This window comes from Macaca nemestrina, chromosome 7, assembly GCF_043159975.1.
Source record: "Macaca nemestrina isolate mMacNem1 chromosome 7, mMacNem.hap1, whole genome shotgun sequence".
NCBI lineage: Eukaryota > Metazoa > Chordata > Mammalia > Primates > Cercopithecidae > Macaca > Macaca nemestrina.
This window is the reverse complement of record NC_092131.1, coordinates 175,870,373-176,014,551: the sequence shown is the minus strand read 5'-3', so window position 1 is coordinate 176,014,551 and position 144,179 is coordinate 175,870,373. Positions and strand designations below refer to the sequence as shown.

Here is a 144,179-nt window from a genome sequence, read left to right as displayed (position 1 = left end):
AACAATCTTACTCTTATACCAAAACCAAAGACATCACAAAAAAGAAAATCACAGACACAGCTCTTATAAATATGTATCCAAAAATGCTAGGCAAAAAACTAAATCCAGCAACATATAAATAAGATTATACACCATGGCTACATTGTATTTATCCCAGGAATTAAAGGTTAGTTTAGCATCCAAAAATAATCAATGTAATGCACACTAATGTACACATTAATAAGATATAAGGAAAAAAGTGTGTGTTCATTTCAATATGTGCAGAAAGAAAAATATGACAAAATCCAACACTGTTTTATGATAAAAACATTTTACACAGTAGGAGTAAAAGGAAACTTTCTCAACCTGATAAAGGTCATCCACAAAAATTCTAGTTACCATTCTACTGAAGGGTAAAAGTCTGAATATTTTCTTTCTAAAAGTAGAAATAAGACACAAATGTATTCTCTCATCATTTACATTTATTTACCAGAGGTTACATCTCAGGCAATTAGGCAAAAAAATAAAAAAGAAATCCAGTGGGAAAGAAAGATGTAAAATTATCTCTAATTGCCAATGACATATATAAAATATCATTAAGAATCCACAAAAAACTAATAGAGCTAATAAAGACATTCAACAAGATTGTAGGATACACTATCAGTATACAAACGTCACCTCTATGTGTATGCACTACCAAGAAAAAATTTGAAAATGAAATTAAAAATACAATGTAAATCACACTAAAAGCTCAGACTACAAAAGTAAAAATAAATAAACTGGACTATATCAAACTAAACAGCTTCTGCACAGCAAAGAAAATAATCAGCAAAATAAAATGGCCACCTACTGATTCTTAGGAAAAAATATTTGCAAATCATATATCTGATAAGGAGTTAATATCCAAAGTTTATAGACAAACCATACAACTCAATAGCAGGAAAACAAATAACCTATCTAAAAATGGGCAAAAGACTTCAATAGACAGGTATATGAAACAGTGCTGGACATTAATTAGTTCCAGATTGAGCTAAACTGGTGTAATCAGAGTGAATTTCAGAACTTCAGAAGGAGCTGTGAGTAGAGATTGAGTTTCCTGCCGAAACTCTGGGTAGCTAAGAGGCTGAACAGCAGTATCTACTTTACTACCACCTACTGTCACTCAAAGAAGGCAGAGCTGAATGCTGGAGAAAAACTGAGTACCGGCAACAGTTTTTGAACCCTGAATATTGTTATAACTGAAGCTAGAATTATCCCTGGACTTGTTTGCCACTAAAATGGCCTTGTTTTGCTTACCCGGGTTTCAGCTGCCATCTTGATCACTTGAAAGAAACATAACTGATATACTGTCCTTTGTTTTTCATTCCTTCCTCTTCTCTGCCTTTGGCAATTTTAAATTAGAAATCTACCTGCCTCTAATCTCTTTAATTCTTTCATTTATTTACTGCTGCCTATTTTCCAAAACACTGCTTCTTGAATATTCCTGGCTCACAAATCATCTATGTCTTCATGACATATGAAACCCCTAGAATCCAGACTTTCCCCAGCTTGTAATATCTCCTAACTGATCTCTCAATTCCAGTGAAATGATTCCATTTCTTTTTTTTCCCAAACACATCACAAATATTCCTAACTCTTGTGAGGTAATTTCTCTTATTGTTCTCAACTTATCTAAATTCTAACTTTTTAAACGATCTAGCTCAAGTTCTGTCTTGTCATATTCTGAGTTCCTTTTTTTTGGCATTGTATTATTATTTATCTTTCCATGTACACACGTGTGCATTATTTCCCTGATAAAACTAACTGGCTAGAGGATACGAGTAAAGACTCAATTCTAATATCCTTGTTACCCAATAATACACAAACGTGACACATGTTTGAATAAATCACTGTTAAACAAAAAAAAAAGTGCTGGACATCATTAATCATCAGGGAAATGCAAATTAAAACCACTGTGAATTATCACCTCATACCTGTTAGAATGACTGTTATAAAAAAAAAAAGCAACAGGCCCGGCGCAGTGGCTCACACCTGTAATCCCAGCACTTTGGGAGGCTGAGGAGAGTGGATCACCTGAAGTCAGGAGTTTAAGACCAGCCTGGCCAACATAGTGAAACCCCGTCTCTACTAAAAATACAAAAATTAGCCGGGCGTGGTGGTGGATGCCTGTAATCCCAGCTACTCAGAAGGCTGAGGCAGGAGAAACACTTGAACACGGGAGCTGGAGGTTTCCGTGAGCCTGCATCGAATCACTGCACTACAGCCTGGGCAAAGGACGAAATGCCATCACAAAAAACAAAACAAAACAAAGGCAAGAGATAACAAATATGTTGGTGGAATGTAGAGAAAAGGGAACCCAAGTACATTATTGGTGGAAATGTAGATTGAGGTAGATTATGGAAAATAGTATGGAGGTTCTTAGAAATTAAAAATACAACTAACATATGGCCCAGCAATCCCTCTTCTGGGTATATACCAAAAGGAGATGAAAATCATCATCTGGTAAAGGTTATCTGCAGCCCCATGCTCATTGCAGCACTATTCACAACAGCCAGGATGTGGAAACAACCTAAGTATCTGTGGATGGATGAAAAGATAAAGAAAGTGGTACAGGTTCGCCCGGCGCGGTGGCTCAAGCCTGTAATCCCAGCACTTTGGGAGGCCGAGGTGGGCGGATCACAAGGTCAGGAGATCGAGACCATCCTGGCTAACACGGTGAAACCCCCTCTCTACTAAAAATACAAAAAAGTAGCCGGGCGTGGTGGCGGCGCCTGTGGTCCCAGCTACTCGGGAGGCTGAGGCAGGAGAATGGCGGGAACCCGGGGGGCGGAGCTTGCAGTGAGCCAAGATGGCGCCGCTCACTCCAGCCTGAGTGACAGAGTGAGACTGTCAAAGAAAGAAAGGGAAGAAAGGAAGAAAGGAAGAAAAAGAAAGAAACTGGTACAGGTTGAGTATCCCTTATCCAAAATGCTTGAGACCAGGGGTGTTTCAGATTTTGGACTTTTTCAGATTTTTGGAATATTTGCATTATAGCTAAAAGCTGAGCATCCAAAATCTGAAATGCTCCAACTAGCATTTCTTCTCAGTGTCATGTCAGTGCTCAAAAAGTTTTGGATTTGGGATATTTTGAATCTCAGATTTTTGAATTTAGGATGCTCCACATGTAGATATATATACAGTTAAATATTATTCAGCCTTAAAAAAGGAGATCTTGCCATTTGTCATAATACAGATGAACTTGCAGGACATTATGCTAAGTAAAATAAGGCAGACACAGTAAGAAAAATATTGTGGAATATAAAAAATAAGTCAAATATTCAGAGATAGAGTGTAAAACAATAATACCAGGAGTGGGAGTTGGGGAGAAGAAAGGAAATTAGGCAATTTAGGTCAGAGGATACAAAGTAGTAGAAATGTATTATGAACAAATCTAAGGATCTACTGTACAATATGAAGAGTATTGTGAACAAATTGTACTACATTAAGGAGTTCTGCTAAATGAGTAGATGATAACTACTCTTGCAAAACAAAAAGGGAATGATGTGAGATGATGGATATGTTAATTTGCTTCACTACAGCAAACATTTCACTGTCTATATGCATTCCATAATATGTTGTATACCTTAAGTATATACAATATAATTTAAAAAAAATACAATTCCATTCACAACAGCATCAAAGACAAGAAAACACATAAAAGTAAATTTGTCAATAAAGCCAGGAGCAGTGGCTCACACCTGTAATTCCAGCACTTTGGGAGGCTGAGGTAGCAGAATCTCTTGAGTTCAGGAGTTTGAGACCAGCCTGGACAACATGGCAAATCCCATTCTACAAAAAATACAAAAATTAGCTGGGTATGGTGGCTCACACCTGCAGTCCCAGCTACCTGGGAGGATGAGATGGGAGGACCGCCTGAGTCTAGGAGGTCAAGGCTGCATGAAGTGAGCCAAGATCACACCACTGCACTCCAGCCTGGGCAACAGAGTCACAAAAAAGAAAAAAAAAATTATTGAAAGAAGTCTAAGACTTGTACTCAGAAAATTATGTTGTTGAAAGAAATTAAAGAAAATCTAAATAAATAGAAAGTAGCCTATGTTTATGGATCAATAAGACAATATAATGAAGATGCAGCACTCTCCAAATTGATTCAGATTTATCAGGATCTATATCAAAATTCTTGCACGCATTTGTTTTGCAGAAATTGATAAACTGACTCTAAAATTTATATGAAAATGCTAGAGACCCAGAATAACTAAACAATCTTTTTAAGAAAGTACAAAGTTGGTAGATTCATAATTTATGATTTTAAGACTTACTATAAAGCTATAGTAATTAAGACAGTGTGGTACTGGCAGAAAAACAGACACACAGATAAATGGAATAGAATTGAGTGCTCCAAAATAAACTCCAAAACTTATGGTCAGTTGATTACTGATCAAGGGTCCAAGACAATTCAATAGGGAAAAGAAAAATCTGTTCAACAAATAGCTTTGGGAAAACTAGATGTCCACATGCAAAAGATAGAAGTTGGACCCTAACTGTTATCATACACAAAAGTTAACAAAGTGGTGTATATTCTTAAAGCATTATCTGAAACCACAAAACTCTTAGAAGACAACTCAGAAGCATGTCTTCATGATCTTGAGGTGGGCCATGATTTCTTAGATATGGCGTCAGAAGCACAAGCAATAAAGAGAAGTTTAGTAAGTTGGACTTCATAAAAATTAAACACTTTGTGCTTTAAAGGAAACCACCATGAGGTGAGAAAAGCCAGTAGAATAGGAGAAAGTATTTGCAAGTGATACATTCATCTGATGAGTGACATATTCTGAATATATACAAACGTTGACAACTCAATAACAAAAAGGAGAGTAGCTCAATTTAAAAATGAGAAAATAATATGAATACACATTTCTCCAAAGAAGATACATGAATAACTAATAAGCACGGGAATAGATGCTCAACATCATTAGTAATTAGGGAAAAGCAAATCAGAGGACTTAATTTGCAAGCCATATGGAGAAGAATAAAATTGGATCCTCATCTCTCATCTTACACAAAAATCAACCCAAGATAAATCAGAGACTTAAATCTAAAATGAGAAACCATAAAAATTCTAGAAGACAACATCAGAAAAACTCTTATAGACATTGGCTTAAGCAAAGAGTTTGTGACCAAGAACCCAGAAGCAAGTGCAACAAAAACAAAGACAAATAGAAGGGACTTAAGGAAACTAAAAAACTTCTGCACAGCAAAAGAAATAATCAGCAGAGTAAACACACAACCCACAGAACAGGAGAAAATATTCGCAATCTATGCATCCGACAAAGGACTAGTATCTACAATCTACAAGGAACTCAAACAAATCAGCAAGAAATAATCAAATGATCCCATCCAAAAGTGGGCTAAGGCCATGAATAGACAGTTCTCAAAAGAAGATAAACAGATAGCCAACAAACATACGAAAAAAATGCTAAACATCACTAATTATCAGGGAAATGCACATCAAAACCACCTTACTCATGCAAGAATGGCCATAATTAAGAAATCAAAAAATAATAGATGTTGGCATGAATGTGGTCAAAAGGGAACACTTTTACACTGCTGGTGGGAACGTAAACTAGTAAAATCACTATGGAAAACAGTATGGAGACTCTTTAAGGAACTAAAAGTAGAACTACAATTTGATCCAGCAATCCCATGACTGGGATTATATATATATATATATATATATATGCCTATATATATGCCTATATATTATATATAGATGTATATTATATATAGATGTACAATATACAGGCATATATAGGCATATATAATACATAGGCATATATATAGTTCTATTAATTATATATAGGCATATATATAGGTCTATTAATTATATATAGTCATAATTAATAGGCCTATATATATCTCACATAAGTAAACAACAAAAAACTTTTTCATATTGTTTCACAAAGCAAAGCAAACTTCCATGTTGTATAAAAAAGATGTGCTTAGTAGAAAGGAATTATAAGTTATAAAAATAAAAGGACAGGCCAAAAGGTATAATAACGATATATAAAACAACACAAAGTTCATATTTTATCATATAATAATAAAAACTACCAAAAATTTGAAGAGAAAAATACAGAAATCAAATAATTAGATGTTTTTTCACACTGTTGTTACTCTAAGACTAACAAAATGAATTAAAAAATATAAACCTGGCCAGGCATGCTGGCTCACGCCTGTAATCCCAGCACTTTGGGAGGCCGAGGCAGGTGGATCACAAGGTCAGGAGATCGAGACCATCCTGGCTAACATGGTGAAACCCCATCTCTACTAAATATACAAAAAATTAGCCGGGCGTGGTGGCGGGCGCCTGTAGTCCCAGCTACTAGGGAGGCTGAGGCAGGAGAATGGCTTGAGCTGGGGAGGCAGAGGTTGCAGTGAGCCGAGATCATGCAACTGCACTCCAGCCTGGGTGACAGAGCGAGACTCAGTCTCAAAAATATATATATATAAATATGTATATATATATATATTTTTTTTGAAAATAGGGCACCAAACTACATGACTAATGTTGTAGATATTATGAATAGAAACTTTGCACTGAAAATAATAGCAAATACAAACATATCTTTCAAATAAACATGCGGTATTCATAAAACTAATCAAGGATATGAAGAAAATCTCTTACAGTAGAAATAATGAAAAAAATTCTTATTACACTGCAATGACAAGTAAAAATGAATATTAAAAGTTCTGTCTTGATAGTTTAAAATCTTATGTCAAAAAATTGGTAATAAAATATAAACACAGGAATCTATGGGATACATTTAATACAGTGATAAGTGAAAAAATGTAGCCTCAAATACTAATTAGAAAATAAAAATAAGTGAATTAAATCTCTAACTTTAAAAAGGGGGAAAAAGTAAAAGAAAGAAGAAACAGAAAATAATGAATTACATAATAGAAAAAGAGAATTGTGAAATCCATTTTTAAAAGAGACTTTTAAAGATCAACAAAACACTCATTTCTATACATCCCACACTAGACAAAAAGAGAAAAAGCAAAGTACCAAAACTGAGATATAACTACAGAGAAATACATATTAAAACATAAGAAATTTAAAAAATTATGAGACTATTTTTGCTCAGTACTAGTCAATAGGAAAAGGAATTTTATTGCTTTCTTTTCTAAAGGAATACTTTCCTAAAACTATTGTTTTCTAAAGCAATACTTTCGTAAAAATAAATTATCAAAATTGAATTTTTTACATAATATTTTAATTTGCTACTTTATATTTTCCTTTTAGTAGAAATATTAGAATTATCAAAGTTCAATTTGAATAATTTCAGTAATTGGAGTTTGACAATAATTGAAGTTTGAATAAATTGAAAACACAATTCTGATGGATTGAATTTACCAAGATAGAGATTTTGTTTTTTATTAGAGTCCTGCTCAGTCAAAAGCCTGTGCTTAGAAAGTTATAAATGTCCCATTATAAATTATAACTTATCAAAACTAAACCCAATACAAACAGAAAGTTGAGTTTTTTTGTTTTGTTTTTTGTGAGATAGAGTTTCGTTCTTGTTGCCCAGGCTGGAGTGCAATGGCGTGATCTTGGCTTACTGTAACCTGTCTCCTGGGTTCAAGCAACTCTCCTGCCTCAGCCTCCCGAGTAGCTGGGATTATAGCGTGCACCACCACATCTGGCTAATTTTTGAATATTTAGTAGAGACGGGGTTTCGTCATGTTGGCCAGGCTGGTCTCGAACTCCTGACCTCAGGTGATCTGCCTGCCTTGGCCTCCCAATGTGCCAGGATTACAGGTGTGGGCCACTGCACCCAGCCCAGATGGAAAGTTTAATAGGCTAATTTTCATTGATGAAACAGAGTAAGCATCCAAAAAGCTGCATGCTCCCCTGTACCAGAAAATAGATAGATAGATAAATAAATAAATAAAGGCGCCAAGTCAGGATGATGAATCAAAGGAATTCTATCGAATCTTTAACAATAAGATCTTAAGGTGTTTTAGTTATTTGTGATCACAGAAAAGGAAAACTACATTGATCTATAACATGAATTCCAATCCTGTCAAATATTGAACCAAAAGAAAAATACAGTCTAATCTCACTTATAATGCAAATGTAAACATTTTATATAAAATATTAACAAGAAAAATCCCACAGCGCATTTGTAAAAGTATGCAGCATTATGAAGAAGGAATTCTAGAAATACATGGAATTCCAGGAATTTTAGGATGGTTCAATCCGAGAAAATGTATCAATACATTTCACCATGTTAATAGCTCTGAGAGTAGAACTCATAATCGGATACTGCCGTAGATATTAAAATGTTATTCTAAAATATTTGCTACTCAGTCACAGTTTTAAAAAACGCTTAGTATTTTACCATGCTAATAGATCATATTCAGATACTTCTATAGATAGTAAAACGGTATTGGAAACAATTTGACACTTAGCTATAATTTTTTTTAAAAGCTTAATAATAGACCATCCAAAATTGGGCAGAATCCCTACGCCATCCTGAAACACATCTTATATTCTGGAAAGAATGGAAATATAAGATGGAATATAAGATGGAAAGACATCTTATATTCTGGAGCAAATGATTCAGGATCACACGCTTGTCAACTCTCCCTTAAGTTAATATCAAACTTTTAATGTGATCCCAATAAAAATAACATTTTTTCCACTGGCCCAGGCTACTTGACTTTAACTTTTATGGGGAAAATTAAGCAATCAAGAATAGCCAGGACAACTGTGAAAAGGAATAATGATGAATGAGGTTAGTTCTACCAGATATTAAGACATATTATAAAGTGCTACAATTAAATCATATTAACAATGCATAAAAAGACACACAGACCAGTAGAATAGGAATTCCAGAAATAATCCATAGCACATTTGGAATTTGGGGCTGACTAAATATATTATTTGTCGATTATGTGTAACAAATTGTGACAAACGTAGCAGATTAAAACACTCAAACCTACAGCCATGCGGTTCAGAAGCCTGAGGCTGACTTAGCTGGGCTCTCTGCCTCCTCTCAGTAGGATAGAATCTATGTGTCAGCCAGGCCGTGGCCTCCTCAGGGAGTTAACTGGGGAAAAACCAACTCCTGGCTCCTTCAGGCTGTTGACCAAATTCATTTCCTTGGGTCTGCAGGACTGCAGGTTTCAGTTCCTACTTGAAGGCTGCCTTCAGCTCTCAGATACCCCCTGCAGTTCCTTGTCATGTGGGCTTCTCAAACTTGACAACTTGCTTCTTCAAAGCCAGCAATGGAGAGAGATTGATTACAGCATCAGATACTGCCAGCCATATGGACTCGTGCAATGTAACAGAAGCACGAGAATGGCACCCCACCATCGCTGCCATATAATGTCATGTAATGTAATCACATGAATGACATCCTATCGCTCTTGCCATGTTCTATTGCTTAGAAGCAAAGTCCTGTCCACACTCCAGGGAGGGATGTATGAATCTGTGAATACCAGAAGGTGAGGATCACCTTAGGGTCTGTCTACCACAATGTGGCATCTCAAATCACAGGGAAGAATAAATAGCTAATAAAAGGTGTTGGAAAAATGGATAGCCCTGTGGAAAACAAAACCTGTGCATCTCTACTGAACATCACGCACCAACATAACATCCAAACGGATTAGAAATGTAAGTGCAGAATGAAATCATTCTAGTACTAGAAGAAAATATGGATGCATGTCTCAGTAATTTGGGAATGGAAAAGCCTTTTAAATATAACTCAAAGGTTGGTAATTTCACTATATTTTAAAATGTTGCAAAAAAAGAAACATAAGCAAAGTCAAAAGACAAATAAGATTGGAGAAAATATTTACAATTCATACCATAGACAAAGGGATTATTTGTCTTAATGTATAAAGAACTCTTGGCCAGGCGCGGTGGCTCAAGCTTGTAATCCCAGCACTTTGGGAGGCTGAGACGGGCGGATCACAAGGTCAGGAGATCGAGACCATCCTGGCTAACACGGTGAAACCCCGTCTCTACTAAAAAATACAAAAAACTAGCCAGGCGAGGTGGCGGGTGCCTATAGTCTCAGTTACTTGGGAGGCTGAGGCAGGAGAATGGCGGGAACCCGGGAGGCGGAGCTTGCAGTGAGCTGAGATCCGGCCACTGAACTCCAGTCTGGGTGACAGAGTGAGACTCCGTCTCGAAAAAAAAAAAAAAAAAGAACTCTTAAATTTTTGGTATTAAGAAAAGACCAAAAAATTAATAATACAATCTGTGTGCAAAGTACAGAAACAGAAACAAATCATGTAAACATACAAAAATATTTATAGTAATTTACTTGTACTCATAGTAAAAGAAAGGCACGTTAAAACTATACTGAGAGCCATTCATCACCCACCAGGTTGGCACAAATGTAAAACTTAAGAACCTACTCTCTGCTGGCAAGGCTAAGGAGAATCATGCATTAAATAGGAGGGAATTTGGCAATATTCTACAAAATTGCACATGCATTTACCTCTTTATCCAGTTACTTCACTTTTGAGAATCTTACTTCAAGATTCATATCAACAAATACAAAACAACATATTTCCATAGCTATTCACTAGGGCATTAAGATAAAAATAGTGCGAAGTGGCTGGGTGCAGTGGCTCACACCTACAATCCCAGCCACCAAGGTTTTTGTTTTGTTTTGTTATTATCTTTTGAGATGGAGTCTCACTCTGTCGTCCAGGCTGGAGTGCAATGGGACGATCTTGGCTCACTACAACCTCCGCCTCCCGGGTTCAAGAAATTCTCCTGCCTCAGCCTCCCGAGTAGCTGGGACTACAGGCATGTGCCACCATGCCCAGCTAATTTTTGTATTTTTTAGTAGAGATGGGGTTTCACCAAGTTGGCCAGGTTGGTCTTGAACTCCTGACCTCAAGTGATCCACCCGCCTCGGCCTCCCAAAGTGCTGGAATTACGGGTGTGAGCCACAGCGCCTAGCCCGAAGGTTTTCTCTTTTTGCAAGAGATTAGATACAGTTCAAAATTAATGCAGCAGAAATTCAATAACCTGCTTGGGCCAAAACATTGCTTTATTTGGGGGTCTGCACCTTTATGGAAATTGTTGTAATGTAAAAAAGTATTCAACCCACCCATCTGTTGCTACCAAGTCAATTTTCATAACTGTGTGTACTAAAGGGTATTGATTGTCTTTGTATATTTAATTTTCTTTAATATATTTGCATTTATTTTTCTGTATTACATTTTTCTTCTGAACTATATATTTCCTTTATCTATGGTGATGTTTATTTTTATAATGACAATTTTATAATTGCCTAGGTGATTTGTAAGCACGTTCAAGGATGCAGAGATCTTCTTCCCCTAAGGTCAACTGCAGAAAAGGAAACCAGGCAATAATAATAACAACAGAGAAAGGTATGAGAAGAATCAGTGAAGTAATTAGAAAACAAATTTGCATATTATTGCAAAAAAAGAATTATTGCTAAGATACATGAGATCAATAACAATGGTTACAAAACGGATTGAGATGGAAGTAAGATTTCTCTTTCATGTGGTTGTGAGGTTGACAACTTACTTTCAAATGGTTCAGAACAAATATTGAGATGGATAGGTAGATGACAAGTGACTGGCAGATAGGAACAGATTCATAGAGTATAGATAACAGATAGATGGAGATAGATGTTTAATAAACAAATAGAAGAGTGATGGATGGTGGCTATACAAAGCCAGTGTGGCAACATTCATAAAAGTGAGGTGACACTTGATGTGAGAAAAAGGCAAAACAGCAGATGAAACAGACTATCTTAAACCTTGTATCATAAATTTCTAAACCATAAACCTTTCTTCAGAGAGACTTCAAGTTTATGCGGTGTATATAAAGTATTTCTAACATACTCTTTAAAAAAAAAAAACAACACTGTAAATAACAGAAAGAATAACAACCAGCACAGAAACCATGACTTCATGTTCAATGGGCAGAGACAAATATCAGGTGAAAAAGCCTGAATTCCTAAGAGGGTGAAGGAGGAAGTCTTCAAAGGAGAGGTCACCCAGAGGCTGGGGTCTACAGCGACTGTAAGAATCTCCCAGCGGGTAAGGGAGGAGGAAGGTGGCTGGCTGGTGGTACGATGCAGGGATGTTGTGTGGATGTGAAAGGTATGTGTTTGGGGCTACGACCAGACATGGAGGACTGTAGGTCATGATGGGTTAATGCTGTACATTTTCTGTCAATGATGAAAAATTGCTGTGTACTAGATGGTAAGGGCATGACTGCACTTTTCTCTGGAGAGAGCTCGCTGGCTGCAGGAGAAAGCTGAGTTGGAAGATGTGGAAAGAGGCCATCCCCATGGTGTCCATCCACATGGTGGTCAACACGCAGGGCTCTGGCAGCCCCGACTCAGTGATGGTTTGACCTCAGAGTCAGACCTTGAGGACAGAGGGGGCTTATCTTGCCAGCCACCGAATCCCCCATGCCCAGCACTCTGCCTAGCATGAATTTCTGAAATCTCTGTTTCGGTGACTGGAATGATAGGAGCGCCCTTTGTCGAAAGCAGGAAATAGAGGAGAAAGTGCCCTGAGGTAGAAAATACAGAAGTGAGATTGATTTACGGGTGAAAAACAGAGTCAGGCCTCGGAGAAAGAGCTCATGATGCTTCGTAACACCGGTGAGAACCTGGAATTGTTTGTTAGTGTTGTTGTGTGTTTGGGTCATGTAAATGTCTATAATCGGAATGTCTATAATCAGTATCTTTTAAGATAAATAGTTTTAAGATAAATGTCTATAATCAGTATATTTTAAGATAAATAGTTCGTACCCACAATGGTAATGGTACCCAAACGTTAATGCCCAGTGGGGGTATTAACTTTTAATTTTGTACTGAACCGAACTGCTGTGCTTCAGAAGATCAAGGAGGAAAAGAAGAATCACTAGATCGGGGGTTTTCAAAGCAGGCTGCTCCTTTGAATTATCTGACGCTCTTCACAAATAATAATGGTGCCCAGCACGCACCTCCAGGCCCCGGTTATAGCAGAATGTCTGAGGTTGGGGGGCCCCTGGAGTCCCTGGAGCTCCCCAGGTGATTACAATTGCAGCCAAGAGAATAAGCCTTTGCACAACAGTAAAAACAGGGGCTATTCAAAAGCAGAAAGATCTTTTTTTTAACTTTCATTAATGTAATCATTTCATTAATTCTTCTAAGAAAATATAGAGCCTTAATTTGGAGGCATTCTTGATAATTTAAAAATTATTTTTCTTCATACATTTATGTTAACTCAAAAATTAAATGAAATCCATTACTTGAGTTTGACTCCTAAGAGCCACACAGGGAAATGACTGAGTTGGAGTAAAAGCCATGAACCTTGGTTGAACTGAAGGGAGTCCACCTGTCTCTAGTAATCAGCTATATATATTATGAATAGGTGCTGCTACTAAGTTCTCTAAGTACTTAGTGCTTTTACAAATTCTCTAAGTACTTTCTGCTAGACCTCAGATTCACTGTCTGAAAAACAAGGTAGTTGGACATTAAGATTTCTAGATGTCCTTATAGTCTAAAGTATTTTATTTCTTTGCCATCTCTTGATTTTAAAGAAAACATTGTGTAAATATTTTTCATTCATTCCATTCATATTTGAATTTCTGAGAAAAGCTGCCATATATATGTATAACAAAAACAGTCATATCAAAATGTTCATTTCAAAAGCTACCCTTAAAGTCCTAGTGCCATTTTGATACCATTTTACACATCATTCTTAGAAAATACATTTCTGTATGACCTACATATGTATCTATATTGATATATTCATTATATTTTACATATGCATACACATACACACACATACACACACACATATATATGTGTTTATCCAAGCATTGGATGTGCTTATCTTTGACAAAATCAATAATTCTTATTTGTTTACATGTCAAGCTTGGGGAATTATGAGGCACTGGGGCTTATACTTGGAACTCAACTTGTGTAGAACTAAGTTCTGCATATTCAGCTTTCTAAAGCCCCCGTTCAGCAGCTCCACCTCCTTTCAGGCCCTCACCCCCTTTCTAATGTTGTAACTTCTGCACTGATCTCCATCTGTCTCCATTTGATATATGAGGGCTGGAGGAAAGGAGTCACCAACATCAGCTGTGGGTCGACGTCTCCATCACCAACTTAAAATCGTGATTTGGATGAGTACATCAGGATACGGCAGCGAGTTCTAGACACACCACAGATAGAGAAAGATTGACCTAAGTCTTCTTGTGTGAAGGGTTCTGCTTCTGAGCGTAAACCATGCCCTGGAGGACATCAGGGCCAGCTGGCACCATCCACCTCTCCCTCCTACCAGACACTGCCCCTCCATCCTGCTGTGGGGGTCTGCAGGGGGACTCCCGAAGTGACAATGCTTCAGGAGCCTCAAGCAGCAGGACCTCGAATTACAGCTTAGAGAAGACAGCCTTAGGGAGAACACTTCAAGCCCCATCAATGACACCCTTGGGGAATCTGTGGGTGATTCCTCCACAGGCCCTGACCTGAGCACTTCTGTGCTGACTTCCTTTCCTAGACACATATGTCAACTTTCAACCTATTCCACACCCACTGCTTTTAAGAACAGACAACTAATGGAAGGTGAATTCCCATTGCAATCCATGTATGTATTGAATTTTCATGATTCATATACACACTTTATGTTTGCAATTTCTCTGATTTCTCTACAATAATGTCATCAGACCTAAAAACTACTAATGATGCAATGCCTACAAATGAACTTAAAATTCAGAGTATAGTTATGACTAGAAAGCAAACAATATAGAACATGATTGCAAGAATATTTCCAGGCCAATATAAGAGTGATTTGGCTGTGCTGTTTCATTTTATTACATTAGCTATTTCCCTACTATGGAGTCTTTGTCTTTTCCCAACAGTTAATGCTGAACCTTAATCCCACTGAAGTAAATGGAATAGCGTGCCCGCAAATTCATGTTTTCCCAGAACCTCAAAATGTGACTTTATTAGAATAGAGCCTTTCAGATGTAATTATTTAAGATGTATTTATCTCAAGATGAAATCATCCTGGATTTACAGTAGATTCTAAATCCTGTGGTGTCTTTGTAAAAGGATACAGAGGTTTGAGAGACACACAGAGAAGGCTGTGTGAAGATGAAAACAGAGACAGAGGTAAGAATGCCACATTGACAGCCAGCGGGGTCCAAGGACTGCCAGCAGCCAGCGGATGCCAGGAAAGAGGCACGGAACTGATTGTCCTGCAGAGCCTCCAGAAGAGCCAGCCCTGACACCACCTTGGTTTTGGACTTACGACCTCCTGAACTGTGAGAGAATAAATATGTGTTGTTTGAAGCCACCCAGTTGGCTATAATGTGTGCAGCAGCCACAGGAAAGGATGCACTTACCTTTCGGAATCAGTGTCATCAGACAGGCCGGGTGCTGGCATGCGGGTCCTGTCTGCTTTGCTGCACTGGCTGCTAGGGGCCCCTCCTGCCACTCTTTGAGCGGCACACTGACACTCAAAAATTCCCAGAGATGCCCTTTGAGATTGTCAAACTTCAGATACTGGAAAGAGACAGACAGTTCTACAAGTGACTGTAAACTGTTCATTCTTGTCTAGAACTTCCACTCTTCATAACCATCCTTCCGCTCCTCTGCTTAGCTGTCGGTCATGCTAAACCCAGAGGAGCTGGCACCAGCCCCAGAGTTCTCAGATTCCCCAGAGCCTGAATGCTGTTTTCATCTCTCCACAGGCCCACTGTGTCTGCACCTCTCTCCTCCTGTGACATCCCACACCACTGTCCCACCAGCTCAGCATTCCTCTCACAGCCTGGATCTGTCATACCCATGGGTCACAGCCAAGCTCTCTTCTCAGATCTTCACATTTGGCTCTAGACACATGAAGGCCAGGATTTTGCCATTATGGCCTCTGAAACGGGTGATTGAAACTAAAAATTGAGCAGTGGATTTTTCGTTTCTGTAGGTGGTATCTGCCCTCTCTCAGAGGTGATAAATGCTGTTAATATGATGGGTGGGAGGCTGCAGGGTGACCTGCTTTACTGTAAATTGAAAATACACTTGCTAATCATTTTTCAAGATAGTATCCATCTACACAGCCTTCCATCATTCACTGGTTCTGCTTTCAAGTACCTACTGTGTACCAGACCCTAGAGGTGATGGGAGCATTCTTGACTCCACGAACCTCGTGGTAAGCAAATGTCATGAGCATGGTAACAGTGATTACAACGCAGTGTAACAAGGTCCCCACAGGTATATGCACGGGCTCTGCTACGAGCCTTTTGGGGAGCAAAAGTCCTCTAGCTTTCTGCAGCCCCGCCGCGAGCCTGTCCCTGTCACTTTTATAGCATGGGTTTTTATAACCAGGGGTAGTATGTTACAATTTAACCAGGGACATGAGCACAAGTATCCACAAAGTGACGGCCAGTCAGCGTGGAAACGACCATAAACAACCCATGCTCGCCCTGCTCCACGCTGGCTGTTTTCCGACTTGGAGTATTTGGAGGCCTCTTTAGCAGTGGTTGCAGGTCAGGGGTGGGGGTGCTGGTCATTACTCCGTGAAACCCCTCTTTCTCCGTAGGAGGTGAAGTACAGCGATGCTCTGCCCAACACAAGGCCTGTTGCCCTTCGTGGCCTCCACGGGGAGCCCAAGGCTCTTCCCCAGAGAAGAACTGGACGTGCAGGCAGCTCTGGTGTTCAGGAGGAGGGGTCCTCCTGGCCTTCTTATGGGGAGTTGCATGTTTCAGGGAAGACAAAGAACAGAGGCTCTCTCTGCACCCCCCATGTTTGGCAGCCGGGGAGGCCCCTTCTCTTTGGACCGTTTCGCCTCCTGCAGCAGTTGGTCTCTGAGGCCACTGCCTTGTTGCCCGCGGTGGAACGCGTGCTCTCGGGCGGCTTTGCTGGACCTCCCTTCTGCTGCTCCTGGGAAGTGCGCTCTCATAGGGTTGCCAGGTAAAATACAGGATGCCCAGTTGAGTCTGAATTCAAGATAAGTAGCAATAACGCTTTGATATCAGTGGGTCCCAGATGGTGCATGGGCGATACCACCTCTGGGTGCCCATACAGTGGGGCTGGGCCCCCCACTGACCTCGCCCAACACTTGGGATCCTGCCTGGGGCTCAGAGCCAGAGCTTGTCTAGAGGCACTGTCTACCATGACGAAGTCAGTACCAGGGTGTTTCTGGACTTCAGCGTGGTCCTAGTGAAGCTCCATGATGACAACCTGCCTTCTGCCAAGCACTCTGCTCACTTTGCAATCTCGAATCCATTCTGTGGATCCAGTCTCAAGCCACGCCACTGGGCCTGAGGGAGAGAGTGGAGGGATGGTCTCAAGATGGACACACAACAGACCCGAGACTCAGTTCCATCCTGTGAAGGCCTGTTCTAGAGGGGTTGAGAAATAGAGTTGTCATCGTTGTTTTTAATGCCTGGAATGCATCAGGTTTAATTTAAAGATCAAAAATACAGTTATATTTTACATTCTTAAATCCTGGAGAAAAATGTGCTCTACCCAATTGCTTTCAGCTATGACTGCGAGTGGTGACATTCTGCTGGTGGTATTCAGAGCTCTATCTTTGAATGCCATGGTAATCACTTGCTTCCCTTCAAGTCTGTCGTGTCTGGCATGAAATTTAAGAATTTAAAATACCAGATCAGCAGGCTCACACCCAACAGACATAGCACATCTAAACATGCAGTTAATGACTACCCATGGGGTCTATTTCAATGTAAAAAGTGATGCAGGTGGAGACTGACAGTAAGACAAAAACAAAAACAAATTAAAAATCTAAACTAGATAAACTAGAAATAAGTACTTTTAACAGAATGGTACTTGTGTTCAAGGTTATAGATCAGAAATTTGATCACCACTGTGCTACTCTTAAATCAACGTTAAGATTTTTTTTTTTTTTTTTTTTAGATTCTACATGTAAGTGAGATCCTGTAGTATTTGTCCTTCTGTGACTGGGAAGGGGGATGGGGAGGACGGAGAGAGGTTGACAAATGGGTACAAAGTTACAGTTAGGAGGAAGAAGTTCTGGTATCTTATTGCATAGTTGGGTGAGGATGATTAACAGTAAGATACTGTAGATTACAAAATAGCTGAAGAGAGACTTGAATGTTCTCACCACCAAGAAATGACAAATGTGGGCCGGGCGTGGTGGCTCACGCCTCTAATCCCAGCACTTTGGGAGTCCAAGGCGGGCAGATCACGAGGTCAAGAGTTTGAGACCATCCTGGCCAACATGGTGAAACCCCGTCTCTACTAAAAACACAAAAATTAGCTGGGCATGGTGGCACGTGCCTGTAATCCCAGCTACTCAGGAGACTGAGACAGGAGAATCATTTGAACCAGGGAGTCAGAGGTTGCAGTGAGCCGAGATCGCGCCACTGCACTCTAGCCTGGCAACAGAGCAAGACTGTCTCAAAAAAGAAAAGAAAAAAGAAATGACAAATGCATGAAATGATGGACAAGCTAAATACTCTGATTTAATCCTTATACAACATATACATGTATTGGAACATCAAATTAGAGCCCATAAGTATGCACAATAACAATGTGTCAATTAATCAATTAATTAAAAAATAAATTTGAGATTCCCCTACTTATGATGCGCACAGGTTGGATAAATTCAGCTTTCTCTGGCTTGCTCAGGGAAGATGCCCAAACCAGATCAAGAATCTCCAGGCAGCCCTCGGCTCCAAGGATGCGAAGCATCAGGCAAGCTCTGGGAGAAGGAGTTCTGCTGCCTTGTTTTGCACCACTCCCAGTAAGCACATGGCACAGAGTAGATGCTCAATTAGTGTTTGTTGAATTAATCCATTGACTTAAATTTAAAAGTAGATTATACACACACACACACACACACACACACACACACACACACCATCTTCCCCCCAGTGTTGATTACAAAATCAACTCTAATAAATAGGTGAATTTGGCATCTCTCCTTTCTGCAACTTTCTTCCATCCATTGACTTCATGCACATTGAGTAAAATATAATAATATGCCTCTAATGTAGACATGGCCAGAAATCCATTCTGGAAAACTGCTGGTACTTTCAAAGTTTTGCACAATCATTATGAGCCTGAGAATCACGGTACACCTGCATTCTAATGGTGTTCCAACCCCCACTCATAGCTAAATGTACAAATATTAAGTCATTCTCTAATTCAGAAAGAGCAAAGTCTCATATTTAGCAGGTCTATTTCTGATACTGCACACACAGAGTAGTTTCAGGTATAGCCAGTGATTAAATAGAATCTGGGAAGTAATTTAGCAATGCTGCAGGAAAGTGGCAGATGAAAAATAATGTGAGCAAGAGCAAAATAACACATCTAGAAAAAGAAAAAGAAGCTTAAGCTATTTTTGTAAGAGTCTCAGCTTTATGAACTTTCAGCTAGGATCCAAGAAATGGACCTATCATTCACTATAAACCATTTACTGAAGACATTATTTAAATGTGTTGCTGCTGCTACCAGAAAGGTCAGCCAAATGTTCTAATTCAACAGGAAGGACTGGAAACAATCCAGAAAGGATTACTTCCCTATGTGTGAAATCATGGCATGTCTTACATCCCAGTTGTACCATTGCCTGAAGTTCTAGTTGCTGAAGAACAAGAATGTTCTAGCAGGAGCAGAATCAGCTCGAACAAAGGAAGTTGAAATAACTTTTTTGATGGAGACACTTGTTAGAGGAGAGAAACAATCTCTTTCACATTGTGTGATAAATAATAATAAGAGGTTGGCCAGGTGTAGTGGCTCACACTTGCAATCTCAACATATTGGGAGGCTGGGATGGGAGGACAACTTGAGGTCAGGAGTTTGAGAACAGCCTGGGTAACGTAAAGAGACTTCTTCTCTATAAAAAAATAAATAAATAAAAACAAAAAACCAAAATTAGCCAGGCTGCTGGCATGTACCTGTGGTCTTAGCTACTCAGGGGGCTGAGGCAGAAGGATTGCTTGAGCCAAGGAATCGGAGGCTGCAGTGAGCTATGATCATGCCACTGCATTCCACCCTGGGCAACTGAGAGAGATGCTGTCTTTAAAAAAACAAAAAGAAAGAAATAAAAAAAAGAAGAAATAAAACTGAAATTTAGAAAAGTGAAAATCGGACCTCAACCATGCCTTTGGAGTTCCACGTACATGTTTAGGAGAGACGAATAATAGTATTAATTTATAAAACAAAAGAAAAATTATCTTATTAGCTTAAGTAGTAGTAAAGTTGGAAAATCTAAAGTTCTAAAAGACTTGAGAGAAACACACCTCTTATGATTTGAGTTTATTGAAAACAAATACTATTTGGAAAGATATTTTGAATGAAACAACATTCCTGCAAAATGCTTCACCCCGGAGACAATAAGCAAACCCAGTGCCCAGACAGTGGTTCCTTATACCATATACTTCAATAAACGGAATCAGGGTGCCATGAAGAAATGGCTGATTCTAGGGCTGGGGCAAGGAATATACAACATGAGCCGAGAGCATCTTATAGTATCAGAAAGAGTTCTCAAAAATCAAATGATGGATTTGTGGAGGGGACACAAGAGCCAACTGAAAGAGCTCCCAATGGCCAAAGCTGGAACAATCTCAGCAATAAAATAAGTAACACTGTACTGGATTATAACCTGGAGCATAAAATAAATATCCATGAGTCCATCCTGGTATAAATACATGATGACATACACAGATAAGTAGGGAAGAACAGGCAATGCTCCATGTAAAAGAATTCCAAATAATTTTATGTAGATATTCTTTCCTCGAAGAGGTGAGCATAGCTCCACAGCCTTAAGTGTAGGCTTCTTTCCAAAGTGATTTCCAAAATAATTTCCTTCCAAAGAGTCCAGTATAGGAAGAGGGAAAACAGAGTAATTTTACAGTGAAGAAATCTGATGACTACTGCTTCAGCCAGGTGATCAAGGTGAGCATCAGCAGTGATGTTGATTGTATGCATCTCTGATAGGATATAATTAACATGGCACTTTCCCTCCATGTTCTTCTTCCCAAGCACCCATGAACTCAATGGGGAAAATATCAAACAAACTCAAACTAAGGAAAATTCTACAAAATATCTAGCCATTACACCTCAAAACAGTCAAGTCCATCAAAAGCAAAACACTATCTGAGAATCTGTAGCCAAGAGGAGCCTGAGAAGACATGACGACTAAATGCAATGTAGGATCCTGGATGGAATCCTGGAACAGAAAAAGATGTTAGGGAGAAACTAAAGAAATCTGAATAATGTATGAACTTTAATTAATTACAAAATGATTTATAGTGCCATGATAAGACCCAAATTTCTGGAATGGGCATTATTCAAATTACTTTTAAAATAAGAGAAAACATGGCCGGGCGCAGTGGCTCACGCCCTGTAATTCCAGCACTTTGGGAGGTTGATGCGGGTGGATCACCTGAGGTCAGGAGTTCGAGACCAGCCTGGCCAATATGGTGAAACTCTTTCTCTACTAAAAATACAAAAATTAGGGGGGCATGGCGGCGGGCGCCTGTAATCCCGGCTACTACGGAGGCTGAGGCAGGAGAATCACTTGAACCCGAGAGGCAGAGGTTGCAGTGAGCCGAGAGTGCACCATTGCACTTAAGCCTGGGCAACAAGAGTGAAACTCCATCTCAAAAAATAAAATAAATAAAATAAAATAAAATGAGAGAAAATATGAAAATAAATATAGAAGAAGAGGCAGGCTGAGACAGGGGGAGCCCACAATCAACTGATGCACTGGAAAATGCAGAGCCTCTGTGTCCTGAAATTCCTTTTGGAGGTAAAATTAGAGAAATTGTTTGCTCTCAACATAGCAAATGAATCAGCATTTTGGACACACAGTATCAAGCAACCAGAAAAATTTTTAAATTTTTTTAGCTAGTAATCACATTTTACAAGAAGGTGAAGCAGAGATAGACATGAGCCCAGGGCAAATGCTGTGTTTACTAGCATAGCTTTATGCTAAACTATGCTTCTCAATGAGTAACTCTGAAGTCAGAGAGGCTGTGCCCTTCCCTGGCCATTAGAGAGCTTGGTTTTGTGAAAGTGCCTGTAGCCATGGTTCCCAGGCCTCTCCCATTCACACTGCAGAGCTGAAGAGGATATTTTTTGAATGGATAAAATAAGAGCTGCTTCCTCTATTCTAAGGAGCAACAGCTAGTCCCCCCAACACAATACTCTGTTCACTTACTGCAGTCAGTCGAGAGCTCGCACTGAGTATCTACTCTGTGCCTGGCACTGTGTTTATACCTCAGTACATAAAGATGCACAAAGTGGGGAAGGACTCTGGGAAGATGGTGGAGCAGGAAGAGCCTGACTCTGTTTCTCACTGAGACAACTGCACTGACAGAAAGTTTCTTATGTAACTATTTCGGAACTCTGGAGTCTACTGAAGACTCTCACCTTCCACGTAAAGGTGTTTAATTCTGGCCAATTTCAGCTTTTAGCAGAGTAGCTACCCAAGCCCCCACCATCGCCGTGGCAGCCGGCTGTACCTGTGTTCCTGGAACAAGGACATATAGTGGTAGGAGCCAGGGTGAGCAAACAGTACCCTGTCCTCTAAACATCAGTAATCTCTGCTCTGGTTGCTGATTGCTGCCTCTCATCACAGAGGTGCAAAGCGGTGTGGTCGCACCTCCTCCAATCCATGCAAGCTCCTCCTCTTTCACAGCCATTGTTGCAGTCCCTTCCTCCTATGGCCAAAGTGACTGCCAAGGGAATTAAAGGGATGGCATACTTTCCCCTCCCCTTTAAAGGGCCAGAACCCTGCCCCCACCCTGCCTTTTTGGGAGCCAGACATTAAACGCTAGGTAACTCAAAAGCAATTGCATATATGGGGAAAGTAAGAAAGTGGCCACACATGCCCAAAGAAAGGCACAGGTTCAGAAAAGGTCTAAGAAAACCTTAAGTTTACACCTCAGGCTGTTCTTTGGCACAAAGACAGACTAAAATGATCAAAAACAGTTTGAGGCTGTTTTAGAAAACACCTGACAACCATGGTGAAACCCCAACACTACTAAAGACTAAAAATTAGCTGGGCAGGTGGTGCATGCCTATAATCCCAGTTCTTTGGGAGGCCGAGGCGGGAAGATCACGAGGTCAAGAGATCAAGACCATCATGGCTAACATGATGAAACCCCGTCTCTACTAGAAATAAAAAAAAATTACCTGGGCATGGTGGTGGGCAACTGTAGTCCCAGCTACTTGGGCGGCTGAGGCAGGAGAATGGCCTGAACCTGGGAGGCAGAGCTTGCAGTGAGCCAAGATCGCACCACTGCACTACAGCCTGGGTGACAGAACATTATGTGCCACCAGACACAGTGGCTCATGCCTATAATCCCAGCACTTTGGGAGTCTGAGGTGGGGGTATCACCTGAGGTCAGGAGTTTGAGACCAACCTGGCCAACATGGTGAAATCCCCTCACCTAAAGATACAAAAAATTAGCCAGGCATGGCTAATTTAATGTAATCCCAGCTACTCAGGAGGCTGAGGCAGGAGAATCACTTGAACCTGGGGGGCGGAGGTTGCAGTGAGCTGAGATTGTACCAGTGCACTCCAGCCTGGGCAACAGAGTGAGACACTATCTCAAAAAAAAAAAAAAAAAAAAAAAGGTCCAATGGCAGATGTACCAGATGAAGACTTTAAAACAACTTAAAGATGCTTAAAAAACTAAAGGAAGATGTGTAGGAAGTAAAGAAAATGAAGTATGAACAAAATAGAAGTATCAGTAAGGAGACAGAAATTCTAAAAAGAAATCCAAAAGAAACGCTGGCACTGAAAAGTGCAATAATTGCAGTGAAAAATTTACTAAAAGAATTCAAAACCAGATTTGAGCAGGCAAAAGAAGGAATTAGTGAATTTGAAGATGGGACATTGGAAATTATTAAGTTTGAGAAGCAGAACGAAAAAGATTGCAAAAAGGTAAACAAATCTTCAGGGAGCTGCAGGACACTAGCAAGCAGACCAACATAAGCATTGTGGGAGTTCCTGAAGGAGAAGAAAGAGAGAAAGAGGAGAGGGAAGCTTGAAGAAATAATGGAATAATAATTTTTCCAAATTTGATGAAAGACGAAAATATAAATATCCAGGAAGCTCAACAAAAACCAAATGAGATGAACTCGAAGAGTCCCACATTGAGAGACATTATAATCAAACTTTCCAAAGCCAAAGTAACAGAAAAATTCTTGAGAGCAGCAAGAAAGAAGTGAGTCATCATATGCTGGGGGTCTTGAATAAAACTGTCAGCGGATTTCTCCTCAGAAACTTGGAGGCAGTGGGCTGATATATTTGAAGTGCTAAAAGGAAGAAGGAAGAAAAAAACCTGTCAACCAAGAATTCTATATCTAGCAAAACTATCATTTAAAAGTGAGGGAGAAATTAAGATGTTCTCAGACAAACAAAAGCTAGCAAAGTTAATCACCACTAAACCTACCCCACAAGAAATGCTCAAGGGAGCCACGCAGGATAAAGTGAAAGAATACTAGATAGTAATTCAAAGATATATGAAGAAATAAAGAATTAAATAAAAGTAAATACATAGGCATTTTAAAATCAAGTATTGTTACAATGTTTTGTAACTCCATATTTTTGTGTTCTACAGGATTTAAGAGACTATGTCTTTTAAAAATAATTAGTGTAAAAGCACATATTATTGTAACTGGTTCATAACTTAACATTTTATGTTCTACATAATTTAAGAACTAATGCATTTTTTAAATTATGAGTTGATGATTTGGGGCACACAATGTATACAGATATAATTTTGAGACATCAACAATTGAAAAGGATAGGGATAGAAATGTTAAGCTATTAAACAGATTTTGTATGTTACTGAAGTTAAGCTGATAGAAATTCAAATTAGAATGTTATAACTTTAGGATGTGAAATGTAATCCCCATGGTAACCACAAAGAAAATAGCTATAGATTATATACAAAGAGAAATGAGAAAGAGATTTAAATGTTCCACTACAAAAAAAAAAAAATAATCAACTGAACACAAAAGAAGACAGTAAAACAAGAAATCAGGGGCAAAAAAGCTATTAGGCATAAAGAAAACAAATAGCAAAATGACAAAAGTCCCTCCTTATCAGTAATTAATTTAAATGTAAGTGGATTAAATTCTGTAATTGAAAGAGATTGACAGAATGGATTTTTTAAAATGATTCAACTATATGCTATCTACAAAAGATGCATTGTAGATCTAAAGACACAAATAGATTGAAATGGAAAGGATGCAAAAAGATACTCTATTCAAATAGTAACCAAGGAGGAGCAGAAGTGGTTATATTAATATCAGGCCAAATAGAATTTCAATTAAAAAGATGACAAGGAAGATTCTATATTAATAGAAAGGGACAGTATATATTAATAAAATTTTAATGTTAAAAGAATATATAAAACTTACAAACATTAACACACCTAATAAAAGGTTATAAAAAATATGAAGCAAAAAACTGACAGAATTGAAGGGAGAAATCGTTCCATAATAATAGTTGGAGAGGGCCAGGTGCGGTGGCTCACGCCTGTAATCCCAGCACTTTGGGAGACCGAGGTGGGTAGATCACAAAGTCAGGAGATCGCGATCATCCTAGCCAAAATGGTGAAACCCATCTCTAGTAAAAATACAAAAATTAGCTGGGTGTGGTGGTACATGCCTGTAATCCCAGCTACTCAGGAGGCTGAGGTAAGAGAATTGCTTGAACCTAGGAGGTGGAGTTGCAGTGAGCTGAAATCATGCCACTGCACTCCAGCCTGGCAACAGAGGGAGACTTTGTCTAAAAATAAATAAATAAATAGATGATAATAATAATAATAATAATAGTAGGAGACTGCAATATCCCACTGTCAATAACGGCTGGAATACTCAGACAGACAATAAGCAAGGAAATAGAGGACCTAAACAACACAATAAACAAACTAGATCTAACAGACATGTAAAGAACACTCTACCCAGCAACAATAGCACACACTATTATTATTATTATTATTTTTGAGGCGGAGTCTCACTTTGTCACCCAGGCTGGAGTGCAGCAGTGCAATCTTGGCTCACTGCAACCTCCACCTCCCAGGTTCAAGTGATTCTTCTGCCTCAGCCTCCCAAGTAGCTGGGATTACAGGTGCATGCCACCACACCCGGCTTATTTATTTATTTATTTATTTGTATTTTTAGTAGAGACGGGGTTTCACCGTGTTAGCCAGGATGGTCTCGATCTCCTGACCTTGTGATCCAGCCGCCTCGGCCTCCCAAAGTGCTGGGATTACAGGTGTGAGCCACCGCACCCGGCCCGCACACACATTTTTAATTGCACACTAGATATTTTCCAGAATAGGACACGTTTTAGGCCACAAATTAACTCTCAATAGATTTAAGAGGCTTGGTGTCATGTAGAGTATCTTCTGTGACCACAGTGGAATGAAGTTAGATCAATAGCAAAAGTAAAATGAGAAGATTTACAAATCTGTGGAAATTACACAACACACTCTTAAACAACCAATGAATCAAAGAAGAAATCACAAGGGAAATTTGAAAATAATTAGAAATGAATAAAAATAAATACACGGCAGGGCACAGTGGCTCATCCCTGTAATCCCAGCACTTTGGGAGGCCGAGGCTCATTGATCACGAGGTCAAGAGATCGAGACCATCCCGGCCAACATGGTGAAACCCCATCTCTACTAAAAATAAAAAAATTAGCTGGATGTGGGGGCATGTGCCTGTAGTCCCAGCTACTCAGGAGGCTGAGGCTGAGGAGAATCGCTTGAACCCGGGAGGCAGAGGCTGCAGTGAGCCGAGATCGCGCCACTGCACTCTAGCCTGGCCAAAGAGCAAGACACCGTATCAAAAAAAAAAAAAAAAAAAGGAAGGAAAGAAAGAAAAAGAAAAACACAATGTACCAAAATTTCGGTGAAACAGTGAAAGCAGTGCTAAGGGCAATCTATGGCCATAAACACTTATATTCAAAATAAGAAAGATTTCAAATCAACTACCTAACTTTACAACACTAGGAACTAGAAAAAGAAGAACAAACTAAACCCAAAGCTAATAGACGGAAGACAACAATAAAAACGAGAGCGAAATGAGGTAGATAAATAAAAGAATAGAGAAACAATAGAGTGAAGCAACAATTGTTTCTTTGATAAGTTCAACAAAATTGACAAATCTTTAGCTAGATGGACTAAAACAAAAAAAAAAGAATACTCAAATTACTAAAGTCATGAATGAAAGTGAGGACATTACTATTGATTCTACAGAAATAAAAAAATGTTTGTAAGAGAATACTATGCACAGTTGTATGTCAAAAAAATTGGGTAAGCTAGATAAAATGGGCAAATTCCTAGAAACAGAAAACCTACTAAGATTAAATCACAATTGAAGAGAAAATCTGAATAGACCTATAGCTGGTAAAAAGATTGATTATTAACCAAAACTCTCCTGACAAAGAAAATCCTCAGACCTGACAGCTTCACTGATTCTATTATTTATTTTTAATTTTTTTATTTTATTTTATTTGTTTATTTTTTTCTGAGACGGAGTCTCACTCTGTCACCCAGGCTGGAGTGCAGTGGTGTGATCTCCACTCACTGCAAGCTCCGCCTCCCAGGTTCACTCCATTCTCCTGCTTCAGCCTCCCCAGTAACTGGGACTACAGGCGCCGCCACCACGCCCGGCTAATTATTTGTATTTTTAGTAGAGACGGGGTTTCACTGTGTTCGCCAGGATGGTCTCCATCTCCTGATCTCGTGATCTGCCCGCCTCGGCCTCCCAAAGTGCTGGGATTACAGGCGCGAGCCACCGCGCCCGGCTCAATTCTATCATAATTTAAAGAACAAAGACGAATCCTTCTCACATTTTTCTAAACAAATGAAAAGAGGGAATACTTCCTGACTTATTCTAGCAGGCCAGATTACCGTGATAACAAAGCCAGACAAAGACACTACGAAAGAAAGCCACAGACCAATATCCCTTATGCAGAAAACTCACGACAAAATATGAGCGAACCAAATTCCACAGCACATTAAAAAGTCAATTTACCATTATCGAGTGGGATTTATTACTGGAATCCAAAGATAATTCAACATACCAAAACTGACCAAGAAAGAAAATACACCACATTAAAAGAAAGAAAAAAAATCATTATCTCAATCAATGCGGTAAAATCGTTTGACAAAATTCAACATCATTTTATGAGAAAAACATGCAGCAAACTAGAAATAGAACAAAACTACCTCAACATAACAAAAGCCACATATGAAAAACCCAGAGTGAACATCATACTCAATAGTGAAAGACTGAAACTTTTCCTCTAAGATTGAGAATAAGGTGATCATGTGTGCTTTCATGATTTCTATTTAACATAGTACTAGAAGTTCTAGCTAGAGCAATTAGGCGGAACAAACAAAATCAAAATTAGAAAAAAAGTTAAAGTGTCTTTGTTCACAGATTATATATTTTTATACACAGAAAACCCTAAGAATTAAAAAAAAAAACTTGCTAGAACTAATGAATGAATCTGACAAATTATCAGAATACAAAGTCAAAATACAAAAATCAGCTGCATTTCTATATATCTATAATAAACAACCCAAAAAGAATATTATGGAAACATTTCAATTTATAACAGCATTAAAAAGAAAATATATACTTAGGAATTAAATTAACCAAGGAAGTCAAAGATTTGTTCAATGAAAACTACGGAACATTATGGAAAAAAATTAAGGAAGACATAGATAAATAGAAACATATTCCGTGGTCATGGATAGGAAAACAATATTGTTAAGATGTCAATACTACCCCAAATCATCTATAGATGAAACACAATTTCTATTAAAATGCCAAAGACATTTTTAACAGTAAAATTTTAAAAATCATCTTAAAATTCATATGCAATTTCAAGGGACCCAAAATAGCCAAAACAATTTTGAAAAAGAACAAAGCTGGAGGACTCACACTTTCTGATTTCAAAACTTACTACAAAGCTACTTAAAACTGTGTGGAATTGGGATAAAAATAGACATATAGGCCAATGGAATAGAACACAAAGCCCAGAAGTAAACCCTCACATGTATGATCAAATGATTTTTGACAAGGGTGCCAAGACTATTCAATGGAGAAAGCGCAGTCTTTGCAACAAATGATACTGGGAATACTGGATGTTCACATGTAAAGGAATGAAGATGGACCCCGACCTAACACTATGTACAAAAATAAACTCAAAATGGATCAAAGATCTAAATACAAAAACTAAAAGTAAAAACTTAGAAGAAAACATAGGGCAAAAACTTCACTACATTGGAGATGGCAGTGATTTCTTGGATAAGACATCAAGATAAAGAACAGACAACCAAAGAAAAAATAAACAAATGAGACTTCATGAATTTTTTTTTAATTTGTGCATTCACGTATAATATCAATAGGGTAATCAGAAAACCCACAGAATGGGGGGAGGTATTTGTAAAGCATATATCTAGTAAGAAATCAATATCCAGAATGTATAGAGAACTCCTAAAATTCAACCACAAAAAAACAACCAACCAACCAACTCAATTTAAAAATTGACAAAGGACTTGAATAGACATTTCTCCCAAGAAGAGATACAAATGGCCAATAAACACATGAAAAGATGTTCAACATCACTAATAATTAAAGACATGCAAATCAAAACTACAACTAGATACCACCACACACCACTTGGGATGGCTCCTATCAAAAAAACAGAATATAAATGATGATGAGGATGTGGAGAAATTGTAACCTTTGTGCACTGTTGGTGGGAATGCAGTGATACAGCTACCATTGAAAATAGTATGTCAGTGCATCAAAAATTTGAAAAAGAACTACCATATTATCCAGTAATTCAACTATCATATATACACACAAAAGAATTGAAAGCAGAATCTTAAAGACATTTGTACACTAATATTCATAGTAGTATTATTCACAGTAGCCAAAACACAGAAGCAGCCCTAGGGTTTACGACAGATGAATGGATAGGCCATGTGGTATACATGTGTAATGAAATATTATTCAGCCTTAATATGGAAAGAAATTCTGGTATACGCTACAGCATGGATGAAGCTTGAAGACATTTTGCAAAGTGAAATAAGCTAGTCACAAAAAGATAAACATTATATGATTCCACTTATGTGAGGTACCTAAGCAAAATCACAGAGACAAAAAGTAGAATGCACTTTGCCAGGGGATGTGGGAAGGGAGGAAATGAGGAGTTACTGTCCATTGGGTATAGAATGTCAGTTTTACAAGACGAAGAGTAATGGAGATGGATGGTAGTAATGGTTGCACAACATTTTGAATGTATTTAATGCCACTGGACAGGTTAAATACACTTAAAATGGTTAAGAATACATTTTACATTGTGTGTATTTCACCACAATAAACAAAATTGGGGTGAAAAGTTTGTTTGGAGGGATGCTCTTGTCCGGCCATCAGGGAAGCAAGCTGGCAAATGAATCCCGCGAAGGCCGTGGTAAGTGTCCCCAGAAGTGTAGGGGCACAGGGAAGGGTCTCTGAGCAGACTTTAAGGACTGGTGATGTCATTGTGGAGAAGATGATGCCTGAAGACACAGGCAAGGGTAACCAATGTGAGAGCAAAGCTGAGAACTTGGAGTGTGCAGCGCGACCCACCGTCGCCTGAACACAGGGTGCGAAAGAACATCCAGACAGGACAGTAGCCAAACATCCTTTGCTATGCCCAAGAATGGTTTTTCATCACCAAAATATTTTACCAGAGGAATGGCAATCATTTCTGTACTTTGGATCAATGCAAACTGTGTGAAAAATGGTCCAGATGATGGAATGATTGAAGATATAAAACCAGATCTATCTGCCTGATGCAAAAACCAGAAAGGCCTGACCCAAAGGCCTGAAACAGTGGTATGCTGGCAACAGGTTAACACCAGTTCTGAGAAAAAAGAGAAGATTAAAGACCACAAATTGTAGCATTTGACAATTCTCATAGTGTAAATACTCCCACCTCAGCCAATTTCAAACTGCCAAGGTGACATGCGCTGTCTAGCAAAATTCCTGAAAATGGAATCTTTGAGTCTTGAGAGCTGCAAAGAGACTGAACCTGCCTTGATGCACTGTGACCTCAAGGAGATGAGGACGGGAAAAAAAAACAAGAGAGATTGGTCCCCTGGGAAGAGAGAGAGGAGAGGATCTTAAAAGACAGACAGTGTTGAAAGGCCACAATGCTGCAGAGAAGTAAAGTAACGAAAGGAATAAACAGGACTTTCGGATTTTGCAATTTAGGATGTACTTCCTGCCCCTGGTGCGGAGTACTGGGGCTGAAGTCTGTCTACAAGCAGCTAAGCACTGGCACAGGAAGAAACCGTGTGAGCCTTCCAGGAAGAGCTCACAGACAGCCACACCCGGCCCTGCTTATCAAACCCCTGATTAGAAGAAAAGCCAAGGAGGTAACAGTCTGAAGGTCTACACTGAAAGAAACCCTTCCTCTTCTGCTTTTATAATATTTACAGTTCTTAGAAATATTCCACCTACCTTCATGTTGAGGGGTGAAGCCAGCTGGACTTCCTGTCCAGTGGGGACTCGGGGACCTTTCCTGTCTTACAAGAGGATTGTAAAATGCACCAATCAGTGCTCTGTAAAATGCACCAATCAGTGCTCTGTAAAATGCACCAATCAGCGCTCTGTAAAATGCACTAGTGCTCTGTAAAATGCACCAATCAGCACTCTGTAAAATCTAACAATCAGTGCTCTGTAAAATGCACCAATCAGCGCTCTGTAAAATGCACCAATCAGCAGGATTCTAAAAGTAGCCAATTGCGGGGAGGATGGAAGAAAGGGCGCTCTGACACGACCGGAAGTGAACCTGGGGGAGGATAAATATGGGAATAAAAGCTGGCCGCCCCAGCCCCCAGCAGCAACCTGCTCCGGTCGCTTTCCGCGCGGTGGAAGCTTCCTTCTTTCACTCTTCACGATAAACCTTGTCAGCGCTCGCTCTGAGAGCTGTTCCACTCACTGCGAAGGTCCGCAGCTTCGTTCTTGAAGTCAGTGAGACCACGAACCCGCCGGCAGGAACCAACTGCAGGCACAATGTGATGCACCACGAGGTAAGTTAAAAAAAAAAAAAAAAAAAAAAAAAAAAAAAGGAAAACAAACCAAAAGCCTTTAGCTCAGGAGTCATGCAGCCTTTATCATCAGTTCTTTCCTTAAGGTGTCATGACCTCAGACAGGCTCCTTGCCTCCGCTGGATGGGCGGGGAGAAACCGCCTGAGAAGCGCAGGACGCAGCCTCGGGCGTCGGAGTTGCTCCCTGCCTGTGCATGGCCTCACGTGTGGGGACGGGTGGGCTTCACCCCACCTGGGGACAGAGAGAACCGGAGCCTGAAGAGGGTGAGGGATTCCTCCAAGTCACACATAAAAAGCAAAAAAGGCTCCGAAGCGGGTGAATTGTCTGAGCTCAGGAGTTCGAGACTAGCCTGACCAATATGGTGAAACCTTGTTTCTACTCAAAATACAAAAATTAGCTGGGTGTGGTGGTGCGTGCTTGTTATCCCGCGCTTTGGGAGGTCGAGGTGTGTGGATCATCTGAGGTCAGGAGTCCGAGATCAGCCTGACCAACATGATGAAACCCCGTCTCTAGTACAAATACAAAAAACAGCTGGGCCTGGTGGCGCATGCCTGTAGTCCCAGCTGCTCAGGATGCTGAGCCAGGGGAATCGATTGAACCTGGGAGGCGAAGGGTGCAGAGGTGAGCTCATGCCACTGCACTCCCACCTGGGTGACAGAGTGAGATTCCATCCCCCGCCCCGCCTCAAAAAAAATCAAAAGGCAGCGCAGAGGTTTCATTCCAAGATTTTTGGCCCATGCCCAGGGTGCCTCCACTTTACTGTCATCAAAACAATAAAAATCAAATGAGACAAAAGGATAGCGATTTGGAGGAAAATGCTTTAAAGTTTTACAAAGCAGTGTTACATTATTTGGTACCCAGTTTTTAAAAGATGAATAACCTCATGCTAAAACCACAACCTGCTCAGATCTGAATGGTTGTGTTCCCTCAAAATTCCTGTGTTGAAACCTGACCCCCAAGGTAATGGAATCAGGAGGTGGGGCCTTGGGGAGTGCTTAGGTCCTGAGGGTGGAGCCCTCGTGAATGGAACTAGTGTCCTTACAAGGAGGTCTCAGAGAGCTCCCTCACTCTGAGGACACAATGAGAAGCTGCTGTGTTATGAACCAAGCAGTGGGCTCTCGCCAGGCACCAAATCTTCCCACACCTCAAAGTTAGACTTCCCAGCTTTCAGAACTGTGAGAAATAAATTTCTGCTGTTTATAGGCCTCCCGGTTTATGGCATTTGTTACACTAGCTGGAACAGACGGAAACATTCCAGGCAGTACTGCAAGTGAGCGATGGGAAACAATGTTATACACGTTACCACGGGAGAGGACTGAACTAGTTCATTTCCACTGGTCCCTCTTCAACCCAGCAACACTCTTATTTTATGGGAGGGAAAGTATAGCCACATAAAAATCGACAGATGGGCTTTGATTTTAGCAGCAGGAAGGTGGGTCTCCTAAGTTTTCACTTTTCTTTCACTCAGATTTATTTTCACATCTGAGAGCCATTTAATTTGACTACAGTTAAGCTGCTTTCAAATTGCAGACATGAGCAGGGTCTCACTTAGTTTCAACTAAACAGGAGACCCGATTACAAGCAGCATTGTGGGCATCTGGTCCTGTGGCTGGTTTTCCTCAGCAAATGCAGAAAAACCATAGCAACCATCAGCACACAGTGAAACACAGCATCACCAAGTAGCTCGGTCAGTCGGTGGAAAGACTCTGTGTGGCGCTCAGGGCCCTGGAAGGGGGCATGGGGGAGGCAGGAGGGAGCAGCCAGTGCCCTCCAGGCTTCGTCAGGTGGGGCAATGTATTAGCTTTCCATGGCTGTGTAACAAATGCCACCAAATTAGCAACTGAAAACAACAGCCAATCACCATCTCCCAGTTTGCAAGTCAGAAGCTCAAGCAGGCTCATCTGGGTTCTCGGCTCTGGATCTCACACACCTCAATCTAGGCATCCCCAGGACTGGGCTCTGATGTGGAAGCTCAGAGCAGAATCTGCTTCTGAGCTCATTCAAGTCGGTGGCAGAATTTCATTCTTTGAGGTTGCAGAACAGAGACCTGTGCTTCCTTGTGGGCTGCCAGCCAGGGGCTGCTCTCAGCTTCTAGAGGCCACCCTCGTTCCTTGATATGTCCCACCCTCTCCTCAACCCCCTCACCAAATCCTCAAGCCAGCAGTGATGGCGAATCCCTCCCATACTTGGATTCTTATTTCCTTTTCTGCTACCAGCTGGAGAAAACTTTCTATTTGCAAAGGGCTTACCGGATTGGTTCGGGCCCACCCACATATATCCCACATCACATTGTGAGTTCAACTGACTTGGGATAATGATTACATCCAGGAGATCCTTCATGGCAGCCCCAGATTAGTGTCTGATTGAATAACCAGGGATGGAATCCTAAGGGTCATCTTTAGAATTACACTGATTAGAGAGAGTTCAGACAGCCCCGGGAGACTATGATGAACACAAAAGGGTATAAGACTGAGAGCTACAATTTACACACTGATCATTTCCCTTCCCGGAAACCAAGGAAGCCATCCTGGGGGAGGAGACTCTGATGTGGGCCTGGAAGAACCAGGGGACTTGAGGTACAGGTGAGGAACGGGGCAGGTGTATGTAAGAGGAGAAAAAGGAGGTATCAAGGCCAGGGAACACTGTACATGGTGGCTGGTGGACAAGAACAGTTACGATAGGCCTCTGAGGGAGCGGACTCACCCTAGAGTCAAGCCAACTGAGGGAAGAGGTGACCAGGTGAGTACCAGTTAAGCAGTAATCAGCAATACTTCCTCTACTACTTGCCATGTGAAAGGCCCACACACCCTTGCTCCTCACACTGAGCTTCTAATTAACAAAACGAGGCAGGGAGCTTCCAGATCTCACTTTCATAGGTGAATTTTGTGATACTGTTATAGTGTTAAAATACATTATCCTGGCCGGGCATGGTGGCTCGCCCCTGTAATCCCAACACTTTGGGAGGCCGAGGCGGGTGGATCACGAAGTCAGGAGTTCAAGACCATCCTGGCCAAGATGGTGAAACCCTGTCTGTACTAAAAATACAAAAAAATTAGCCGGACGTGGTGGCAGGCGCCTGTAGTCCCAGCTACTCCGGAGGCCAAGGCAGAGAATGGCTTGAGCCCAGGAGGCGGAGGTTGCGGTGAGCCGAGATTGCACCACTGCACTCCAGCCTGGGCCACACTGTCTCCCCAAAAAAAAAAAAAAAGCGTTATCCTTGTGTTAGTCTGCTCAGCTGCCATAAGAAAGGAACACAGACCAGGGGTTTACACAATAGATGTGTATTCTCTCCGGGTTCTGGAGGCCGGAAGGCTGAGATCTAGGGTGGTTCATTCTGGGGCTGTGGGAGAAGCTGCTTCAGGGCTCTGCCCCGGCCTCTGGAGTTTGCTGGTCTCTTTGGCGTTCCTTGGCTTGTAGAGGTGTCATGGCGATCTCTGCCGTCATCTTCACGTGGCATTCTCCCTGTGTGTGTCTGTCCCCAAATCTTCCCCCCCTCCGCTTTATTTTTTGAGATGGGGTCTTGTTCTGTCACCAGGCTGGAGTACAATGGCGTGATCTCAGCTTACTGCAAGCTCCGCCTCCCGGGTTCAAGCGATTCTCCTGCCTCAGCCTCCCAAGTAGCTGGGATTACAGGAGCCCACCAACAGGCCCAGCTAATTTTGGTATTTTTAGAAGAGATGGGGTTTCACCATCTTGGCCTGGATGGTCTCTAACTCCTGACCTCATGACCCGCCTGCCTTGGCATCTGAAAGTGCTGGGATTACAGGTGTGAGCCACTGCACCTGGCCAAATCTTTCCTTTTTTAAGGACATCAGTCACACTGTATTAGGGGCCACCCTGCCCCAGTATGACCTCATCTTAACAAGTTACGTTTGTGATGGCCCTGTTTCCATTCTGAGGTCCTGAAGTTTAAGACTTCAATGTATGACTTCATGGAGGACACAATTACCCCCATAACAGTCTTCTGTGCTCTAGAGACAGCCCTCATTTTTTGAGGGTAAGGATCGGATAACTTATACTTTATTTCTATAGATAACGTGAGGCAAATTCTACTTAGAGTTTGAACTCTTCTCAAAGTATGGTCCTCAGACAAGCGGCATCAGATCACCTAGCAGCTTGTTGGAAATGCAGTCTCGCCCCACACCAGGCCCACAGGGTCACAATCCTCATTTTAACAAAATTCCCAGAAAACTTTTTTTGTGTGCCTAAAAATTTGAAAGGCAGTATTTAATACACTTTGTCAGAAATGACTGGAAAATTCTTCAGGGCAAAACCATAATGTCAACCTCACACCACCATTTAAATAAATTAAAAATAAGTTTTTGAACTAGTACAGCCACTCCAGAGAACAGTATGGAGGTTCCTCAAAAGACTAAAATAGAACTACCATATGATCCACCAATCCCACTGCTGGGCATTTATCCAGCAGAAAGGAAATCAGAATATCAAAGATACATCTGCACCCCATGTTTTTATCTCAGCACTGTTCACCACAGCCAAGGTATGTAATCAACCCAGGTGTCCAACCCTGGATAAACAGGGAAAGAAAATGGGACATATGCATTATGAAATACTATTCAGCCATAAAAAAGAATAAAATCCTGTCATTTGCAGCAACGTGGATAGGACTAGAGGACATTATGTTAAGCGAAATAAGCCAGGAACAGAAAGTAAAACCGCATGTTCTCACTCATCTGTGGAAGCTAAAATAAAGTTGATCTCATAGAAGTAAAAAGTAGAACAGAAGATGCTAGAGGCTGGGAAGGATAGGGAAAAAGAAGAAAAGATTTGTTACGGGATGCCCATTTACAGCTAGTTGGGAGGAATCAGTTCTAGTGTTCTGCAGCACTAGGGGTTGGTGGGAGTTAGTAATATGTTACAGTTTCCAATAACTAGAAGGAGGATGTTGAATGTTCCCAATACAAATAAATGGTAAATGTTTGAGATAATGGAAGTGCTCATTATCCTGATCTGATCACCATACATTATATGTATGGAAACATCACAGTGCACCCCATAAATACATATAATTATTATGTGTCAAATTTTTTTATTTTAAGTAACTGTTTTATAAGTAAAAAATGAAAAGAAAAAAATTAATAGCTTTTGGGAGAGGTGGCTCGAAAACTATGTAGTATACTTCTGTTAAAGAGATAGGTGGGACTCTGAAATAAACGAAAATGGTTGGTTTTTTTGTTTTTTTTGTTTTTTTTAAAGATACAACCAATTGAAGATGGAGGAGAGTTTTTGTTTCGTTTTGGTTTTTGAGACGGAGTTTCCCTCTTGTTATCCAGGCTGGAGTGCAGTAGCGTGATCTCAGCTCACTGCAACCTCCGCCTTCTGGGTTCAAGTGATTGTCCTACCTCAGCCTCCCGAGTAGCTGGGATTACAGGCATGTGCCACCACCATGCCCGGCTAATTTTGTATTTTTAGTAGAGACGGGGTTTCTCCATGTTGGTCAGGCTGGTCTCGAACTCCCGACCTCAGGTGATCCGCCCGCCTCGGCCTCCCAAAGTGCTGGGATTACAGGCATGAGCCCCCGCGCCTGGCCCCGAGAAGAGAGTTTTGCATGTTTATTTAAATAGTGTAGATTGGGTGCTAGACAACATTCATTCACTCAGCACATCTTCATGGAGCCCCACAGTGTACCGGGTTCTCCAGTGAGCAGAACACCCACTGGAGTCCTGACCAGGCTACTTCCTGGGGTCATTAACGTCTTCAGGCCTCAGCCTTCTTTTCTGTGAAATGGCTGAAGTAATTGAGCTGCCCTCAGAGGTTTCAGGGATTCAACAAGGTCATCGCGGGGGCTTATCATAGTGCCTGGTGCAGGTTGAGTGCCAAATCAATGCTGTCCTGAAGCTGTTCCTGCAGGTTGCTGTTTGAGTCCCTCTTTCTCAACTGGGGGGGGGGGGGGGGCGGGGAATAAGTGACATGCACACAGACGTGGACGTCAGGTGGGATCTGTCCAGGGAAGGTGGGCTCTTCCTAAGTCAATGTGAGCATCTGGGCAGGTCGCTGACTTTACTGCACAATCCCAGGGGATGGCAGCCCTGCCCGAGGTCACCAGTGAGGAGCTCAGTGCCAGACATCCTGCAAACCTGCAATCTTATGCTGAAGCCTGCAGCTGGCTGGGCTGCACCCCTCCTTTCTGGCCTTGCCGTGGGAAGTTGGAGTTCGGGAGGCGATGTAAGGAGATAGTGGCATTTTGCACTTTTTCTTTTCCTCCCCTCTTTTGTTTTTGATGATTGGTCTCTTTCATTTAATTTTGAGTCCAAATTGTGGTTTTAAATTAGTCTGTTTCTTTGCATAAGAGATGTTTGTGAGAAGGAAAAGACCAGCCCAGGCCAGGCAGTCTGCCCTCCTGGCTAGCCAGCCAGCTGGACACACGGCCGTCTTACCTACCTGAGGACCTACAGATGATGGAAGCTAACTCCTAACTTCCAGGGCTTTTCGTGGATTCTTAGAAGATTCCGATCCCTGGAGACTCCTTTCGCTGTAATTCACGGTTGCGTTCCCTGGGTATTCCCACGGTGAGCCTTCCCAGCAGTTCCCAGTGCTGCTCCTTCTCCCACCTCAGGTCCAGGAGACATGACAGCATCGTCAGCATCCTGCCTGTCCCCAGTAACTTGAGGGTAGAGCTGGCTCAGGTGCCACTCACCTCCTGCCTCTGCCACCACAGCCTTTAGCCATTCTTGCTGCCTTTAGGATTCTCAGGCAGAGATATCTCCAGCTCCAGCCTTCCAGAGAGGACTTGGAAGGCCTCTCCCTAGCTCTGAAACAGGAGGTACGGAGGCACAGACGCCTTCCGGATGAGTGCCCGGGAAGAGGTGGGATGGAGCCTCCACACAGCCTCAGGCTCACGCCAAGGTCACCCCTCTAGTCCTCTTGGTTGGCTTCTCTCTCCCTCCCTGCCTTTCTCATTCTCCTGTGTTTTGTTCTCCAAGTGATGAGAGTAGAAAATGTGTAAGGAGAATTTTTTTTGTAAATTCTGCATGAAACAATCTGTCACCTCCCTTTGCAATCACACCTTGACTGTATTTGGTACGTGGAGGAAACTTCCATTTGAGCACCCTATTCCAAGCATTTTTGTGGCAGCAAACCCAACTAAGACAACTTTGAACACAGGGAAGGCAGACACTGAGCCACACAGAGGGAAACTGAGATTGCAGGTTGGCCTGCAGTGGACAGCGTCCAAAGGGCTACAGCAAACTAACACACTAGGACCCGAGTGGGAGAACACAGCTCCCAGTGGCAGGCAGGACTCTGTGAGTCCAGGAAGCAGGGAGGCAGGGCATCAGGCCCCACCTGCAAGATCAAGTTAAAGGGAGAACATGCACCTCAACAGGTGAGGAGGACCCCAATCATGGTGACATGGAACTGCCAGGGCCGTGTTAAAGGCTGTGGCTGGAAGACACGCACCTCCGGAGACCCACCTACACCTCTCATTCCAGGCCCGGGGTGCGTGCAGCCCATCCTAAACTTTCTGCAGCCACTTGAGTTGGCTTTGGGCAGCAGTTCTCCATCCTGGCTGAGTCATGGAATCCCCTGGGCAGCTTTTTAAAAATGCTACCACTTCCCTTTCCCCACACCTAAGAATTCTTATTTTATTGGTTTGTGTCAAGATATCTGAGACTGGGGAACTTACAAACGATAGAAATTTATTTCTCACAGTTCGGGAGGCAGGGAAGTCCAGGATTTAAGGCAGCTGCAGATTCGGTTGTCTGGTGAGGACCCACTTTCTGGTTCAGAGACAGCACATTCTTTCCATCACCTCGCACAGTGGAAAGGGCAAGAGAACTCTCTGGGTGCTCCTTTCTAAGGACGCTAATCCAATTCCTGAGGGCCTAATTCATGAGATGATGTAGTCATCTCCCAAAGGCACCACCTCCTAGTGCAGGTTGAGTATCCCTTATCTGAAATGCTTGGGACCAGCAGTGTTTTGAATTTCAGATTTTTGAATAATTGCATTGTGTATACTTCCTGGTTGAGCAGCCCAAATTTGAAAATCCAAAATTCTCCAATGACTTCCAGTTCCATCCATGTTGCTGTACCTGACAGAATTTCTTTCTTTTTTTTTTTTTTTATAGCTAAGTACTTTTTCATTGTATATGTGTATCACATTTAAAAAAATTCCTTCCTCTGTTGATTGACACTCGGTTGCTTCCACATCTTGGCTGTTGGGAATGGAACATTCCTTTCCAGTGGAACCATGGAAGTGCGGAGATCTTTTTGATATATTGATTCATTTTCCTTTGGATATACACCCCGCCGTGGGAGTGCTGGATCATAGGGTATGCCAGTGAGCGTTTCTTATGAGTTTCATGTCAGTGCACATAAAGTTTCAGACTTCAGAGTGTTTTAAATTTCACATTTTCAAATTCGGGATGCTCAACCTATACCATCACCTTGGGGATTCAATTTCAACGTGAGAATTTGGAGGGGACACAAGCATTCAGACCCCAGCAGTCTGGGTGCAGGTTTTGTTTCTGTCTAAGGCACCCGGGGTGACTGCGAGCCTGCCGCAGGTGAAAGTGCTGATTAGGGGAACCTGAGCCAGGACCTGTCTCTCAGTGGGAAGAACTGTGGAAGTCAGGGGCTGACAAGAGGCTGGGAATCTGGGCTTGGGTCCCTGTAGAGAAAGCCTGCAGGGCCAGGTGGAGGGGTCTGCACTATAATTTACATGCTGCACCGGGATCATGCTGACAAATTTGGGGTAAGAAAATTATATGATTGGAACTGTGTTTTAGGGAGATGAATTTGGCTGTTTTGTGCAAGATGGGTTGGCTGGAAATCAGAGACCAGTGGGGAAGCTATTGTGGAAGGAGATGTGTAATGAAGGCATCAAATGCAAGGTTGGTGCCCGGGGGAAATTCCAGATCCTAAAAATCCTTCAGCTCTGAAGTGCAGGTGCGGCAGCCTGAGTTCCAGTGTGCAGGAGGCAGCGAGCTTGTAATTAGTCTGCACCGGCTCCCTGGTTGCCTGAGATCAGGGTGGCTGCTGGCTAATTAGTGCTTCCTGGAGGACTAAAGCAGCTGGTATTTTCCTTTCTAATTCCAGTAATGACGTCCTATTTTAACATCATAAAAGGATTCTCTGGTAGAGAAACGTGGCTGATGGGATGGAATACAGAGGTGACCCAGGGGCCCCCACCAGTTGTTCAGGGAGTGTGCAGGGCCAGCACAAGCCCTGTGGGAAGCAGGGACCCCTCCCCCCGTCCCTGGCTGCTGCAGCGCCTGCATCTCAGGCTACATTTCCGTGGCTGGAAGCTTGTGGGGAACATCGGAATTGGCCCTCTTACCTTTGCTCTTTGGAATCCTAAGTATTGCCATTTATCTGTAAGAAGCATAGACACACATGTGCCTAGCCGCTGGGTCAGGACACATTGTGTGGTTCCTTTATATAATGTTCTTGAAATGACACAATTTTAGAAACGGTGAACAGATTAGTGACTGTCAGGCATAAGGACAGGATAGAAGGAGGCAGTGGTGGGAGGGAGGCGGGGTGACAATGAAAGGGCAGCAGGAGGAATCCCTGTGGGGATGGAAATGTCTGCATCTTGAGTGTGGTGGTGGAGATAGGAACTTATGCATGTGATAAAATGTGTAGAAATAAATACACATACACACAGCTATCTGAGTGAGATTGGTGGGTTGTAGCAATGTCCGTATTCTGACTGTGACATCATATACCATACCTTTGCAAGTGTTACCGTTTGGGGAAACTGGATGGGGGCACAGAGGATCTCCCTGTATTCTTTCTCACAACTGCATGTGAATCTACAATTATCCCAGTAAAATGTTTCCATTTGAAAATGCATCAGAAATGTGGGAAGGAGCATCAGGAGGGCACTATAGGCAGGATAATCAGTCAGTGCAAAGGCCCTGAGGGGAGAGAAGAATGATGTGTCTGTTGTGAGAACTGTGTCTTTAATCCTAAAGGAGATAGGAAGCTATTGGAGGGTGTGGCAGAAATATTTAATGCTGACCAAATGTACTCACCTATATTTCCAGCCCCTTTGAGTGGGCAGGCCCCAGAGATCAGCTGTGGCCAGTAGACAGAATGCAACACAGCAGGGCAGAGGATGTGTGAGTTCCCTGTGCTCTCTCTTCCACTGACGTTGCCCCATGAAAGACGAGGCTACGGGAGAAAAGCAGCCTGCATCTTTGAGTTGCCACTGGATGGGAGCTTTGCTGGGGTCCCGGAGGGCTACATGTGAGTGGCAAGTTAAATTTCTTGTGTTAATGCCCTGAGATCTCAAGGTTTGCTCATTAGTACAGCATACCTGATTTAACCTGACTACTTACTATGGGAGGTTGTGAGAAGAGAAGTTAAACTTACCTGATTTCCATTTCAGCAGGATCTCCTGGGCTCCCGTGTTCAAAGTAGGCTGAGTGAGGAAGCAGAGAGTCCAGATGGGAAGCTGTTGCAATAGCCCAGATGAGATGATAAAGCTGGTACCGTTACAGTAGGACTGGAGCTGCTGCCTTCTGAACATATTTTGAAGGCATATTTGACAGTATTTTCTGATGGATTAGATGTGTGAGCATAAAAGATGAGCCAAAAAATCACTCCAAGAATTTTTTCCTGAGCAATAGTAAGAATGAAGTTTCCATTAACTGAATGGAGTTAAGACCATGGAAAGTGCTGGTTTGGGAAGGTGGAAGGAGAGGATTTAGGAGACACAAGTTCTGTTTTCGAGCTGTTAAGTTTGAAATGCTTATGGGATGTCCAGGTTTTCTGGTCTATGTTGAAATCATTGGGTGGGGTGAGGATGGAAGCTATGCCCTTCTATCACCAATTTTCCAATAATAGACAAATGGATAAAGGAAATACGGTATATGTGCACCATGAAATGCTGTTCAGCCATAACAAAGAATAAAACTTTGTTGGCCAGGCCCTGTGGCTCATGCCTGTAATCCTAACACTTTGGGAGGATGAAGCAGGCAGATCACTCAAGCCCAGAAGTTAGAGACCAGCCTGAGCAACATGGTGAAACCCCATCTCTACAAAAAATACCCCAAAAATTGGCTGGACTTGGTGGCACACGCCTCTAGTCCCAGCTACTCAGGCTGAGGTGGGAGGATCGCTTGAACTCAGAAGGCTGAGGTTGTGATGAGCCCTGATTAGACCACTACACTCCAGCCTGGATGACAGAGTGAGACTCTTTCTCAAAAAAATAATAAATAAATCACCTCTGTCATTTGCAGCAACATGGATGGAACTGGAGGACGTTATGTTAAGTGAAGTAAGCAAGGAACAAGAAGTTAAACACCCCAGATATTCTCACTTAGAGGTGGAAGCTATAAAAGAAATTGATCTCGTAGAGGCAAAAAGTAGAACACATGTGCCTGTAGTCCCAGCTAGTCGGGAGGCTGAGGTGGGAGGATAGTTTGAGCCTTGGGGATGGAGGTTGTAGTGAGCCGAGATCATACTGCGGCACTCCAGTCTGGATGACAGAACCAGACCTTATCTTAAAAAGAAAAAAAAACAAGTAAAACATAGGATACTGGAGGCTGGGAAGGGCAGAGACAGATAAATGTATTAAAGGATACAAATTTACAACTAGATGGGAGGAATAATTTCTAGTGTTCTGTAACACTGTAGGATGAATACAGTTAACAATTACACAGTTTCCAGTAGCTAGAAACAGGATACTGAATGTTCCCAACACAAAGAAGTAGTAAATATTTGAGATGCTAATTATGTGGCAGGCCAGGTCTCACTAAAGCAGGCCTCCATAACACCTGTTTCAGAACTGGCTAAGTGGTTAAGTTAAATATTAAAAGCCAATGCCCTTATACAAAGGCTGGGATGTAACAAAATCCCACCGAGAGTTTTGCCTAGGCCCTTCCTGGGCATTAAAGCATGACAAAATAATGAAGGAATTCTTAACAGGACCCATTTAGGATTAAACAAGTTTTATTGGGGATCTGAAGAAACTCCCCAGACCTCCACACACGAGTTTACTGGGGGTCTGAAGGAGCTCCCCAAACCTCCCTGATTTGGCAGCAGACAAGATCAGGGTAATCACCCCAGCACCTGGACCCACTTACATTAAGGAAATTCACTGAGGATCCAGAGAAGATCTTCAGGACTCGGATCTTATAGATTAAAGTAAGTTAATTACTTGTCTTTAGGTGAATGCACACTTAGCACACAGACATATAGCTTAGAAGGTATATAAGCTCTGGATAACTTTGTAATTTTCAGTTGGTCTGGCGATAATTTCCAGGCCTTCTCCCTGTAGCGAGTTACAGAAATGAAAACTCTCCTCCTGCCCAGTTCATCTGCATCTCATTACTGGGCCATGAGAAAGAGCAACCCAACCCTCAGTTTGGTCTGGAAACAAGTACACTAATTACCCTGATCTGATCACTATGCAGTATATGTATCAAAACATCACTATGTATCCCATGAATATGTACCTTTGTTGTCAGTTAAAATTTTTTTAATAAATGGTTTGTTAACGGAAGAATCAGGAAGATTCCCAAGCTTGTCCCCTACTTTCACCTTCAGAAAATTTCTAGAAGGAAGAGATTTTGCCCCCAACTTAATAGTCTTGTTCTTGAAAATTTGAACCCCTCAGGCTATAGCTGTAGGGCCACAAATGCTTTCCCTGTGCCACCACATGGTGCCTCAACTGCCTGTAGATCTCCCGGCATGGGAACAGCAGCTGTTGTAAACTAAGCATAAACTGAAAAGCCAGCACATATCACCAAGATGTGCTTTATCACAGAAACAAAGAATGTTCTCCTAAGAGAGACTATTCCTTCTGTGAAAGCAACCTTGACTTTGCTCTGTACTGAAAGTGTATACCCCAACCTTTTGTGGCTATTCGCATTTTGCTGCCTCCTGAGTTGCAAGAGACACCGATGTCAGTGGGTTTCCCTTTGCCATGCAGAAGAGAAATACATTCAGATCCAATTAAATAATTTTGTGTTTCAAATATTCCTCTTTGGTTGAAGGTTGGTGGGGGCCAGAGTGGGGGGAGTATTTCTGATGCCTCCTACTGTGGATATGTGGATATGGAATTTAGAAGAGTGGTCTGAGCCACAAATGTGCATATTGGGACTTTTGGGCCTTTCCTGGGGGGAAAATATTATTTTTCCTCTTTCCAGCCACTCTCCACCTTCTCTGTAGAATCCACCTCTCCGCTGCAGGAAAAAAGGGGGTATTTAATCCAATTGGGTCACCAGTGACATGTCTGATTGTTAGAAAGTTCACACTGAGCTTGCTATTCTCTTCCTCTTCTTTTATCCAGGTAGCTGATCGGCAAACTGGCCTCGGGCTTTTCACCCACCCGAGCACTTGTCTAGCCATCTGCCTATCTTGCTCTCTGGTGCTTCCTGACGTTTTCTTTTTGTGCCTAAATCAGGATTACAATAAGGTGGGAGGAGGCACAGCATTTAGCTTTCTTTCTCTTTAATGTTTCTCACAAGCATATGTGAGCATCTCATCTTCTCAAACTAGGGCAGCAGCTGCCAGCAGAATTTTGAGTTTGGGCTTTGAACCGAAAGGGTTCTAGCTGGACCTAGTGCCTGCCTCTTGTGCTTCAATCCAGTTTGCCTGTATTAAGCATTGGAATTTTGAGGATAAGCTAAGTTAAAATGTGTTAGAGGTTTGATTTTCTGTCTGCCCTGGCCTTTGTCCACATCTCTCCCTGAGGGAACTTTGGGGGATTGGGCTGTTTGAAGCAGGTTTGAGGTATTGCCTGCTCCCTTTGTCTTAATGGTGTCAGACCACCATGAAATCTTACATTGTCCCTTAACAAAGGAAATGTCAGCAGTGGTGTGTGTGTGTGTGTGTGCGCGCGTGTGTGCGCGCGTGCACATTGTATGCATGTGTGTGTGTGTTGAGGGAAATAGAATGGTGGGTTTTTGGAACCAGACTCAACCCGTTAACCTCAGTTTCTTCATTTGTAAGATGGAAATAATAAGAGTTCCTCGCTTATAACTCCGTATGAGTTAAATGTGTTAAGAAATGTAAACTACTTAGGTAAATATAACTCTGCCTGGAGGACTTTAATACCCTTTCTAACCTTGAGTGTTTTTAATGCCTTGATACTTTTTAAGGGCTGAGATGCATTTCTCTACCCACATTTTACAGCTGTCACATGTGGTAGTGCGGCAAAGGCTACTCTGTGGGTCCAGATTTCTCAGGACCACAAGTGGCACAGAAATCAGAGCCAGTGAGCAGGGCTGAAGAACCTGCATCCTTAGACAGAAGAACACGCCCAGAGCTCAGGGACTGAGGGGAAGACACCTCCCATGCAGAAGCAGAGTCATGAGATGAGGGATATTGACCATGATTTTTTTTTAAATGCAGGGTGATGGGGGCTTATGCATTGCCTGTACAAAGTTCTGGACAAAAAAGAAAAGTACCACTAGATCACCTGAATGTTATTCCAGTGACATAAGAGCAAGACAAGGCAATGAACTAGGTATGTGTATGAGAGAAGATGACCACTGAGTTTTGGATTTCTAATGGAGATTCCTGACTCTCAACACCTCTTAGGCATAAATATAAGAGATAATCTCTGATACGGTTTGGCTGTGTCCCCACCTAAATCTCATCTTGAGTTGTAGCTCCCATAATTCTCCCTTGTCATGGGAGGGACCCAGTGAGAGATAATTGAATCATGGGGTGGGTCTTTCCTGTGCTGTTCTCATGATAGTGAATAATTCTCATGAAATCTGATGGTTTTATAAATGGGAGTTCCCCTGCACATGCTCTCTTTGCCTGCTGCCATGTAAGATGTGACTTTACTCCTCCTTTGCCTTCCACCATGATGGTGAGGTCTCCCCAGCCATGTGGAACAGTGAGTTCATTATGCCTCTTTCCTTTATAAATTACCCAGTCTCAAGTATGTCTTTATTAGCAGTGGGAGAACAGACTGATACAATGTTCTTGAAGACCAAAGCTAGAGGTGAGTAGTTCTCCCCATGCCTGGCCTTGGTAGTGTCTTGCTTCTGAATGGAGCCCCATCTTTCAGCACACTCATCCCATAGAGCTATTCACTCATTCAGATTCTGACAGGACAAAGGTAGAAAGGAGCAAAAAGGTAGGAGGAAGGATTGGGCATCTTGTCATAACATTTATTTTCTTTCTTCTGATTATGTTGGATCAAACTTGGCTTTTCTGTTTCTAGCTTTATAAAGTAGACACTAAAGTCATTGATTTGAGATGTTTCTTCTTCTTTTTCTAATATGTATGTTGAGTGCTACAAGTGTCCCTCAAGTCATTACACGAACTACATCTCACAATATATACTATTCCATATTTTAAATTTTATTCAACTCAAAATACATTCTAATTTCACTTTTGATTGCTTCCTTGATCCATGGGTTATTTAGAAATGTGTTATTTAGTTTAGTGTTTGAGGATTTTTTCAGGTATCTGTTTTAATTCCATTGTAGTTGGAGAATATTCTTTGAGTGGCTTGAATACTTTTAAATTCATCAAGAGTGCTTTTATAGTCTATCATGGTAAATACTATCCATGCACTTGAAAAGTATAGATTGTGCTCTTGCTTGTCTACTTGTTCTACAAATTGTCGAAAGGACAGTTGAAAATTCTAATTACAATTAAAGATTTGTCTGTTTCTTCTTACAAATCTATTGGATTTTGCTTCATGTCCTTGGAAGTTTTGTTATTGAGCGTATTAAAACTTTTAAGCTTGTTATCTTCGGATGAATAGACCACTTTGTCATCATAAAATGATCCACTTTATCCCTGGTGGTATTCTTTTCACTGAAATCTACTTTGCCTGATATTGAAATATGCAGTCATGGTAGCAATGATGTATCTTTTCTCATTTTTAAAATTTTTAACCTCTTTGTGTCTGTATATTTAAAGAAATTTTAAACATTTGTCATAGGCAGCACATAGTGGGGTCGTGCCTTTGGTAGTGGCAGGAGGCAGTCAAATGCCTACACAGATAGGGGCGGGTTCCCACTGAAACCCCACCTTCAAGCCAAAGACAGTGCAAAGCCTGAAAGCCAAGCTACAAGTCAAATCTACAGACCAGATTGAGAACCTCTCTTCTGATTTGGCACACTTTCCTCTGATTGATTTCCACCCTTCACCTATTTTACATGTACCTTCCCTAATTGGTTTTTTACACTGTTGCGCACCCCTTTGAGTTGTGTCTTTGTTTTAGCTTTTTTGCATACTCACAAACCAATCAGCACACACTCCCCTATTCTGATTCCATAAAAGCCCCAGACCCAGCCACACTGAGAGAGAAACCACCCGACTTCAGGTGGGGGAGCACCCTTGTGTCCGCTCTCCACTGAGAGCCGTTCCATCCTTCAATAAAATTATTCTCTGCCCTCCTCACCCTTCAATTGTCAGCACAACCTTATTCTTCTTGAATGCTGGCAAGAACTCAGGGCCCACTGAACATGAACTCAGGTACCAGCCATCACACAGGTGGACTAGGGCATGCTCAGCCCAGCCACAGGCTGAGTGTGGATCCTACAGCAAGCGTGGGGTCCATGCTGGTGCACAAGTCAGGCTGTGGAGGTCCCTGGCTGGCAAAATGACCCAGAAAAATCCTGCATCATTTTTACATACAATCTGAGAAATTTTTTTTTCAGTCAGGTTGTTTAGAATCACATTTAATGTGGTTCTTGATGTGGTTGGGTTTAAGTGTATGGTTTTGCTATTTGTTTTCTATTTGTTCTGTCTGTTCCTTGTTTCTTTTTTCTTATTTTTCTATATTCCTTCGGATTGAGTTAGATTGTTGGTTGTTTTTATTCGTGATTCTGTTTCCTTTCTTTGTTAGCTTTTTAGGTGTAACTTTTTAAAAGTAGTTGCCTTAGGACTAATAGCTTATGCCTAGCTTGCTGTGGTCCATCTTCTTGTAATATTGCACTTTAATTGCCCCGCCAAGCCTTGGTGCTATTGTTTTCCTTACTTCCATAATACGCTATTTTAGCTTCAAACAGCCAATTATCTTTTAAAAGGGTTAAAACCAAGAAAAATCCATCTTCCATATTTACCATTTCTGTTGCTCTTCCCTCCTTTTATGGATGCAGATTTCTGTCTGGGATCCTTTTCCTTCTGTGTTAGCATCTTTTGTAGTGAAGGTCTGCTGGTGATCCATTAGTCCAGCGTTTGGAAGTCAGAAGTGGCGATTGCTTCCTCTGCTCCATGGCATTTGTTCTGTCCTTGGTCTCACAGCTTCCTCATAGACCTGTGCTGAGTAGCACTCGGCTGAAGCCTCTGGGATGCGCTTCAGACCTTCAGAGCTGCTTTCTGTGCTCTTCTCTCTTTTTTCTCTCTTGAGAACTCTGACTGTCTTGGCCTTCTTGGGCTCCCAATTCCATCATCTCAACTCAGGGAGACCACAGGATGTGGCCCGGGCTTCCCTGCCCTGCACGGCCCCCTGCAAGCCTTCTCCAGGCAGCATGCTGAGTGCCACGATGGGGATCCTTTCCGGGGCCGCTGCACGGCACTTCCTGGTGTCTGATATCCGGAAACCATACATTCTATGCATTTTGTTTGGTTGTTTCTAATAGGAAGTTAAATCTACTCCCGTTACTCCACCTTGATCAGAAATGGAAGGCAATAATTCATTTAATTTGGAAAATAATAGGTGTATTTTAATAATATGTTTTACATTGATAATTAACTCTGGGATTTAAAATAGACCGAATGTCCAGAAATAATAACCAGTCAGTGCCATCCTATACCAGGATTTTATTCCTAGGTATCTAAGGTAATTTCTAGGTGATTCTTCCGCCAGATTATCCCATGATTCTTCTTTTATTCTTGTGTTCTCGCATTTTCCCCCTTAAGATCAAAACAAGTTGATTCACCACCATGGGTTTTTGTTCTTCATCGGTAAAATGAGATAATGATACCAATTTTTCAAAGCTGTTGTAAATATCAGTGAGCTAATATTGATACAATGTTTAGTGGCTAACACAACAATAAACCTTAGTAAATGAAAACCCTTAGAAGCGAATCTTTTCTGTAATCCTAGCACTTTGGGAGGCCGAGGTGGGTGGATCACGAGGTCAGGAACTCAAGACCATCCTGGCCAATGTGGTGAAACCCTGTCTCTACTAAAAATACAAAAAAATAGCTGGGCGTGGTGGTGGGCGCCTGTAGTCCCAGCTGCTTGGGAGGCTGAGGCAGGAGAATTGCTTGAACCTAGGAGGCAGAGGCTGCAGTGAGCCGAGATCACACCACTGCACTCCAGCCTGGGCGACAGAGCAAGACTCCATCTCAAAAAAGAAAGAAAGTAGGGAATTGTCTCCTGACGGAATGTATCTGTGACAGAAAAAAAAAAACTAGTTCTTGGTCTTAACTTTGTGGAGTGAAGACATTGAGAGAAACTCTCCTGGTTTGTAGGTGTTAAAAGGTAGTGCTGCCCACTGGGAGGAAGCTCGAAGTGTGGAAACAGTATGGTCTTCCTGCTTTCCTCTGGGCTCCCATGTGCGATTGAGCTGGGCCTGTATCCCAGAAGATGAGCTCTGATTTTTGAGCCAACTTTCTTAGAGTCCCTGTACTGTACCACTATTTTTTATTACCAATCTCTGGCTTTTATAAACATCTTTCAAAAATTTCTAGCATATTTTAGCATTCAGCATTGCTAAACTAAAATGCTTGTGGACTGGTAATGAGAAAGATACCGTCAGAATAGGCTCAGGTGGGCAGAGATGTAGACCCTCATCTTCGGCCCCCGAGAGGACCCTGTGCGTATGTTCTGGCCACTATAGTACTATGATTAACAGCCTGACATTGTGTCGGGGGACTGACATGGTACAATCCTGGATCAGCCACCTACTAGCTGAGTGTCCTTGGACAAGTTAAAATTTAACTGCTGTGTTCCTCTATTTGAGGTAAATAATAGCACCTGCTGTGGACTGAACGCGTGTGTCCCCTCCCCTGACAAAGCCATATGTTGAAGCTCTCTGCCCACTGTGATGGCATTTAGAGGTGGGGCCTTTGGCAGATGATGAGGAGTAGAACGCCCTTTTGAGTCACGAGAGAGCTTGCTTCCCTGCTCACTCTGTCCTCCGCTATGTGTGGAGACAATGAGAGGCCCACAGTTTGCAACCCAGAAGAGAGCCTCTCACCAGGACATAACCATGTTGGCATCAAATCTCAGACTTCCAGCCTTCAGCACTGCAGGAAATAAATTTCTGTTCTTTAAAAGCCACCCCAGTCTATGGTAATTCCTTATAGTCTCTGGAACCAACTAAGGCAGCACCTAACTCACAGAGCTGCGAAAGGTTAAATGAATTGAATACATGTAAAGTACTTGAAAGCGCATCATACATAATGACCAAATACACGTCCATTAGTATTACTTTCTTAAGGAAAATAGCATTTTCTTACAAGAGACATTACATATACCCGCCTCTGATTCTTCAGAATGAAGGAATAACATCAGTCACCCTCCTTGCATGAGGGCCAGGGCTACCAGTAGCCCAGAAGTCAAATCTACCAGTAATGACTTCAGGTGGACCCAACCCCCTGAGGGCTGTGCGGGCAGCACCCGGCTCTCCTCTGAAGTGAGCGATGCTCAGGTCTACATGTGGTTGGCTGTGACTTGGGGGCTCTGGAGTTTGCCTCTCCCTTTCTTCCTGTTACTAACAGGGATAACCTGTTTCTGAAGGGTAAGAAGTCTTCCAGAGGGTGGAGAAAGGGCCAGCAGGCAGCGTGGCTGGTGGTGGTGGTCTGGTCGCAGCACACTGGGGATAAGGCCACTCAACCAAAAGAAGAGAAATCCCACAAATATAATCCAAGTTCCAAGTTTAGGGGAATACATGTTCCAAGTAGCCATCTTCTGGGAAATTATGAGAGCCCGATTTAATTGGGGGTGGTCTGCATATGGCGATGACATCCATAGCAGGGATGTGGTCCATGGGAATCTGTTGGCTGTGTGCTGGGTGGTAGGGGGATGGAGACTTTCACAGTCTCTCCACTTCTGTTGCTGGCCTCCCATGACCTCCATATCCCAGTCAGGGCTGGAGTATTTATCTTGATCGTTAAAAATGCAAGTTCTCTCCTGGCTGGCAGCTCCTGGTCACAGGCTGGAAATATTTCCTCTTGATCACCTGACCCCTGTCAATGCCAGCCCAAGCCCCTTCCCACACAGATCCCTCATTATGAGCTTCCCTTTGCCTAGGCACTCAGCCAGTGGGGCCAACTCTCTTAGCAGCTTTTACCTTTAGAGATTTGTGTCAGTTGAATGTAAAACCCCAGGGGTCTATACCCTTCATCTTTTCCAAGGGCTTGTTTTCAGTGCCTGGATTTCTACCAAATGCTGAGTCTAACCCTACGCACCATGGGTTTGGGCTTCCAACATCTTGGTCAGGGTTCCCACATGGGTCTTCCTCTGGCCCTCTGTTGTGTTCAGGCAGAGAGTATTAGTACGACTACAACTCAATTGCGTGTTAATTTCATCCGAGGGTGGGGTGGGCTCTCAAACCACACTGTAATAGCAGGGATGAGAAACCACATTGTTGCTTCCAATCCACAACCCTTAGTTCTACTGCCTCCTGCTGCTGTGCCTCTGAGTTTATACCTCCTTCCTCACTCATTCTGAGGTTATTGCTGCTTACTCAACAGGGGAGAAGGGAAATATTGATATTTAAACTATAATACAGTTTCAAGGCTGAAAGCTGTAATTGTAGGCTTTACAGATGGTATTTTCTTGGTGAGCCTTTAAATAGAGAGGGTACCTGTGAGCTAGGAAGATTCTCTGTGAAAATGGATGAAGGATATTGAAAGGGAAGGGATTCAATGGCTGGTGAAGAGAGAAAATTCTTCATGGTTACTCTTCTTCCTAAACACTTTCACATTCTATTGTATTTACTGTGTAGTAGAGTTTGCCAGTTATAGAAGAACAGTGACCTAAAAAACAATGCACATTATATATTCAGATGTCAAATTTTACATGAAAAAAGTACATCAAGACCATATGGTCTAGCCAAGACTAGACCAAGTCAACTTCACCTCCAGAGAAGTGCCATCGCAAGGTACTCGGACAGAAATCTTCTCGCTGCTAAGAGTTTTGGTGCTTCTATGGATTTCCAGAGTTAGTTGAAAGGTTCTGTTTATGAGAAACACGTAAAGCAATTCCTGCAGGGAATGCTGCATTTCGTGAAGAATTAAAAAATTGTTCTAAATAGAGACAGAAATTGAGAGTAGGCTGCCAGCATCTCAGGAGCCCAGCAGCTCAGCAGCCCACGGCCAGGGATTCGCAAGAAGAGAATTTTCATCTATGGGCAGCTTGGGAGATTCGCAGTTTAACTTTTCTGAAAGAATTACTGCTTGAAGCAAGCAGCTCTGTTCTCATCTGTCTTCTTGTTTATGCTCTTCTTTACCCTTGGCCTTTCTGAGCCAAATCTGTGTCAGGGGCCTAGAGATTTCTCTTTACAGCTATGGATTTGGGTCTTGAAAAACACACGTACAGCAGAAAAACCTCCCCATAATGACTTCAGGTGAACCCATTCCCCCCGAGGGGTGTGCTGGCAGCACTTGGCCCTCCTCTGAGGTGAGCCATGCTCGGGTCTGCATGTTGTGGGCTGTGACTCGGGCTCTGGAGTTTGCCTCTCCCTTTCTTCCTGTTAGTAACAGGGATAACCTGTTTCTGAAGGGTGAGAAGTCTTCCAGAGGGTGGCTTATGAGAGGACCTGAGGGAGTTTGAAGAGAAAGGGGTGGAGGGATTGCACAGTGCTGCAAAGAAACCCAGCATGCAGACTTGTTGATGGAAGGCCGTGTGAAGTCCGAGGACCAAATGCTCTATATTTATCATCAATTAGCTGGAATCTCAGACTAGACCTCTGAAACCCAGCAAGCCAATGGCATTCAAATCCCTTTAGATCCCTCCGTAGGTAAAAGGAAATTGCATTTTCTTACTACCTTTCCGACAAACAGGATCCAGATTGTGGAAAGATTAAACAGTGAAGGAGGCTATACTTTGTGATGTTGAAATGCGTGCAGCACGATGGGACACCCAGCTATAGGAGAGTGTTCCTGGAGCTTTAGGATATCAGAGCTTTCACTTTAAAGGAAACAGGGATTTCTGTTACTCCAAATTCTTACCTCAGGATTGCTTGAACGTATTCAGACACAGATGTGAACATTACATTTGCCCCAGTTAAGACGGGCAGAACTGCCCAGCAAATGATACATCTCCAGCAGCCAGTGCCAAGGCCCAGTGCTGCCATTGTGTGCACTTGGAATGGCAGCCACTCCTTAGCTACTGCTTGTTATTACAGCACCCCAATACTTAGGAAATTCTCCTGAGTATATGGACAAATGCCATACTTCTAGGTGTGAGTGTCGTATTATGGAGACCTGTATTAATAAAATATGACTGTCCTGGTAAACATTCTCACTAAAACTTTGTCTTTTGATGACAAAAGAAATGCCTCACTTGGTTCTTCTTTGCATTCATGCACTTCCTGGTGGGTGTCCTTCATTAGAGGAAAGAAATCTTGGGTCTTCCAAGGCAATTAATGTCTCTGGTTCACATGCTCTGCTCTTCTCTCTACGTGTGACATATGGTAAGGGCATAACAAATGTTTATTGAACCTAGTATGAACATTGGAGGAGAATGTTGTTTCCCCCGACAGTCTTTATTTTTGAAGCTTTTAATATTTTTCTGGCCAGACGTGGTGGCTCACGCCTGTAATCCTAGCACTTTGGGAGGCCGAGGCGGGCAGATCACGAGGTGGAGATCGAGACCCTCCTGGCTAATATGGTGAAACTCCATCTCTACTAAAAATTAAAAAAATTAGCCGGGCATAGTGGCAGGCACCTGTAATCCCAGCTACTCAGGAGGCTGAGGCAGGGGAATTGCTTGAACCCGGGAGGCAGAGGTGGCAGTGACCCTAGATCGCAAAGCATTTGTTGTGAATTGCCAGACAGACAAGGCTTCAGGACAGCCTTTGAGGCAATAGAAGGTCTGTTGTGATAGTCTGTGGATGGAGCCCCCACAACCCACCAAATCCGAGAGCAATCAAGGAATCATTGAGAATGGTGGATCCGTCCTATCAGTGAGAGATGGATGCCGTTTTCCATAGTTTAAAAAGTGTTGTAGTTTTAAATATTTTATAGTAGGGTTTTAATATTAATTTCTACTTTTCTTATTGAAAGTAGTAGAAACAACAACAAAGAGCCTATTAACTAAGCGTTGTGTGGGAATCCTCTCTCCTGGAACTGGGTTTACCTTATCATTGGCTTCTGTGGATAGTCTCTGCCACCCCACACTGCTCATGTCTTCCAGAATACTCTTTAAACTGAGTGCGGCCAGTTGGTTGGTACTTTTCTTGGACTTGGTGTTACAACATTTCCAGCTCTTTCTGGATGCTCTCTGCTGGAGGGGCTGAGCTCTAAGGTCCAGTTTGAGCTTATATGGCTTTGACACTTCAAGGATTTGGGGTGATCAATGGTTTGGCTATACTGGTGGCCTAGTCAAATGGTCAGCACCCCTGAAAGAGTTGAGTGCCCATGGGACACCATGTCCCTAGGAACCACATTGTTTTCATAAGCACAGCAAGTCCAGTGAAGAATATACTCACCTTTCCCTCGTCAGCAGTCCTTGACACCTGCTGCCACAAGACCCTTCTCTCTCAAGCTCTCCCATGCTGCAACGGATTCCTGAGCACAGATAAAGGAGAAAAGTTCTCCAGAAATGCAACAATACCTCTTAACCATGGAGAAAAGAGGTTCTTGGGCAGAGACCTTGGCATCATGCTCAAATTGCCAGACATTTTCAGCCTATGTGTTCCATGTATAGGTGTATAAACGGGCATGGGTCACTTTGTGAAGGTGCTGAGCAGTTGAGGAAGAGGACATCGCCTGAGTATTGCACGCACTCACTGGGGTTTTCCCTCCCTCACTCTTTCTCTTTTGTTCTCCCACTCTCTCCTTCCTACATGTAGATTTATTAGTGAATGACGGCATCTTTATGGGAGGCCAAGGTGGGTGGATCACGAGGTCAGGAATTTGAGACCAGCCTGACCAACATGGTGAAACCCTGTCTCTACTAAAAATACAAAAATTAGCCGGACGTGGTGACGTGCACCTGTAATCCCAGCTACTCAGGAGTCCGAGGCAGGACAGTTGCTTGAATCTGGGAGACAGAGGTTGCAGTGAGCCGAGATTGTGCCACAGCACTCCAGAGAGAGATTCTGTCTCAAAAAAAAAAAAAAAAAAAAAAAAGTTTGGGTCCATGTTCACATTTTGAGAGACTTTTAAGCTATATTAGTGTGTTCTCTCACACTTCTAATAAAGACAAATCCAAGACTGGGTAATTTATAAAGGAAGGAGGTTTTATTGACTCACAGTTCCACAGAACTGGGAAGGCCTCAGGAAACTTACAATCATGGTGGAAGGGGAAACAAACAAATCCTTCTTCACATGGCGGCAGCAAGGAGAAGTGCAGAGTGATGGGGGTGAGAGCCCCTTATAAAACCATCAGATCTCATGAGAACTCACTATCATGAGAACAGCATGGAGGAAACCACCCCCATGATTCAATTATCTTCCACTGGGTCCTTCCCACAACATGTGAGGATTATGGGAGCTACAGCTCCAGATGAGATTTGGGTGGGGACACACCCAAACCGTATCAGGAGTAAAGTTCTGAAACAGTAAATTTAAGGAAAACACATAAAGTGACACTGTTTTAAAGCCTAGGTTGGTGTGCCTGAGGGCCTTCCTGGGAGATGCAGTCGGGGATTCTTGCTCTAGAGTAGTCTAGTATACAACCACACTGCAGAAACAAATGCACAAGAATGTGCCATCAGCTGAATCAGCAATGTGGCTCAACCAGGTTGTGGGAAACACCTAGTAATGCTAGAGGCACCAACTCCACTCCTGAATCAACAGGGTCTATTACCCAGAGTTCGCATGGAGTTCCGTGTTGGAGACTCTACAGTCCCAGACACTTTTCTCTTTACACAACAGTGAAGAGCTAGGCCAAGCAGACCTTTACCCTTCATCAGCCTGCCCACCCCTTATTAACCAGAGCAGTCATTTCGTGATGAACACCTTGGCAGTTTCTTGACTTGCTGTTCTCTAACACTTTCCTGCTTGCTGCTTTGCCTTTTAAGTGGTCTGTTTGAGCTCCTTGAAGGAAGGGGTCAACACTTAAAACTCCTTTATGGCTCTCATTATATTTAATATGGTGTCTTTTATGCGCTCGATTATTTCTCAAATCTATAGAAAGAGAATTAAAACGTGGGTGTGATCACACAGTCCATATCCATATGCAGGACTCACTGTATGACCCAGTTCAACACCATTGCATTGCAGAAAACACAGTCACTGGCTTTATACCGTGTCATTGCATATCCACCTATGACTTTACCTGATTCTAAGAAAGATATTTAAAAAGCATGTTTTAACATTAAGACCTGCTTTGGGGAAAAAAACGTGTATGTAACTTTTCTTTCTGGCATAATGCATGTGACAAATGGAGAATTTTATGGCCAAAGGAATATATTTGATGCAAATGTAACAAGTGAGAATGTCCTCTAATTGATTTATTTTTATTCAGTTTTTCCTTTTTATTCATATTCATAATCATTAACTCTGCTACCGAGGGCAATGCTACAGGTCATTTCTCAAGTCACGAGGATGCTGGAAGTCTTGGAAACTTTTCCAAACTCATCAACAGTGTGATTTTTGCAGTTCTTACTCAGCAAGGAATTTATAGTCATTGCTTAAACAAGCCTGAGGTCATAAAAAAAATGTATCTTTATCTGTATTCTTGGGGGCAGGCAGTCCTCTCACTGAGGCAGGGCTTCTTCAAACCTCAAGTTTATTACATGTTTGTCCTGTTCCCCTTCCTGGAAAAGCTCCCCAGCATCCATCATGCCCTTTGCTCCTGGCAGCATGAATCAATCTTCTGGACACATGGGTGACCCAGTGTCCCTGATAACCCCATCCCAATGCACAGACGCCATATGCATTCCTAGCTTCTTTCATTGGAAATGCCCTGGAGGAAACACTGGAAATGCCCTGGAGGAAACAAGTGTCCCAGGGAAGGATGGCCTTGGTGCTGAGCGGATGTCAAGTATAGAGGTCAAATCTCTATTTTCCCCACAAAGTATCATGAAGGAAAACTTGCAGTAAATTTTTGTGTTCTTCCTTTGCCACAGTTTTATGTTCAGAGTCAAGGAAGACAAGGGTCAGAAATTGGGACGGTGGATCAGGCAGTGAGAACCACTGGGGACTAGGCTGAGGATTCCAGCCTGCCAGAGCCTCTGACAGCCGCTGCTCCTGCCCCTCAAGGTTCACAAGACAACAAACACGAAAGCATCAGCCCGGGTCAGAGCCTGCCCTCAGCTCTGGGGCTATGCCAGTAAGATGATCCCTCGCTTCAAGATACTGGATGCAGCTGTCCTCAGTAACCCTTTTGCTAGAGGTGTTCAATGAAATAGAAACATGCAGTTCTACATTTTCTGTGATCCTTAGTTTATATAAAATTTCCCATGGAAAAACTTGTAATGGTTAAATAGAAAAGGTATGTGTCGTTGGCAAATGGACTAGAAATCATATGTATTGGATACAGTTGAAGAGGTTGCAGCTATGTGAACTAAAGAACCTATGTCACAACTGCCTACAAGTATTTTAAAGGCTGTGTGGAAAAATAATAAATTGATAGATACATAAACAGAACTTTTCAACACTTGGAAGTTTACAAGTCATATTCTTCTATATTAATTTTATCCTCTGAATGATACTGTGGGTTTTTAATTAGCCTCTCACTTTACAGAATAGAAAACCAAAATGCAGTCACTTGTCCAATTGCCCAGCCAGTAACTGCTGAAAATGAACTAAGTGTGTATAGTCCAACACACACACAATCACTTCTATTTCATTTTATTTTATTTTAAGTTCAGGATACATGTGCAGAACATGCAGGATTTTTACATAGGTGTACGTGGGCCATGGTTGTTTGCTGCCTCTATCAACCCATCATCTAGGTATTAAGCCCCACAGTATTAGGTATTTGTCCTAATGCTCCCCCTCCCCTAACCCCCTGCCACTCCCTGACAGGCCCTGGTGTGTGTTGTTCCCCTCCCTGTGTCTATGTGTTCTCATTGTTCAACTACCATTTATGAGTGAGAACATGTGGTGTTTGGTTTTCTGTTCCTGTGTTAGTTTGCTGAGGATGATGGCTTCCAGCTTCATCCATGTCCCTGTAAAGGACATTCATTATTTTTCATGGCTGCATTGCATTCCATGGTGTATATACACCACATTTTCTTTATCCAGTCTATCATTGATGGGCATTTGGGTTGGTTCCATGTCTTTGCTATTGTAAATAGTGCTGCAATAAACATGCGTGTGCATGTGTCTTTATAGTAGAATGATTTATATTCCTTTGGGTATATATCCAGTAATGAGATTTCCAAGTCAAATGGTATTTCTGGTTCTAGATCCTTGAGGAATTGTCACACTGTCTTCCACAATGGTTGAGCTAATTTCCATTCCCACCAACTGTGTAAAAGCATTTTTATTTCTCCATAGCCTCTCCAGCATCTGTTGTTTCTTGACTTTTTAGTAAGTGCCATTCTGACTGGCGTGAGATGTTATCTCATTGTGGTTTTGATTTGCATTTCTCAAGTGATAATCAGTGATGATGAGCTTTTTTTCATATGTTTATTGGTTGCATAAATGTCTTCTTTTGAGAAGTGTCTGTTCATATCCTTTGCCCACTGGGAAAACTGGCTAGCCATATGCAGAAAACTGAAACTGGACCACTTCCTTACACCTTATACGAAAATTAACTCAAGATGGATTAAAGGCTTAAATGTAAAACCCTAAACCATAAAAATCCTAGAAGAAAACTTAGGCAATACCATTTAGTACGAAGGCACAGGCAAAAACTTTATGACGAAAACACCAAAAGCAATTGCAACAAAAGCCAAAACTGACAAATGGGATCTAATTAAACTGAAGAGCTTTGTACAACAAAACAATCATCAGAGTGAACAGGCAACCTACAGAATGGGAGAAAATTTTTGCAATCTACCTATCTGACAAAAGTCTAATGTCCAGAATCTACAAGGAACTTAAACAAATTTACAAGAAATAAAACAAACAGCCCCATCAAAAAGTGGGCAACGGATATGAACAATCATTTCTAATAAAAAACCAACAACCATCTTTTCACTGAGAAAAGAGAAATTATATTATTTTGGGTGATGCCAGAAAATATAACAGGTTTGGAAGGGTGGCGACAAGAGTTTCCTAAAGAAGGAGACTCCTACAGTGGAAAGGACTGTCTGATAAAGAAGCGCCTCCACCCAGCAGCCCACTGCAGTTCCCATGAATAATTGTACACCTGGGCAGAGTGATTGAGAGGTGGGTGTATTAGTTTCCTGTTGCTTCCGTAACTAATCATCACAAACAGTGGCTTAAAACAACAGACATTTGTTATATTGCAGTTATGGAGGTCAATAGGCTGAAATGGGTTGGAATGGGCTAAAATCAACGTATCAGCAGGATTACATTCCTTTAGGAAGCTCCAGGAGAGAATCTGTTCTCCTGCCTCTTCCAGCTTCTCAAGGTGGCCCTCCATCTTCAAAGCCAAAGCACACTGTCTCTCTGACCTTTCTTCTGGTGTCTTCCGGCACTCTCTGACCAGCCAGGAAAGGTCCCCTGCTTTCAAGGCCTCTTGTGATGACACTGGGCACACACACATAATCCGGGATCAGCACCCCCTCACCAGGTCGTTAACTCAAACACATTTGCAAAGTCCATTTGCCATGTCAAGTCACACAGTCACAGGCTTCAGGGATTAGGATGCAGACACCTTGGGTCTGCAATCCCTTAACGCAGAGGGGATTTCCAAGCCTCACTTTAAAAGCATTAATTGTGGTTAATCAGTAAATTCTTTTTACTCTCTGGTGTTCTTGAAGAATTCTCTGACTTGTGTTTCCTGTCTACCAGTTCTTGTTTACTTCAGGGAGACAGTTCCCCATGCTCCTGCAGCTCTGCCATGGTGCCAGGAGTCCAGGGTATGAGACAGAAAGGACATTTCACTCAGGGGCACGTGCTTTCTGCATGAGGGCAGCTGCTGCCCTCCTGAGTCAGCACACGTGGAGGATCTGCCCAGTGCCCACACAAAACCTGCTCTTCGCTTGTCCTCCTGGGCCATCTCTGTCTCTACAGAACCAAGAGTGTCTCCCCCAAGAGGGACAGCCCCACTCTGAAAGCCCTCACAGACTCGGAGCTCCCTGTGCTCATGCCAGCTCTTTGTCCTTCTGCCCCATCCAAGCCATTGCCCTCACTTGGTCGTCTGGAAGAGAGGCGGAGACAGGCATCCTCCTCCTGCTGCCTGGGTGGAAGATGTTTTCACGTCTTTCCCAATTCTCCTGCCTCTAATACGTTTACCTCTTTCTTCATACTTTGTCCTATTTCTAGGTCTGTTTTGAGTCCTACCTTTCTTTTTGATGGTTTGACAAAGAAAAGGCTGAAATTTGTGAAATACAATGTAGAGTTAACCTTCTCCATAGATCACGCTTGGGGAAGGAGTTCCTTTTATATTTCCAGTATCAGAGGATTTTATGGCACCACCTTTAAATCTCCCTAAAAGCGGTAAGCATTTATATAATTGGGGTTTCAGAGAGTGAATTAATTTGTCTCACATGGCAAAGATTTTATACCCAATATGAATTTTAATAACCAATATGATATTTATAGTGTTTACTTAAAATACGACTGTCTGAACATTAGATCATTTGAATGTTACTTTATTCTTCAGAGACATTGGAAATCATTCATTGTCTGAGGAAGTACTTTATTTTAATTATTCTAATAATGGCATAAGTTGTCCACTTACTCATAGAATAGCCAATTGACTCCAAGGAGCAGTGAGAATATGACAGAAGGCACACTGGTCTAGCCAGAGACCTGTCCAGCTCTGCTGCCGCACTCAGGAACTGGCTGGTGATCTGTGATGGAGCAAAGCAGTCCCAGAGCTGGCCAGGCTCCCTGCTTGGCTCTGCCACCCCACGTTGACCTGTGCGCTCTTGAATCCTGTGGTCAGAATTTTCACTAACCATTGTCTCTACATTCTCAACAGGTAATACACAAGGTTCAAGTCCAAAATATCTGCTGTTAGGGCAATGGCATATTTAAAACACATCCCAAAATGTCTAAGCAGTGAAATGGTTCTGTATGTTTTAGCTCAAAACAGAGTAGTATTATCTTCAATTATTGATTAATAATACTAGTTCACACTACTGGTACTTAACTGCAATTTTGAAATCCTTAAAGCTCTGAAAACTTAAAGCTGTTTATAAATGTGGCACCAAAACTCATCAGCCAGCAAAGCCTGCTATGAACAAATGGAAATCTATTTATAGGTTTTATTTATTCCACTTCGGGATGCTGATGTATTTCCCTGCAGAACTATTGATGTGTTTGATTGCATGGCGTTCTCTTAGATGGTGCTAGGTGTGATATACATGGTTATAGGCACCATATTACTTTTTTAAGTCCAACATTTTCTAATTTCCAAATATATCTGGCTACAGGAGATTTGGACAAGGCATCGTGGGCTTATAGTTGGTGTTAATACTTTATATTACAAGATTGAGTTACCTTCAAGGTTACATTTAACTGCTGTCTACATGCTACCGAAAGAAACACTCAATATAATGAATAAATCCATAAAAACATAACAATAGCTGTGAGCAATTTTTAGACATGAATACTGCCCAACTATTTTTTTTTCATTTTCAAACAGTTGGGTAGAAACCACTTTAATATGCAGTACAGAAAATTCTCCTTGTTCAGTTGGATAAAATTCATTGAATATGTATTGTGTACATCCTTCTTTGCAATGCCCTACAATAGCTGCTGTTGGAAAAACAAAACCAATACATACACTGGAAAAATATTATTATCTTCTGTGAAAATTTTTACATAAGTCTTAAAACTGTAACTTACACGTATTTCTGAATCTATTCAGTCTTCCTTGTCTCAGTTCTCAGTCATCCTTAATAGTGATATCATACTATTCCCTCATTAAACATGTTAATAAAGCTCATTAAGGTTTTGGAAACTTCTACAAAGCTTATTCCTGTTTCTGTTAAACTTATCTTTCATTCTGTTTCCTGAAGCTTTTGTTACAGTTATGTAAAAGCTTGAAAAAACTTCTTGAGAAGTTTAAATTAGGGATTTATTTTGAACTTGAAACTTACAGCCCCAATGTTTATCTGAATTTCTTTGATCTAACATCAGACTGAATTTGTAAAGAGAAGCAACAGACTTCTCTTTACAAATATTGCCTCTGGTAGGATCAAAAGTTCGGTGAAAATAGAGTTTTCTCAAGGGATTTAGAAAAGATTTTTTTTCCAGGCTAGATTGGAAAACTATATGAAATCAAAAGGAGGGAAAAGATGTTGTTTGAACCTTTCAGAAACTCTAAGGAGAATGTGTTCGCCTCAAAACCTAAGTCGAAGTTCTGGAAAACAAAATCGAATAATGAATTTTTTAAAAACATGAGTATTTATCAGGAATGCCTGTTTCGTTTAACTGTTAATTAAAAATAAGTTTTCATGATTTCAAAAGCTGTATTATGCCTATGTAAAGTTAGAAAATAAAAATTAACAGGATTGAGAGAGTGGTGTATTCCACCACCCAGATGATGGCACAGCCCACCCCCAGCAGATGTGCCTCCAGACCCTCTTTTTTGCATATATACACACAACATTATGGTTTTACCAAAATAAATTCACACTGTAAATGATATTATAAACCTAACAATGTATATAATTTTATGTCAAAAATTTACCTTATGCAATAAATTTCCTTCATTGTCTGAATAGTTTTCTCCACTCCCTTTTGTCCAAATCAGGATCCAAATCCATGATAAAACACTGGATTTGGTAGTGGTGGCCTTTATGTTTCTCTTCACTTGGCACAGTCCACCTCCTGCCCCCATTTCTTTATTCATATCACAAAATTATTAAAAAACAAAATTCATAAGCTGATTGTCCTGAGGAAAACATTCAGCCTTCTGGATGTGTCTGCTTTTGTCCCTGTAATCTTCCTCAGTTTAATCCTCTGGGTCCTGTAGTTCCTACAAATTGGCAGCTAGATTTGCAAGCTGGATAAAGTCACACAAAATATTTTTGCCAGCATTCATTATCTGTGATGTTGTGTAATTCATGTTGCATCTTATCAGGAAACATGACATCTGGTTGACTGATGGTTAGTAATAGAAAATCAACAGCTGAATTAGGGTCATGATAGTTTACCCCTCCACGTACAATTAGAATTTTCACCTCACTTATTGGAAATAGTCTATATGGAATTACTTTAGCCTTATGCAAATATTCAGTTCCCCAAGAATGCAATGGAACAGCTTTAATACCACTTAATAACTCTTGTCCTAGGTAGTGACATAATGATTTTTCTAATTCTACCATATGGTTAATTTTGACCATTATTAGCTGCTTTTTCATATAACAAAGAGCTTTTTTCACCACTCAAAGTTATTTGGTCACCTCCCCTATAGTTTCTACTGGAAGAGCCAAATAAAGACACCAATTTTAAACAAGATAGCATGAGTTTTAATTATTTTTTCCTGGCATTCCCTTTTCTGAGTTCAATGAACCTGTGTATTTCATTGATTAAATGCATTCCCGCTGCTGTAAGAGAATGCCTGGGTTCTTTTGGTGTGTTCTTGTTAGTCTTTGCATTCTTTCTTGTTCTATAGCACCTTGTACCTTCTGATATTCCTTGTACCATCATTTCTCCAGGGAGTCAGTGGTTTACTCATAAGTAACTGAAGGAGGTTAAAATTAGACTCCCAAGAGCTTTGATTAGATGGTTAAATCAATAGAAAGTTAAAAGCCATTTCTGTTGATTTTTGTTGATTAAGGAGACCTCAGGTGTAAAAGGTTAAACCACGATTTAAAATGTAAAGCACGTCATTCAAAGTAATCTCTTCATATTTGTACATGGAAAACTCAGGACAAAAATTAATCAAATAATTTTAGGGTTCCCCCCCCTAGAATGATAAAAATTTGCTTAAGTCAATTTTAGACATGCAGCCAGATCTGATTTAAGCTTAGTTCCTGACTTCCTCTCATTGGAAAACTGAATCTAGACTCCCGCAACTAAATGTTGAAGCCCATCTGCTACTAACAACATTCCTATAATATTTGAATTGATTTAATCAGAGTCAACTGGGTGATGGTACAGCCAGCTGGATGTGGGATACACAAGAGGAAGGGTACTGTCTGTGGGAAGGAATTGTCCATTAGGGAGGAATTAGCAGAACAGTTCCTCCTGTCCCACAAGCTTTCCAATCCTGGCAGCAGATCTCATGCAGTATTTGGGACACACTTAAACTAAAAAAAAAAAAATTTTTTTCTGGAATTAAAATTTAACTGGGCATCTTATATTTGATTTGGCAGCCTTGTTCTCAAAGCCAGTCCTTCCATGCATGGGGGGAGAAAGGTCTTCTATCACTGTCCCTAGTTTTATCTGCCACAAGCTTCCTGCCTTTAGAAACCTTTGCCTGTCTGCTGCTGGAGGCTCCATTACTCACTTGCTATGGCTCCTGCTGGGTTTCAGTTGGAATGAAGGTCTTACGTTGGCCTTCACGCCCTACCTTTTCTTCCTACCTTGAGTGGATCATCCAGTTTCAGATCTTATGTCCCTAAATACCTGACCCAAACACAACCAAACCTTACTCATTTTTGTGTTCATACATCCTACTTTTTCACGATCCTGAGTTCTGCCTAGACTGTTCATACTAGCCTTCCATACTCTGATGCACACTTCTAATGCCCACACCCACGATTTGATAACTTAGATGATCTTTACACAGGACAAGAATCCTGACCTGGCATTAAGAGGGCTTTATGTTATGGTTATTTCAGAAATAGTGATGGAATTTTTTTTTTTTTTTTTTGATGGAGTGTTGCCCTGTCACCAGGCTGGAGTGCAATGGCTCAATCTCGGCTCACTGCAATCTCCACCTCCTGGATTTAAGTGATTCTCCTGCCTCAACCTACCGAGTAGCTGGGACTACAGGTGCTTGCCACCACGCCCAGCTCATTTTTGTATTTTCAGTAGAGACAGGATTTCACCATGTTGGCCAGGATAGTCTGAATCTCTTGACCTCATGACCCCCTGGCCTGGGCTTCCCAAAGTACTGGGGTTACAGGGTGATGGATTTTATTGTATGTGCGTCTTGTGTGTTACAGCAAGGGATTCTCATTGTTGACAATATTGCAAGGTGTTTTTTGTTTTGTTTTGTTTTTTAAAGAAATAATGGGTTAAATCGTCTTTATTCAAAGCTAAATGGAGTATGTGGCTGTTAATATTTAGTCTATTGACCTTATAGCTGAGCTGTCTTGATCCTGGACACACATTAGAATTACTCAGGGAGGTTTTGATTCTTGCCGTTTTTCTTAAAGACCATTGCCTTGGCCTAACCTCTAGAGGATCTGATTCAGTTGATCTGGGATTTGACCCAGGTGATCATATATTTCAAAGTTTCCCTTGTCCTTTAAATGTGTGTCACAAAGAATGGGAAACATAAAACTAAACACAAATGGGATCAACTTATCACAGTAAAAACTTATTAAATATCTACTTTGCCCCAGTGGAAGAAGCTAACTCTGAGCGGATGGAGAGTTCTTGGTAAGATTTTTGGATAATAGCACTCTAAGAGAAAAGAAGGGGATTGTAGGAAGATGAAAGGGCAAGCAAAGGGCCGCTAGTGAAGGAATATACAACATGTTCTAGAAATAAAAGGTTCAATTGGTCTTGCAAGAGGGACCCCTAGCAAGACAGACACATGCGTTTGGGCATGAGATTTTTACATTACCCTACCAAACTTTCCCAAGCAGTTTGTGGAATCAACACTGAAGCATTAAATTCCATGAAATGCACTTAGAATATACATTGTGCATTAGGCTCAAAGGTGTAATAAAATGACCAGGCTCTCTGTCATTCAAAATAAAAAAAAATACCAAAGAAGATGCGTATTAGGATATTGACAAGCATCCAGGAATCAGCAGCAATAGATATGGATGAATCATTGAAGTATGAGAAGAGAACACTAGCCTGCATATAAAAATGATTCTAACCGGATTTTGTGCTCAAATTGGATAGTATATTTAGTTCCAGCCTCCTGGATAATGCAACTTTATAATAAAATTATTCCCATACAGTTGTGCTTGTATGCACATGTAGACACAATAAAACTTCTCAACCTCATCCACATGTCCTAAAACTATGATGTCTATTATGGTTCGAACGTGTCCCCCAAAATTTATGGGTGGAAACTTAATCTCCAATGCAACAGTGTTGAGAAGTGTGATCTTTAACAGGTGAGGTTGTGAGGATTCTGCCTTTATGAATGGATTAATGTCTTTATCGTGAGAGTGGGTTTGTTGTAAAAGTGAGTTTGGCCATCTCTTGCTTGACTGCGCCTGCCCTCTGTTGGCTTTGTGTCTTTCACTGTGAAATGATGCAGTCCGAAGAAGCTTCTAGCCAGATGCCAGTGCCGTGCTCTTATGTCTCTCATCCTTCAGAATCATAGGCCAAACAAATGTGTTGATTATAAATTACCTAGTGTGTGGTACCCTGTAACAGCAGCATGAAATGAACTAAGACACCCTCGATAGTTCACTCCAACCCTCTCTTACCTCTAGTTGAAAAAGAATTGCGAGCATTTCTTTCTGAATATTTTAAAGAAACCTAAGAACATAATGATAGAAATTATTGTAATCATTGTTTTCATCTATAACAAAGAGATGAAGACAAATCTCTCTGGGAATTTCTTCCCAGACAAAAGTGACTTAAGATGAATGTAGATTTCTCCTCCTTTCTCTTTGTATCATTATGTCATCGTCGTGGTCACTCACCATCATCTTTAAGATTTTCAGTAAACAAAGAAGGAACTCATCATTATTGCTTTCTGGAAGGTCCTAATGAAGAACAGTGAGCCTTCACCCTGTACACAATTAGAGGCCACATGGAGCTTCTCCTCACTTTTTTTTGTTTGTTTGTTTTTGAGACAGAGTCTCGCTCTTTTGCCCAGGCTGGAGTAGAGTACAGTGGCACAATTTTGGCTCACTGCAACCTCTGCCTCCCAGGTTCAAGCAATTCTCCTGCCAAGTAACTGGTATTACAGGTGCCTGCCACCATGCCCGGCTAATTTTTGTATTTTTAATAAGATGGGTTTTCACCATATTGGCCACCTTGGTCTTGAACTCCTGACCTCAGGTGTCCACCCACCACAGCCTCCCAAAGTGCTGGGATTACAGGCGTGAACCACCATGCCTGGCCTCTCCTCACTCTTTTAATCAAGGATGATGATTCTTGGAAACAAAAAGGTTCACAGTGCTCTCAGGGGAGAGGGCTTTGTAGAGTGAGCTGGGACAGTAGATGTGGGTAGGTTGAATTCATAGAGAATAAAGTGTGAGGAAACTGGCAGGGATACAACTATTCACTTTGCCTCCTTCCTTATGGGGTCACTTCTAAAGGGACATAAAAGCTTAGGGAAAATCCTTTTTCCCAAGAATCTTAGAACTCATCCATCTCATAGATAGAAAGATTGATAAAACGCATAGTATAAAAAGAGGAAAATAAAGTGAACACCTTAGATGAATGTATTTCTCAGAAAAAAAAAGACATAATCCATCCTGTGAAGAGTAAGCGCTCTTCCTGTAACCTGTGACTATTAATAAATTTAGCTAATGATAACAAAAATGAGTATATGATTAGAATGTTTTATTCCAATATTTTTAAATAAATGTCATTCACATATTACACTAAAATCAAAACCATTCATGGAAAGTTGAGGTGGAATCAGTATGAGTTGAAACTAGACTTCTGTTGCATTATACATGAACAATTTGCCAAATTGCCAACGAACTGTCTGGAGGCCCATTTTTTAATACATGGATGAGCTAATGTCGATGTGCAGATGTGGTAAAGGGAAGGGTTCACCTTGCATTAGCCTTGACTCACCACAATAAATTTTAGATGTTACCAGAAATAGTTGTCCTCTTTTTGTGAGTGACCTACATGCCGTAATTTCAACATTTGCATGTCCAAATGCCTTGATGGAGGGCATTCTGCTTGCCTAAAAAGGTCTGTCTCTTGAGGGAAGGGTGCCCTGCAAGGACAGGAAGGCAAGATTGGAACCCGATGATGTCATAAAGAAAGAGCCGTCCTCAAGTGGTGATCTCGTACTTTCCCTGCAACAAGAGACCTCATAATGACAAAGTCAAATTGTGAGGCGATGGATATTAATGGGAATACCTTTTGAGTTTGTGTTACTCGAAGAGCCTCCTTCTTGAATATTGACTGGGAATTCTCTGCTGCCTTTCTCGTGATTCCCTATATATTAGCATATATTTTGTGTCTATGTAAATCATTCAATAATGTTGAATTAATCATAAAAGAATAAATGAATAAAATAAATGATGTAAGCTTGAAAGTGAGACATACCTGAGCAAGACTCTCGGCTGTATCTCTTTAGTGTGGTACAATCGAAGTGAGTGGCCCAACCTCCAGAGCTCAGGTTTGTGTGTTTGTAATGTGAAGATAACAATTCCTATAATACATCACAGAGTTGTGGTGTGGAGCAAGTGAGCTAATACATGTGAGTTCCCATTGCAGTATTGAGAGTCTGTGGTGTACACAAAATGTGCTAGGACACGCAGAAGAGAAAGCACTCTTCCCCCCCTAGAAGAGCTCGAAGTCTTGTGAAGAAGTTACATAGGAAGCAATGCCTGTGGCATAGCCCATGTGTCCACTAACCTCCATGTGCACAAAATGAACTACTGTGGTGGAATTTTCCATCTCAGGTCTGTCATTTACAAATATTTGTTTTGTTTCTGTCTCTATTTGATTGAAAGATCCTCTGTAGGAAAGTACTTATGATTTACTTGGAAATTTAATTCCCCCAACTCCTTTTTTCTTACGAGGATGAGGCTTGCATCTTTGTGGAGTTTTTGTTAAGCACACTATAGAAAATCCTCTTAAGACGCTTACTCAGTAATTGACACGCCTCAGCCTCCCAAAGTGCTGGGATTATAGGCGTGAGCCACCGTGCCCGGCCCAAAAGCTACAGTTTTAGAGGTAACTGACAGCATTTGCAGTAAGTGATTGTTATTGTAGGGAGTGTAAACTTGAGCTTTTGGAACATGCAGGAATTCGGGTTCTATTTGTTTTATGTCTTTTTCTTGTGTGCTTAAATAGGGGGAAATCATTGGCTAACGGAAAGTTCCACTAAAAATTAAATTTTTATGGAATCCTTACCAAATAAATGTCATAGACCACTAAGCCCTACAGAAGTAAATATCTGCTGTTGACATTTCATATTTTAAGCTATTAATAGATTCCTATGGATTTAGTACCTGTATTGACAAGTTACTAAAATACTACATCTTATGAGTGATGTATTAGTCATGTGTGTGATCATGATGACGCTGTAACCCATGAATGGCATGTTAATACCGGAAGCCCAAAATAATGGTAACTGAAAGTAGTGCTGATGCCCTGCGTTTTTGTCACGCTCTCACCTAGGTGAGAAGAAGGGCCAAAGGAAGAAATTGTTAAACAAAATTATGAAAGGCCACTGTTTTGCACTGAGCTCCTGCACTGGGCCCCAGTAGAATAGACTAAACTAAAATGGAGTCACTCATGCTAAATGGCACATCATTAAATTGAAATGTTAAGGAGGCAAATAGGTCCAAAACCAGATCAGTTTTTCCTGAAAAGAGGAGAGTTCAGTCTGAGTCAGTCCCCTCTGCTTTAACCCTTACAGAAAAGTAACCTGGAGTAACCTAGTATTAACCAACTAGCTTTTTTGTTCTGTTGTTCTGTTTCTATGTTCCCACCTTACAAACCCACTGTTCTGCCATTGCCCAGTGGGAGCTCTCCTTCTATTTTGTAGAACACAGACTACTCCAGTTCATGAATCATGAATAAAAGCCAATTTGATCTATAATCAAATTTGTTATAATTTTGTCTTTTGGAGTTCTAGCAACTGACAAAGACACCTAAGGGACACCGTTCGTAACTTCCAAGACCCCTTGAGGAATTCAGAAGAGGCACCTTGTACCGCTTTTGAGGGTCTCTGCTTTTCTCACGGAGCTCTGAGGGGTTGAAGTTCCTCTCGGGTCAGACTCCGCTTTTCTTGCGTTGAGGATTGCACCTCTAAAATCTTTTCGATGTTCAAATCCTGGGTTAGTTTGTGCCATGGAAGACCAAGGCCTAGAGGTGGGTACCAAGGGTTAGTTTGTGCTGTGAGAGAGCATGACCTGCTGGGGTTGCAGGAGCTGAAGGTTCACTGGCAAAAGCTACAGTTTTTTTCGGTTTTTTTGTTTGTTTGTTTTTTGGTTTTTTTTTGGACAGAGATTTACTCTGTCACCCAGGCTGGAGTGCAGTGGTGTGATCTCAGCTCACTGCAACCTCCATCTCCTGGGTTCAAGCGATTATCCTGCTTCAGCCTCCTGAGTAGCTGGGATTACAGGCATGCGTCACCATACCCGGCTAATTTTTCTGTTTAGTGGAGATGGGATTTCACCACATTGGCCAGGCTCGGCTTGAACTCCTGACCTCAAGTGATCCACCCACCTCGGCCTCCCAAAGTACTGGGATTATAGGTGTGAGCCACCGTGCCTGGCCCCAAAGCTACAGTTTTAGAGGTAACTGACAGCATTTGTAGTAAGTGATTATTACTGTAGGGAGTGTAAACTCGAGCTTTTGGAACATGCAGGAATTCGGGTTCTATTTGTTTTATTTCTTTTTCTTGTGTGCTTAAATAGGGGGAAATCATTGGCTAAGTTGGTCAAGGGATGTCAGAGCCAAAGCCTGGTGGCTAGCTGATGGGCACAGGTTGGGCACTTAAGAGGTATTAGAGTGCTCACCACCAAAAAGACTTCCGTGTTAGAATAAGTTGCATATGGAATCAGGTAGCCCCAGCCTCAAGAAAATATCCATGTAATGAGGTATACTCTGAGAGCACTACAGGACCCAACCTGTGATGTTTCCCTCTTAGGCTTTTATCTTGCTCTAAGAGATCCAAAATTTCATATAAAAATGGGATCCTTAATTTCTAAAGAACCGTTCACTCTAGGCTGGGCACGGTGGCTCACGCCTGTAATCCCAGCATTCTGGGAGGCTGAGGCGAGCAGATCACAAGGTCAGGAGATTGAGAGCATCCTGGCTAACACGGTGAGACCCCGTCTCTACTAAAAATACAAAAAATTAGCCGGGCACGGAAACGGGCGCCTGTAGTCCCAGCTACTCGGGAGGCTGAGGCAGGAGAATGGCAGGAACCCAGGTGGGGGAGCTTGCAGTGAGCCCAGATCGCACCACTGCACTCCAGCCTGGGCGACAGAGCGAGACTCCGTCTCAAAAAAAAAAAAAAAAAGAACTGTCCACTCTGCCTTCCAGGCACACCTGCCGTTTGCATGCACAGGCTGAGCATCCCTTATCCAAAATGCTTGAAACCAGAAGTGTTTTGAATTTTGGATGTTTCTGGATTTGGAATATTTGCCTTATGTAGATTGAGCACACCAAATCTGAAAATCCTAAATTGAAATGCTCCAATGAACATTTCCTTGGGGTGTTACATCAATACTCAGAAAGTTTCAGATTCTGGAGCATTTTGGATTTTGGGATTTGAGAAATGTTCATCTGGGTATTAGGCCCCAGAAACGGAAACTTCTTATCAAAGTAGCAAAACCTTACTAAAAATAATCTTCAGAAAAGATTTTTAAAATTTTCTTACAAAGGCAAACGAAAAGCATAAGGGACTAATTGATAAGAAAAAATGGACTCTGTCAACTTTTTCACTTTGCTACTATAGTAATGAGCAGAATTTTTTTCTATTGTTCTGTTTCCCTGTTTCCATCTTACAAACCCACTTTTCTGCCATTGCTCCGTGGAAGCGCTCAGAAATAAAAGCCAATTAGATCTATAACTACATTCATTGTAATTTGTTTTTTTTTTTAACAAGTATATAATAAAACATTCAACTAAAACTTACAATTTTATGGCATCAGTACTAAATACATGTCACAGACCATGAAGCTCTACAAAGCAAATACCTGCTTCTGACATTTCGTATTTTAAGCCAGATTCCTATGGCTTGTGTACCTGCCTTGACAAGTTAGGATGACGTACACTGTATGAGTGGTGTAGTGGTCAAGACAGGCAAGTCCATGCTGCATAGCAAACAATGCCAAATCCAGACAGCTGACAGCCGCAATGATCAATCATCATGATCATAGTAAGCAGTGTGGCCACTGCTTAAATAAAGAGAGCCCTCTCCCATATCCTTATTGGACTCTCCAATATCCTTAGCATCACCATTGAATCTGCAAGGTTTTCTCAATCTTACTGTTTTGGAGTCAAGAACATGGAACATGATTGTCCCCTTGCCCACTTCGTTGGTATCACTTGGGCATTCGGGCTAACAGAGGTTCCATTGCTACTTCAACCCAACTTCAAGGGATGCCATGGTCGGGGAAGACAGCATGAAAAATTTGTCATCAGTTCTTAATTATGTCCACTTGGAAGTGACACACTTCTTCAGCTTGCATTTCAGTAATCAAAGCTACCCCAACATCAAGGGTTGTGGTTGCGGAAGAGGGGAGAATCTGTCATGAATGGCACCTATTAATGTCTATCGAAGTCTACCCTTTTATTCATTCTTCTTCCCATGTATGACTATTCATCCTCTCTCTGCAAAAAAAAAAAACTCTTCAAGTCTCATTGTTCGGTACATCTTCAAGTTCTTTTAAAGGCACATGAGCCTGTCTTTGTCAGGTGTGAACGTATTGTAGAACCTCAGATTCAGGCCCATGTACCCAATGTGCAGCTGAGGCCAAACACTGAGACACCAGTGCTTGGAGATAGAGAAAGGTTTATTCAGTTTGGCCAGAGTGAGAGGGTGTGAGAGCAAATCTTTCAAATCCGTCTTCAGAAAGAGATGAAGCAGAAAGTTTTTACGTGGCTAGGAAGTAAGAGAGGGAGAGCTTCAGGGAACCGAGAAGAAGAGCCTGTGTTTCTTCAGTCCCAGATAGCCCTTTGAGCAACCTGACTTCTGGGCGTCAGCAGCTGGTCACAATGTCTTTAAAGGCATTCATTCCTTGTGCAAAATTTTTTGTGTCACCCTGAAGTTATCTCCTGTTTGAAAAAGAAACAGTACTTTGGCAGTTTATAATTATACTGCAGGAACAAGGAGTATAGAGCAAAAGCAAGCAATTAATGTGTACAAGCAGGCAAGGGTCTCTTCTGATTTTTCATTATTCTGTCACTAAAAATGCTGGGTGCTGAAATCTCAGGGGCCCCGGTTACAGATACTTCTCCGACGAACTCAAAAGCATGTTTCTGTCCCCACGGTGCCCTAGACAATGGTAGAACAAGGACAGTATCCCTGCAGCAGACTCCTGTTGGTCCAATGCAACTCTAAAGCACCCCAGGGCAGGCAGTGTGGGGGTGCCCTGCACCGCAGAGGGTGAACTCATCTTAATTCCGCTCATGGGGAAGAAGTCTCAGTTCCACTCTTCAAATGTCTCTGTGTTCCCTTGGTCTCTGGCTTTGGGGTGGAGAGTCTTCCTTTTCCATGCTCTTCCTCAACTACCTGTGAAGGAGATGCTGGGATGAGCTCCCTCAGGAGGGAGAGGGTGCAGCAGATTAGGTGCTCATGGATCCTCTTATGCCTGGAACATACTCAGCCTCCTGGTTCCTTTGTCAAAACTGTATCTGGTTTCTGATCTAACTGATTCCAGGGAGCGAGTGTACCACGGCCCGCACCCAAGTGCTTTCAACATGATCTCCGGAGCTGCTGGGCTTCTTTCTTTCCTTGCTTCCAAGGTGAGTGCCGCTCAGTTCGGTGGCCGGGACCTTGAGCCTATGTCGCTTTTGTTGGGAGGGCACAAAGGTTACGCCTTACCCTCCACCCTGATTTTAATCCAAGTGTAAGAAACATACTTTTAATCCAATTGAAAAAAACACACTGAGTATCACACATTCTAACTCTACTTCTTTTCCTGAAGCATTTTTGGTGATTTAAAGTTTGCATTAGGCATTTGAATCTGCAAGGTTTTCTCAATCTTTTACTGTTTTGAGGTCAAGAACATGATCATCCCCTTGCCAAGCCCTGAGATTTTGGATGCCCTGTGCTGCTTTCTTTGTAGGCTTGTACACTGGCCACTTCATCCCTAAGCTCCCCTCTACCTTTGATAACTTACCAAACGCAGCCGACAGCAATCAACACCACCACTACCGCTGTGTGTATTGACTGCTAGAGCTACACATCCACTCGATTCCTCTTCAGTTATTGCAGGGGAGGATTTTAACAAATGTTTGGCTACTGCTTAACAAAGAGAGCCCTCTCCAATCTCCTTTGCACCTGCCACCTTATTATCATGGAAAATGCCACACACTCAGTGTTTTTGTTACAGGTATACTCTTCTTCTTATGACAGTTCCTGCATTTTCAGGGCAGATAAGATAATGCTGCCTTAGCAAACAATGCCCACATCTCAGTGAGTTCAAGCAGCAGTTTATGTCTTGGTTATGCCCCATGTCCAACAGAGGTCAGGACAGACTGGGTAGAGGGGAAGGGAAGGTCCCTACTCCCCAGGCATCTGGGCTGACAGGAGGCTGCCGGGGTTCATCGTTCCATGTGATGCCCAGTAACGCCGCGTGAATTGCCATGGGGGTGATGAGATAGGACACTTGTGCCAGGCACAGAAGTGCTTCCACCCAGACATTCTATACATTTCCTTGGCGAAGGCAAGGCACATGGGCACCTCCAACATCAAGGGAGTCTTTGGCTGGAAAGTGCTGATAATACAGCCCATGGAAGGGAGAACATTGGATAAGTGATCTGAGAGACAAACCAGAAAGCTTTATTTTATTTTATTTATTTTTTAGTTTTTTATTTTTTATTTTTTTTTCAGACTGAGTCTCACTGTATCACCTAGGCTGGAGTGCAGTGGTATAATCTCAGCTCACTGCAACCTCCGCATCCTGGGTTTAAGTGATTGCCCTGCCTCAGCCTCCTGAGTAGCTGGGATTACAGGCACCCGCTACCATGCCTGGCTAATTTTTGCATTTTTAGTAGAGATGGGTTTTCACTGTTGGCCAGGCTGGTCTTGAACCCCTGATGTCAAATGATCCACCTGCCTCAGCCTCGCAAAGTGTTGAGATTACAGGCGTGAGCCACCGTGCCCAACTGAGAGCTTGATTGTTAATTGTCTCACTTCGTTTTGCTTTGGAATTATTTGGTATATAGATTTATTTCTGAAGGACAAACCGAAATAATCACATTGCTGAGCTAAGCCTGCCTAATAACACTGGCACCCAGCATGGGTCCTGCCAGTGCTGAGCATGGCAGAGGAGAAAACTCCGCCGGAGACTGCATTTTGGAGGCGTTGAGGATGGGAGCACCTTAGATGTTCCATTAGTTCAATGTGCTTTGGCATGTGGCTGCCCCAAGCACATGAGAACCATGTAAACGTGATTGTGTGTCTTCATTTTGTTTATTTATTGTGCATGTGGAAATGGAGGAGGGAAGATGAAACTGGTCTGTAGTATTTTCCCTTGCTTAGAAATCATTACGCCAGTTACTATGTTTTTGTCAGCTCCCAAAAAGAGACCCAAACATCATTTTTGGGAGGACACACTGCACACTTTGAAATGAACCCCTCTCTACCAATACTTAGCCTTCATAATGTCCCAGAAGAAACACATTTGACTGATGGAACTCTGAAAGCACGTGCTTTGTTTATTCTTGTGTAGCAGTTTGTTGCTTCTCTAAATGGTGCTATCCAAGAGGATGTCTTGACTTAAGGTTATTGCTTTTTAAATAGCTCAGGATACCTGTACATTTTCACCAGAGTCCACTTCACATTGCTAGGTCTGTATTTGTCTCTTAAGGTTTGAATATTAAGAAGAAACAAAATCGTATGGGTATGGCCCTTGTCGTAAGTCGTAAAATTCTGAGTCTTGGCCGGGCGCAGTGGCTCACGCCTGCAATCCCAGCACTTTGGGAGTCCGAGGCGGGCAGATCACGAGGTCAGAAGATCGAGACCACCTCGATTAACACGGTGAGTTTAAGCAACAGTTTCTGTCTTGATTATGCCCACTAAAAATACAAAAAAATTAGCCGGACACGGTGGCGGGTGCTTGTAGTCCCAGCCACTTGGGAGGCTGAGGCAGGAGAATGGCGTGAACCCGGGAGGTGGAGCTTGCAGTGAGCCGAGATTGCGCCACTGCACTCCAGCCTGGGCAACAGAGCGAGACTCCATCTCAAAAAAAAAAAAGAAAAGAAAGAGAAAATTCTGAGTCTTGTACAGCCAGATAATATACCCACAAACTAGTCTTTCCTGTATTTTAAGCCCTTTTCTTGCTAGCACTCCTCCAAGGATGAAAGGACTGCATCCCTGGACCCATCCTTTGATGAAAGGGCAGCTGCCCCTCTTCCTTCCCTGCAGGTTCCAGTGTGTCACTGGAGCTGAACTGGGAGCCAGCTGGGAAGACGGGAGGCCTTGAAAGGCAGGAAAGCCACAGCCCGCTCTGAAACGCAGACAGACTTGTGGGGCAGTCAGGCTGGACTAGGCACGCCATCCTTAGTGCTGGGGTCCGGAGCAACCAAGTCAGGTCTCTATGTGAAGTCCACATGGGCAGCAGAGGAAGGGGGAGGCAGGGTGGCAGGGGGTGGTTCCATGACCTGTGGAATCTGTTCATTGAGTTGATCACTCAGCCAGTCAACACACATCTCCTGAGGACATCGAGCTTGTGGCACCATCCCAAGTGCTGGGCTGCAACATCGAGAAAGACTCTCACCAAATGCACATTCTACTGGATGGAAGATTAACAAAGAAATGAGCAAAAATGAAGAGGAAGAGCCGAGATGAGCATTTGAAAGGCATGATGGGTGATAACCGAGAAGGCTCCTTTCAGTGGCGGTGTGGGAACCCGTGGCCCTCCTACAACCCACTGTGTCTTTTGCCGGGTGCACACCTGGCCGCGCACACATCTCAGTCTCCGTGGGGCAGGTGTGGCCGTGTGGCTGAGTGCCAGCGGGCGCATGTGAAGGAAGTGGTGGGCTTCTTTTCCAGGCCGACCTAAAACCCTCCCACGCGCCATATGCCCTGTTCTTTCCTTTTCTAGGGGCTAAAATGCAAAAGGGGAAGAAAACAGACTAGGATTTGGTACTGATCACTCATACGAACTGAGTTATGTCCCCACAAAATTTGAATGCTGAAGTTCTAATCCCCATGTGACTACCATTGGAGGTGAGGCTTACAGGGAAGGAGGTAATTAGGGGTTAGGTGACATTGTAAGGGTAGGGTCTTAATGTGACATGATTAATGCCCTTATAAAAAGAAACATCAGGCCAGACGTGGTGGCTCACGCCTGTAATCCCAGCACTCTGACCTCAGGCGGGTGGATCACCTGAGGTCAGGAGTTTAAGACCAGCCAGGCCAACATTTCTACTAAAAATACAAAAATTAGCCTGGCGTGGTGGTGGGCACCTGTAACCCCAGCTACTGGGGAGGCTGAGGCAGGAGAATCGCTTGAACCCAGGAGGCGGTGGTTGCAGTGATCTGAGATCGCGCCACTGTACTCCAACCTGGGCTACAGAGTGAGACTTCGTCTCAACAACAACAACAAAAAAGAAACAAACAAACATCGGGGCTCTAGGGAAGAGTCTGCTTTTAAGCTTGATGTGGTTTGGATTTGTGTCCCCTTCAATCTCATGTTGGCATGTGATCCCCAGTGTTGAAGGTGGGGGCTGGGGGGAAGTACTGGATAACAGGAGTATATCCCTCATGAATCCCCTGGGTGACGAGTGAGTTCTCCCTCTGAGTCCACATAAGATCCGGTTGTTTAAAAGAGCCTGGCCCCCTCTCACTCTCTCGCTCCAGCTCTCACCATGTGGTGGGCCTGCCCCCGCTTCACTTTCTGCCATGGTTGTGAGGTTCTTGAGGCCTCCCCAGAAGCAGATGCTGGTGCCATGCTGTGACAGCTGCAGAACTGTGAGCCAGTTAAGCCTCTTTTCTTATACATTACCCAGTCTCCGGCCTCCCTTTATAACAATGCCTGTACACATGGCCTAACACGCGGGCCAAGGAATCACCAGCAACGGCTGCGGCTCCAACTTGTCCTTTCAAAACAGCATTTACACACATCACTCCTCTGCTCAGACCCCTTCCTCAGAGACAACGCCACATGCCTTTCAAATCACCCATCATGCCTTTCAAATGCTCTGCCAGGGACTGCGAGGCTCTGCAGGGCCTGGTTCTGTCTGCCTGTGCTCTCACACCAAGCACAGGGCAGCTCCAGGCCCTTTGTGCTTAGTGTCATTTCTTCCCGGACAGCTCTCCCTCCCAGATCCTCACGGGGTAAGTTCCTCATCAGTGCCTGGATGTCTCCTCGTCCAATACCCCAATATGACCTCTGGTGCGAATATCCAGTCTACACCAGCGCCCACGCCTACTGGAGCCCTGGATTCTCGCTCCCTCTCCTCCTTCGCAGCACCAATCATGATCTGACACACCTGGGATTGCTTGCTATTCACTGCCCATTGGCTCCTGTCACTGGGACACAAATCCCACAGCAGCAGGACTTCACCTGCTCTCTGTGGATCTCCGTGCCCGGGTTCCTGGACAGGGACCAGCCCTGCGACAGCCACTCAGTGAGGAGCTATGATGACCACATCCACATCTGAGTCAGAGGGGCTGTGATGTTTCTGCAGCTACCAGGCAGCTCTGTCCCCAGTGACCTGTCACCAGCCCTGAAGCCCCTTATCCAGCACCATCCTCCGAACACAAAACCTCTGGTTTATAAAGGAGACCCCTTCTACCCTTCACTGAAGAGTAGGACTAGTGTGGACAGCAAGGTGTCTATGAAGTGTATCCTTAACTTCCAAGCAGAGATGGCTTGTGAAGTTTTATTCTTTCTTTAAAATGCTCAAGATGTGTAAGTGTTATTTCTTGTGGCTGTTCTGACAAATTTCCACAAACTGAGTGGTTGAAGACAACAGAAATGTATTTGCTTACAGCTCTGGAGGCCAAAAATGCAAAATCAATACCAATGGATGGAAATCAGTGTCCACTGGGCCATTCTCCCTCCAGAGGCTCCAGGGGAGAACGAGTCTTCCCTCTTCTGGTTTCTGGTCACTGCCAGCATTACTTGGCTTTTGTTTGTGTCACTCCAATCTTCAAGGTCAGGACATTCAAATCTCTGTCTTCTCCATGTTCACTTGTGAGTGTGTGCTGGAGGAGTTGTGTGTGTGAAATCTCCCTCTGCCCTGCTTTCATAAGAATATTTGTGATTGCATTTAGGACCAACCCAGATCATCCAGGATGCTCTCCCCATCACAAAATCTTTAATTTATCACATCTGCAAAGATGGCTTTTATTTATGTATTGCCACATAAGGTAACACTCACAGGTTCTAGGAATTAGGACATGAATATCTTTTTAGGGAGGTGTTATTCAGCTTACACAACATAGATTTTGTAATTTCTATTAAAAGATAATTCATAGAACATTTAATGAATATTTCAAAGAGAATAAGAAATTAGAAATCAAAGGATTAGTTAATTTTTTTTGAGAGGGAGTCTTGCTCTGTTGTCCAGGCTGGAGTACAGTGGCACGATCTCAGCTCACTGTAACCTCTGCCTACTGGGTTCAAGTGATTCTTCTGCCTCAGCCTCCTGAGTAGCTGGGATTACAGGCACATGCCACCATGTCTGCCTAATTTTTGCATTTTAGTAGAGACAGGGTTTCACTATGTAGGTCAAGGTGGTTCTTGAACTCCTGACCTCAAATGATCCCCCTGTCTTGGTCTCCCAAAGTGCTGGGATTATAGGCATGAGCCACTGTGCCCGGCCTGATTTTTGGTATTTATATATAAAGTTGTATAATTTTTCTTCTCTAAATATACTTTTTTCCCCCCAAACGGTATTTGCTTCTTGGAACTACTTTGAATTTGGTAGCATTCAATATGGAAAGATTAATTATAGTTACCTCTAATGAAAGAAAGTATTGGCTTAAAAACTGCAATTAAATTGCATTGCTGTAAAAATAAAATTCTATTGTTTTGTAGGGAGAAAAAGTGTTCGGTGTTCTGGTTTTATATATGTTTTCACATAATTAAAAATATATACCTGTGAAATGTTTGATAATGGGAAGACCTCCTTTTATCTTTTATATGTAATTGGTATACAGGACGTTGCATTATGCAAGTAAAATATGTGAATAGTAGTATAAGTACATCTCTAGTTATGAATTTTATCTGTTTCACTTTAAAAAGAATCCCATTTTACATTTACTCATGGATTATGGATGTATGAGAGATGCCGTTATTCTTCAGTTAGTACTTTTATGTTGGTGGAGAACAGAATCCTCTCATTATTAACAGATTTAGTTCTCTGGCAAAATCATGGAAGAGGAAGTTGAGGATGCCATGAATAATACTGAAGACTCACACATAGATCCAGAAAAATCTTCAACTGCCCTAGATTTTAAATGATTTTAGAATCTTTTCAAAACCTCTTTTTTAACAAAAAAAATGCAGTTATTTGAAATGCCATCATGTGTTATTTTGGCTAAAAAGGTATTTATATTGAGAGTTGCGAACAGAGAAAAAAATGGTGTGAAAATATATGTGGTTGAGATTATTCTAATTCCCTTTAACCCTTGAAGTTTTAAGGTCCTATTGTTTTCTCCAATCCTGGGCTTTAACAAGTCTCAAATTCCACATTTCCTCGGATTCCAGGATGTGTGTTTTTATTTTTATGTCTTAGCACTTCTGAAGTTGAGAAACTTTGCTCTAAAGGAAGGAATAAATTGTGATGCCCTGGGGGAGTCCTTCTCTATCCAGGTGAAAACAGCCACTGAAGAAAGAGGTTTTTTATTTGATTATCACCTTTGAGATATCTCCTTTGCCTTTCCATAGGGAGTTGACTTGTGCAGTCATTTTTTGACTCTTAATTGTTGATTAAAATGCCTTGTATGAGACGACATTATAATTCCCCATTGAAACAGTACCGCAAATCAGTGTGCCGCTCATCACAGCCAGCAGCGTCACTCCAGGTGGTAGACATCGTGGAGCCTCCTGGGAGAGGCCCTACACATCGTGTGTTAGGGGAGGTTGACATCTTCAAGCCTGGTCATCCTAGCATTGAAAACCTCTGCCAAAACATCGTGCTTCTACATAATATTGGGAAGCAATTCTCCGTGACTTTAGCTGTGATGTCTCCTGATCCCTGAAAGGCTTTCAGCTCTGCATCAACTCTATGGCCAGGGGTGTTATGGATGATAGAACGGCCCCTTCCTCCTTGTAGGCCAGTGTGAGTCTCAAATTGCTAGCACATCCTGCTCTACCTGAATTAATGCTTCCACAGTGGGAAGGTCAATACAGAAACATAAGGAGAACACCTCCTCACCTTCTTAGGCATCCCTGGGAATTAGGCCAGTTCAATCCCAGCCTCTGTTGGTCAGACTAATCGCAGAGGCTGGCAGAGTGACATGCTCATGGGAAAATTTGCCAAAAGTCACAATGTACAGAAATGATGTGTGGATTGTGTTTGGTGACAATTCACCCTGGGTCTCATGTTTCTTCCGGTCTTGTGAGCAAGGCACTGCCTGCCCTATGTTTAGCCTTATCTTTCCGAGGATGTTTATTTTCTTTATGTATTTATTTAGAGACACAGCCTCACTCTGTCCCCCAGGCTGGGGTACAGTGGTGTGATTGTAGATCGCTGCAGCTTCAAACTCTTGGGCTCAAGGAATCCTCCTGCCTTGGCCTCCTGAGTAGCTGGGACTACGGGTGCATACCGCCACACCTAGCAGAAGGATGTAAGTGTCTACAAATAGAGTGGCAGCCTTGGACAGTAGAGCTAGCATCTTTCCCTAAGGAGCAAGCAGCAGGCAAGCTTACTGCCCATGGGAAATCATTTGCAATTTTAAAATCAGGGTTCCTCTTCTGTAAAGCCACTAAACAAATGTGCAGGTATCATCTGTCATCTGTCTCTCTTTGTGTTATTCTATGGGATTGGGGGCCAGGAAACTCACAAAAATGCTAATAGTCTGGCTACTGCTATTGCTGTGAATGATATCCGATCCTTCATCTCTGACATAGGAGTCTTGTGTGTTCTACCAGCTTCTGGGAAACACTGAAAGGCTAACATATTAGCTTGCAAGCATGGTGAAATCTCAGGCCCTTCATTCTTCTTGACCCTTGTGTGTCAAGAGCTATGAAGGGAAATAGACAGGAAGAGAAAACCATGTGGAAAAAATAACAGAAGATTAGTTTCAATCAGAATAAAGTTTGGAGAGTGAGAAAATTCTTCTAGTTGTTTGCCTATTTATATTTTTCTACCATCCAACACGAAGTATTTCTCTATGGTTTATTTTTATAGCATTTAGAACCAGAATCATCCTTTATTTCCACTTGTCTTCTTATGTATTTGAAACAATAAAGGAGCAGCCATCATTCCTAAGTTAGGCTATTTTTTTTTTTTCTTTCTAAATCTAAGTAGCCACTATGCCAGAGAGCAATTGGGCTTTTTCTTGATCCTCCCGGAGTAAACAGTACTTTTTTGAGTGGGAAATGAATTCAATAGTTTTCTGTCGCCCTGGTAGCCCTTCCCAGGAACCTTGCCCAGGTCATTTGTGGCAGTAACTGCTTCTCTATAAATAGGCTTTAAATCAAGGTTTCTGCACGCCTTCTGCGCAAGTCAAACTGGAAATAATTGAACTGAATCTCAATAATGTTGATACTGATGAAAGAATCTGGCTGCCCTTTGAATGGCTATCACAAGTTCGTTACTTGTGTTTCTTTACTGCTGTGTGAAACTGTACTTCTGTCAACACCTATCACACTATATTCTTACTATTTTTTGTTGACTCTGTCTCAAAGGCAAGTCTCCATTTTATTCATCTGTACATTTTTTACTTCCTTAAGTAGTGCCCATAGATGTTTCTTTTTTTCTTTCTTTTTTTTATTTTTATTTTTTGGAGGCAGAGTCTCACTCTGTTGCCCAGGCTGGAGTGCAGTGGTGCAATCCCAGCTCACTGCAGCCTCTGCCTCACAAGTTCAAGCAATTATCTTGCCTCAGCCTCCTGAGTAGCTGGGATTACAGGCATGTGCCACCATGCCCAGCTGATTTTTGTATTTTTTTTTAGTAGAAATTTTTCATTAATCAATGACTGAAAAGTAAGCAAAGAAAAATACATAACACAGTTGATTCTCTTTATTCACAGCAGTTACTTTCTATCAAGGGACACAAACACTGATTCACGTTAGTGAATATGGAACCGTGGCTTTAAGGGGAAATACAGAGTTAGGTTGCTCTGAGCCTCTGGTTTTGTCCATTGATCAATGCCTAACCTTGTTTTAAGTCAGAATCTGTTCCAAGAAGTCGTATTTGATATGCATTGTTGCTTCTTTAACATTGATCTTGAGGCCAACGGTCCTGTAACTCTTGCTTGAACAAAGCTCGAATAAAACATAGATTTTCTCCATAAGGCACATCTCAGCCTTCTTGTGCCTAAGAATGCTAAGCAACACTACTATTGGGGATTATTTTAAACAGTGCAGTCACCCACACAAATGCGAAAGGCCGTGAAAAGGACACTCGTTCTCAGTGTGAGAGCTGAAAGCAAAGGCAGAATACCCCCTGCTTCACTCCAGCTGGGGACGTGTACCATGAGTAGACTCCAAGTGTTTGCTGCCCTGAGCATGTCTGCAAATAACTGGGAAAGTGTCACATACATAGATTTGGGGGTGACAAATTTTAGTAAGTAGAAAAATTTTCAAATGCAGAACCTGCAAATAATGATGGTCAATTGTATACATACCAGTTTCCCTTCTGTTTACACTTCATTCACCAACGCAGGGTTTGAATTAAAATTGCTTTGGAGGCACAGGTATTAGCACTGAACACGATGCCTGAGTTTAGGACCTTGTTATCAAGCACACACTGATTAAAACTCCAACATATATTTTATGACTGTTTCCTCCATTGTGTGTATCCAGCTGTAGAGATTTGGCTGTGCATTTTTCTATAAACAGTCTTGTTCTTTTCTGCCTATGGAGAAAATGTTTAAAGCATATTAATGTCTCCTCTACTATAATAAACAGCAAAGGATGGACACAGAATGGGCCACGAGTCATCTAAATAGATACCACAAAATTAGGAATTACAGCAGACAGGAAGAACTGATGAGACCAGTGATCACTTCTCATAACTTGGTGGAAAGGGGAATTTGGCATGAGGGATGGTGGATTAACCACCTGTCCCATGAAGGGAGGTATTGATGCAGACAGACTGCATCATCTCCTGGCATGAACAGCCTCTGAATTACTAATAGTTCCATACTATGAATTAAGATTTTGTGGGTCAAAAATAGACATTTTTGTGTGGCTCATGTTAATCAGAGTGCACTCTAGTAAGGCATACCAAAGCAAACAGTCAACAGTGTGAGGCTCCCAATGGCTGGCCTTTGATTGGCAGAGGTTCACAGAGGTGGCTTCAAGGGCAGAGTTGCGAATGGAAAACGAGTGGCAAGAGGGAGGGTGAGTGTCGTTGCATAATTTATAACAGTGAGTCACACTCACTGTTGAGTCTTTCCTAGACCACAGCTGGCGCTTCTGCTATGATGGCTCTGAGTGGCCACTGGGGAAGAGAGTGAACTACATGTGGGACATCTGAGAGCAATTATCTTGGTAAATGTGATAGGACAACAATAAATATCCACCTTTTAAAGCAGACCTCTGGCCTCTGGAGCCAATTTGCAAATTGGGAGATAAATGACACATACACAAATATCATCTCATTTATTAATAAGTCTTCATAGACCTATACCTGTACCCTAGGTTGGAAATCATCACCAAACATTGAACAAATGCTTGCTATGGTTAAGGCATCATTTTAAGATCTGGGGAGGACACAAAGAAACATGAGACACAATTATTGTCCTTCAGGATTGTAGACTGTGGTTGGAAACAGGGTATATGGTACAAAAAAAGAGAGACCTGGCCAGGCGTGGTGGCTCACTCCTGTATTCCCAGCACTTTGGGAGGTAGAGGCGGGTGGATCATCTGAGGTCAGAAGTTTGAGACCAGCCTGGCCAACATGGCAAAACCCTATCTCTACAAAAACATAATCAGCCAGGTGTGTTGGTGCATGCCTGTAATCCCAGCTACTCAGGAGGTTGAGGCATGAGAATTGGCTGAACTCAGGAGGTGGAAGTTGCAGTGAGCAGAGATAGCACCACTGTATTCCAGCCTGGACAACAGAATGAGACTGTCTCAAAAAAAAAAAAAAAAAAGAAAAAAAAGAGACTAACACACTTTTGATAATTTCTAGATTAAGACATAGAATAATAATGTATTATGAAATATTACATGCTATTACCACACAAGCCCATCTTTGCTATGGAGTGTAGGTGCATGGCACACGTGTCCTGGCTCCCAGGACTGGTCTGGGGTTTTGCTTCCACAAAAACAGTCTCCAGTGCCGACTGACAGTGGGAAAACCGGGATCTGGGCAGCCAAGATGTCCCTCTTATTCACTCAATTTCTGAACCAAAGTAAAGTTCCATTTTTAACAGAAAAAATGCTAACTATCAAGGAATATGGCTTAAATTTGAGGGTACAAGGACTTTTCAACCCACATTCTAGAATGTGAGGCACACAAGTCTCTGGTCATCCCCAAGGGCAAGAGAGGAGGAGAAGAGCTGCCCCCCACCAGGAGCTCTCTCCTAGGAGGAAATGAGAGGACAAGACCCACGCTGAGAACTCCTGGTCCATTCTTCTGCAGAGAAGAGCCAGATCACCTCGCAGCACCCCACCTCCAGCACAGAGTGAATAAGTGAGTCGGGGGAGGGCCAAGGTGCCGTCTGTCCTACCCTGAGATGCAGCCCACCCTGCACTCAGTGAGAACAGAGGATGTAGCAAGGGTTTCCCAAACCTTTAACAACCACTTCAATATCAATTTACTGCAGACCATCATGGAAGGAGGCACAAAAATACAGATTTGGGATCAAAAGTTGGGACCAGTGAATGAAACGCTGGTTTGGACACTGTTGACCAAGTAGGATTCACGAGTTACCATAACAATCATCATGGAGCCAAGCCATCATGGTTAAAAGTTCCACTCCCTCCCTCCCCATCCCTTTAATGAAATGCAGTGTCCAACTACCTTACCGATGCTGGGTTCTCCATAGAGTAGCAGAACTTCCTGTGAAAACGCTAATTTCCACATGTAAGTAGCGGAGGTGGTGGCAAAAAACCATGGGTTCTGTAATTGCCACTTACAGGATAATTAAGGGCTTAATATTATAAAAGTTAATTATAAAATTATATTAATTAATTTTAATAGCCCAACGATCCTTCTGGAATTGATGTCTGAGAAGAACAAAGTCCCCAGAGAGGCCAACAGGGAAAAGGTCAAGTCAGACCGAATTTTTCAGGCCCAGAGCTGTGCCTGCTTTGTCCTGAGCTCCAATTTGGGAAACACAAGAAGAAATGAAGATGGACACATGATGACAGAGACCCTTGGGCTCCTGGGGGTGGTGGCAGGAGCACGAGTGACAGCTGTTTCCAAATATGGACCGATGACAAGATGCTTCCAAGAACCAAAAGGTAGACCTTATTACTACTTTGTAAACTTTCTCAGGCTTACATTATACAAGGGGTAATTTTTTAAAATAATCATCATGATCTTTTCTAAATGAAAAATTTGATGATGCATTTACTATCCAAATCACTGTAATAATGAACTGCCTTCTAGTCAATTTCTAATGTAATTGGGGGATCTGTGGCATAAAGCTTAAGACTTAGACACAATTCTCCTCCTCTCTGTCACAAGCTTCAAGCCTGATATTTTCCTGGCAACTCAAAGCCTTCTTGTAATATTGTCAGCAGTGTGTCTTCCTCCCCAACATTTATAAAAAGTGGTTTTGTTTGGATTTGTTTTTCTTACAGATTAGGAAAGATCTTCTTTTCATCTTTCAAGTGAAAAACATATCTGCTAGCAAGAATAATGAGGATTTGAGAAATCACTGTGGAAAAACAAGATTTGTTTATACGAAGCCAGTGACTTTGGCCTGACTGACATATGTAAGCACATCTGACAGAAGCAAAAGCAAACTTAATAATCCAATGGTTATACCCCAAGCCCACGTAATTTGAGAAGTGAGCACCTTGGGGGCAGTTTAAAGCAGGGGCTTTGGTGAAGGCAGATCTTTTTATTTTTTATTTTTTATTTTTATTTTACTTAAAAAAACAAAACTGCAGAACATGCAGGTTGTTACATAGGTAAATGTGTGCCATGGTGGTTTGCTGCACCTATCAACCCATCGCCTGGGTACTAAGCCCCACATTCATTAGCTATTTTTCCTAATGTTCTCCCTCTGCTAGCACCCCCAACCAACAGACTCTGAGATGTGTTGTTCCCCTCCCTGTGTCCATGTGTTCTCATTGTTCAGCTTATGAGTGAGAATGTGCGGTGTTTGGTTTTCTGTTCCTTTGTTATTTTGGTGAGGATGGTTTCCAGCTTTATCCATGTCCCTTTAGAGGACATGATCTCATTCCTTTTTATGACTGCATAGTATTCCATGGTGTATATGTGCCACATTTTCTGTATGTAGTCTATCATTGGTGGGCATTTGGGTTAGTTCCATGTCTTTGCTATTATGAATAGTGCTGCAGTAAGCATACGTATGCCTGTATCTTTATAAGAGAATGATTTATATTCCTTTGGGTATATACTCAGTAATGGGATTGCTGGGTCAAATGGTATTTCTGGTTCCAGATCTTTGAGGAATCACCACACTGACAGTATAAAAGTGTTACTATTTCTCCACAGCCTCGCCAGCATTGTTTCTTGACTTTTTAATAATTGTCATTCTGACTAGCATGAGATGGTGTCTCATTGTGGTTTTGATTTGCATTTCTCTAATGATCAGTGATGTTGACCTTTCTTTCATATGTTTGTTGGCCGCATAAATGTCTTTTGAGAAGTTTCTGTTCATGTAGAAAGGCAGATCTTCTTTCCCCACTATGGGACCTTGGGTTGGTGTGTCTGTGGTTTCCATGACAACTCTCAGATTTGATGATTTACTGGAAGGGCTCACAGGACTCAGGAGAGTTACAGTTTGTGACTGTGAAAGGACACAGATTAAAATCAGCAAAGAGAAAAGGCACACAGGGAAAGGTCTGAGAGAAAAAAAAAGACACAAGCTTCAAGTTGTCTACCCCCAGCGGAGTTGCGTAAGTGCTTAATGCCCTAGGAACAGTGTGTGACACACCTGCGAGGTGTTGCCATCCAGGGAAGCTCGCCTGGGCCTTTGGTATCCAGGGTTTTTATTGGGGGTTTGTCATGTAGGCAGGCAGTGCCTTCATAGCTGACCTTAGCTACTCAGTCTCCAGCCCCGCCAAGGTCCAGCTGATAGAGCCTGGCCCAAAGCCCCAAGCATACAACAAGGGAGCATCATAAGCCACATTGATAGCACAAACTATCTGAGCAAGCTGGTATAGCATGGCCGAAACCTCAGTCACACAAACATTTCTATCAGGCCTCAGATGTCACCATGCAGAAGCCCTTCAACAGCCAGTCCTTTGTCTGGAGTAGTGTAAGGTTTGAGCACCAAAGCCTGCTGAGTTGACCTTTTACTGCACGAGTAATTACTTTTCCTCCCTGGAACTTGATTTTCTTCTCAGAAAAACTACACTAATGAGAAGATCTTTGTGATAATTCGAAAGATTATCCTGAAGATAAAATATCGGTAACATGTTCAGAATAATGCCTGACTTATATCAAAAACTCCATATTATCATTTCTAAAATTTTAAACTTTTAAAAACTTTATTCCAGGGTGTGGTGAGTCTTCTGGGGTTTGCCTCCTATGTCTCAGACTTGGAGCTGGAAAAGTTGGTAAGCAAGAAATGCCAGCTGGAGCAGACACACACAAAATAAAATAGCCCCAAGAAAAGACTACTTTCTCTAGCCAAAGGAAGAGAACAGGGGCATCCTAGCCAGTTAGAATGCTTTTGGGCAGTAACTGCTCTGGCACAGCTGAACACCACAGAGAAACTGTGGCCTCACAGCTACCCCTGCCAGCAAAGACTCAGTGGGGAGCCTGTACTACCACCGCCGCTAGGCTGTAACAAGCTACCTAAACCTCTCTGGGGTGATGTCAGAGAAGGTGAGGTAGGGACCTGGGACTTCCGTATCTGATGGGTAGTAATGGGTACCCCCACACACACACACACCAACATCAGTGTATACCATGTAAACAACCAGGACTTCCAGGATATCATGATGAGAGGTGAAGCCAGCTGGACTTCCTGGGTCCAGTGGGGACTTGGAGAACTTTTCTGTCTTACAAGAGGTTTGTAAAATGCACCAGTCAGTGCTGTGTAAAAACGTACCAATCAGCACTCTGTAGCTAGCTAGTGGTTGGTAAAATGGACCAATCAATGCTCTGTAAAATGGACCAATCAACACTCTGTAAACTGGACCAATAAGCAGGACATGGGCGGGGACAATTAAGGGAATAAAAGCTGGCATCCTCAGCGGCGCGGGGGGGCAACCTGCTTGGGTCTCCTTCTATCCTGTGGAGACTTGGTTCTTTCAGTCTTCACAATAAATCTTGCTGCTGCTCACTTTTTGGGTCCACGTCACCTTTAAGAGCTGTAACACTCACTGCGAAGGTCTGCGACTTCATTCTTGAAGTCAGCCAGACCATGAACCCACCAGAAGGAACCAACTCTGGACAGGATGCTCTGAAGCACCTCTCCCCTGACCAGATGGGACGGTGTCCAAGGAGGCCTGGTGGAAAATCAGGACTTCCATCACTGCTCAATGGTAACGGCCACATCACATCTCCTACTCCATGGGGCCAGTGGAGGCCACATGGGAACCAATAACAAGGCACTGTTACAAATTCCAGCCAGGGTGGTAGCAGCAGCCCACTCGAGCCCCAACCATTAGTAACAAGGATGCCCTCCTTCCACCAAAAGCCAATGAAGGGTTGAGTAGGGAGGAAGGTGCTGAAAAACGCTGCAAGAAGCAATGACTGAAGATATCTTAAATTTAGCAAAAACCATAAACACCGAGATACAGGATGCTGTGCAGACCACAAATAGGATGAACCCAAAATAATCCCCTCCAAGGCCTGTCAATGTCAAACTTCTGAAAACCAAAGATAAATTTTAAAATCTTGAAAGGAGTGAGAAACAGTGCCTTACTTGCAGGAGAGAATCAGTTTGAATGACAGCTTATTCCTCATGATAAACTATGAAAGCAGCACAACATTTTTTATGTGCTAAATGAAAAATATTTTCAACCTGTAATTCTATATCCAGCGAAAAATAATGCATCCCAAAATAAGCTTCAGCTCAAGGATAATAGGGAATTTTGTTTATTTCTCCTTCATCTTAAAGTCCCCATTTTATACCCTGGAATTAATCTCTTAATATATGGCAATGGGAACAACTAGATTCTGTAGATAAACCCAACTGTTAGCCAGATGGATATGTTTACTCAAGTCTTGTGGTCCAAACAAGGCAATAATAAAACACCTTGACATTGATACCTTTTCCAAGGGTGGAAATTACTTTAAATCCTGTTATTGTATAGAATCATGCTATATTTAATTTACATGATGCTAAATTTGCTTTTGTAAAAACTCATTTAGAAAACTATATACATACACACACACACATATATATATACACACACACACACACACAATATATTGTTTTGTTTTGTTTTTGAGACAGAGTCTCGCTCTGTCACCCAGGCTGGAGTACAGTGGCACGATCTCAGCTCACTGCAAGCACCGCCTCCTGAGTTCATGCCAGTCTCCTGCCTCAGCCTCCTGAGTAGCTGGGACTACAGGCACCCGCCACCTCGCCTGGCTAGTTTTTTGTATTTTTAGTAGAGATGGGGTTTCACCATGTTAGCCAGGATGGTCTCCATCTCCTGACCTCATGATCCGCCCGCCTCGGCCTCCCAAAGTGCTGGGATTACAGGTGTGAGCCACCACGCCCAGCCGAAAACTATTTTTATATCCTTTTTACTTCTGGACCTCTCACATATACACTTTCAAAATACAGCAGGTAAGTAAACTGGGAACATCTTCAACAGCTAGATCATCTGCTTGGACTACATTGTAGAGCCCACTGCTCACAGTCTAGTCCCTAGCCACATACAGTTATTTAAATTTAAGTAAAACTGACATTTACTTGCTCAGTCACACTGGTCACATTCCAAGTGCTCAGCGTGGCCAGTGGCTGACGTATTGGGTGCACAGATACAAAACGTTTCCATCCTCAAAAGTTCTATTGGCAGTGCTATTTCATTGGGCTATCTGGTTCCTTTTGTTTATTGGGACTTATTTGTCTTCTTAGAACACAGGTGTTTTTATTACATGAATTGTGAATTTTGGAAATATGTATCTAATATCAGATTTTAGGTGTCAATAATATCTGATGTATTCATGTTACTGTCATATAACAAATCCACTTTTGCTTCAACAGTTCCCATCTTTTCTCAGTCTCTCAGTCTCTCTCTCTCTGCCAGAAAAGTCCACCTGCCCACTGGACATTTTGATATTAAGTGTCCAGTAAGTGCTTTTCATTGCACTTTCAAGAGGAAACCAAAATAAAACCTTAAGAAAATTATGGTATAAAGTACATAGGTTTGGTTAAAATAGCCTTCCCTCAACACACATATATATGTACACAAAATGTAAATAACACCATGCAAAATTCAAAGGTCCCCAGTGTTTTCTGTGGACTTTTGTTTAAATGTTAATAGCATTTTATTGCATGGTTTGCGTGTTTCTCTTCTTGCTGTCTAAAATGCCTTCATGGTGCCCTCATGCAAATGTTTCGAACCAGTGACTATAGTTAGCACAAACTTAATTGAAAAATTACACGATTCCCCAAATAAGCAACTGGAAATAAAATTATTAAGATTAACTTCAATAGTTATGACTATTTCTGCTATGTCAAGGAATGTTTTACTCCAGCAACAACATAAAATATTCATGAATTCTTAAAGATGGTGATGCTGGGTTTCTGGCATCAAATATTGCTCTATGGTTAGGAAATAGCTTCAAAGGCAGGACACCCTCGGGCACAATATCAGTGTGTGGATCATTACAAAGGGAACACTCTAAAAACTAGTGAATCTACAGAATCGAATCCAAGGAAGCTCTGCATTGGCTTCAGTAAACGGAGCCAATGCAGTAAATGGATGGCTTCTGTCCACCAGTAGATGGAGAGGCCACGCTGACTTGCCCTCCCCTTTGTTCCCCGGTGTACCGCCACTGAACTCCAGCAAAATGGATTCTCAATGACTTCTTTAACTGCTGCTCGAATTTCACTAGGTCTGTCGTTCCCGAGCTTTAGAGGGCTGTGTGTCAGCTGCAGAGCTCGTCAAAATGCAGATTTCTGAGCTGTGTCCTAGAGATAATAATTCATTCAGTCTAGGTAGGACCCAAGAACCTGCATTTTGCGAAGCACTCCCATGTCATTGGATACAGGTGTTCCATTAACCACCCTTTGAAAAGCATGAACCAAGCTCTCCCTTTCTTCATACATTCTCTAACCTAAATTTTTAACCATTTTGCAATGGACAAGAGCATGAGTTAGGAAACTAGGCAGGTTTGGGTTAGAATAGCACATCTCTACTTAGTCTTATTAATCTTGGACAAATTACTTATTATTTTTAATATTGAGGTTTTCCCCTCATATTATTGTAGTTGTTGTCATCTTGACCACTATCTTCAGTGGCCATAATCCGTTTAATAACGTGCACAGTTTCTATTAAGAATCTTATGTGAGGCAGAATTTCTTCTAGGCAGCTGTGTGGCATCTCTTTGAAATTAGCCTAGTAACCACTAGACACACAGGTATTTTTTTTCTATCGCTTTAGAAGTATTACTCTTTTTTCTCTCTCTCTCACTTTTTCTTCTCTTCTTCCTCTTTTTTCCTTCCTTCCTTCCATTCTGATGTTTGTTGTGAAGACTATAATTTCTTCTATATTCCCCAAAATATCATAATCTGGCAACCTGCTTGATTCAACTCAGAAATTTCGTTTCTGGAGTTTTTCAAAGGTCCATAGTCTGCCTTTGGGTTCATTGAACTAGGGTTATTTTATTGGCACAGATTTTTAAAGATTGTTAAAGTTATTGTGTCTTGACTTCCGCTTCTAGCATCTTCTTGGTGGTCCCATAAAAAGAAAACTGTCCTAAGTGACTCAGCCACAGCTTAGAAACACCACATCTGCATCATTACATAAGAATACGTTCTGATGTATTTTTAAGCACTATATTCATAATGTCAGTCTTTAATTCAACTTGCATCCTATGAAATTGGTCTGTTTTATATTTGTTGAAAACCCTTTTCATTTTATTTTTGCTGGAGTCCGACAGTTAAATCATTTTTCCCATTTTTTACGGATTGACGTGTCAGGAAATTGAGTAATTCAGCTAATTAAAAGGTCTAAACCTCATTCCAGGTAATTGATTCTCTAGAGAAAATGGAAGGAAGGTGTGTTATAAATAGCAATGCATTCTTGATACTCTTTGGTCTCTTTTTATTGATTCAGCAATCTGTCTGAGTCGCCTGGCCCAGTGGGTTCTTCTGGAGCGCATGCACATAGGTGTGGATCACACACAATCATGGACACGTCGGATTCCAGCTACGAGAGTAGTGAGAGGTTCGTCAACTTGTATTCTGTCCTCTATCTTTATAGAGAGCCAGAGAAAACACTGGGAAAATGGCAAGGCAGGCCCGAGGCACAGTGGGTTTATGACTCGCGCTTGTACGTGAGACAGGGTCTCACTGTCACCCAGGCTGGTGTGATCACAGCTCACTGCAGCTTCGCCCTCCTGTGCTGAAGCCTCTTGAGTAGCTGGAACTACAGGTGTGCACCTCCACACCTGGCTATTTTTTAGACGTTTTTTTACAGAGATTGGGGTCTCACTATGTTGCCCAGGCTGGTGTCAAACTCCTGGGCTCAAGTGATCCTCCAACTTCAGCCTCTCAAAGTGCTAGGATTACAGATAAGCCACTGCACCTGGCCCCATTTTTTTATATATACTGAGCAACTGGCTTCATAAGAAGAAAACCCAGAGCCATGTCCTGATCAACAGAAATTAATAACAAATTTTAAATCAGCAACACGTTTTTTATTTTTCAATGAATTACATTGACATTCATTTATTCATTATTTCATCTTTATCCTTGTGTTTTTAACCTTTTTTTAAGCTTTATTGGGGTATAATTAATATATAAAATTGTACATATCTAATGTATACAATTTGATGAATTTGGATATATGCAAACATCTGTGATATCATCACCACAATCAAGGTATTAAACATATCCATCACCTTCCAAAGGTTCCTTGTGTTCGTTTATATATGTATGTGTGCATGTGTGTATATGTGCATGTGTATGTATGTGTGTGTGTATATGTGTGTGCGTGTATGTGTGTGTTCATGTATGTATATATGTGTGTATGTTTGTAGTAAGAACACTTAGCATAAGATCTATGCTCCGAACATATTTTCAAGTGTTAACTATTTGCACTATGCTGTACAGTAGTTCTCTAGAACTTACTCATCTTGCATAACTGAAACTATATCCACTGAGCAAGCCAGTCACAGAAGGACATACATTTGTTTTTCTTTTTTAGGAATTTCAAAGTGCTGTATTTGTATTCATTTCTAAGTACCTGGACAATGCCATACTCCAACTAAGACACTTTATGCAGTAATAAAAAAGAACCCAATCCAGATATCTGTTCCATCAGTGAAGGCCATTTGATTAAAAAAATGTTTCTATCAGTCATATCAGTAAGAGAAGTACTAGTATATAAGGAGATAAGTGAAAGAAAGTATTTATAAAACAAAAGTATTTATAAAACAAAATCTGTCATGAACTTGAGCAGACTTCAGCACACACTGTCATGCTAATTTGTGATGAAATATAATAGAAATTTTAAGGCAAAGGACATAGTAATTTGATCCAGGTCTTGTGTTCAAATGTTCCCTGATCAATGCAACAGAAAAAATATTAAACACTAATCAAGGAAATTTGTTTAGGTGAGTGATAATGATATTGTAATTATGTTTTGATTCACTTTTATTTTATTGAAGTATATTTGACAACTGTTTATATTTAAGGCATACAATTTGATCATTTGATATACAGATACACTGTGAAATAATCACAAACATGTTAATTAACATATCCATCATCTCACATAGTTACCTTTTTCTTTTTGGGTGAGAAGCTTAAGATCTGTCCTCTTAGCCAATTTGAAGTATACAGTAAGGTATCATTAACCATAGTCACATTGCTGTGCATTAGGCCTCCAGATCGTATTCATCTTGCTAACTGAAATTGGTGCCCCTTGACCAACATTTTCCCATTTTCCACAATAACGAATATTTCATTTTTTTAATCAACAAATTTCAATATGTTTTATGTTCCAGTTAGAAGCAACTGAAACAAAAGCCCTCCTCTCTGGGTCTCTGGTCTGAGAGACGGAATGTAAGAGTTACAATGTCACCTAAGGAGAACAGCAGGAAATCTGAAGTGTAGCCTGGATTTCAGACATCCTGGTATTCCATTTCTCACGCCAGGCATTTGGCACTGCTGGGCGTTTGCTCCACCTGAACTCAATTCCTGTCACCATCTTCCTGGCCCCTGAAACTTGTTCCTCCCTGGTGAGTTCAAAGATGGCCCTTTCTTTGACACCTTCCCTCGTCCTCCTTCCTTTATCACTCCGTGTTACCCTCAACTTTTCCCAAGACGAAATCAGTGATTCCCTTCCCTGAGCTCCCAAAATCCTCAGAATGCACCTCTGAATAGCGGCGCCCCAGTTTAAGACAGGTATGGCTTATGTTTGTTCCTCTGATTTGACTACAACCTCCGGGAAGGCGGGGCCCAGCCACTCCACGCGCTTGCAGGTCCTCTAGTCCTCCATGGGTGCTCAGATCCACGTCCTGGGTTGTGCTGACTCAGACAGGAGGAGAGACGCCGCCCCCAGGCTGCTGCGCACCCTGTGCCTGCCCCAGCTTGCCTGCTCCCTGTCTCTCAAGCACCGCGGGGTGGTTTTCTAGCAAGGAATAATAACAGGCAGCCCTCTTGTGGAGGAGCCTGAGATTAACCAGTTCTTTTTTGTGTGAAAGTTAGATAAGGCGTTGTGATCATACGTGCTCTTGGCCTGTTCCACTTCCCCAGGACCGTTCCACCTTTGTGTTTCAGGTATTTCAGCACTGACGCCTCACAGCAACGTGGGATGTCACCTCAAAGCCTGATTCTGTGAGCTTGGCAGGTTTCTGAGCTTTAAGACAAATAAAATGTTTTGGCCACAAGCACATACTTATGTGGTCTGCCCCGGCCTGTGATAATGGGTAAACAGCAACTTTGGTGATGAGTCAGTGCATGGACCTGTCCCATGCATGATGTGAACCTGTGCCATGCCTGGAGTGCGCCTGCACAATGCACTACATGAATCTGTGTGATGCATGAGGTGAACCTGTGCAGTGCTGATGTGAATCTGTGCCGTGCATGGAGTGAACCCTTGCAATGCATTATGTGAATCTGTGTAATGCATGCATGGAGTGGACCTGTGCAACGCATTCTGTGAGTCTGCATAATGCATGCATGGAGTGGACCTGTGAAATGCATGGAGTGAACCTGTGCAACGCATTCTGTGAGTCTGTGTAATGCATGCATGGAGTGGACCTGTGCCATGCATGAAGTTCCATGTGTTTTTAAACCCAGCCCCAGCCAAAGTTATGTGTTATAAATTATTCCAGATTAAATTGAAATAAATATCAAACGTCAACAGAGAACCCCATCCACTGGACCAAACCATCCCTAAAACACAACACAGATGAGTTCCGATGTGTTCTGTCAGCCTCATAACTACCCCTGTCAGGTAATTTATAATGTGATTCAAGAAGCCGTGTGCTGTTTCCTTACCTTTTAGTTCTCTCTTTCCCCTTTGGAATATCTCACCTTTTTATACCACAGGAATAAAACTATGGTTAGAAATAATTAAATTGTAACTTACACATTCTGAGCATGGCTCAGTGTGTAAAGGAAATGCTTCACATTTTGGGCAGTAAAGCGAATCTGAAGTATGTCACGCGAGTAATTGTCTCCTAGGAGACCCAAGCGCACATCATTGCCATGGAGACCACCTCGGTAGGCCCTCTCTGCTTGAAATGATTAGCATGGATCATCAGCTGGGGTTTGTTTTGGAGGAGGAAAGGCTATAAATACATGGCCAAGCCTTACAAACTCTGACAGGCCGTGTGCTCGAGCATGGGCTTGGGATGCAGAGATTTCCAAGTCCAGCTGTGGCATCACAGGTGAGGACCTCATGGACTGTATCCCTAACACACACCTTACACCTGAGGACACACACCTTACACCTGAGGACACACACCTTACACCTGAGGACACACACACCTTACAGCTGAGGACACACCTTACACCTGAGGACACACACACCTTACACCTGAGGACAGACACACCTTACACCTGAGGACAGACACACCTTACACCTGAGGACACACACCTTACACCTGAGGACAGACACACCTTACACCTGAGGACACACACCTTACACCTGAGGACACACACACCTTACAGCTGAGGACACACACACCTTACACCTGAGGACAGACACCTTACACCTGAGGACACACACCTTACACCTGAGGACACACACACCTTACACCTGAGGACACACACACCTTACACCTGAGGACACACACCTTACACCTGAGGACACACACCTTACACCTGAGGACACACCTACCTTACACCTGACGACACACCTACCTTACACCTGAGGACACACACACCTTACACCTGAGGACACACCTACCTTACACCTGACGACACACCTACCTTACACCTGAGGACACACACACCTTACACCTGAGGACACACACCTTACACCTGAGGACACACACCTTACACCTGAGGACAGACACACCTTACACCTGAGGACACACACACCTTACACCTGAGGACACACACACCTTACACCTGAGGACACACACCTTACACCTGAGGACACACACCTTACACCTGAGGGGACACACCTTACACCTGAGGACACACACACCTTACACCTGAGGACACACACACCTTACACCTGAGGACACACACCTTACACCTGAGGACACACACCTTACACCTGAGGGGACACACCTTACACCTGAGGACACACACCTTACACCTGAGGACACACACACCTTACACCTGAGGACACACACCTTACACCTGAGGACACACACACCTTACACCTGAGGACACACACACCTTACACCTGAGGACACACACACCTTACACCTGAGGACAGACAGGAGCAGTCGGCACCAGGGGTGAGGCAGGCAGCCAGCGATCCAGGAGGGGCTCCTCCAAAAGCCATGCTGGGAAACTCTCCCCAGAAGCAGCCGGCAGCCCTTCCCTCATTTGCCTTGCCTGACCCACGCCTCTCCCTGAGTGTTTCCAAAGGGCGGCAGCCGCAGGAGAGGGCCAGTGCTCCTGAGAGGGCCAGTCCTCCTGAGAGGGCCAGTGCTCCTGAGAGGGCCAGTCCTCCTGAGAGGGCCAGTGCTCCTGAGGGGGCCAGTGCTCCTGAGTGGGCTAGAGGAAGAAAAACCGTGCCATGGGAAAAACCTATCCTGTTAGCAATTTTGAAATCTATAATACATGACTATTAATTGTAGTCACCATGCAAAGCAATAGATTACTAATGCTTACTCCTCCAGTCTAACTGGAACTTTGTACACCTGGGTCAGCATCTCTTCTCATCCCCTCCTTCCCCCCAGCCTATGGTAATCACCTTTCTACTCTCCGCTTCCATGAGTTGAATCTTTTCATATTGCATATTTAAGTGAGATTATGTAGTATTTGTCTGTCTTTGCCTGGCTCCTTTCACTTAAAATAATGCGTCCAGTTCTATCCATGTTGCCACGAATGACAGAATTCCCTTCCCTTTTACCGCTGTAGGTGTTCCACTGTAAGGTGGTGAGGTGATGGATATGTTAATTAGTTTGAATCTTTCTAAAATGTACACATAGATCAAAATAGGTACAATTAGTATTTGTCAATTAAATTAATTTTAAAATGAAGACAAAAATGCACAATGTTGTATTTTTCACCTAGATTCCCTGAAACTCATTTTTGACGTCACAACAACAAAATTGCCGTGAGCACAGCTTTAGCCGTCATGTTCATTGCTGCACCCAGCTACTGACCCCTCCTGTTTCAGAACCAGGGGCGGTGCTCGGGGCTGGTGCTGTGAGCTCAGGAGCCGGGGAGACTCCACCTCCACCCTCAGCGAACGGCTTTTGTTTCAGGGATTGCCAGGCATGCAGCACACCCAGCTGCAGAGAGAATGGGAACGCTCAAGGAAACATTGTGAAGATGTGATTTGCTAACAGCCAGAGGATGAAAAGGAAAAGGGGAAAATGGCTGAAAAGATCGACGTCAGAGTGTTGCTCACTCACTCTGTGGCAGGTGGGCCTCTGAAATCCTCTTGACTGGGACTTGCGTTTTATACACAGCACTGGGAAATGTGTTTTCTGAGAACCTGTTTGAACTGATGGGAGTTTGGAGGTGGTGATATCCGAACATCATGTTTTTTAACCCTCTTCTATTTTATTTATTAAGTGAAGTCTTAATATTTCTTCCACTTCTCTTGGGCTCCTAAGAGCACTTTTCCACACATGCAGGGCACTGCTCTTTGAGAGCTCTGATGTTGGCCACTCCCCTGTGACCCTCTGCAAGCTGTTAGAGCCACGCTGCTCCCATGGCATTTAGTGAGTTCTGGTTTCCATGAGTGGGCCTGACTTCTCGGAGGTCAGTGGTGCGGATAATTGCTTCCCAGCTGGCTTGTGGGCTCCTGGTGGGAAAGGCCTGGGTGTGACTTACCTTCGCGCACTTGTTTCATTCATTCACCCATGCAAAAAAGGGTTCACCAAGCACTGAAGTGTCAAGCATTGGATGAGACTGGCAGCTCCCTGGGAGAGCAGCAGCAACGTCAAGGAGCAAATGATGTGAGGGCACAGGGCAGAGAGCCGGCTGCACCATGGCCATCATGCTGAGAGAGATGCTGCCAGAGCAGGGGCCCTGTCACAGCTGGACATTCAGGGAGAGCTGCACTGAAGGACAGCAGGCATTTAGCCCTGCAAAGAGAAAAGGGAAAACCCCAAAGCATCCAGTCTAGGGGAAAGACAGTGGAAAGCCCAGGGGCCACATGGGTGGGGATTGCCCTAGAACTCCAGGCAGGCCAGCGTGGCAGAGGTTAGTAAGTGAAAGTGTGGGTGGGCCCCATGTCATGAGACCTGCTTGGGGGCTTTGACTACAATCTGTGTGGAAAGCAGAACCTATGAAGGGCCTTCAGCATGGGATCATAGTGGCACTGGAGTTTCCAAAAGGGGTACTTTTTTGAAGAGGTTGGAGGGAGGTGGGAATAGAACCCATTCAGAAGAGATGGCTGTGTCTTGACTGTGGTTGCACTGGGCTATGGGAGTTCCTTGCCTTGGTGCAGCTGTAATCAGGCCCCAGAAATCAGGAGGAGATGGTTAGAACACAGGCAAAAGCGGCATCATCATCACATCAACCACTTTGGGTTACTGGCTTTGAGGAAGCCAGTACCTCTGAAACGGGGAAGAATACTACCGAGCAGGACTCGTGTGCCCTGTAAACTCGTGCTGTGAATTGGTCACCGTGTGTCCTAAGCATGTATCCCCTCATTGTCCAGGAGGATGCAGGTGAGGGTGTCTGCGGCTGCTTTAGCCCCCAGCCTGTATCATGAGACCCATGCAGCCTCCTCCACCCAGCCCAGCGTGCTGCACAGATCATCACCTGCTCTAAGTGCATGATGGAAGAAAAGCCAGGAACACAGCAGAATCTGTCCAAAACGGTTTTTGAAGTCTGTCCTCCGGACACAATCTCAGGGAAGTAAGAGGGTTCCATGTGCAAATAAGTTATGGCACCTTTGGCAGAATGCTGCACGCTACATCTTCTGTGCACCTTTGGGGATTTGTAATGCAACAGCATATCAGTGACTCGGAAGAGGCCCTCAGTGAGAAGCCCATTTCCAATGTCCTTTAACTTAAGACTTCTCAGACATATTTGACCATGCGACAAGCTTCTTTTTAACATAATACCTATTAATATTTCATAGTGGACACATTAAGAAACGCCATCATAAACCGGGCGCAGTGACACAAACCTGTAATTCCAGCTACTCTGGAGGCTGAGGTAGGAGGATTGGTTGAGCCTAGGAGTTCAAGGCTAGCCTGAGCAACATAGTGAGACTGTGTCTCTAAAAATAAAAACTAATTTAGAAAAAGAAATGTCATTATGGGTTTTCCTGGATTGAGATGGGTGGAGGGCTTTTGAAGGAGTAGAACAGAGAAAACTAGAATCATTGAAAAAAAGTGAAGCAGCCAGGATGAATGCTTATATAAAATCTGCATGCATAAACAGATTCATTCATTTAAACGTATGCATTTTCAAAGCACATTCACTCCTGATGCCTTTTATTCTCACAAGTGTGAGGTAGGTGGTGTTGGGGCTCGGAAACTAGTAACCCAAAACACATGCCGATATGCTGAACTGAGGAAGGCTCAAGGACTCTCACCTTAACCCCCTCCCCAACGGTCTCCACCAAGGAAGCGGAGTTCCTTTATCTACATAAGATCCAGACCCACCAAGGAGAACAACTGTCTTTCCTTCCCCTCCCTGTTACCTCATTTTCTATTGCAGAAAAGAAGACCAAGATGTGACCGCACCTGAACAGAGCCTTTTAGGAATATAATGACTATCTCCAAGGGTCATTTGAATACCAGACAGAACTATTTACAAGTTAATCTTCTTTCCTGGATTCAGTCTCCCTAGCAATTATTTATTACAGCCCAATAGAATTCCTCCTCTCCCCATTGCCATAAGCTGTTTTACCAGGATCCAAGACCCTCTTTTGAAACTATCACCACAGAGTTGACAAGGATTGCATTACAGGTTCTAGACAGAAATAGTTGTGTCCTGCAAAAGGAAAATAAAATCTCAGGACTCCAAACTCACTATCCCTTAAAGAAATGTTAAACTTGAAAATTGAGTCATGCAAAAATAAATAAATAAATAAAAATCTGCCTTTGCTTTTGTTCCTAAACCAAGATCTCCTCAGGTGGCCTCCCTCGCCTTGACAACGGAAATGAACAGTTTATCTTCATGGGTACGGGACAAGATGAGACTAGACATTGTCCCTCCTCCCATTCCCTGACCAATGCATATTTGACTTATTCCTCGACTCTAGGTTGACTTTATCTTATGTAAAGTGCAGATTTACTGAGCATGAGCCGAATGCGTAATTGACTCTTCCTCTACCCCATGCTTTTCACGGGCAATGTGTGGATTCAGTGGGCACTAATCAAAGGCTCATGAGAATGTGACCATACCCTCCCTCTTTTATTTTCTTTCCTCCTTCCCTTCCTGCCTTGTTTTTTTCCCCCTTCAAATGCTGTAAACCTGAAAACTCTCTTTGGAAAATGTATGGGCCATAGATCCTATTGTGGCTTGTGTCTCTTTTTCCTGGATGTGTCCTCAATCTTGGCAAAATAAACCTCTGAATTGGTTGAGACCTGTCTCTGATACTTTTTTTTTGGTTTGCTGCCCCTACACTGGAAACTAGTTTCATCAATGAAACAGCATCGTCCTCAGCACAGATGTAAGTGCTGTCTGCTTGAAGAATGCCTCGCCTGTTCACTTCAGGTGGTGGTGACCAAGTGCAGTCAAAGCATTGATCTGATTTGATTTAAGCAGATAGAAATAATCATGGCTGCCCTTCATGGCAACTAGAGGGGAGATTGTAATTAGCAGGATCTTTGTGTTTAGGAAGACCCACCTCAACTTTGAGGCTATTCTGTCTCCACTATTAAAATACCAAAATTAGAATGAACTGCTGGCTCTCACACACAGAAGCGTGGCAAATTTAATATAGATCAAAAGGGATGAAATTGTCCCCCGCCACATCTGGCTATGGAAGATATGGCTATGAAAACCAGACATGCTTCAGCATCTGTTGTTATGACAGGACCTCTCCTAAGGAAATTTTGATGAGTAGTTGACCTGCGGTGAACAGGCCCCAAATCTACTCCCTTTTAATTCACACAGAGCTCAAGGTTGGAAAAGAACCTAAATTGGCTCCTAAATTAGTAAAACCAAGCTATTTTGATCATTGTGTACACAGATTTTAAATGGAAACACATAAACTGAATAAGACAACTTAATAAAGGGAAGAAGCTGTTACCTTTAACTCAGAGGATGAATATCATGTTTTTGGAGCCCAGGTATAAGAGCTGCATCTCAGAGACGACATTATGACAATAAAGAGCATTTATTTCAGACAAAAATTACGTGACTTGTTTTGCAGCCACATTGCACCAACTGTATTGATTGTCGAACTTTTCTCCTTTGAACACATCTGTGGTTCATTGTTCTGCTGTATTATTCTCTTAATTGTCAGCTTAACATTTTCCATTTCTTCTAATTTTTCATCCAATTTTAGAGGCCTTTTGATATGGTTAGGCTTTGTGTCCCCACCCAAATCTCGTCTTGAATTGTAATCCCCAGGTGTTTAAGGGAGAGACCTGGTGGGAAGTGATTGGATTAAGGTGGCAGTTTCCCCCATGTTGTTCTCGTGATAGTGAGTGAGTTCTTATGAGATCTGATGAATTTAAAAGGCAGTTTTCCTAGCTCTCACTAGCACTCTGTCTCCCTCTGCCATGTGAAAAGGTCCAAATTTGCTTCCTCTTTGCCTGCTGCCATGATTGTAAGTTTCCTGAGGACTCCCAGGCCATGTGGAACAGAGTCAATTAAACCTCTTTCCTTTATAAATCACCCAGTCTCAGGTATTATCTTTACAGCAGTGCAAAAACAGACTAATATACCTTTCAATGGAGATGGCTTTATATAAGCTAGTGTTAACCTGCATTTTTATTACTTGGTTTGGAATAACATAGTCCCATCCAATTATTGTACCTTAATGCTTTCTGGCCACTTACTCCCTCCTGAAATCATCCTGGTTCTCAAAGCATCTTTCCATCTCACCTCTTCCTCTGGAATTCATAGAAAACCAAAATGGTTCTATTAATATATTTGTATGTGCTTTTGGTGGAAAGTATTCTCAGCTCCTGATAAAGGGACATGTACAAGAATAGATGTTGCAATTTCACAAACACATTCAAATGGAAAAAAAAATCCATAGGCAGGTAAAGCTATTGTAATGATGAAAAGGAGGCCTAGCGTGAGTAACTTTTTCTCCTAACCCCCCTGCAGGAGTGGTATCTTTTAGGTTCGTTGTTTTTACTTATCTCTACATGTATATTAAGATAACTATGGGAAGAATTTAATTTATAGTTTAACTTTTTAAAGCAAAGATAGTAATAGTCTTTTTTTCCAACATTAATCCCCTGAGGACATAAGAAAGTATGTACACAATTAATGATGCTAAAGATTTATAGGAACACTGTGACCTGACATTATCTGAAGTCAACTGACCAAGAATAAAGAAGCTTTACAACCTCCTCGGACCCTTGCTGCCACCCAGATGACTGTGGTTATTGGTCCCCTCTTGGCCTCAACCCCCTCCCTCTTCTGCCTTCTCCTAATATAAAAGGAGACTAAAATTCTATTAACTTGAGATGGTTCATTAGGACACTAGTCTGCCATCTTCTTGCTTTGCTGCTCTCTGAATAAAGTTACCTTTCTTGCCCCAGCACCTTGTTTCTGGACTTATTGGCTGCTGCACAGTGTATGGTAGGAGTTTGGATTGGGCTACACTAAGAGGGAGATAAGCTGATGAAGGGTAAAGTCCAGACTGGGGAAATTGAACATAACTGAAAAAAAACACACCATCCTGGCCGGGCGCGGTGGCTCAAGCCTGTAATCCCAGCACTTTGGGAGGCCGAGACGGGCGGATCACGAGGTCAGGAGATCGAGACCATCCTGGCTAACACGGTGAAACCCCGTCTCTACTAAAAATACAAGAAAATTAGCCGGGCGAGGTGGCGGGCGCCTGTAGTCCCAGCTACTCGGGAGGCTGAGGAAGGAGAATGGCGTGAACCCGGGAGGCGGAGCTTGCAGTGAGCCGAGATCGCGCCACTGCACTCCAGCCTGGGGCACAGAGCAAGACTCCGTCTCAAAAAAAAAAAAAAAAAAAAAAAAAAAAAACACCATCCTTAGCTTCCCGAGGCTCACAATGGTATGCAGGGCTCAGTTTGAGTGTGTGGATTGGAAACAGTTGCTTGACTGTGAAAAACAGAAACAATCTTTGGTCATGCTCATTCCCATCCTCAGTCCTGGATTTGGCTGCTATGTGCATGATCCATCCTAGCAGTGATGGTGGAAGAGACATGGAGGGATACTAGATCTGTAAGAGCATGGTTTGCCCTTTCTCTGAACTGGTCCTTCCCGGTGACTCACAGTGGCTAACAATGGGCTGGATAATGGCGTTTTCTTTACACAGAAGCCAAGTCTGATCTCGCTACCCGTAATGCTTCACCATTACCTGAAGTAGATTATTTCTGCTGAATTCACCACTGAACTGTGAACCTTAAAAGTAACCAAAAATATTTCACTCCAAAACATCCTTCTTTGACATCTATTGAAATGGTTATTCAAAAAATGTGTGTGGTAAAATAACTAGCCAGGCTTTCTCTGCATCCCATCCCTTGTCCAAATATAGGAAAAATTAACTCCAACTCAGGTAACCCTCCATTCTCTCCCAGGGCAGCTGCGCCATTACCTGAGACACTTTCATCTGCATAACAAGATAGCTTTGGTTTGCTAGGCTTTCCTCCCTTCATCCTCCAATAACCTGTGATGCCACCTCCCCCAGAGCCCAGAGAAACTTGGTCCCACGACGTTGTTCTTTAGCTCTTTCATTTTCCCTGAAAATCATTCACTCCTATGAACCCCCATATTCCCTCTCCCCAAGGAAGAGGGTGTTTAAGTGACAACCATCTTGTCTGTCTTTGTGTTTCTATACTTTTTATGCCTCCCATGCACACATGTGCATGTTAATAAATTTGTATGCCTTTCTTCTTGTTAATCTATTATCAGTTTGTTTTCTTAGACTCAAAGGATCGAATTTTCAGGGGAAAAATTTAAACTTCCTTACAACCACAACTGCCACAATGACTGTGAAGCTGACATTTCTACACCATAAAATCCATATGAAAGTCTTTGACTTACAAGTATTTAGCATTTGCTTGAGTGAACCACATAAATCTCAGCCCTAAGGATAATCTCTCAGAACATCATCAAAAAGATAATGGTGGGTTACAATGAAGATGCAGCATCCAGGGTTTCACAATAAAATGTAAAACATTCAGAGATAGCCCTTCATACAACGAGAGTGCTGAATAATAACAATGATCTCATTTAAATTTATGTATCAGATAATGAAATGAAATGGCCCCATCATTTCCAGAGGAATTTGTAGAAATCACTGGTTTCATGATTTCATGTCCTGTGCTCTACAGCTCACCTGGCGTGTAAACGGTCTCATTTATATCCTGTGTTCCTTTCACATCCCTTACACCCTCATCACCATAGTCACTAATGCACTTTAATGAGAGCAAAGCATGGGGAGACTCAAATGAACCAATAAAAATAGAAGGGATAAAGTATTATTAGATGGAATGAATACAAAACTAAAATTATGCTATGTGAAGTGCTGTTGATTTTATTGATGCAGGCTTACAAAGGCATGCCAAATTCATGTTTTAGCTGCCCATGAATAATGCCAGTAGCAAATCATTTTCTCTAATAAGACATCACTACTGTCTTTTCTTCAGGGTCCAAGTTTCCAAATTAATAACCATTTTTATTAATTTTCTTGGATGAAGCAACTACAGTTAGAAATAGTTTCTCCCTCCAGTCCCCATTTATTTCTGACACACAGACTGATGAAGTCAGATATAATTCTAACATTGTTATATAATCAGATTTCTGTCTGGCAGTGGTTGAGTTTGGGGGCATTTTTTTTTAACCAATTTACATGCAAGCTTTAAAAGTGGAAAATTTAAATTTTTAAATGAGGCATAAAAGTGGAAGCAAAAGTTAGTTTCAGCATAGTAAACAGCAGAGAGCTGAAAAAAAGTGAAAAATTGGTTTCCTGAAGGGGAATACAGTAAGCGAGAGGAAACGAGGAGAGGAAGACGCGAGAGGAGAGAGCGATGGAGAGGTCTCCAGAGGCTGTTCGTCCTGTTAGCCAGCTCAGATGGCACCTCCTTAAGATCTGCTGCACAAGAAGCACTTTCCTGCGTGTTCCCAGGAAGCACAGGTGGCAAGAGCAGCTTACAGGTGCCTCTGCACTCCACAGGTGGGACACACGAGGGAAGGACCAGGCAAATAGACTCATTTTTCTCGATACTGAATGCTATGTCCAAAAGCTTGCTGGAGAGGAGACTGCCCGTAGGCTCCTGTTTTCACTTTTCAGTTCCAGAGCTGATGGCAAAAATCTCAGTTTTGAAATGATGAAGAAAGAACCAACCATATGCTGTATCCTCCACACCTCCTGCCATCATCACCAGAGTCTCTGTCTGTATAAGAGCAATAATTCTTATTTATTGAACATTTAAAATATGCCAAGAACAATATGAGGCTTCATAGACATTGTCTTATTATATCTTCACAATGACCATGTGAAGGAGGCATTGTATATCCTGGTTTTCAAATGAGGAAGCCAAAAGGCCCAGGTCTGTCCAGGTTCTAACCACTGTGCCCAGTGCCTCCCCAACACACATCCTAGCTTTACAGGTTCCCACGGGCTCAAAACTGGACTAACATGGTATGGTGGAAAGTGTTAATGAGTGGAAAACCCATTTGCCATAATCCTGAGAATGTTATTGAACACCTCTGATCCCAAATACTTTTATCTATGAATAGGAAGAATTATATCCACGTAGTTTAGCAAATTTCACTAAGGATTAAATGAAATATTGTTAGTAAAAGCACTCGGTCCACATGAGCTCAACACGTGTTCCTCTCCTGGTGCAGGGATAGCCTCCACTCTGCCTCAGCAACTGCCTGTGGCCACTGAGCCCTGCCCCATTTCAAACAGCATCCTCTGAAAAGCCCTTCTCTAGCCATAGTCCAGGCGCACATGACACTTCCCCAAATCCACGCTTCAGCCTTGTGTGGCAAGAGCCTCCCGGCCAACACCTGGGGCTCCTCTCTCTGGCTTCCCAAACTCAGCACGGACTCCTGCTAATTCGTCACCAGTGCAGATGCCTCTCTTGCTTTGTCTCTGTGTCCTAAGTTCCCTCGGAACCTAAAATGGTGTAGACCCTCTCAAAATGCAAAACCAGAAAAATGCAGATCTTGCAGCCCTAGCCCAGACCTGCTGAAGCAGATCGCTCTGTGTTGGACTGGAGAATCCGAATTTTAACAGACTTCCCCCAGTGAGCCATGGATTCATGAAGGCACAGGATAAAACACATCGACCTTAGAAAGAAGACGCTGACATTTCCTTTCCAGTGTTAGGTGTGAGAGAAGTTTCTGGGGATTGTACTGTTATGCAGATGTTTTGCTGTGATGTTAAGTGTCATAATCATAACAATGTATATGAACAAATAACAATAGTGATGCTTTTTATTGTAGTAGGAAGTTAGAAAATAAACAGAAAGTAGGCTGAATGTGGTAATTACCAGATAATAGGATCAGCCAGAAAAGAAATTCAATCAAATGTTTCCAAATACTCTCCTCCAGAGAGAGAACGAGAGAGATTGCTGTAAAATTCCAATTTCTGAAGACTGTAACAGAGTAGCACGTGACAATGTGTATATAACATATCATCTCACAGAATGAAAAGAACTTGCATTAAAAGAATCAGACTTCAGATCCACCAACTCAATAGAATTTCCCTGCCCACAAGACGGGATTGCTCAACACCCCTGAGTGTGGTTGTTATTTCTTCCAAGTTTTTATTAGAAAAATATTCAAATAAACAAAAGAGTTGGAAGGCAAGTATAATGAATGCCAAAGTACTCTTCATCTAGATTCAATCCTTGTTAAAATCCTACCATGGTTGCCATCTCTCTAAATATATGTGTGTTTGTTGTCTGTGCACTTGTGTACACTGAGTCATCTGAAATTATGTTCCAACACTTGAGCTCCAAATACTGCTTAGCATGCAAGAATAATTCTTAGCATGGAAGGTAGTTCTCTAAAATCATTTAATATACATTCTATTTTCAAATGTTTCAAATCATATCCTTTATTTTTTAGTTGTTTTTTTCTTTGAATCCCCCAAAAGGATCCAATCAAAGGTCATGCATCGGTTGCATCACAAGCCTCTTTAGTCTTGTAATCTAGAACCTACAATAGTCCCCCCATTTATGTTACAACGTGGACTCTCTGAAGAGTCCAGGACCACTGTCTTGTAGCATGTTCCACATTCTGGATCATTCCTCATTCCTGTATCCTTTATTTTTCCTATAAACTGTACATTATGTCTGGAGACTTACTACTTCCAGATTAAACATTTTGGAAAAAATACCACACAGGTGATGTAGGTGCTTCCTATGGCATTACATCAGGAAGTGCATACTTTCAGGTTTTCCATTCCTAGGTCTAGCTACATGTGATCATTTGGTTAGAGTGGTGACTGCTTACTCTATGAACTTAAACATTACATTTTCCTCTTTGAAGTTGTAAAGGAATTGAAGAGGTGATACTTTGTCACTATGTAAATATTCTATTCCCCCAAAATCTTTTTTATTTTTTGAGATGGGGCCTCACTCTGTTGTCCAGATTGTAGTGCAGTGACAAGATCTCAGCTCACTGCAACCTCTGCCTCCTGGGCACAAGCGATGCTCCCACCTCAGCCTCTCGAGTAGCTGGGACTACAGGCACACACCACCATGCCTGACTAATTAAAAAAAGAAAAAATTTTTTTTTTTTTTTTTTTTTTTTTTGGTAGAGATGAGGTCTCACTATATTGGCCAGGCTGGTCTCCAACTCCTGGGCTCAAGCGATCCTCTCACCTTAGCCTCCGGAAGTGCTGGGATTACATACAGGTTTTAGCCACTGTGCCAAGCCCCTCCAAAATCTTTCACAGAACAATTTCAGCCTTCATTGATAATTCTCGCAGTATCAGTCATTACATTTGGGTTTGCAAAATGGTTATTTTCACATTCTATTATCCTTTCTGCTTTTATTATGCGACACTATTTTTTACAGAAGGGCTTCCCTTTTTCTCTTTTTGTTGAAATGGCACTCTGAATTCATAAATTTTCATTCAGTATCTAGTAATCTAGATATTAGATTTTAGTTATTAATATTAGTTATTAATATGGCTGTGTAAATATTATCTCAGTGAAAAAACACTGTGGATACATACAGGGGAATATTATTCAGCTTAAAAAAAAAAACAGGACATTCTGACACATGGTACAACAGAGATGGACCTTGAAGACATGGTGCTCAGTCAAATAAGTCAGTCACAAAAAGACAAATACTGTGAGACTCCATGTATGCCAGGTACGTAGAGTGGTCAAATTCGTAGAGACAGGAAGTAGAAAGGTGGTTGCCGGAAGCTGGGGTGAGGGGAGAAGGGGAGTGAGTGTTTAATGGGTACAGAGTTTCAGTTTGGCAAGACAGAAAGAGCTCTGTGAATGGACGGTGGTGATGGTTGCACAACAGTGTGAATGTACTCGCTGCCACTAAACTGCATGCGCACTTAAAAATGGTTATGACGGTCAATGTTATGCTATATGTATTTTTACCACAATTTCAAAATACAGTAAAATAAATAGAATCATCTCAAAATACAGTAGCATAAAAGTAGGGTTTATTGTACTTGCCAATCCTGTGGATCAGGAATTTGAATAAGAGACAGAGGGATGGCCCATCACTGCTCATTCTCAGCCTTCAGCCAGAAGATTGGAAGGACAGAGCGGGAATGACCTGCAGTTGATTCTGGGGGTACCAGGGGCCTCAGTTACTTGCCCCATCATATCTTCTGCATGTGGTCTCTCTAGATGTGCTTGTTTTGGTTTCTTCACACCATGGGTGTCAAGGACAAGCTTTCTCAGTAAGAGAGAGAGACAGAAGTTTTAATTTTTATGACCTCATCTCAGAAGTCACATAGCATCACTGCTGTGCTCTCTAGGCTGCAGTAGCCACAGGCACAGGTCTGGATTCAAGGCAGACACATGGCGTCTTCATCTCTGTAAGAGGAATTTTAGTCACATTGTACCGAGAGCACAGAACATATGGGATCTCAGGCACACACCCACACGTATGCACACACACACACAGGCATGCATAGCCATCATAGAAAATACTTGTTGCCCATAAGGTGCAACTATCAATTACATTCATTATCCTGTGTTGCTCAGATTGTCCCAATCCTGCCAGTGTGAGCCCTTTCAAATACGGGGTTCGTATCCTCTTTTCATCACTCTATGATTCTTTGTGGCTTCCTTGCCTTCTGGCTCCACAGGGCATCTCAGGCTCATTTTGTTCTTTTCCTGTCCAAGCTGGTCTCAGCATTTCTCAAGGAAGCCTGGTTGTCTTGATGTGGGAAATGTAGGGACTGTGTGTGCTCCCTTCTACTGAGACGTCATTGCTTCTAACCCCTTTCAGGAGACAGAGCTAGGAATATCTTTTTCAAACCAGGAATCCATACTTGTGGTATTTGCAATTAAAGTTTAATACCATAGGCCCGGTGCAGTGACTCCCACCTGTAATCCCAACACTTTGGGAGGTTGAGATGGGAGGATCACTTGGGCCCAAGAGTTTGAGAACAGCCCGGGCAACATGCTGAGACCTCACATCTACAAATGATACAATTTTTAAAAATTAATATTATAAAGTTTTTTCTTACCTTCTTTGTTTTTTTAATCTTACAGTAAAATCCTGGTTCCTAATAATGTTAATATATTTATTGATTTGCTTTATCCTATAGTATACATTAAATAATTCAGAATTACAATGCCAATATTATTAACAATAAACTATCAAATGAGCTTTAAAATTTATTTTTAGTACTCATTGTCTTTAGAATATGTCCTGCTAAATATATTCAGCCAGAGAACTATATTTAAGGATTCTTTAAAATAAGTTTTTCCCAATATAGTCAGGTTATCAATTTGATACAAGTTTAGATTTATTTGTTTCAGTTTGTGTTCAATGTTAGGGTTTATTTTATTCTCTCTGATGTAACTTTTTGGAGATTTCACATATGTTTGAACATCCATACACACATGAACACATACATACAGAGACACACACACACACACACACACACACACACACCCAGTTCAAAAGTCAAGTTTATCTTTAAAAGTATTTTCAGAGATGTGTCTCTGCCAATCCTGTCCCCTTTGCTCTTTCGCCTTCCACACTCCATAGCTAACCATTTTCTTATGTATCTTGTTATTGTCTTAGAGTCTCTACTATTTTCTTCATATGCAATAGTGAGCTCACACAATTGACTGCCCTACATTTCGCCATGACCTGGGAGAATGCACTGGGATGGCAGCCTCACACGACGGAGGAATCCTGGCTCCCAAGCCACTGTCTGGCACAGTTCCCTGGACAGTACTGGGCATTTCGTGAGCCTGGCTTTCAGCCTGTGTGGTGCTCTGTCATGAGATTTCAGAGCTCGGTACTGGTCTTACCCTGACCCTCTTTCCAATTCCCACTGCCACTGAGGTTACCTTAGAAAAGCATCCGTAGTGGAGCAGCTGGTACATAGTCCATCCCTGCTCCAGTCCTCTCGCAGACGCTGTGAAATCCCTCATTGTTTCTTTTCTGGGCCACTGAACTAGCTTCCCAGCAAGCTTTGATTCCTGTTCTTTTACATATTAATGCAACCTTTATTTTCCCAAACAAAAGTATAGTGAGGGGCTTTCTCTGTCTCCCAATGCCATTTTCATAGTATGTATCACTCCCTGACTATCATCCGAAAGCCCCTCGACTCTCATCCACCCATCCAAACCTGGCCACCCCGTGTCCTCTCTCCCATTCACTCATTGATCACATCAGCTCTGGGTCGACCACCCTCCTTGCCACCCACAGTGACGCTGTCAGCCTCGGTCCCTCACCATTCTCATGGATGACCCATCTGATGTGGTCTGGGTGTTTTGTCCCCTCCAAATCCCATGTTAAATGGGACTCCCAAGGTTGGAGGTGAGGACTGGTGGGAGATGTTTGTGTCATGAGGGTGGATACCTCATAAATGGCTTGGTGCCATCCCCGTGGTAATAAGTGATTTCTTGCTCTGTAAGTTCAGGTGGGAGCTGGTTGTTTAAAGGAGCGTGACTCTTCCTCCCTTCTCTCTTGTTCCCGCTCTTGCCGTGTGATGGCTGGCTCCCCCTTTGCCTTCCATCATGATAGTAAGTTTCCTGATGCCTCACCAGAGGCAGATACTGCTGCCATAATTCCTGTACAGCCTGCCAAACCACGAGCCAATTAAACATCTTTTCTTTATAAAGTACCCAGTCTCAGATATTTCTTTACAGTAATACAATAACTGCCTAACACACCATCTAAAACTCAGCCTCTTTGTTTCTTGACCTCCACATCCTAATAATTTTTATTTTCTCTCCACTACCCATTTACTTATAAGGAAGCAGTAAATATCACAATTAAAAGTTTAAATCTTCTACCAATGAACTTAAGTATCTACCAGATTCTTCTTATGTGATCAGTGGAATGCATATTACTCATATTCTTTTTCAGTGTATGTAAGAAATTCCTTATATGAGTTTGAAGGGATGACAAGTAAACGTTTTTCGTTCTTTATAAAGGCTCATGCATCTAGAGAGAGCTGATCTCAGAAGCTTGATTGACTGATTTACGCAGAGCTAATGGAGCACACTTATGAGTAATGAATAATGATGGGTGCAAGCTTGGAAACCAGTGCTTCCACCATGCTCAATCGCGCACAAGACAGGGAGCAGGTCTAAGAAGGGAACGGGATGTCTGGAGAGAGTCAGGGGCCCTGTGGGTTGGCCAAAGCACACAAGAAGGGCAGAGTAGACACAGCAGTCATGGAAAAGAAATAAAGAATCTCAGGAAGAAGCATGTCCAATCAAGGTGTCTTCGTGTGAAACGCTTTATGCTATGTTAGTCCTCTTCACTCTCTCCCCAACACAGTCTTCAGTGATTTCTTCATTTTCAACAAAGCTCTTGTACAGAGGGAATGCTGTGAACTAAATATTTGCGTCTCCCCAAAATGTGTACGTTGAAATCCTAACTGCCAAGGTGGTGGCATTGGGAGGTGGGGCCCTTATAAAAGCTTTTATAGTGCCCTTGTAAAAGCTCCCTTGCCCCTTCAGCCATTTGAGAACATAGCAAGAAGGCACCGTCTATGATGCCCCCACCAGACACTGAATCTGCTGGCACTTTCATCTAGGACTCCCAAGCTCCAGAACTGTGAGTAATAAATTTCTGTTGCTTGTTAGCCATTCAGTCTAAGGTAAGTTGTTATAGTAGCTCAGGTCTAGGGGACAGCTGACCTATGAGTTATGAGCCTAATGGAGTTTACAATATCTGTTAATAGTTGTTAAATAATTAATTAAGGACCACTGATGGAGTACCAAACCCCAGCCTGTCATGAGGTACTCACCTGTCTAGGTAGCCCTGTTGCCTGCCCCATCACACCCCTGAAAACTCTTTTTTTTTTTTTGAAACAGAGTTTTGTTCTTGTTGCCCAGGCTGGAGTGCAGTGGCACAATCTCGGCTCACTGCAAGTCACCTCCCAAGTTCAAGTGATTCTCCTGCCTAAGCCTCCTGAGTAGCTGGGATTACAGGCGCGTGCCACCACACCCAGCTAATTTTTGTATTTTTAGTAGAGATAGGGTTTCGCCATGTCGGCCAGACTGGTCTCGAACTCCTGACCTCAGGTGATTCACCCACGTCAGCCTCCCAAAGTGCTGGGATTACAGGCTTGAGCCACTGTGCCCAGCTGCTGGAACCTCTTTGTAGAGAACAACCTCCAAGTCCAGTAGACATCGTTTACATTTTACCTTGGCAACATGTGATACTGAGACATGCCCCCCTTGTTGAAATATTATCTTCCTTACTTCCTTAAATCCCTTCAACAGTCCCAGTTCCATGTAAGAAAACAGAAAGTCTAGGTATTTCAAGAAGAAAAAAAAATTTTAATCCAATAAATTAGTTGCATAATAGAAATCACTGGATGAACTACAGAAGCAGAGGTCAGTGGACTTCTGCTGAGATGCAGAGCTTACAGGCATGTCGACAAAGCAGGATCCAGAGGTAGGGAGGCTGCTGCTGTGGTCACACTGTGCCCTCCACACCCACCTCTCTGTTTGTACAGAGCTGGTGACAACCCACCGGAATGCTGAGTCCGGCCGTCACAACCACCCTGACTCCCAGGGCCTGCAGCTCATGCCAGCAGGACCAGCAGGAGAAAGGTGGCCTCTGCTTTCCTGCAGCTGTCCACGCCCACCAGCTGTCCACGCCCACCAGCTGTCCACGCCCACCAGCTGTCCACGCCCACCAGCTGTCCACGTCCACCAGCTGTCCACGCCCACCAGCTGTCCACGTCCACCAGCTGTCCACGTCCACCAGCTGTCCATGTCCACCTAACTGCAGAAGCTAACTATGATTTCAGGCCTTAGTTGCAAGGGCATCTGGGAAATGTTTCTGCTGCTTGTTTACGTATGTTCCAATGTCTCACACTGGAGAAAGGGTGCCATGCAGGTGGAGTGCCAGTCCACTGTGTCTGCCCAACTCACTGCATGTTCTTCCTGCTTCCAGGACCACAGCCCTTCCTCCAGTCTTGGTTCCTTACAGGCATCTTGAACCCATTTCATGGTCTACATACTTATTGGGCTATTTTACTTTCTTTCTTGTTTCCAACTCCCATCTACTTGCTAGCACATCTCAAGCCAGGGTTGCTACCACAGATCCATCCCTGAATGTCTCACTGAAATCTCCCCTAGGACGTCTCAAAAACTTCAAGCTCTGTGTGCCAAGAGCTAAACAGATCACATGCCCCCAGATAAACATACCTGTGCCGTGGCCCCTAAGTCAGGCCACAACACTGCTGTTTATCCCACTGCAAAGTCTGGACCCTTTGCACCTGGTTTTAATTTAATTGTTTTTTACTTCTCATGCCCAGACCAGTTGCTATGAACTCCACCTGTATTGAAGCCATTCCACTGCGCTGCTTTGTCTCCCTCCGACACATGCTCCATATCATGGCCAATGTCTGAAATGCAGGAGCTGAAACTGTGTCATCTTCCTCCTTAAAATCAATGCTGGGCTGGGCGCGGTGGCTCACGCCTGTAATCCCAACACTTTGGGAGGCCGAGGTGGGTGGATCACCTGCAGTCAGGAGTTCAAGAGCAGCCTGGCCAAAATGGCAAAACCCTGTCTCTAGTAAAAATACAACAACAACAAAATAGCCGGGCATGGTGGCAGGCACCTGTAATCCCAGCTACTTGGGAGGCTGAGGCAGGAGAATCTCTTGAACCTGGGAGGAAGAGGTTGCAGTGAGGTGAGACAGTGCCATTGCACTCCAGCCTGGGTGACAAGAGTGAAACTCTGTCAAAACAAAACAAACAAAACAAAACCAATGCTTCCTGAAATGAAACATAAACCTTTGCTATGACTTAAATTGCACATCATGATCTGATCCATGCTCGCCCTCTCAGCCACATTACCTGCTTCTCTCCCATTGTTTCACCCTGAACCTTAATAAGCTGTCTTCAGCTTCCCAAATGCACCAAGCTCTCTCCCACCAACACAGTTTTGCACATTCTGCTCTGTCTACCCTGACCTGTTTTCCTAACTTAGCCCACCTCTTTCCTGACATCCTTGAGTGTCAGCTTAGCTGTCCCTAGGAAGCATTTCTTAAGCTGGCAGATCGGAGTAGGTGGACCTTTAATATCCTCCCAGGAGCCTGGTCCTGATGCCTGTATTATCTGGGGACTTGAAGCTCAGAGACAGCAGGAACAGTCCTGTGGAGCTGGCAAAGCCTGGCCCACAAGAAGCCTCTCCGAAGAATGCCGTTTCTCAGAACCTGTCGATGGCCCAGCATTTCCTGCCAGTTAAATTCCATATTCCAGAGCCTTCCTACGGTAACGACTGTGCAGCCTGCAGCCGTGTGTCTTGGCTCTGCAGCTGCCCTCCCTGGGAAGAGCTCGCCCTCGTCTCAGTGCCTGGGAATACATTGCAGCTTCTCGCATCTGTGTTTTCACTGATACACTCTTTTTCTGGGATTTTCCACCTTCTCCTTTCAGGCTGCCAGAACCCTTCTCAGGCTTCGAATCCTGCACCAAGCAAACCTCTTCCACAAAGCTTTTCCTTGTCCCCTAGGCAGGGCTTGGTTCTCGTCTTTGGGCCCATCAGCACTTTGTCTCACCTTCGCTGAGGCCCACTGAACTCTACCCCAACACTGGCTTTTCCTCCCACCCAGACTGAAAGACAAAAGTGCGCAGGTGTAATGTCCGACGAATCCCCGTGTTTCATGGAGCAGATGGTCACAAGAGCCACTTAGCAAAGACTAAAGGTCATTCTTTATAAATATCCTAAAAAGCAAGGAAGCTGCTCTTCTGACTATCAGAGAAGAAAAGATGTATCAATAAACCACAGAATTCCTTACAGCCTTTGAAAAACTAGTCTGATTCATGTGACGCGATGGGAGGGGACACATTCCTCTCTAACTACTGATGTGGAGAGAAATCTCTGGTCTCACTTCTGCCCTCACCATTTTATAATTAAACAACTTCAATGGAATACCAGGATAATCACTGCACAGCATTAGATAGATTTCTTTACTGAAAGAAATCTGTGTGATTAATGAAAGAAACCAGAGAAATCCTCTCACATTTATGTGTATTAGAAGGAGAGCAGTTGGAATTAATGAAAGTCAAAATCCAGATGCATGAGTACCAACCAGCAATGTATATTGCAAACTGTCCCTGGCCTCATCAGAGGAATTGACCATCATTTCTTCACAGCCTGCAGACCAGAGAAGGATATAGTTATCACTATGTTACAGGTAAAAAACCTGAGACTCACAAAAGCTAAGTAACTTGTCCAAAATTACAGTCAGTGAATGGAAGGGTCTGGATTCCAACCCTGATCACTCATCTTTACCATTCTGCCGTACTTTAAGAATAAACCTGTAATTAGTATGGAGCTAAAGGAAGGGGAAATTCCTTGGGGGAGTTACTCTAATGAGTAGGTGAGAGTGATTTGTAATTAGCTTATCAAGGATTTCTAAGTAAATTAGTGTTTGCTTCTGGAAGGGGCTTGAAACTTGAAAATGGAGTTCTGTTAGGTAGGGCCACACACTCAGCTTTCCTACAGGAAGCATCCGAGATTTAATTCTGCACCTCGCTGTCTGAGTCATCCCAGGCCCTACTGTGGAGGTGAGAATTAATTAGATTTGCCTATGTGTGTTTCATCAAACTAGAAGAATAAGAAGCGTTAATCACCACCCTCTCTTCTATACTATCAATTTAATTAATTTGGGGCTGGTTTCCCTCTGAGTGGTAAAGCTTTGTGACTTTGTGATGTTAGACTCCCAGCCTCCCTTGAGCTCTGTGGGGGTGGGGGCCACTCCCCAGGCAGCTGTCTACACTGGCGTTCTACTGTGTTCTGGCAACGGGAGAGCTCACTGCGGAGGCTGCAGATCACCTGCATCAGAACCCTGCTCCTGCAACTCAGAAAGGTTAGTTCACCTATCTCCATCTGCCACAGTTTTTCTATCTGAAAAGTAGGGTTAATAAGAATCCTGACTGTTTAGGATTGACAGAAAGATGAACGGAGTTAATTCTTACCTATAGTGCAACCTCCATAAATGGTACCTATTACTATTATTGCCAGTTCTTGTAAACAGGTTGCTCAATAGATGTTTTAAATTTGGGTACTACCATTAATGGGATGTTTGGGTGTCTCCAAAATTCATACGTTGAGGCCCAATTCCCAGTGGGCTGATGTTAGGAGATGAAACCTTTGGAAGATGATTAGGTCATGAGGATAGGGCCCTCCTGAGTGGGCTTAGTGCCCTTATAAGAAGATACAGGAGAGAGCTTGCTCCTCTCTGTGCCCTCCACCATGTGAGGATACAATGAGAAGATGGCCAACTGTGAACCAAGTGGTGGGCCCTCACCAGACACCGAATCTGCTGGCACTTTGATCTTGGAATTCCAGACTCCTGAACTGCAAGAAATAAATGTTGTTGTTTAAGCCATCCAGTCTCTGATATTTATTATGTCCACTTGAGGTGACTAAGATAGACATTAACAGTAAGAAGAGAAGGCAGGCAGCAAAGGAGAGAAGGAGAAAGAAGGAAGAACAAGGCATCTGGAAATTAGTTCTTTCTGGCAAGATTTTAGTTTCACTCTGAAAACTCTTTTAGAACTCAAATGGCTCACTCTCCTTAAAGCTGGGACTCCTTAAAGAATCCTTCCTTGTCTAGGACATTATAGGGCAGCACAAGTATCAGTTCTCCACAATGGAGTCAGCCCAGCAGCCACTGGAAAAACCCTGAAAACAGACTTGCACTGACCTCTAACGTGTCTATAGCACCGCCAGCCCCATCCCTGGGTCATTAGAAGGCTTCATGTTGGCACAAAAGGTGTGTAATCTGGGTAACAATAACATGAAGAAAAAACGCGACATCCTGGGGATGATGCCAGTGATCTGGGCACTGTAATTGCTATAATTGAAAGCAAACCCAGCACTGCAGCGAAAGTAGGTCAGTCATCGGCTTGGTGCAGTCTGGATGAGAGTGGAAAGCAAACATTAAAAAAAAAATGACATGAAGGTAAACAACGTTTTATAATAGTTCAGCAAGAAATCGACTGGGATTCCACATAGTTGTGTCTGTATATTAAAAGGTAACCTCATCAGTGCCGTGGTAGCTCAGACAATATTTCATAACAGTGGAATTTCAGAGCACAGGGGACATTTTGTTCCAGTTCTTAGTTGATGCTGTCTTTGTTTAAGTAACAAACACATCGATCCAAATACAAGCTCAACTTTTTCCTTGTCGGGAGACAATTGCCTTCATATCCAGAGCAGGGATGGGTGCTTGGTGAAATCCCTGACCGCACAGCTCCAAGGTTTTATTTACAACAAATCAGTCATGGAAACTAAAGCTGGCTGGGGCCACCAGTGGAAACTGGAGAAAAGGGCTTATATGTCAGGGCCCCTTCCTGTGGCTTCTCTTTTAGATGGACAAAAAGAGAAGTGGTAGTCCTACTAGTTCTGTGCAAGGAGTAGATGCGGGACTTTGTAAACAGACAAACAGGGCTAGAATCCCAGCTCCTCCCTCTCTACTTAACTAAACTTGAGCAAGCTAATTCCTGAAGTCTTGATTTTCCTTACTATAAAATGTATCTAATAATAAATTAAATGAGATCATATACACATATGATATATATACATATACACATATTACACACATATATATAAAGTTCTTGTTATGCTATAGGCATCCAATCAATGGAAACGACTGATGTTAGTGCTTTGTTCACGTGTTTCCAGGGGATGTCTCCTACCTGCTCCTGAGACCGGTCTCAGGAGCAAGAAAAGCCCATTATGCTTGAGACAAGAAAAAACAAAAGCAAGCCCAGATTCTTTACCTGCACCATTTTCAGGAGGGACTGAGGGAAAGAAAACCAGAGTGGAGCTGTTGCCATGCCAGCAAGCAGGCATGTCACTCAAATGCACCCACACAGCTCCCCAAGCTGGCATGACCCCTGAGTCAAATTTCTTCATCCCCTCCACCTGCCTGTCTGTGAAAATGTTTTGTCTTAAAGTGTATTCCCCCTGGAAGAATGAAACACCTTTTATTGGGTGTCAAATGCCCCTCTGTGGTGTCTAGCATGGCTTTTGCTTTGTTTTCTGCCTCTTCCAGGCACTTAGGAGGGACAGGAGCTGTATCCTCTGCCATCTGCCCCACCTCGGAATAGGGCAGGGTGGGCGTGAGGGCCGGAGATGCTCAGGAGCTTCCTGGGACTCATTTTGGTGACAAGAGGGGAGAAAGCAACTGACCAGAGGCATTTAAAAATGTCCCACACATCTCTATATCTCCAGGCTGTACTCTTCCGCTGCTGGAACCAGGGAGGCTGGACGGCTTGGTCCCAGGAGGTATTCCCCACAGCCCAACATGCCGGCTGTGCCAGACTGCAGTCAGAGTGCCTCTTCAGGCCTGACCTTGACCCCTCCCTCCTCACTGGGCAGGGCCTCCCTACAGGAACTCCAGCAACTCCAGCCAGGGACTCAGGGATAGAACTCTGAGCTCCCTGGGCCTGAGCCCCTAGCGGGAAGGGTGGCTGTAGTCTCCACAAACCAGCAGACTTAGTCTTTTCTCCTGCTAGTTTTGAGGAACCCAGGCAGTGCAAAAGAGTGAGTTTCCCCCCAGCACAGCCACTTCTTCCACCAAGGGACAGCCAAGTGCTTGGTTAAACTGGTCCTGCTCCCCTTGCCACCCCACTGGGTGAGACCCTCCAACAGGAGTTGGCAGACACCCTATACAGGAGCATTCCTACTGGCATCAGGTTGGTGTCCCTCAAGGTCAGAAATCCCAGAGGAAGGAGCAGGCACCCATCTTTGCTGTTCTCCAGCCTCCTTGAGTGACATCTCCAGCTGCAGGAGTGAACCAGATGAATAGGGCCTGAAGTGAATCCCCAGCAAACCACACTGACCCTACAGAAGAGGGATCTGACTATTGAAAGAAAAACAAACAGACAGAAAGCAACAACAACAGCATCAACAAAAAAGTCCCCACAAAACCTCATCTGAGGATCAGCAGCCTCAAAGATCGAAACTAGACAAACCCATGAAGATGAGAAAGAATCAATGAAAAAAAATGCTGAAAACCCAAAAGGCCAGAGTGCCTCTTCTCCTCCAAATGATTGCAATACCTCTCCAGCAAGGGCACAGAACTGAACAGAGAAAGAGATGGATGAATTGACAGAAGTAGGCTTCAGAAGATGAATAATAAAAAACACTGCTGTGGAAAAGGAGCATGTTCTAACTCAATGCAGAGAAGCTAAGAACCTTGATAAAAGGTTACAGGAGCTGCTCACTATAATAACCAGTTTAGAGAGGAACATAAATAACTGGATGGAGCTGAAAAACACAGCATAAGAACTTTGTGAAGCACACACAAGTATCAATAACCAAATCAATCAAGCAGAAGAAAGAATATCAGAGATTGAAGACCATCTTGCTGAAATAAGGCAGGCAAACAGGATTAGAGAAAAAAGAATGAAAAGGAATGAACAAAACCTCCAAGAAATATGGGACTATGTAAAAAGACCAAATCTACAATTGATTGGTGTACCAGAAAGAGATGGGGAGAATGGAACCAAGTTGGAAAACACCTTTCAGGATATTATCCAGGAGAACTTCCCCAACCTAGCAAGACAGGTCAACATTCAAATTCAGGAAATACAGAGAATACCACTAAGATACTCCACAAGAAGATCAACCCAAAACACATAATCGTCAGCTTCTCCAAGGTTGAAATGAAGGAAAAACTGTTAAGAGCAATCAGAGAGAAAGATCAGGTCACCTACAAAGGGAAGCCCATAAGACTAACAGCAGATCTCTCAGCAGAAACCCTACAAGCCAGAAGAGAGTGGAGGCCAATATTCAACATTCTTAAAAAAAAAGAATTTTCAACCCAGAATTTCATATCCAGATGAACTAAGCTTCATAAGCAAAGGAAAAATAAAATCCTTTTCAGACAAGCAAATGCTGAGGGACTTTGTCACCACCAGGCTTGTCTTGCAAGAGCTCCTGAAGGAAGCACTAAATATGGAAAGGAAAAACTGGTACCAGCCACTGCAAAAACACACCGAAATATAAAGACCAATGACACCATGAAGAAACTGCATCAACTAGTGTGCAAAATAATCAGATAGCATCATGATGACAGGATAAATTTACACATAACAATATTAACCTTAAATGTAAATGGGATAAATGCCCCCAATTAAAAGACACAGACTGGCAGATTGGATGAAGATTAAAGACCCATGGGTGTGCTGTATTCAAGAGACCCATCTCACATGCAAAGACATACACAGGCTCAAAATAAAGGGTTGGAAGAAAACTTACCAAGCAAATGAAAAGCAAAAAAAAAAAAAAAGCAGGGGTTGCAATCCTAGTCTCTGACAAAACAGACTTTAAACCAACGAAGACCAAAAAAGATAAAGAAGGGCATTACATAATGGTAAAGAGATCAATGCAATAAGCTCACTATCCTAAATATATATGCACCCAATAGAAGAGCACCCAGATTCATAAAACAAATTCTTAGAGACCTACAGAGACTCCCACACAATAATACTGGGGGACTTTAACACCCCACTGTCAATATTAGACAGATCAACAAGACAGAAAATTAACAAGGATATCCAGGACTTGAACTCAGCTCTGGATCCAGTGGACCTAACAGACATCCACAGAACTCTCTATCCCAAATCAACAGAATATACATTCTTCACAGTGCCACATGGCACTTATTCTAAAATTGACCACATAATTGAAAGTAAAACACTCCTCACTCAGAAAATGCAAAAAAAACTGAAATCATAACAAATAGTCTCTCAGACCACAGAGCAATCAAATTAAACTCAGGATTCAGAAACTCACTCAAAACAACACAAGTACAAAGAAATTGAACAACCTGCTCCTGAATGACTCCTGGGTAAATAATGAAATTAAGGCAGAAATCAAGAAGTTATTTGAAACCAATGAGAACAAAGAGACAACGTAGTAGAATCTCTGCAACACAGCTAAAGCAGTGTTAAGAGGAAAATTTATGGCCGGGCGCGGTGGCTCAAGCCTGTAATCCCAGCACTTTGGGAGGGCGAGGCGGGTGGATCACAAGGTCAGGAGATCGAGACCATCCTGGCTAACATGGTGAAACCCCGTCTCTACTAAAAATACAAAAAACTAGCCGGGCGTGGTGGCGGGCGCCTGTAGTCCCAGCTACTCGGAGGCTGAGGCGGGAGAATGGCGTGAACCCGGGAGGCGGAGCTTGCAGTGAGCCGAGATCGCGCCACTGCACTCCAGCCTGGGCGACACAGCGAGACTCCGTCTCAAAAAAAAAAAAAAAAGAGGAAAATTTATAGCACTAAATGCCCACATCAGAAAGCTAGAAATATCTCAAATTGACACCCTGACATCACAATTAAAAGAAGTAGAGAAGCAAGAGCAAACAAATTCAAATCTAGCAGAAGACAAGAAATAGCTAAGATCACAGTAGAACTCAAGGAGATAGAGACATGAAAAGCCATTCAAAAAATCAATGAATCCAGGAACTGGTTTTTTGAAAAAATTAATGAAATAGACTATTAGCTAGACTAATAAAGAAGAAAAGAAAGAAGAATCAAATAAACAAAATAAAAAATGATAAAGGGGATATCACCACCGACTCCACAAAAATACAGACTACTATTAGAGAATACTATAAACACCTCTATGCAAACAAACTAGAAGATATGGATAAATTCCTGGACACATGCACCCTCACAAGACTAAGCCAGGAAGAAGTAGAATACCTGAATTCTACTTCTTCAATTGAGGCAATAATTAATAGCCTGCCAACCAAAAAAAAAAAAAAAGGTCCAGGACCAGACGGATTCACAGTCTATTCACAGTCTAATCTTACCAGAGGTACAAAGAGGAACTGGTACCATTCCTTCTGAAACTATTTCAGACAATTGAAAAGGAGGGTCTCCTCCCTAAATCATTTTACAAGGCCAGCATCATCCTGATACCAAAACCTTGCAGAGACACAACAAAAAAACGAAAACTTCAAGCCAATATCCCTGATGAACATTGATGCAAAAATCCTCAATAAAATACCAGCAAACCAAATTCAGCAGCACATCAAAAAGCTTATCCACCAGGATCAAGTTGGTTTCATCCCTGGGATGCAAGTCTGGTTCAACATACACAAATCAATAAATGTAATTCATCTCATAAACAGAACAATGACAAAAACCACATGATTATCTCAATAGTTGCAGAAAAGGCCTTTGATAAAATTCAACATTCCTTCATGTTAAAAACTTTCGATAAACTAGGTATTGGTGGAGCATATCTCAAAATAATAAGAGCTATTTATGACAAACACACAGCTAATATCATACAGAATGGGCAAAAGCTGGAAGCATTCCCTTTGAAAACCAGCACAAGGCAAGGTTGCCCTCTCTCACCTCTCCTATTCAACTTAGTATTGGACGTTCTGGCCAGGGCAATTAGACAAAGAAAGAAATAAAGGTATTCAAATAGGAAGAGAGGAAGTCAAATTGTCTCTGTTTGCAGATGACATGATCCTGTATTTAGAAAACCCCATCATCTCAGCCTAAAAACTCCTTAAGCTGATAAACAACTTTAGCAAAGTCTCAGGATACAAAATCAACGTGCAAAAATGACAAGCTTTCCTATACACCAACAATAGACAAGCAGAGAGCCAAATCATGAATGAACTCCCATTCACAATTGCTACAAAGAGAATAAAATACCTAGGAATACAGCTAACAAGGGAAGTGAAGGAACTCTTCAAGGAGAACTACAAACCACTGCTCAAGAAAATAAGAGAGGACACAAACAAATGGAAAAACATTCCATCCTCATGAATAGGAAAAATCAATATCGTGAAAATGGCCATACTGCACAAAGTAATTTATAGATTCAATGCTATTCCCATCAAACTACCATTGACATTCTTCACAGAATTAGAAAAACTATTTTAAATTTCATATGGAACCAAAAAAGAGCCAAGATGATCCTAAGCAAAAAGAACAAAGCTGGAGGCATCACACTACCTGACTTCAAACTATACTACAGGGCTACAGTAACCAAAACAATATGGTACTGGTACCAAAACAGACATATAGACCAATGGAACAGAACAGAGACCTCAGAAATAACAACATACATCTACAACCATCTATTCTTCGACAAACCTGACAAAAATAAGCAATGGGGAAAGGATTCCCTATTTAATAAGTGGTGCTGGGAAAACTGGCTAACCATATGCAGAAAACTGAAACTGGACTCCTCCCTTATACATTATGCAAAAATTAACTCAAGATGGATTAAAGACTTAAATGTAAACCCAAAAACCATAAAAACCTAGAAGGAAACCTAGGCAATACCATTCAGGGCATAGGCATGGGCAAATACTTCATGACAAAAATGCCAAAGCAATTGCAGCAAAAGCTAAAATTGACAAATGGGATCTAATTAAACTAAAGAGCTTCTGCACAACAAAAGAAACTGTCATCAGAGTGAACAGGAAACCCACAGAATGGGAGAAAAGTTTTGCAATCTACCCACCTGACAAAGGTCTAATATCCAGATTTACAAGTCCATTTTCATGCTGCTGATAAAGACGTACCCGAGACTGGGAAATTTACAAAAGAGGGAAGTTTAACTGAACTCACAGTTCCACGTGGCTGGGGAGGCCTCATAATCGTGGCGGAAGGCAAGGAGGTGCGAGGCCCATCTTATGTGAATGGTGGCAGGCAAAGAGAACTTGTGCAGGAAAACTCCCCCTTATAGTAACCATCGGATCTCATGAAGCTTATTCACTATCATGAGAACAGCATGGGAAAGATGTGCCCCCATGATTCAATTACCTCCTACTGGGTCCCTCCCACAACTCACGGGAATTCAAGATGAGATTTGGGTGGGGACACAGATAAACCATATCGGAACTGAAACAAATTTACAAGAAAAAAACAACCCCATCAAAGAGTGGGCAAAGATATGAACAGCCACTTCTCAAAAGAAGACATTTATGCAGCCAACAAACATGTGAAAAAAAACTCAACATCACTGATTGCTAGAGAAATGCAAATCAAAACCACAACGAGATACCATCTCACATCAGTCAAAATGGCAATTATTAAAAAGTCAAGAAACAATGGATGTGGTTGAGGCTGTGGAGAAATAGGAATGCTTTTAAACTGTTGGTGGGAATGTAAATTAGCTCAACCATTGTGAAAGACAGTGTGGCAATTCGTCAAGGATCTAGAAATACCGTTTGACCCAGCAATTTCATTACTGGGTGTATACCCAAAGGAGTATAAATCATTCTACTATAAAGATACATGCATATGTATGTTTATTGCAGCACTATTTACAATAGCAGACATAGAACCAACCCAAATGCCCATCAATGATAGAATGGATAAAGAAAATGTGGCACATATACACCATACATATACACCATGGAATACTGTGCAGCCATAAAAAGGAATGAGATCACGTCCTTTGCAGAGACATGGATGAAGCTGGAAGCCATTGTCCTCAGCAAACTAACACAGGAACAGAAAACCAAACACTGCATGTTCTCAATCAAGAGTAGTAGTTGAATAATGAGAACACATGGACACAAGGATTGAAACAACACACATTGGGGCCTGTGGGGGTGGGGCGGGGTTTACGGAGAGCTCCAGGACACTAGCTAATGCATACAGGGCTTAATACCTAGGTGAAGGGTTGATAGCTGCAGCAAACCACCATGGCACGCATATATCTATGAAACAAACGTACACGTTTGCACATGTATCCTGGAACTTAAGGTAAAATTTAAAAAGCTAAAAAGTCCCACACGGAGATAATTTTACAAAAGTAAGGCGCCGATGGGGACGCTGGCGCCCGCTGAAGTTTCGGTGCCCTCCCGACAGGCTGGGGCCCAATCCATGTGGGGCCCTCGAGAGTGGAGTCCCCACAAGGTCCCAGGACCTCCTGGCTGCTCAGCCAGTGGCAGGCCCAGGCAGGAATGAGGGGCCTGCGTGGCTCCCCAGAGACCCTGTGTTTAGAACTCTTTCTTGACTTTTCTTTAGAATAGAATACTCTGACTCTCAGAAAGACTTCGTGTTATAAACAATACTGTTGGGTTTTGAGGATTCGCTCTAAGCCGTATCTACTATTAATAACATCAAACCGTAATCTGAGGAGAGAATTTCCAGAGTTTCTGTCTATTTAGGCAGTTTTCACACCATGGGGACCAACTCGTCAGGGCTAAATCTATTTTCTATTTTCTCACCCACCTTTTTTTTTTTTTTTTCAGACAGAGTCTGGCTCTGTTGCCCAGGCTGGAGTGCAGCAGTGGGATCTCGGCTCACTGCAGCCTGGACTTCCTGGGCTCAAGTGATCTTCCTTCCTCAGCCTTCCAGGTAGCTGGGACTACTGGCATGCACCACCACGCCTGGCTAATTTTCTTATCTAAAATTTTTTGTAGAAATGGGGGTCTTGCTATGTTGCCCCGGCTGACCTCGAACTCCTAGCCTCAAGTGATATTTTCTCATCTTTTATTTCAGAATGGTCTTGAGCTGCATTCCCCTGAAGTGGACTCTGGTAATAAGATTCACCTGCATGTGACTCATCAGGGAAGGGTCCCCTACAGGGAAAGCTGTAAGGAGGTGTGGGAAGCAGAAGAGGGAAGGGGAAGGAATCAAGCCAGGGTGCAACCTCAGACAATTCCCCGCCTACCTGGTCCCCAGGAGCTCTGGAGCTGGCTTGCACCTCAGACTGTCTCCACACAGGCAGAAGAGCTAAGTATGCGCTCCCTGCACCAGTGAGTCACAGTCCACTGTTGTCCTGGGAGGAGGCGAATTCCTAAACATTCCCAGCTCTCTGTACAGGAGACTGAAGAGTATCGAGTGATCCTCTAGCCTTTTTCTGAAAGTTTCAGGAGCTGTAGAAACCAAAGAACAAAGAAGCTGAGATAGGGGTGCACTGAAACTGAGGTTCCCAGATTTGGCAAGTGCAAATGCAGGACAAATACTGCAAGGACCATGCTTGCACTAAAAATGGGCTCGCCGTTGATCTGACATTCACACCTACCTGTCTCCTGTCTCATCCGGCAATTCCAGCCAGCAGAATCAGGGCGGTGGAGGGGGCGGCGGGCGGTGCCCAGCATCTGGTGAGCCCAATACCAGGCAAAGGGTCTAGACATGGTGCCGTGAGAGGGAGCTTGCTGGTCCACAGTATTCACAAAATGTGATCTTTGTGCAAACATGTAAGGAAGACGAGCTGAACTTTCCTTAAGGCAGCCTGCTTTTTTATGCACAACGTGGTAGAAAATTTCCCACTAGTTTCCAGATTTGAATCGGGAGAGGCAAGTCTAATCCACTGTCCATGTTAAACTTTTCTTGGGTTCTTGGGACTGCTATGTTTCATTCTGCTGCAGGCTAGAAACCCCAAATTCCTTCCAAAATTGCTCCATTCCTCTGCTTCTAGAAGGTTCCAAGCAACGTCCTAGGTGTGATACTTTCACGGAAGTTCCTTGGGAATGGACCTTGTCTATCTTGGTCACGGGTGTTTCCTGTCCTAGCGTCGTGAGGGGTGCTGGGTGAGTATTTTCTGCAGGCTGAAAGTGGGGCTCCCCTTTGCCATCTGCCCTCTCAGATGTCGTCATCCTGACATAAAATTTGCATTGAATTACACTGAAATAAATAATGAAAGAAAGGGAATCGGGACTTCTTATTGAATTGAGTGGAGTTTTGTTATGAAAGTGTTTCCCAAGCTTCCTGTCTTTGTCCCTGATACCTGTTTCTTTCAGAGGCTCTTGTTCATAAACACAGATTATTTTTCTGTAGATGCACCAAAAGGTTCCCTGGATCTTTCAGGTAAATATGAACTTGCCCGGTGCTAAGCAGCACCCTGTCCAAACCTGACACTTAGGGACACTGTATTAGATTAAATAGGCAAGCAGCTCTTCATCCCGGTCGTTTGCCAGAAGACACCAAACCCAGTCAATGGACATCAAGGCGACTGTGGAGCCCCCACATGAAAAAGGAAAGATGTCGTCCAACCGACTGGCCATTTTTATTTAATTTTTCGTTTTGAAATGATAATAAGAAGTTGCAAAAAATAGCACAGAGAGGCCCTATGTATCCTTTATCCAATTTTCCCAGTGATTACCTTTTATCTGAAAGTAGTATAATGTCACACTGGGGACGGGGCACCTTATGACTGCTGGGTGGGGCGGGAGACTCAGGCTCCCCGCTAGAGAGATGACGCTGGGGTCAGCTGCAGCTGCCTGGGCAAAAACTAAGCTTTTTGCCTAAAGAAAACTGCAGTTTACCAGGGGTAAACTGCAGCTTTTCTATGGGGTTTAGCTGGAGTTTTTGCCTAAAAGTTATCACCCTGTCTTGCTAGGCTCTCCCTTTCCTGGCCCTTTAACTAGAGGGGGCTGGTTTTTCTTGGGGCTTTTCTTGTCTGTGTTTTTTGGTGTTTGGGGTTCCTAGCTACTCCAGAAGGCAGTCCTGGATATACACATCAAAAAGAAAGCCAGATGAACTGAACCCTGGAACATTCCTCAGTCCCCAGGTCCCTAGTAGCTCTGCCTTTTCCTCTACACCCTGCAGTCTTGTATTTGGTGTATACACAATGTCCGGGGATGGGATTTTAGCTTTACTTAGTGGAACACATAGGGAAAGGTATGTTTGCTCCTTCTTATCCCCAAAAACAGAAGCCTCACAGACTGTCTTTTTCAGCACTTGGCTGTTTAATTTCCCCAAGGAGGTAAGTCTTTTCTTTCTTTTTTACATGCACTCTATCCAATTAGTATAATACAGAGTGAAGCTGTTAAAAAAAGAAAACCCACACTTTTAAAATAACAAGGCATTCGCTATTGTAGCAAATAGTAACCTTGTTATTTTAAATAAAGAAAAAAAAAGTGTTGAGGTCATCCCTGGCCAAATGGAGTTCGCAGGACACATCTTTACAAGCCACCCTGTCCTCCAGCCCCCTGGCACTTGTATTTAATCTAAATATCATAAGTGTTAAGGATTTTCCTCTCAATGGAACTGGGAGCATAAGCATAAGAAGCCCTAATGAACTGACAAGCTTTCAGCCAGACTTGCTTCTGTTGTCATGGTGACAGCAGAAGGAAGCTGGAGCTTTATGAATGCCTTGAATCTTTTATTTATAAAAGATTGAAAACAGTAAAATCCATCCTTAGCTCATAGACAGTAGGCAGTTGGCCAGAATTGGTCCATGAGCCACGGTTTGCTGAACCCCTGCTCTAAGTAGATTTAATAATTGTTGGGCTGGGCACGGTGGCTCACGCCTGTAATCCCAGCACTTTGGGAGGCCGAGTCCACTGGGCTAACTGATTTTCCTCCTGCCCCCAAACACCTTGATTCACTCCACAGACACCTACAGTACGTAAGACCAGGACTACTGTCCCACACGAAGCTATTTGAGTAATAGTTTCTACGAAGTCATGGTAGTATTTATACATTCCTTTTAAATAAATAGATTCTTTCCATCTGTAGAGCAATTAAAAACATTCTCCAATCTAACAATTGATTCAGATTAACATCAATTAATGCTAAAACCCTTAGAGGAATGGCAATTGAGAAATAGGATATTTGCAAGGTGCCAAAGAGTCCCTGCAGAGCTGACTTGCTGATTGTAAAAGGATGGTGCATCTTCATGATGGAGAATCTGTCAGTTTCCACCTGGGACAGCCAGATGTTATGCGCTTCCAGATGAGATGAGATATGAAGTGCACAGCACTGCCTAGGAAGAACTCTTGCCAAAAATGTTTACCCTGAATCTAAAAAGTCATCTAGACTCAACTTTAATTCACAGAAAATAATATAAATAGAGAGAAACATTAAATACCCAACAAGGAAAAATTCCTGTAATTCCAGAGTGTTGGACACTAGACACAACAATCAGCCCTGACTTCGAAAAATAAAGATGATGGGGAAGAAAAGCATAGACTATTTTAGACTAAAAGAGACTAGGGATATCATATCTCTTCAAATGGTTTGCACTAAAATCATTCAAATGGTTTACATAGAAAATATGGCAAAATATTAACAATTATTATTTATTTATTTATTTATTTATTGAGACGGAGTCTCGCTCTGTCACCCAGGCTGGAGTGCAGTGGTGCGATCTCAGCTCACTGCAAGTTCCGCATCCCCAGTTCATGCCATTCTCCTGCCTCAACCTCCCAAGTAGCTGGGACTACAGGTGCTGCCACCACGCCCGGCTAATTTTTTGTATTTTTAGTAGAGACGGGGTTTCACTGTGTTAGCCAGGATGGTCTCAATCTCCTGACCACGTGATCCACCTGCCTCAGCCTCCCAAAGTGCTGGGATTACAGGCGTGAGCCACCGTGCCCGGCCCAACAATTATTAAATCTACTTAGAGCGGGGGTTCAGCAAACCATGGCTCATGGACCAATTCTGGCCAACTGTCTACTGTATATGAGCTAAGGATAGATTTTACTGTTTTTGATGTTGAAAAAACTGGAAAGAAGAATAATGTTTTATGGCATGTGAAAATTCTATGTAATTCCAATTTCGTTGTTCATAAAGACCTATTAGAACACAGTCATCATGGCTCACTTAGGGACAGTTAGGGCTGCATTTGTACTAGTGTCAAAACTGGGTAGTTGAGATAGAGACTATGACTTGCAAAGCCTGAAACATTTTCTTTCTTTTTTTTTTTTTTTGAGACGGAGTCTTACTCTATTGCCCAGGCTGGAGTGCAGTGGCATGATCTTGACTCACCACAACCTCCGCCTCCCAGGTTCAAGTGATTCTCCTGCCTCAGTCTCCCAAGTAGCTGGGACTACAGGCATGCACCACCATGCCAGGCTAATTTTGTAGGTTTAGTAGAGACAGGGTTTCACTATGTTGGCCAGGCTGGTCTCGAACTCCTGAGCTTGTGATCTGCCTGTCTTGGCCTCCCAAAGTGCTGTGAGTACAGGCATGAGCCACTGTGCCCAGTCGCCTAAAACATTTAATATCCAATCTTTTACAGAAAAAAAAAACACTTTACTTGAAAGATACATTGATGTTTATACATAATTATTTCACGTTTTCTCTACATTGTAAATTTTTCATAATAAAAGAACTTCACAATTAATGTGTAAGATTATCAGGGAATATATTTGTTTGCCAATACATTATAAGTAAGTAAACTGAAGTTCAGAGAACATAGGTTAAATTATTTGTTCAACTCCTCTCTATACTTAGTGACAGAGGTGAGCCTAGACATATGACTGTCTGACCCCTAGCCACTCCTATTCACACGTTGAATAGCTCCTGTTGAAATAATATTTTGCATGTGTGTTTTATCAATTGAAATCTTCTAAAAGATATTCTGGCCACACAGTTAGTGTTCAAAAAACTTGTTTCTGCAGTATTCAAAAGACTGCTTTCCTGTAGGTTTTGTTCTACCTGTAAGAATCACACACTCGGAACAGTAATACCCTGTACTACAAAGCTACACTGAAATCAGATTTAAAAAACAAGAATAATATGTTTACATGTTGCCACTGAGACTGCATAGTATTGCTACAATCACTCTGATGAATAATTTAGCACCATCAGAGAAGGTCACATAGCACAAACTACATCAAATTCATAAGTCTTACAAGTAACAGTGTAAAAACAGAGAATACCCACTCTCTCCTATTAAAGATATAGATAAACAAATTGTGGCATATTAACATTGTTCAGTGAATTAACAAGATTTAAATATCTCAACACAGACGAATCTCAAAAACATAAAACAGAGTGTAAAAAGCATATAGTAGTATAAAACAATTTTTGTAAAATATGAAATCACTAACATTACTGTAGATTACTTATGAATATCTGTGTATCTATAGCTAGTTCTATATGTATATCTATCTCACGTAAAAAGTATAAATACAGAAAAATTCATAATAGTGGATACTTCTAGAGAAGAAGGCAGGAATTAGGCCTGGGGAAGGAAAAACAGGGAAGGATGCAAACATATCTGTAAGGAGATTTTTTAAGAATCTGAAAACAAAACATGTCACCACGTTAACTGTTGATTGTGGGTAGGGAGTACTTGAGTTCCTTGTATTATTCTGTCTACTTTTCTGTACTTTTTAATTGGAAAGGAAGGAAAACTTTGATACTGCATCTTTAGGCGGTCCTCTCCATAAACCAATATTGGTAAAGCATTTGCCAAGACATGGCCAATACTGGCAAAGAATATGGCAACACTATTATTATCAATAGGCGATATGATCACATACTTATAGAATTAAGGAAAAATTGCTGCAACAACTGAAGAAATAAGATACTTTACTAAGTGGGTGGAGACCTAAAATTTTTCTTGCCAGCCAGAGGAATCAGAAAAGGCACCCCTTCAGGTCAGAGAGGGAAGTCCTAAGAAGAGAAAGGGATCCCTGAATTCCGTGTAGGAACCCACACAAAGTCTTTGCTCATCCATGAGCTATGAGGTGCAGAACAGACCCAAATCAACAGAGCAAAGGTTTTGGAAACCAAACTGAGATTTAAATTAGTGCCTGTGTCTGGCCGGGCGCGGGGGCTCACGCCTGTAATCCCAGCACTTTGGGAGGCCGAGACGGGCGGATCACGAGGTCAGGAGATCGAGACCATCCTGGCTAACACGGCGAAACCCCGTCTCTACTAAAAACACAAAAAATTAGCCGGGCGAGGTGGCGGCGCCTGTGGTCCCAGCTACTCGGGAGGCTGAGGCAGGAGAATGGCGGGAACCCGGGAGGCGGAGCTTGCAGTGAGCTGAGATCTGGCCACTGCACTCCAGCCTGGGCGACAGAGCGAGACTCCGTCTCAAAAAAAAAAAAAAATTAGTGCCTATGTCTTAAACTAATACCTTAGTGACACATGTGCAGAACGGACCCAGAGTAGCAAAACAAAAGGTTTGAAATTAATCTAAGATTGGAGATTAGTGTGGAGCCAGTACTCACAGAAAGCAGGGAAGAACCTGTGATCTGCCCTTTCTGTGTTGATTGGCTGCAAAAAAATGAAAACATTAACATTTTCCTTGGGATTTGAAAAGGACTGCAAGCCTACACAACACAATATTCAAAGATGCTAAAGTAGCACATGTAACTATGTCCAAGGTAAAGATACTATCAAAAAAAATGCAAGCAATTCTCAGCAGGAAAATGGAAACTAAGAAATAAACAAATGAAATTTTAGAACTTAAAAATACAATATTTATATAAAAAATTCACTGGGCAGGTTTAGTAGCATAACAGAGATGGTAGAAGAGTCAGTGAATTTGAAGACAGATCAATATAAATGATCCAATCTGAAAAAAAGAGAGAACAAAATGTTAAAAATGGCACTTTTGTGATCTGTAGAAAAAATAAAATGACACATTTGCCTAACATTCATATCACTGGAGTCTCAGAAACAGAAGAGAAAGAAATTGTATTACTAATGTCCAAACATTTCCCAAACAGGTAAAATTGAAAAATTTACAGATTCAAGAAGCTCAATTAACCTCAAATGGGATAAACTCAAAGAAAACCACATCCAGATACATAATAATCCAACTTCTCAAAAGCAAAGTTAAAGAAAATCATGTAAACAACTAGAGAAAAAAAAGAAGTAAGGAAACTCCAATTCAAATGTCCACATATTTCTCATCAGAAATCACACAGGGTAGAACACAAGGGAACATGATATTGAAAGTGCTGAAAGAGAAGAACTCAGTGCAGAATTCTATACCCAGCACAAATATCCCTCAGGACTGACAGATAAGTAATTACATTCTCAGATGAAGAAACCAAGAGAATTTTCCACCAGTAGAATTTCTTCAAAGGACAATTTAAAGGTCATACTTCAGGACTACAGGAAATGATACCAGAAAGAAACCTGTAATTTAAAGAATGAAGAAAGAGCTTCAGAAAGGTAACTATCTGGATTAAAATAAAAGATTGCTTTACTCTTTTTAAAAATCTTTAAAATATGTAAGACCATTAAAAGCAAAACTCAGACGGGCATGGTGGCTTGCATCTATAATTCCAGCACTTTGGAAGGTGGGACCAGGAGGATTAGTTGAGTCCAGCAGTTTTAGACCAGTCTGGGCAACATAGTGAGGCCCCATCTCTACAAAAAAATTAAAAATTAGCTGGGCGTGGTGGTGTGTACCTGTAGTCCCAGTGCTTCAGGAGACTGAGGCAGGAGGCACACTTGAATGGGAGGTCGAGGCTGCAATGAGCTATATGATTGTATTGCTGCATCCCAGCTAGGGCAACAGAGCAAGACCCTGTCTCAAGAAAAGAAAGAAAGAAAGAGAGAAAGAGAGACAGAGAGAGAGAAAGAGACAGAAAGAGAAAGGAAGGAAGGAAGGGAGGGAGGGAGGGAGGAAGGAAGGGAGGAAGGAAGGAAGGAAGGAAGGAAGGAAGGAAGGAAGGAAGGAAGGAAGGAAGGAAGGAAACAAAACTCATAACATTGTATAGTGATGCTTTCTGTATATGTTGTTATAATGTATAGGAAAACTATAACGTAAGTGAGGGACTGTAAAGCAACCAATATGACTGTGAGGCTCCTGCTTTTACTTGATGTTAAAACATGGTTTTAAGGAAACTTATACGGAAAATTATAATTTCTACAGCAATCATTAAAAAGATATATATACCCCCCAAAATAGATAAAATAGAACACTAAATTAACATAATCCATAGGAAGGCAGTAAAGTCAGAATGGTGGAACATAAACTAAAGGAGCCAAACATGCAAACAGAAAACAGATTTTTTAAAAATAGTAAAACAAAATTTAACCATATCAATAATTACATGAAATGTAAGTTATCCAAACATATTTATTAAAAGAGACAATTAAAAGACCATTTTTTAAAAATAGGATCTGACTATAAACTCTTCATAAGAAATTCATTTTACATCTAAAATAATGGATAATAAATAATGACCAAGTAGGATTTATAGCAGGAATATAATATTCAAAATGTAATTCACCATATCAACTGAATAAACAAGAAAAAGACATATAATCATTTTAATAGATGGGGAAAGATTCAATCAACAAAATCTAACATGCATTCATGACAAAATATCATTATCAAACTAGCAAACTAGGGCACTCACTCACTCCGATAAAGGCCATCTATGACAAGTCTGCAGCTAACAATGTACTCATGGTACCTTCTGGAGAAGACAAAATTACAGGAACAAACACATCAGTGATTGCCAGTGGGGGCTGGGAACAGTGTTGATGGCAGTGGAGCGTCATGATGGAGAGCAGAGGTGGAGGGTGACAGAGCTGGGCCACATCGTGATTGCTACGGTGATTACACCATTGTATTGTCTGTGAAAATCCATAGAATTGTACTCCAGAAAGAGTAAATTTTACCACACGAACATAAAAAGTCAGTCAAAAATTTAATATATGTAAAGACTAAAAATGAAAAGCATTTTCATGTATCAGTTTGGAAAAAATGTTAAAGTTTAAAACTCCATGTTGACAAGAGTTTAAGGAAGCAGACACTTTGAAAACTTCTGGGTCAGAAAAAAATGTGTGCAGTACTTTTTTGGAGAACAGTTTTGCAAAAGCTTTAAAAATTCAATGAACACAGTCATAGACAAACAATAATTCTATTCCTGAGAATTAGTTAATTTCCGTACATCAAAACAAAGATGTATAAAAGGACATAGATTTATGAATGTTTTATATCCATTAAAACGCAAAAAGAACCCACGAGGTATTGTTAAGTATAGTTATAGCTGAAGGTAGTAGTGAAAGAGGAAGAAATTTACTTTTTAATTTATACTCTAATGTGTCATTTCCTTCAAATTTTTACCGTGTGATTGTATTTCTTCTATAATTAAAAACCTAAACAGTGGACCTGGATGCAAATTAATATGTGGTGGAATAGGCAGAATGAGTTGTCAGCACTTGGCAAGTTGAAGGATTCCAAATTCTAAGTTAGGACACACTTCTGGAGAACCATAGTCCAGCAATTTGCATTGCACCATCTTTTTTTGCTGCCCCATCCAGTGGAACGTGGTGCCTAAAATAGTGCCTTTGTTTAATAAGTGTAATTTTATCACTTAAAGCTATGTTCTTTCTGTCACTGTGTCAGCACAACATCGTCCCTTCTGCCGTGTGCTGAAGCTGGCATTCTCCACAATGGGTATTATAATGTCACACTGTGTTTTCCACCCCTAGTTTAGCTCTTAATAACTTTTGGAAGAAAAAAAAACCCAAAACCCTGCTGTGTGTTCTCTGTTCTGCATTTGTTTGGACACAGTGCCTACTGAAGTGTGTTCGGGCAAGACAGCAAACACTGTTCAGATCCTCTGTGCTCCATGTCCCGGCCACATCACTCCAGCGCAGAGCCTCCTAGCTGTTGCCTGGACTATTGCAATAGAGTTAAACATGTCTCTGAAAAGTCTCATATATTACCGTCCCCAGCTTATAATGTTTCAACTTGTAATTTTTTGACTTTACAATGGGTTTATCAGGATGTAACCCCACTGAAAGTAAAGGAGTACCTGTATTCCAAAACATCTCTCAAATCGATCTTCATACAGCACCCAGAAGAGCTTTCTAAAGTTTCCTTACAGTTCCGGTTACTCCGTCCCAAACTCCTTCGGGAGCTTCCTGTTCCTATGAGGCAAGATCTTGTCTCCTTAGGATAACTTGTCCCTGTCTTCTCCAGCCTCATCGGTCATCATTATATGTTCCACCATTTATGCCCTGGTCAGGACACCTTCCTCACTACAAAATGCACCAAGACAAGGTGTGTACTCCTCTATCTTTTCCCTCTTCCAACCACCTTTAGTCCTCATCACCCCCACTCCAGCTTCTACATTCTTTACCAGATGCCTTTCTTAACTCTCTGAGCTGAGACTCTCCTAATAGTTTATTTCACACCCTGTGCCTTCATCTGTCATGTACTCTCCAAGGCTGGCATCATCTACTCTTGTGCCTGACCTCAGCTACTGTGTGAGCTCTGTGGGCAGGTCCTCTCTCTGGTCCAGTTTTCTATCTGTCGTGCATAGCACAGTGCCCAGAAGAGAGTCATTACTTTAAAATTTCTTGCTTAACTGAATAAATGTATAGGTCTATGTAGATGTTCAGCTGCTAGATATTATTAAGATGATGCTTATATGAATCATCCAGTTTCAATCAACAGAAACACAGGTAGCCATTGATTTGCTGATTTCTTTACATACCTATTTCACTTCTTAGATCAAAAATAAAATGTAAACAAGGAGTTTGGATCAAGATTTTATTTTGTCTAAGGACAATTCAATGATATGTTTCCAGTCAATAAACAATTCATCATCTTTATTCTGTAGCAGTTGTTGTAAAAACTATCATGGGCTTTACCCACCTTCTGGGTGTACCTTCTTGCTTTTATTTTCTGTGACCTGTGTGGGTGACTTTTGGCAGAATTGAATTGAGAGAGGACTCAGATGAAACGACGGACCGATTGGTGTTAGCAATGTCCCAACCCGCCACTGAAGTAAGACAAGCGTGATGAGGGTGGCCAGGCACTTGCTGAATCAAAGGTCCTCTTTGTCAGAGGACAAAGATGACCTGGGGTCTGTATGTGCAGATGGAAATGACAAGGTCCCTGCCTTTAAAAAAAAAAAAAATCCAAAAGATCAGAGAATTGAGGAAATGTTCAGACTGAGATCGTCCCTCTCTGATGTCTGGCTGGCCAGATCAGAGAAGTAATAATCTGTCTATGTGCCAGACTGGGACCGTGGAGTGGGCACTTCCCACGTACTGCCCCAATCTTGATGTCACTTTCCTTGTTCAATGGAGGAGTGCATTGAAGCGCAGGGATGTTAGAAAGTTGCTCGAGGAACTAGTGCAAGAGCCATTCTCAAACTCAGCCCTGATGGCTACAAATTAATGTCACAAGTCCCTCACCTGTCGGATCAGAGGGTATCAGACAGATATCAGTGGAGGGGACAGTCCGGGGAGGGTAGGAGTGGCAGGGAGAGAGTGCTGGCACACTGCAGAGACGAAAAGTATGAACTAATTTAATGCTGCTCCCTTTCTTTAGATCAGGATGCAGCCACTTTTCAGAAAGTGACACATCTCGTTCTCCTTTTGGGGAAGGAGGGTGGATGTGGTATGAAGCCCACATCCCCACCCACCACGCCTCCATTTGAGTGCAGGTGGCCCGGGACCTACCCTGTGCTGGCTCAGCTCCCATTGTGTTCTATTGCAAAGCCCAATGCAACTCTCTCCTGCATTTCCTCAAAAGGTGCATGGCAGCTCCTGCTCCACAAGGAATAAGGAAGGCCTCATGCACTCTGTCTTTGCCTGTCACTGCCCAAGAGCCAAGACTCTCCCCTAAGGTCCTCACCCAGGACGGTACACTTAGCGTGCTGCCCAAAACCACAGAGTAAATGCAGCACACTATGCTTCGGCTCAGCGATTTCTATTTCAGTGTTTCCTAGACTGTCCCTGTGTTTATCTCATGGAACAGCAGAATGTTCTACAGAGCTGAGAGGTGACAGGGAGGCTGATGTCAGGGGTCAGAGTTTCCTAAACTCACTGAATATTGTGATGATCCATGCATCTTTTTTATAATGAACTATTTCTGGTCTGCTTAAAATAAGGAGGTCCCATTATTAAGGCCCCTTTGGCACCACTGGATTTCTCCCTAAATGATTTATAAAGGTTTGTCTTTAAAACAGTACACAGTCCATGCGGTGTGGTTCAGTTAGCCAAACACACCAGCAACAGCCCAGAGGTTCCACAGCTCCGCGTGCCTGCAGGCCCTCACAGTCAAGCAGCTGCTGGTGGTGGTTGTGGAACTCTATCGCACTAACCAGTGTTCGCTGACAGCAGCCCCCCACTTTTACAAGGCCCCTTCTAATTTACAAAAGGCCTTTCTTTACCTGTATAGATTTTTGTTTAATTGTCACGAAAACCCGGTGGAGTAGATATTAAGGTGCACCTTTTCACAATGGGCAAAGGGAGGTTCCAGGTGACTAAGGCCCCCGGCGGGGTGTACAGTCAATAAACAGATGAGAGACACTTGTTCTTCCCTCCTACACGGGACTCTGATTTCATTCTCAGGGCCAGCACTGAGGGGTGGCAGGTGATACACTTAATGTGAAGGCCGCCACTACCCGTCATTCTGCTAAGATTTGTACACAGTGTTTCACGGCACAGAGGGCGCTACCCAGGAAGACAGGGAGGAAACACAGCAAACTCTAGAGGCTCCTTCCAGGTTTACAGAAGCCCACAGTCCATCTCCCCTCCCAGACATCAGTCTCCATGTGAATGCATCTTTTGTGTGTATATAAACACTGATATGTTTACTTACATAAAAGGCAAGAAAAAAGACTTAAAAGCCCATTATTAATAAAGTGAAAACATGCCATAACTACCAAGCTCATTACACAGCCATGCTGGCCTTGGCAGCCTGCTGAGCCCAAGAGGCGATGTCATCTTTTTATTACTTAGTATTTTTACTATTAACGGCATCTATTCTCATCCTTTTCTGTCACCCTGCAACTATGAGAAGTGAAGCCGGCTGGGCTTCTGCCTCAGGTGGGGACTTGGAGAACTTCTCTGTCTAACTAAAGCATTGTAAACACACCAATCAGCGCTCTGTGTCTAGCTAAAGGTTTGTAAACACACCAATCAGCACTCTGTAAAAATGGACCAATCAGCTCACTGTAAAATGGACCAATCAGCACTCTGTAAAATGGACCAATCTGGGCTCTGTAAAATGGACCAATCGGCTCTCTGTAAAATGGACCAATCTGGGCTCTGTGAAATGGGCCAATCAGCAGGCTGTGGGTGGGGCCAAATAAGCGAATAAAGTTGGCCACCTGAACCTGCAGGCAGCTTGGTCAGGTTCTATTGTAGGCTGTGGAAGGTTTGTTTTTTTAGCTGTGTGCAATAAATTTTACTGCTCATTCATTGAGCGTGCACTATGAGCTGTGATACTCCCTGCGAAGGTCTACAGCTTCACTCCTGAAATCAGAAAGACCACAAATCCACCGGGAGGAAGGAGGAAGAAACAACTCTGTATGTGCCATCTTTAAGAGTTGGAACATTCACTGCAGAGGTCTGTGGCTTCACTGCCGAAGTCTGCCAGGCCATTAACCCGCCACAAGGAGGAAACTCCAGACACATTAGAACATGAGAGGAAGAAACTCGGTACACACCATCTTTAAAAAGCGTAGCACTGACCTGTGAGGGTCCGCGGCTTCATGCTTGAAGTCAGGGGCCAGTGACGCTAGAACATGCCGGAAGGAACCAATGGTGGGCACAGTTACGTATCAGCACAGAGGGGCCACAAGTTTATGGGCGTCTGAAGAAAGAATTGCGTATCTCGTCAGTTTCCCCCCACTGGAGTCTTTTGAGCTCTTTTTGTGTACATACTAATTAAAGGGATGACTCAGCTTTAAGCCAGACTGGAGTTGACTCTCCGTGAGTCCGTTTTCTCATGTCTCATTCTGCCGTGGAAAAGTGAAACACAAGCCACCGTGTGGCCTTTAAACACAACGTTGTCTTACTTTCTGTGTCTTGTCACAGACCTAGGGAGGCGTTAAGTAGGCTTGGCGGAGGCACCCAAACCAGAGAGATTCCATTCTGCGTAAGGGCTGGGTAAAATGAGGCTGAGGCCTGCTGGGCAGCATTCCCAGGAGGGTAGGCATTATGTAAGTCGGGGGATGAGGTGGGAGCCTAGTACAAAATACAGGTCACACAGACCTTGCTGATAAAATAGAAAGCAGTAAAGAAGCTGGCCAAAACCCAGCAAAAGCAAGATGGCAATGAAAGTCACCTGTAGTTCTTACTGGTTATTACAGTAGTTACAATGCATTGGAATGCTAAAAGACACTCCCATCAAAGCCATGACAGCTGACAGGTGCCATGGCAGCATCTAGAAGTTACCCTATGTGGTCTAGAAAGGGGAGGAACCCTGGGTTCCTGGAATTTCCCACCCCTTTCCCAGAAAAACTCATGAATAATCTACCCCTTGTTTAACATATAATCCCGAAACAACTCCATACTCAGTTGAGCAGCCCATACCACTGCTCTGCCTGTGGAGTGGCCATTCTTTCATTCGTTTACTTTCTTAATAAACTCGTTGTCACTTTATGGACTCACCCTGAATTCTTTCTTGAAGGTCCAAGAACCCTCTTGGGGTCAAGATCGTGGCTCTTTGCCACTAGCAGGCTGAGGGGCACCCATGGCATCTGCTCTGAGTTCCTCAGAGAACTA

General features: G+C 42.4%; 2 long non-coding RNA genes across 2 annotated transcripts; both read left to right on the top strand.

Moving 5' to 3' along the window:
• The first annotated feature begins 31,851 nt into the window (after positions 1-31,851).
• Positions 31,852-95,097, top strand: LOC105499075 (uncharacterized). The gene is made up of 4 exons (XR_011606281.1): positions 31,852-32,077; positions 87,477-87,739; positions 88,082-88,216; positions 94,718-95,097. It is a non-coding gene; the product is annotated as an uncharacterized lncRNA (long non-coding RNA).
• A 3,238-nt stretch (positions 95,098-98,335) lies between these two features.
• LOC139355511 (uncharacterized) lies at positions 98,336-100,796 on the top strand. The gene is made up of 2 exons (XR_011606280.1): positions 98,336-98,501; positions 100,503-100,796. It is a non-coding gene; the product is annotated as an uncharacterized lncRNA (long non-coding RNA).
• The last annotated feature ends 43,383 nt before the right edge of the window (positions 100,797-144,179 follow it).